General features: G+C 43.0%; 1 long non-coding RNA gene across 1 annotated transcript; it reads right to left on the bottom strand.

Annotated features, from left to right (window-relative positions):
• Positions 1 to 36067: 36067 nt before the first annotated feature.
• Positions 36068 to 131155, bottom strand: LOC142838808 (uncharacterized). Its single transcript, XR_012908635.1, has 5 exons — positions 131084 to 131155; positions 53161 to 53229; positions 52245 to 52403; positions 51244 to 51381; positions 36068 to 36242 (listed from the first exon to the last, which is right to left on the bottom strand). It is a non-coding gene; the product is annotated as an uncharacterized LOC142838808 (long non-coding RNA).
• Between the last annotated feature and the right edge of the window lie 13024 nt (positions 131156 to 144179).

Genomic DNA, 144179 nt, shown 5'->3' with positions numbered 1-144179 from the left:
GGAAGTCTCTTTTAAATAAAACATGCTTACCTCTAGCAAACAGAGCTTAACCAAGAAAATGATGCTACAAAGAAGCCATGCTGAACTCTGTTCTTTTGTGTCTAGAATTACTTCCCAAGGTCTCTGTTTTATGTGGATGCAGTTGCATGTTTGTGCCACTTGTTGACAGAGGTTTCTGTCCCACCTGGTCATGTCGTCATTCAATCCCAAGGAAACACACAGAGGTCTACATTAATTATAAACTGGCTGGCCTAGTAGCTCAGGCTTTCTTATCAACTAACTTTTACATTGTATATTAACCCACTATTCTTGTCCATAGCCATGTGGCTTGGTATCTTTTATTAGTGAGGCCTTCTCATCTTTCTTTCTCTGCATCTGGGTAATGACTGCAGACTGAGCCTTTCCTTTTCCCAGAATTCTTCTGTTCTGGTTGCCCCATCTATACTTTCTGCTTGGCTACTGGCCATTCAGAGTTTAATTAAAATAATACAAGTGACAGAGTACAGACTATTGTCCCACAGCACCCCACTTTTTCTTATGTGCTTTCTACTTCTTTTATATGGTACACAGGTCTCCTCCATACATGTCCTGCATCTTCCTAGTAGTGCACAAAGTAGATTTATTATGACACCCATTTTATAGATGGGGAAACTGAGTCATAAAGCAACACACAATTCAGAGTTAGTGTTATGACTTCAGCTTTGCTTTCTTCAACGCAACACCCTTTCTTCTGCATTTTGAATAAGTCTCTAGTTTTGAGCATGAGTGTTGCAACTTGGTTCATGGGGCCATGACTTCAGAGAAAATGGCAATTTAAAAAAAATACTGCAATATGCCAGGACTTAACTTTTTTATGTATTTTACTTTTGAGACAGCATTTTACTGTGCAGCTCAGACTGGCCTCAAACTCACACTCGTCTTGCCTGCATCAGGATTACAAACGTGTCCACTTACACCTAGCTACTTAAGTGTTGGTTCATATTTTAGGTAATTTAATCTTTGTATTAACTACAGAAACAAAGTACTGAAATTTTTTTTAATAAACCCAACAACAACTGTCTTTATACTGAATGTTTTACAAGCATAAAGCAATCTTAGAAGGCACTTCAGGTGATTTCTCAGTAAATCCCTGAGTTCTGAAGATTAATCTGTTTTTCTTGGTGTATCTCTAAAGAATTGTTGCATCACAAATATTCCAAACCATGGATGGTTTTTTGCGGCTGAACTGTTCCTCCTTCAGCCTATTAAACCCTCAGAGTTCCAGGGATCCGCCTCCTTAGAGTACGTGTCTATTAAAACTTATTTTCCAGGGATAACCAATATCTTTCTTGATTATGCAGAAATATGAATGAAATAAGTGGGAGTTCACATTACAGCTTGAATCTATTTATTCTTTTTACACAATGCAATTCCAATATAAGAAAATTACCCAGACAAACATACTGACTTTGCAAGTCATTTCAAGATGGCAATCTGAGCACCATCTATAGCTCAGAGGCCCTGCTGGAAGGATCTGCATGCTGTATGCATTTTGAGTAAGTTTCTATATGTAAAGCATTTTCTTAGATTTCTCACCTCTGTCCAAGGAAGGCAATCAGTCAGCAATACAACCTAAAGGTGAATGAATGGAGCACAGAGCTGAACTAGCCTTGTTCCCTCTGCCATTTACTTGCTGTGTGGCTTTGGGGAGGTTATTCAACTTCTCCACGTTTTCATTTCCTTGTCTTTGAAAATAGGATAGGATCTGTATAACATTGTAGAATATTAGTGTACACTGTAAAGATGTGTCTCTACCTAAGGTGCCTTCTGATTGGTTTAATAAAGAGCTGAATGGCCAATAGTTGGGCAGGAGAAGACGGGAGAGAGAGGAAGAGGAGGAGAAATCTAGGTGCTCGGATTTGGCCAGAGACTCTGATGAAGTCAGACATACAGTACAGAACAGAGGTAACCAGTCTGTATGACAGAACATAGATTAACAGAGACAGGTTAATTTAAGTTATAAGAGTTAGTTAGAAAAAAAGCCTACGTTAAGGCCAAGCTTTCAAAATTATTGATAAGTCTTTGTATTGTTACTGGGGAACTGGTAGTTCCACAAAAGATTGTCCAACATGAAAGTACTACTATAGTACATAGATCAGAGATTCTTGTGATAGGAAATGGGTCTATATACATGATGTGCTTAAGGCAGGGCCTGCTATATATAACAGTTATAGCTTTTATCATATCATCACCACCACCATGTCTACTATCATTATTGTCTCATCATTATTACCCCAAGAGCAAAACTCTCAGATGAACCACAGACTTCTATGGTTTACAGTTTGAGAATCAAATTTTCAGGTTAACATGTCTCTGGAATCTGGAGAGCTGTTATGGTATCTGACGGCTAGCCCTTGCCTCCTTATTCTAAAACAATGGCCATGGTTGATAGCGCCCCCAATTCTATACAGAATTTCTTCTAAATGACAGAGAAAGAACACTAGGAATAGGTTCTCTAACCCTTCCCACTGCCCAGGAATTTGTATACAAAGATAATTAGTCCAAGAGAAAGTCAACATAACTGGCAACAAAAATCAATTTTTATAGAATCAGATATAATGCACAAAACAAAAGAGAAATAAAAATAACATAAATGTATAATTCCCTATTTATGAATATTAAAAAGAATAGAACTCTGAAAGCTAAAACCACATCAATGAGGTTTCTGAAGATAAAGCATCATTCCAACAAGATAAGAAGTTGAGAGAGGAAAAGTAAACCTAGTTGTCTAATTCACAATGGCTTCATAAAAAACTAATGGGCTCTGGAAAAAATGATGAGTCAAAACAGGTGTCATATCTCTACCAATGAGATGAGCCTAAGTGTCCCATGACTGAGGAGAAATTGAATCACTCCCACTGATGTGGTTTCTGAACACCAATGTTATTATCATCACTACGGGATCTCAGGATGCCAAAGACTAGGTGATGGTGTCAAAATAAAACCATGAGAGAACAGTGCTTCTAACACCAAGTATGGCAACCAGATTGGAATTCAGCATCTACTCAGGGATGAGAGATGCTGATGACACCCATCTTACAAAAGCCATTCATCATCTTAACAGGTGAGGATGTGATTGCATAGCCTCTGCTGCTAACCCACACCAGCCCCGACACACAAACTAGACCTATTCTAGCAACAGCAAGATTTTCTTTTTATAGTGTGGCCCTTTATGACAGCATCCCAGCCACCTATCAAATTCATCTTAAATAGTTTCAGGTGACTCCTCTGTGACTTGTGAATTCATCATCTTGACTACGGGAAACAGTTGCACAGTCTAGTTTTCCTGTGTATGCCCTTTGGAATTGTCAGCATCAATGTCTATTAGAAGGTCTGCTATTGGCCAATGCCAGAAATGATAGAATGGCACAGCGCCCATCATATAGGCTACAGTTCCACAGTGTGTGGTCTTGCTTCCAGCCCCATCTCAGACTCCCAGTTGTAACCTTAATTTCTAGGTCTCAGTGTTAACATCAGTGAATTAGAGATAAAGCCAGTCTGTGACCCATGTGTTTGTATGATGAAAACATGACAATCCTGTATAAAACCTTATCACAGTACCATGGTACCCAGGGGAGTTTCAGTGTGAGGAGAAGCAGAGCAAAATCCCACATGTCACGTCACCAATGTCTGTCATCAGTGTTCACAGTGCACTGCAGTACCCTGCTCGGGACATCATTTCCATCAGTTCCAAAATTCCACTTGCCTTGTCGACATTTTGCTCAAGTGAGCCGTCAGTGTAATTCTCTTGATTTATGACTCCACTTACATTCTACTCTAAGCACCTATTCTGAGTGGTAATAGAAAAATCAGAGCTTTGAGAGGCTTGTGCCTATTTCCCAAGTGACAGATGTAGTCCCAAGAGGACTGGAGCAGCAACTCGTGCTGCCTAGGGCTGGCAAGAGGGAGTGCCTACTCCTTGCTTCCCACCACTGAGATGTGCTTTCACATCTGAGGTCCTCGTTCATTGGTGAAATCAGCTACTGTATGTTTATAGACTCCAATCAAAGGTCTCTCAGACCCAGCTCTCTAGTAGCTCCCCATGTACCTAGCTATAGCCTTGGAGATCTCAGAGGTGGGTCTAATCTTGCACCTTCACTGATCCCCAAAAATGAAGATTGTTTGATGGGGAACCTAACCCTCCAGGCAAACCTCCCAATTGTTGCTTCTTTCTTAATCTCTGAATGAACAGAAAAAGTATGCATTTCCAGATTCCCTGTGTTGATTCGGATTACTTGGATCATTCTCATCTCCTGGGGATTCTAGCTGAGTGCCCCATTTTGGAACAGCACACACCCACATCTGCCTTGCCTATCTTCCGGTTTCCACTTTTCCCTCTCTGGAAGGGAGACTATCTCACTTTGGAGGAAAGGAAATGACAGATCATATGCTGGTAACATGCACCCCTTTAGCCTGGAGGCCTTGAAGGACTCATTGCTATTGGCTTCTTTCTCAGCCATAACGTCCATAAGCAGAAAAAATGCCACTGATGTTGTGGAGAAGGGAAAAGAAAGTCAAGAATAGAAAATCAAATCAAGGAAAGTGAAATTGCTGTTTCCATAATCTTGATATAAGTCACAGCACCGGATAACAGCTACTGAGAACTTACCAGCTGCAAAGCCTTCCTCTAAACACTTCCTGGGTGCTAACTATTAAATTGCCAGAACTGTTTTATCTGGGGAAGAATTACTTACTGAGAAAATCCTCCTTAGATGGTAAGTGATTATACCTTATTATCACCATCATCACCATCCTCATCACCATCCTCATCATCATCCTCATCACCATCATCACCACCATCAGCACCATCACCACCAGAACACTATGTGGGCAGTATTTTATTTGCACTTCCTAGAGAGAAAATGGATACTTGGATAAGCGACTTCCCCAGGCCAGTGGGGATGCCTACTGCAAATCAGGAGGTCAAGACCACAGGGAGTAGTTTTAGGCTCTGGGCCTCCAGTCACCCTTTACCTTCAACTTCTAGGATCTACACCAAACAATGGCTTTGTTTTCTCCTCAGACTCTAATTGTAATTTCACAGAAGCAGCAGGGGTCCCCCAAATATTCATCACCTGTCTCTTTACCTCCTGATTATCCCCAGGGGAATATGCTACCTGCATCTCTCTAGTTTTGGATGGAATTTCCTCCCTTAGATGCTGATAGACAATTCTCCTGTGAACCTTGCTTATACTCCTTACATCTCTGCTCCCCATGTAAGAAAGCAAGGTATGTCCTAACAGAAGATGTAAGCCCTACCTAAACCACCACTTCCTCCACAAAGTGGAGACTTCAGACAAGATTAACTATCCAAACCCTGGTGATCTCACCTCTAAAACAAGGAGAGAACCAGATGCAGGTGACTGAAGTGAGGGAGGGGAGCACTGGGAGTTTGGCTCCATACTGAGTGAAAGTCTACATCAAAAAACCACAATCAAGTGAGCTGGAGAGAATAATGCCATTGATATGCAAATTTGAAGTTCAGAGTTTGACTCCTCAAAAACTGCATAAGGCAGGAAGGGGGGAGGGGGAGAACAGGAGGGAAATGGGAGGAGGGGAGAAAGTGGAAATTTTGAATGGTATTATTTATGAAGCAATAAAAAAATTTAAAAAGTAAATAAAATCAAAGCTGGAGAGATGTGGCACACCGCCTGGATTCCTGGTGCTTAGGACACAGGAGGAATCCCAAGGCTGGCTGGTTAGCTAGGCAAAAAGAGCAGAACTCCAGCTTCAGTTAGAGACTTGGTCTCAGTATCATCATCTAGCATCCAGAAGCATGCACACACATGTGCATGTCTACCTGCACACACTGAGGCCCACGTGCACACAAACACATACACCCACATACAAGAAAATAAATGCATACAAAAATAAACTGAGGATGATACCTGGAGCATAGAGTTGTTAGATGTGCTTAGCACAGCACTTGGCACATGGGAGGCATCAAAGAAAAAATCAACTCCATCTTTCACTTAAATCTTCGAGAATAACATAGAAGAATTCTAAACAGAAATGACACGAGCCTATAGTGCATTGGTGTAGGAGCTCCTTCTGTTTGTGTGTTGCTTTCATTGGTTAATGAATAAAGAAACTGCCTTGGCTTAGTTGATAGGGTAGAACTTAGGTAGGTGGGCAGGGGAGGGACAGAACTGAATGCTGGGAGGAAGAAAGGCTGAGAGAGAGAGAGAGAGAGAGAGAGAGAGAGAGAGAGAGAGAGAGACCACAGAGCTGCCAGAATCAGACATGCTGAATCTTTCCTGGTAAGCCACTGCCATGTGGCAATACATAGATTAATAGATATGGGCTAAATCAAGGTGTAAGAGTTAGCCAAGATGTTAGAACTAATAGACCAACCAGTGATTTAATGAGTGCAGTTTCTGTGTGGTTATTTCAGGGCTAAGCTAGCCAGGTGGCTGGGAAGAACAAGTGGGCCCTCTCACTGAAACAGTGCATGTTTGCTATAAAACCTTCTATAGAGGTCCCCTGTCCTTGGCCATTTTAAGTGCTGGATAATGTGTGCTGCACAAGAAATATACTGAATCTAAGTTGTTTTCCCTAAACAAGCCAGGGCTGCTCTGTTGAGATTTAGGTCTACTGGGATATGACAATCAAATCAATTAATTCTTCCCTTAAATAACCGAGTACATAAAACTAAACTAACACACTTAATAATAATGTCAAAAGCTGCCATTCACCTCCTTGTCATGACCTGCTATGGAGCACAGTCTTGCAATCTTGTGAAGAAAGGACTCTTGCATTATACCGAGCAGGGCATTGAAGTTTTGAGATGGTTAATGGTCTATCCCACAGATACAAAGCAAGCACTAGGCAGAGCTGGCCTGAACACTACAGTGTGACCCTCTGAATCCAAGGCTTTTGTTCTCATCAGTGTTTCAAAATCAATATTATTAGCAATGAATCATAACGAGGTGACTTTGCTTCTATACTGTTTTCTGCTTCCCAACAAATTGGATATTAATCTAAGTCACATGATCCATTAAGCATTGAAATATGAAATAGAGCAAGTCTAAGCAGGACTGTTTTCAAGGCCAAAGAAATAGAAGTCACATGAGAATTTTATATCATCTAAGCAATTACAGAATATTTTGGAGTACGACCCTCAAAGCAAATTATTAAAATCTGGTAAGCTGATTCTATTTAATCCTCCTGTGAATATATTTCCGGGACCTCTTCAGCAGAGTGATAAGGGTTAGTACTCAATTGACATCTAAATTAAAAAGTCAAATTTCCCAATATGAATATTTCATGTTGAGCGAGTTACTTCTTGATTGGTGTTTGGTATAGTACCCAGTAGCCTGCTTTTATTCTCCAGTTTCCCAGAGGGCTTAGTTAGCAAACTTCCTGGGGGCTGAAGTGGCTGTTTGGAAATAAAATAATAATAAAATAAAAAGCAGACTCAACAGATAAATGATGTATCACTGTACCAAAGTCTTTATGGCTTTAACAGAATGGAACCCTGTGCTCACACCCTTTTATAGGCCTGATTAACATGAAGTTTCTCCAAGCAGATGGAGCGTGAAAATTGCTGCCCCCCAGAATCAGTTGTCTAAGCAAGTTCAGTCTGTGCATTTGGTGTTGCTGCTATTCTTCTTATTGCCTTCTTAGTGCACACATTCTAGCTCTAGCATATGCCTCTAGGTGCAAGAGGCAGGAAGATTTCAATTTTAGTGTCTGTCTTTTTTGTACTTTGTACTTGAAGCAATTTGGTTTACCACATGCAGTGAACAAAGCTGCCGTATAATTTTTCCCCAAAAGAATAGAATAACCATAATGGACTATGCCTTCATTACTGAGTAGATTGCTTCGTTGTTGTTTTTTTCTTTTACTGAAGGGCATAAACAAGGGGATAATTGCAGACTGTATAGTGCATAAAATACTTTCCTGCATCCCTGCTACTGTTTTCCAAACACACAAGGCTTCTTAGAGGATCCTGTTCCAAATGCAATGGAGATGTGTTTGTTTGTTGTTTGTTTGGTTGGTGAATTGGTTCGTTGGATGGTTGTTTGGGTTGGGCTCCCATGTGCTAGTCTTTCTGTGAGTCAATATAAATTAAGATATAACCTCTGATTTACACAATGTGTTCTCTATGTTAAATTTTGGCTTTCTTCCTTTCTTGAGAGACTAAATTTTTCTCTTATATTATCTCCTTTAAGTTCTCACATAGCATTTAGCCATTGTTACTAGCCTCTTCCTTGTATCTCGGAGATATTAGCTTCATTCATGCCTATGTTCAGACATGCTAGCCTCTTCCTTGTATCATCTCAGAGATATTGGATTCATTCATGCTTGAGGCTCTGTGGGAAGGTATGCAGAATCTATTGCTATGAAGCATCCTCAGTGTCTCTAAGAAACAGTGACTAAGAGGAGGAAACATTAAGAGGACAGCAGGAGAGAGGGATCCTCTGGGCAACACCATAACCCTTCAGATCAGTTCCCATTAAGCTTCCTTGGTAGTGGGGACTGTGAATAGAGTATTTTAAGAGCTGATTTAGCAAAATATTTTTATACAATAGAAGTGCAAAGCATCTTTGTAACCTTGGTAACCCAGAGTAGTAATAACAGTGATAATGCACTTTTATTGAGCTCTTCCTGATTCCTGACCTGATCATCACACTGACTCCATGAATCATTATCTCTCCACACAATAGGTTAGAATGCTGGGGTTTAAAAGAAATGTATCACTTCCTTTGGACATGAGTTTAATTAATGGCAGATTGGAGATTCTAAAGCAAACTTCTCTGTGTTTATAATCCATGCTTTTGATCATATTGCAATACTATCTTCATTGGGGAAGGGGAAAGAGTACAGTGGACCATGGCATAGAGATCATGGGGAAGTCTTTTTTGTCTACAGTGGGCTGGAAGAAGATTGAAAATCAGAGCAACATCAACAGACATGAGCAGCACCTGCTGGACCTTACCGGAGCCTCTGCTCAGCCTATTGGGAGCCTCACAGTTGCAGAGAAAAGCAGTGAACTTGGTTCCTGACAGGTAGATGCCCAGATGCCAAGACAGGCACTCAGGTGAGATAGCTCCTGGATTTCCCAGGGTAATTAGAGAGACTTGAAGGCACTAGAAGTTCTATGGCAACTCTTCACTACCTGCTTTAAACCTCAGGCTCACTAGGCTTGGGAGAAAATTGCAGTGGGCAAAACAAAAACCTCCAATCAGGTCTTGACTGGTAATAAGACAGGGAACATGCCCCTGAGTCTTCATCTCTCGGTGTCCTTTCACTTCCATGAGCGTGAAGTGCCCTGGATTGCTTGACCGGCTTCCTCTGAACTTGCTGAGAAGCAGCTCATGGTTTTGCCTCATTTGCCTCAAGAACCACATTCATAGACAACTACAAACACCTCTCGCACCCAGGCACAGGGATCATTGCAGAACAGGGGCCAGTAAGTTTGTAAGAGCCAGAAAAATCACAGAGTTTGCTGTGAGATTGTTTCTCCTAGTAACATCAGAAGCTATACACATAAAGTGTCACTAATGTGACTGTCTAAACATGAGTTAATCAAGGACAATGACAGCATGCTAAAATGAATAGGGGAAAGACCATGGAGCCTCAACCCTACACAAGGAGCTACAGGCAAGTAAGGAATGTTGAACTTAGTAGAGATACTTTTCTTAGTAGAGATAGTCTTGGAAGAGCACACCAATTGATTATACAATACCAAATGGTCAGTCCAGAAAACACACATACTTGTAACACTATACAGACTGAATAGTTTTTTTTTGGGGAACATATATATATACAGAAATATATGTGTGTGTGTTTAACAATAATTAATGAAAGATGATTACAAATTTGAAAGAGAGTGAGGAGGAGGCATATGGGAAGGCTTGGAGGGAGGAAAGGGGAAGGGGAAAAGATGTTATTATATTATATTCTGAAAAGTAAAAGAAAGAATTTAAACAAAGGATAATTAGAAAATAAGAGTAGTAGCCAAGGGCAGGCCATTTGTCAAACAAAATGTAGCATTCATTGTGACAACTGATGGCATGCATGTGCTATATCCAGGAAACATAAAAGAAGAACTGAATATCCCTATACCCCCTAAATCATGGTTCTTTGCTCTCAGTGAGGTTCACTTCATCCTCACCTTGGGAAACAGAGACGAGCGGCACCGGCCAAATCCAAGATAAAACCAAACCCAGCTAAATGTCCTGTGCCTCCTGAATCCAGAGCCATGCTTACTTTGGAGCTTGTCGCTCATCCCGTGACTCCTGTTTTAGTAGATGTGTTGAATGGTGTTGGTCACACTCCTGCGGCATTTCCACTCCGTTCTTTCCGTTATTTGCTGTTTCTTGGACACCTCCTTCAGTCATTTCCTTGCTCCACTTTTGAGTAAATTCCTCCTCAGACATCCGCTGAGGGCACTGCCCTCTCTCCCAAAACCATCTTCAAATCAAGCTCAGAATGAGGCACGCACACCAACGACTACTCTTAGGGCCATCTGTTTGGTTCGCTCAGGAGAGCCCGAAGCATTTCCCGGTCTTTAAGCATCTTTGAGCCTCATGGGAAAGGTGCGTTTAAGCTCATTAACAAGACAACACTGAGGGCAAAGCGCTAAGATTGAGGTTTATGTCCCCAGTGGCTGCCATAGATGGGAAGTTTACTCCAGAGGGTCCTTAATGAGCAATCTATCCAAGAGTGCCTTTCAGATGCACTGGCCTTTTCTCTTCCCTCTGTAACAGTTTCTAACTCTGCTAGAACAGTTCTAAAATATAACAGAGAACGCCTGCACTATGAAAAAGCTTCGTATCAGTGGGACTGGTCTGTAGGCAGCAGTCCATCTATATTACCTGAGTCCCAGAGGTCTCAAATAAAACAAAGACGACTTGACAGAGGCAAAGTCACACTCTTCCTGTCGCAGATGACTTCAAAGTCACCTTCTCAAGGAGATTTTGTGCCCTGGTAAGAGTGAGGGGAACTGAAAATTGCCAAGCGACACTGAATTTATTAAGTTGCATTGCTGTCTATGCCACGTTTTTCTTTTATTTTTTTTATCTACAAATTGCTAAACAACAGTGCTATGTTCAAAACTGAGGCCGCAGAAGGGAGAGTAGACTGGAGGCGATGGAAAGAATTTCCAAAGACCATTTATTCCATCCCTAGTTAGCATCTAAATCATCCCATAAAAGAATGTGGGATGATATAATAGAGAGAGCCTGCTGCAGTCAGCAGAGGCGGCAGGAATTCTCGGGTTGCTGCGGGTGACTGAATGACCTTGGATAACTGAACACTGTGGAATCCGGGCTTGTTTTTTTTAAAGCCAATACACCATGAGAAAATAGGTCCGTGATCTTGTGCTTGTTATGGACTGACCTCTTAAGGACTCCTGGAAAATGCTGGTTCACACCTCCGAAGGCTGAAGGCACACCAAATGTTGTGAAGACAGCTCTTCACTTCCTTTAGAGCAGTGGTTCTCAGCCTTCTTTAGTGCGGTGACCCTTCAACGCAGTTCCTCATATGGTGGTGACCCCAATCATGAAATTATTTTCATTGCCAATACATAACTGTCATTTTGCCACTGTTACGTATTTTAATGAAAATACCCGCTTTCTGATGGTCTTAGGCGACCTCTGTGAAAGGGTTGTTCAACCCTCAAAGGGGTTGTGACCCACAGGTTGAGAACCTGCTGCTTTAGAGTCACATGTTTCAAATTTCTAAGCCTTGTATGTTTACACATTTTGTACTTCTGCTGAAACTAAATATCGTTTACTTATTTCTTTTCCAATGTTTTATTTACAGTTGACTGGATTATCGATTGAAAACCACCAGTGTCAAACCCTTATTTTTCAATAACTCTTAATACATTTGAGTTCATTATCCAGTCCGTCATGTACCTGCTACAGAACACAACCCTCACACAGGTACACACAAACACACACACACAAAAAAAAAAAAACAAACAGAAATCCCTTAAACATACAGCACTTCGCTGTTCTTAACCTGCACAAAGCCAGGCCCATGTGCTCCGGCGGGCAGGGTATTCTGGCTATGGAAGACACACACCAGAGCCAGAGAAAACATGTGAGTATTGCCTCCTACTAACTCAAGGTTAAACCCTTCCAAAGGCTTCCAAGTTTAAACCAGTTATTTCACAGCTGACTCGAAAGATGGATGAAAACTGAGTGATCTTTCCCACCTGTGGGCACTGCCTATAAGCAGGATACTTGGGCAGATAATCCAGGGCAATTTCTAGGTCTTAATCCATGGTGATTATCAGGACACAGGATCATATCTGGGTCCTGATAATAAGATTTAATTCCAGCTGGGTGGTGGCAGTGCATGTCTTTAATTCCAGCACTCAGGGGGCAGAAGTAGACAGATCTCTGTGAGTCTGAGGCCACTCTGGTCTATAGAGTTCCAGGACAGCCAGGACTGTTACACTGAGAAATCCTGTTGAGGACAACAAAACAAAACAAACAAAAACAAAAACAAGCAAACAAAACAAAACAAAAAAAAAGGATTTCATTCTGAAAATCGAATTTTCTCACCTGTAATAAATACATCCCCTCATGCTTCCCGCCTTTTGTAGATGGAGCTAATCTTTCCAACATTTTGTTTTCTTTTTTTGAGTCTTTAGATACAGGGATTCTCTGTAGCTTTGGAGCCTGTCCTGGAACTTGCTCTGTAGACCAGGCTGGCCTCGAACTCACAGAGATTCACCTGTCTCTGTCTCCCAAGTGCTGGTATTAAAGGCGTGCACCAGCACCTCCCAGAATGGGGATATTCTTTAACAATGACCCTGAAGCTGCCATTTTCTTTGATGACAGAAATGTCTATGAACATGCACACATTGCACAAAGATGTAAGAAAACATAATGAATGCATAAAATAATTGAAAACATGATGATCACTTTTTTTGTATGTCTTGGTAAGAACTATAGAATGCCCCTGTGGGATTGTGGTCTAATAATGAGTCACCTCATAAATACAAGTCACTTAAAATATGACTATAGATGATAGTGGCCATCACATTGAGATTTAGAGTGCTTGAAGAAACTCTAGTTGTAGAGTCAAGAGTCTCTGTCATCAGGCTAACCTCTGTTCAAATTCCAGTCAAGCTGTTATATAGCTGTGTAACTCTGGACAATGATGTGTGCGTGTTTGTGTGTGTGTGTGTGTGTGTGTGCGTGCGCACGTGCATGTGAGCACCTCAGATTAAGCCCTCAGGACTTATTCCTGCTAAACACATGCCTATCCATTGCGCTATACTTCCAACCTGAGAAAAATTTAAAATTTTTCTATCAGGTTTATTTTTTATTGTTCAGGAGTTTTGTGGTTGCTTTGAATTTGGCTTGGTGTGGTTCAATCCAATCTAGTTTTGCGAGGCAAAGTTTTCCACTGTGGTCCAGGTCAGCTTCACACTCTCTGTAGCCGGGCTGGTTGCACAGCACTCTCTCTGACTCAGTGTTCTCAGCCTGCTTTTCCGTGTAGACAACCTGGGTGCGTTAAACTTTCCAGTGAATTAATTGCTCTTATTCACCAACAATGTGATTGGTGATTCAATATGAGATCCCAACACCTCCCAGCCGTTGACTTGAAAGAAACTATTGATTTAGTACAGCAATTATAAATAGAGGAGGGGATGAGAATGCTGGAGGTCAATGGGAGCTGTCTCAAAATATAAACCTCTCAAGAACTTGAAAAATATCTACTTTGTCCTCTCTCTCCCATTTTGAACATTATCTCTTTAACTGATTGATAATTAAATCTGTTTTGAAATTTAAACAGTTCAGCTAAGTAAAATCGTTTGAAAAGTTGTTTAAAAATTAAATAGACAGAAACCAAGAAAGGGGGTTGGAAGGTGCATATTTTACCCTGTTCTTTTGAGGCGGAGGGCACCGTGTACAAAGCCACAGGCTGATCAAGTAGAAATCTGAGAGTAGGTTTCACTCCTTCTCTCCTGTGATTCTTTGTTATAGATCTATAAAGAATAAATCCAAGGGGCCAGCTCACCAAGCCTGAGTCCATACCTGCTGGAGAAATGGGACTATTTCACTCATGGGCCAGCTCACCAAGCCTGAGTCCATCCCTGCTGGAGAAATGGGACTATTTCACTCAGGGGCCAGCTCACCAAGCCTGAGTCCGTACCTGCTGGAGAAATGGGACTATTATTTCACTCATTCACTGGCTGCGTTCTTCAGTTGGTCAGTCCTTTCTTGTTCTGCTTGGCTCTGGCTCATCCTTGCTAACTCGCAGTTCACGACAGTGTATGGATTTTATTAATGCAACATGGGGGAAATCAGCTAATTATTTAATGAACCGTTGTAGTCATCAGCCCTTGGAAACCTGACCTAAAACACTGCTCTTACCCCTCTGCCCCGAGAAAAGCAATTCATTTGTTTAACCAGCAATGGGACTAGGTCCTCCAATCCCTTGAGGGTTATCCGGCATCTGTTTAACAGAAGAGCTTTAGGCATTGTATGAAATAATCCCCAGCATCCTTTGCATACCGAGAGCTCATGCTCCTAGGACATTGGCAATAATTTAAGGTCCTAGGTATCACTTTGACCTTGATGAAAAGCAACTATTTAATTACAGTTGTTCCGTTTTCAGAATCATGTCCCTTTAGTGACAGGAGGATGGTTATAGCAGGCTCCAAAGATCCATTTCTTCATGTATAGATATAACTCCCAGTGAGTACCATCTCTTCCAAAGGATTTGAGAAACGGTTTACAGTCTTACTGGGACTTATTTGGTTACATGCCTGCATCGTTATTGAGAAGGACCTAAGAGGCGCTGTGTGACCAAACCCAACTCAAACAGCAGTAGACCAGTGTTGAAGGCAGCTAAACCAGAATCATTTCCAGAGAGAATGCCAAGTGCTGGTTCTCTGTCTAACAATAGTGATGGACCAGGTTCTGGCCAGTCTGAAGCTAACAAATGTCCCCTACTCTAGAACAATCCATGAGCCACGGAGGACAGAAAAACAAAATTGAGACAAAACAAACAAAATTGAGAAAAACAAAATTTTGTCAAAAAGATGGAGGCTGAGAAACTGCATAATGGAAAACAGTTTCTTCTTAATACTCAAGACTTTAAATGTTTTTGCATTCGTGATCATCTAATCTGCACATCTCTGACTATCATTATTGAAATTTCAAGAGTGATTTTAGCAGTGGGAATTGCTACCTCACAATAAAGGCAATATCTTTAGAGGTGTCTCTACAATCAGAGGCTTATTTACAAAAATTGTATTTAGTTCAAAGGACTTAGGGGTGGGGATGAAGTCCAAAAAAGCTCTATGTGATGGTACATTGATAGCTGAGGATGTAACTCGGTTGGTGGAATCCTAGCCTAGTGTGCACAAAGTCCTGGGTTTGGTCCTCAGCACTGCATGAAACAACTGTTCAAACACACTTGTAATTCCACCTCTTGGGAGGGGGAGATGGGAAGATCCAGATGTTCAAGGTCATCTCCAGCTACATAACAAGCTCTAGGTCAGCCTGGAATCCATGAGCCCCTGCCTTAATAAAAATAAGAAAAGGACATTGAGTCCAAATACCCCCTTTGGAATGGGGATGCTGCAGCCATAGGCGAGATTTCTTCATAGTTAGTGTCTGAAACCCAACCGTGGCTTACTGTGGTGCAAAGAACTGTACCGCAACCTATAAAAGAAATTCTTCCAAGTCAAATCCCACGCTGGTGTCCACACCTGCAATAAAATCAAAAGGAATCTGTGGACAATTCTGCAGCCACCAGAGCAGTGGGTTCTCATTGCTGTGAGCAGGAGGGAGAGCTGAAGGCAATTGTCTACATCACTACAGGTGACAAGCCCATTTGTCCTCTGGGGAAAGTCTAGATGTTGGGTGAAACTGGATGAGGGCTTTAAAAGACATGAGTTTAATCACAGTGGGTTTTTGATCCTACTGCACGTACTGGCTTTGGGGGAGCCTAGGCAGTTTGGATGCTCACCTTTGGAGACCTGGATAGAGGTGGGCGGTCCTTGGGCTTCCCACAGGTCAGGGAACCCTGATTGCTCTTCGAGCAGATGAGGGAGGGTGACTTGATCGGGGGAGGGGGAGGGAAATGGGAGGCGGATGAGGGGGGGAGGCAGAAATCCTAAATAAATAAATAAAAAGACATAAGTTTATTGGGCTACAGAAAACTGCCTTACCATATTCTCTACAACATGGTTTGTCGGCTTGACTCCGTATTGTTCATTAGTCGGGTCTACCAGGACTCATTCATAAAAGTCAAGCTATTGCTGAAAGGATCTTTGAAATGAGATGGGAATTTTCACTTTTGCTAGAAAACAAGGCTCTGAGAACCAGAGAAGGATCTGGAAATACAAAGGCAGCTTTAAAGGTGCAGTCAAAAAGGCAGCCAACCGTGCTTCTCCCTCAGGAGCGACGACAGCGAAACCTGCACCGACAGGGAAGATGCAGGTGTTTCGCTCTTTAATCAATACCGGGAAGAAATGATTGACAGAGTGGAATACGAATTTTCTCAGGGTGTTCTGTCTCAAGGGACCTCTAACAAGACCCTGACCCAGTACAACTGTGCAGACCGCTAAGCAGCAAGCACCGCAGCTAGGCAGAACGAAGCACCTCTCCCCAGAAGTGAGACTTTAATGAAGCAGGAAATCCTAAGCTGGAGAGTGTATCTACTGCTCCACTTCCTTCCGGGATTTCCCACGTGGGTGAAGAAAATTATCTGCTCCTTCTCTCTTCTAATAGTGCAGGTAGAACCTTTAGTCACTCAGCAATGCAAACCTGATGTTTAGAGCCAGTTAAGGGGCACTAAAGGGAATATAACATTTCAACAGAATTTTTCATTTTATTTTAATTACTTTGTAAAAGTATATATATTTAGTAGGCTGATCTTTTTTCTATATTTTTGATTTGAACACAGATGAAACTTAGTATCAGAGATTTATTAAAGAAATTAATTCTAACATGTGAATATCTAGCTTTTAGTATAAATATATTTAATTCAAAAAACAGGTTTTTATGTGTGTACACATACATAGACATACCATATATATGATAAATAATCAAATAAACTACATAAATATGTATCTTCTACCTTATTCCAATTATCTGCTCAATGCATACTCAAATATGGAATAAACTTAAATAAGCATTTTCCAAATCTTAAACTATTAAATTAAACATTAATTTAAGCATTAAATTACATGCTAATATGTAGATCATAGCCTTATTCTTACTCGTGGCACCATTTAAATTTGGTGAAAATGAAACACTATACAGAGAATGGGGGGTTTGGGGGGAAAACATAAATTGCTACTGAAGAGAAGATATAAAACAATAGGGCATATTCTTGACTTCGGCATCTTGAAAGCTGAGTTAACTGGGCATCTGGGGCAATCCCAGGCTCTCCTATGGCTGCAGGCCCACGAACCCTACAGATCTTGTTGAACTCAGCATGCAGGATGGAAGTGCTCTTACACGTGGTTTGAAATTCTTGGAAAAACTTATAGATTAAGCCAAGCAGGGATGTGCAGCCAACTGATGAGGGAAATGACTGTGCTTTCCTACATTCCATTCCCACGTTCAGTTGACAGAAAAAAATGTAGCTATAATCTGCATACGTGAGAAAACAATGTTTTAAATTCAAAGAAAAGTTCCTGTCATTGCAAACAAACTAAAAATCAAGTGATTAAGTATTTGAGATATTCATATTAAACTTCTTATTTTTCATTTTGATCTTTCGAATATATACCCTGAATACAAATAACGTAAGCCCATTGCTGTACCTTTTCATTATATACTAGATAACAATAAACATTAGACTACTGGTTCTCAACCTTCCTAAAACTGTGACATTTTGATATAGTCCTTCATGTTGTGGTGAGCCCCAACCATAAAACTATTTTTGTTGCTACTTCAGAACTGTAATCTTGCTACTGTTGTGAACTGTAATGTAAATATCTGACATGTAGAATATTCAATATAAGATTCCCCAAAGTGTCACAGCCCTGAGGTTGAGAACCAATGCATTGGACCTTGTTGATGATGGAAATGTAAGGGAAATTCTGCTTCCCTTTCATCACGCTCTCGTGAAATAGCTGGATAAAATTTCAGATCCACTTGAGATAGTCTCTTTCATCAAGGAACACCAGAACTTCTTGAGGATGCACATGTGTCCTTTGAAAAGACATTCTCTCTTTTTTCTTTCTTTTTCTTGGGGTTTTATTGTGCTTTTCTGGTAATTGGGCCACTGAGGACTAACGAAAAGAATGATCTACTTCAAAGACTTGTGCCTTGTTATGGGCACCGAGGGACAAAGATGATATATAAAGTCACACTGAAACTTGATTGTTCTTCATGTTCTGCGTCAGACAGGAGTAGAGGCACACCTTGAGAAAGATGTCTATGTGGTGTGGAGAATTGTCTGTACTCTGTCAATCATTTTTAAATAAATGCATATTGGCCAGGCAGGAAGTATAGGCAGGTCAACCAGACAGGAAGTAGAGTTGGCACCATGAGAACAGAAGAATTCTAGAAAGGAGGATGCCCATTTGTCCCAGTCCTGCCCAGACCACCACAAAGAAGCAGGATGTGACCTGCCCTGCTGAAAAAGGTACTGAGCCACGTGGCTAACATAGATAAGAACAATGGGTTAATATAAGTGACAAGAGTTAATAAGAAGCCTGAGCTAATGGGCCAATCAGTTTATAATCTTATGGAGACCTCTGTGTGATTTTCTTTGGGACCTTGCTAGCTGTGGGAACTGGGCAGGACAGAAACCTCGATGAGCCATCCCCTCATGTTACATCTATGAATAGTGTGAAACGAACTCTGCTTTCTAAGCTATGAGAAAGTGTTAGAAAAGTGGATTCAAAACAAATATTTTCAGGAGTGTTAAGCATGGTTCCAATTGGTGCCAAGACAATTGGAATAAGGTGCTTTCTATTTCAAAATATAAACAGTTCCAGAAGTCTGGGATCCATGAATAAAGAAGTTTTGTTTCCAAAACTGGGTTTAGTACCAGAATAAAGTCAGCTGATTAATCCGCTTCTTATATTTGTCCATAAACTATTATCAGAGGTGTGAGTGACACCATTAACAAAGCCATATCTACATTTGCTCGCTCATTAAAAAACAATTTTGCAGGTAGTTATTAGACTATTCCCCTAAAGCACAAATTCAATAGCAAACTAGTTACCTTTGCCCATCAGAGAGTCTAGTAGGAAGAAAGCCAGGAAATGGAGATGGAGTATGGTTGTTAGAAGTAACAGAAAATAAACAAGGTGTGTTCCAAGTGTCTGACTGGGATCAGAGCTGCTGTGGGGGGAGTAACACAGAGACGCATTTCAGAGGAAGCTGAAGGTGACAAGGGACAGGACTACTGGCAAGAAGGTAGAGCATAATATTGGTTCTCAACTTGTGGGTCCCAACCCCATTGAGGGGGTTCTCAATCAGATTTCCTGCATACCATATATTTACATTACAATTCCTAAGTATCAAAATAGCAGGCATGAAGTAGCAATAAAATATTTTTATGGTTTAGGTCAGCACAACATGAGGAACTGTGTTAAAGGGTTGCAGCGTTAGGAAGGGTGAGAACCGCTGACCTAAGACGAGAAAACAACTTCTCTCTAAAATGAAGGCGATCAAGAGTGAGGATTGGGGTACAGAGAAGCAGACTTTAAACTCGAAGCCATATGGATACAAAACTTTACAGATGGGGAACAACAGATATTCTTGCGAGACTGTCCTGGCTTTATTTCTGTCTCTGTGATAAAATACTCTCCTAAAAAGCATCTTAGGGCAGGAAGGGGCTTGTTCAACTTAAAATGCCAGATTATAGTCCATCATGGCAGGAAAGTCACAGTGGTCAGGACTTGAGGCAGCTAGTCAAATCCACAGTCAAAAGAAGAGAAGTCACACATTCGTGCTTGTGCTTGCTTGTGCTCAGTACAATTTCTCCACTCTTGCACCATTCAGGATCCCTTGACTAGGAAATGGCATTGAACATAGTGTGCTGGGTCTTCCCATACCAGCTAATGGAATTAAGACACAGGCATGGCCACAGGTCAACCAGATGTAGACAAGACCTCATTGAGACTCTCTTCCAACGAGATCCTTGGTTGTGCTATGATGGTTGTTAAACCTAACCACCCAGCAAGTTTCTTGAAGTGAATGCCATTGAGTAGATCACACACACACACACACACACACACACAGAGAGAGAGAGAGAGAGAGAGAGAGAGAGAGAGAGAGAGAGAGTCATATAGAGACATGGAGAGAGAGAGAAGAAACTCAAATGATTTTGAAATTTCTTTCTCCCCATAGTTTTGGGAGTCAATTGAAGACATACGTAAGTAGAAAGCTGGAGCACCATTTGGGGGTGGCTTTGCCAATCAGTAGTAGCAAAGTTGATAAGAGAGAAACAAGAGAATCTCAAAGAGGAGACAGGATCGTGGCTCTAAAGGATAGAGGGAGACCTGGCGCGTTTCAATGGGGCGAAAATGACTCCTCTATCTCTAGATGAGAAGGGGCGGAGGACCCTGACGTGGTGAACATCAGAAGAAGAGGAGTCTTGAGAAGGAAGCTGGGTTGCATTTTGGACATATTTGTGTCATACCGTAGAAATAAGTTGGCGGTTATTTAAATATGGAATCCAAAGAAAATTCAACACCAGGTATATTTACAAATTTATCTAAAAATTGCTTGAAAATATCTATTTTGCCAGTCATAACTTTAAAAGTTCTGAATTATTTAATCTTCCTAATAAATATATGAGACAAACATAATGAATTAATTTCTTTTATCTAGAAGAACACCAAGGCACAGGGTTTTGAAAGTCACCCAATGAGGGGCCTTAAGGCTAAGCTCAAACCCAGACAGCCTGTTTCACATCTCACAGTCTTGAAACCTAAGCCACCAAACTTGGGGCATTCGCCCAAGCAGAGACAGTAATGGCAGCAAAGAAGGCCCTCGGGGGAGCTTGAACTCTTAAAGGTCAGCAGAGCAGAGTGAGTTGTCAAACAGAGGGATGTCACTTTTAAGGTCCACTAGACTTGCCTGCCAAATGATTTTTCCGTAGTTCATACTTTGTTGTCAGCAGAGACCCAGGAATCAGATAACCACTTCTTCCCATAAGTCTATGTACCTCCACCACCCAATCCGGTCTCAAGGATTTATGCCACTTGACAACCCAGGATGGAACAAGCAAAGCACTTTCCAGGCTCTGAACAATTGGTGTTCCTCCAAAGCTAACACTTCTGCCAGTAACTTGACTCAGATTATTTTTAGTGAAATAGCATGAAACAATCTGCTACTAAAATATTGCCAGCCTGGAGTGCTGGCAAGAAAAAAAATCTCAGAAAAGAAGAAAGCTGTAGGTGGAGAGTGACAATGGGGAGAAAGGGGTGTGGACACAGTAACAAAGAAATGAAAAGCAAATGCCAACCTTGCTGAAGAAAGAACCTGATTGATCTTTTAGAGGAAACAAACTTAAAAACTCATTGTCACATCTGTATCAGTTGGCCCTTCATCACTGTGAAAAATACCTGAGAGGAATAGAGGTAGGAAAGGGTTATTAGGCTCATGGTTTCAGAGATGTCATCTTGGGGTTCTCTGACTTCATTGCTTTCAGGATGATGGTGTTGAGCATATCAGCTCTCCTTAGATCAGCTCAGAAGCAAAGAGAATACAAGACCTAGGTAGAGCCCCCAAGGCACAACCTCCAGGGCCCACTGCTTTCTACTGGGTTTCATCTCTGTGTTTCTATCACCCTTCAATGGTCCATAAAAATTATGGACCCATCAATCTACCACCCACTGATAAAGTTGACTCTTATGATCCAGTTACTCCTCCTGATCCCTATTTCTGAACATTGTTCTATTGGGATCAAGACCTCAGCATGTGAGCCTTTGGGGGATAAGCCACATCCAAAGTCTAAGAACTCCCCGGTCAAGCAGAATGTCAAGGGACCTCGCCCCTATTTCCTGGCACCACTTTAAAAATAAGTACTCGCCTGTTTCACGTCCAGTGTTGTTCACTTGCTTCACTTATAGTGGAACATCACAGAATCCCTGGCATCAGGAACAGTGCACAGTATAATTAGGGGCACAGACTCTGAACCAGGACCTATCATGACATGTGTTCATTGTGTCATTTCAGGTAGATACTTCTGTGTAGCCTTCTAACCGCCTATTGTAAAATGAGAAAAATTATGTCATTTGCCTCATGTGGTCCTTATGAAATATTTACTAGTACATCTGATACAATAGAGAGAAAATATTCAAGAATATGTTGTTGGTGTTGCTGTTATTGTTATTAGTGGTTTTAGTCCAATTCTTTGATATCACCAAGTTATTTTCAAAGCCATCAATGTACCATGTTCACAGCCTTTCCTACTATCAAACCATAGAAGAGGGAATTTAAAACCCAATTCATGTAATGCAAGTTTAATTATTCTCAAGTGTTGTTTGAAGCACTTAGTATTCAACATGGAAAGTGGGACGCTGGGCATGTATATGTGAGGATGAATAGCGTGCCCCTGTGTGCTCGTATGCATGTCTGTGCACTTGTAGACTTGTATTGCGTAGATACTCAGGTGTTCATTTGTGCACATATGTGAGTGAAAGCACTGGTGTTGGGGGGTTGCTTTTTCAAAGGACCGTGGCTGAAAATGCTTGTGAAATCTGGTTCAGTATCTATACATCTACTGTCTTTCTGTCTGAAGCTGGCACTTGAAGCCATGGAGTAGGCTGGTAGGAAGGGAAGCTAGATTTAAAGCATGGTGATCTAGAGCATCCTAGAGACCACAAATCAAAGTTGCAGCCTTGGTGAAGCTGCCAGTGAGGTCAGTTCTCATATGTCCAAACTTGGTAGTTCAGCTGTAGTGAGGAAGTCAGAGCTCTCATTCTGCAACTAAACACTCACATGGCCCAGGAACCAGGTGAGCTAAGGAAGGTCCCTGCAGATGACCAGCAGATGTAGGCCTTTCTATTGCACCATGTCCATGAGATGACTAGCCAATGGCAGTATGCATAAACTACAAAATGATTGCTGTTTCTCCTTGCCTTTCAAGTATCCTATTGTGTAGCCTGGAGAAGTACAGAGGAGAGAATTATGGGAGTTGTAGTTCAGCCTAGGTGATTGCTGACACCAACCGTTGCTACTGCTGTTGCTGACTGAACGAACACTACTCATTCAATGCTGTGCCCATTGCTTTCTCTTCTCTTCTCTTCTCTTCTCTTCTCTTCTCTTCTCTTCTCTTCTCATCTCATCTCTCTTTTCCTTCTCCCCTCAAGTCTGCCTGTATCTGTCATGGATGAAGAAACTGACAAGAAGAATTCCAACCTGAGTAATTGATCAGGGTCAGACTGATGATATTCATCCATAAATGATGTCGGCATAGCTATGGCTCAGAGTTAGAGTCTGAGCACTGAATTTTCTCTATCATTAGGATTCCTCCCCCACATGCATCATATGGTGTTCTGTAATTCCAATTCCTTTTTGCCACTGATAAAATCAAAGAACAAGGTAAGTCCAAGGCACTGATGTACCTAATGACAACATCATTTCATAAGATTCTCTTGGACCTCTAAAGAAATGAAATGATTCTTTTAGGTACTACTCACTGTAGTGATAGTTTATGATGTCCCACCGCTGTAGGAAGAACTTAGGGGGACTGTCCAGGCAGCCAGCTGTTTTCGTTATTTCTCACATATTTTAGAAGTCGCTTGCTTGCACTCCCTGCTTACTCAGTTAGCATTATTTTCTTCCCGGGTCTCTGAGGGAGATGATGACTAGATAGTTATAGAATTCCTTGTTTACCAGACACAAGAAAGAAACTCACTAAAGAGGTGTAAAGTATATAAGGTTGAGAGACATCAAAAGACAGCTTTTGAGGATAATGAAAGTTATGGTAGAAAGTAAATTAGATACAAGGCTTTGGACTCAGCAAGATAAGATAGAAAATGGAGTATTTTCTCTGAATTTGTCAAATGCAAAAGGGCTAGACATTGTTGATGTACTTATTGCCTATATATATTTTATAATGTTATTGTGCTTATTGCATAAAGTTTTTTTTAGCTTTCTTCTTTATTTTAGACAATATTGGAAATGTAGTGATATATGACTTGCATTTAAACAAATAAAGTTTGCCTGAACATCAGAATGCAGAGCTAATTACTAAAGGCCAGACAGTGGTGGCACACACCTTCCATCCCAGTACTTGGGAGTCATATGCCTTTAATCTCAGCACTAGGGAGGCAGAGACAGGAGCAATGTGGCTGGGTGGAAAGAGGAACATAAGGCAGAAGATACAGAAGAAGCTTGTTGCAGTTTGAGATTCGGTGGATGATGGAGGAAGGTCATTGGTTAAATTAAAAGAAACTGCTTGATCCTCGTTGGTTAGAAGATAGGTGGGAGGAGTAAACAGAACAGAACGCTGGGAGGAAGAGGAAGTGAGCTCAGACTCGACAGCTCTCCTCTCGGGAGCAGACGCCTCAGCAGAGACGCCATGCTCCCCGCTCCAGGGAAGATGCACGCTATGAAGCTCCGACCCAGGATGGACATAGGCTAGAATCTTCCCGGTAAGACCGGTGCTCACAGATTATTAGAGATGGGTTGATCAGGATATCAGAATTAGATATTAGAATCAGAATTAGCTAGAGCTAAAGGGCCAAGCAGTGATTAAAAGAATACAGTGTCCGTGTAATTATTTCGGGGCAAAAGCTAGCCGAGCAGGCGGCTGGGGTGTTGGGGACGCAGCCCCGCCGCCCATATTACTACAGGTGGAGATAGGTACAGTCTGGAGATGGATTCTGAGGACAAGATCACCCCTTCTGTATTAGAGCATTAGTAGAAGGAAAAGAACTCTCTAGTGGCTGGTGCTCTTCTTCTCTGATCTTCAGCATTAACCCCTATATTTGACTCTGGGTTTTTATTATTAATACCATTTAGAATTCATTCTACAACTTGCCTAGATATTATTCTATTAAAATCAAGTAGCTAACACCAAATGAATTACTTCATGTGCTCAATTAATTTCGAAAGCTGTAAGTTAATTTTAGTAGCATTCTAAATGTAACTCAGGGCCAATGTATCATTATCTTGTATGTGTCATGAAGTTTGCATCAGTTTGCTCCAAATTTAATAAGATAGGAATGGAATCCCCCACTGTGGCTTGGTTCAGAGTCCTCCATAGCTTGGACCCTGGAAACCCTGAAAGCAATCAGGATGGTACTGCATAGGTAGAATGGCAATTCAGAATTCAAGAAAATATGGGACCTGGGGAAGTAGCTTCAGCAGAGTGCCTGCCTTCCAAGCATGAGGGCTTGGCCTCAATCCCCACAGCTCACAGAAAATATACTGCACATGCTAGTGTGCCGGTGGGATCCCTTGCCAGGAGGCAAAGACAGACAGATGCCTGGGACTTGCTGGCCAGCCAGGCTAACCTATGTGGCAAGTTCTAGGCCAATGAGAGTTTCTGTCTCAAATAAGATAGTCAGCACCTGAGATATGACACCCAGTTATCCTCGGTCCTACACACCACACACACACACACATACACACACACACACACACACCATGCCATACCATACCACACATGGGCACGCACACACACTACTACACACAGAAACATATATAAACATATAAGCACATGCAAAACACACAAGTAACTATACAAACACACACACCTACACACACATTTGTGTACCCTAAATATACACAACTGCACACATGACACAAGCACACACAACACACACATCTATACACGTATATGCATTCATACACCCACAACTACACACATGAACACATGTAAACATATGCACATGTACATCACACACTATAAAAGAAAATGGGACTGCTTGATGAAAATAAGTAAGGAATTCTATGATAACTCTATTCCCTGGACATAAAGCAATAGGTAGGTGGCACCAGAGGGGGAAACAGAACACACAGATTCTTAAGGCTGCCTCTATGTTCATTGAAAAGGAGTTGCAAGGAGTTTCCATATTGGCCTGAGACCAGGTAGAGTGACACATAGTTTAAGTGATGTGGGAGAACTGATGAGGAAAAAATATTCGGATACCCCCACCAAAACTAGATCTCCCCTCCCCCAAGAATTCAGAAAACTGAACTTGAGGAGATATGGTTATTGGAGAGAAAGGAAGAGAGGAGAAAGATTATGTGTGGGGGGGTATGGGGGAGCCAGAAAGCATCTCTGAATTCTCCTTTTATTCTCAGTAGCTCTTGAACCGCACATGTGCAGAACAGGCTCAGAATAGCTCTGCTGAGGACAAATAATATGAGCTGAATTTGGAGACGATGTAGAAGAAACTGAGATGTCTGTTCTAGCACTGTGGAAACGAAAAAGAAAAAAATAGTGAGTGCCAAAAACTGAAGGAACTTCTCAAAATGGAACAAGGGGGCCATTATCCAGGCAGCACTTTACACCACTCCAGATGCTGCCTGGATATAGAGCCTAGTTCCCTCCATCCATTGACCCAAAGCCTATGGAACCGTATAAAGTATCAGAGCCAGAGAGACATGGCCAAAAGACTCATGATGTACGAGGCATATGCAAGCCTGAAGGAAGCTAGGAATTATTCCATATGGAAATTGGCACCCTCAAAAGCAAGCGCATCAGAAATGGAAATGTGTGAGTCACTTCAAAGGTTCTAGCTCTTCAAATCTTATTACTCTTCATGACTGAACACATGACTGACAGATTAAATGGTAGTCTGCTAGACTAAGCTCCTTTCTACACCAACTAGAAGTTCAGGGTTCCCCAAATCATCTTTAAATTCAATAATTCAACTGAAGTTACTATTCATTGATAAAATAATGAATATTGACTTGTGCCCATGTGGGTCAATTTCAGGAAGCTTAAGCCGTATAGCAGGGATAAAATAGATGAATCCGTCCATGGCTCAACAGGAATCACATAACAGATGAAAATATGGAGACAGAGAGCGGATCCACGGTGAAATAAATAGACAAGGTGTCCGGGGGATACACTCAAAATAAACAGAGCATGCGGATATTTTCTTGGACATTAAAGAGTTTCCATGCCTTGCATGTGAGGTGGTTGTGGCTATACAATAGCTCACTCATTACGCTGTGTACCCTAAACCATGGGCTCTAATAAGAGGAAACTAAGCCTCTACTGCAGGCAAATAAATAAAATAGATAGGAAAATAGGAATCGTGGGATTAACTCTAGGACTTACTCATGATATAGGTCTATGGAGTCTGCAAGAGTTGCTCCTGAAATGAGGCTTTCCACTGGAGAAAGCGAGGCTTCACGCAGAGCACTGGGAACAGTGCTTTGGGAGTCTAATTTTGCCTGTGAGAAATGTTCCCCAATTAAGAGACAGTTTCTCTGGGTCACACTTAAAGGGACTCTAGTGCCCTTTACAGACAAACGACTAGCTCATGCTCTCCAGTTCCTGTTTATTTCAAACGTCCCTAAGCGATCACCATCAAATCCTTAGGTACCTGGGATCCCAGTCGCCATGTCAACTGAACATTCTGGAAAGCAGCACCAACCGCTGAGCTGTGACTCATGAGTCTTCTCCCTCCATCCTGTGAATGAATCTCCATCACTGTGCTAAACGGGAGGCTTAGGATCATCCTCCGATCGATGTTTATTAGAGTACTGTGCAGCTTGACCATTTTAGTTTAAAAGAGAAAACAGTGGGCAGCTCCTGTCTGGAAAGCCAGTGTGAAGCAGGTTCACGGAGGATGAGAGGAACATCCTAGGACTGCACTGAAGCAATACTTACCAATGAAGTCCAAGGATGGAAATGAAAGAAACCTTACCGAATCATGTCATTCACTCAGTGTGTCCTTTCTCCTGTGTGTTGTAACCAGAGTACTTTATCAGCCTTGAAAACCCTTTAATTTCAAATTATCCACTCAAGGGCATGACTCTGACATTGCCTTACAATACAATTGCTATCATATAAGCATCAACTCAAGCTGTGCCTGGACTCTGTAGGAATTGATGTCAGGTTAGTGATACCTGCCATGAGCAAAGAGATCCTGCCCAGCCCCCATTTCTTTTTTTTTTAAATTTATTTATTTATTAAAGATTTCTGTCTCTTCCCCACCACCGCCTCCCATTTCCCTCCCCCTCTCCCAATCAAGTCCCCCTCCCTCGTCAGCCCAAAGAGCGATTAGGGTTCCCTGCCCTGTGGGAAGTCCAAGGACCACCCAGCCCCCATTTCTGAGCACTGTTAGATGTTTTATAAATATTATGAAACTCTGACAATACCCCCCAAATGGATATTGTGGTTTTCATTTTTTTTTTCAGAGGAGAACACCACGTTTCTGAGTGTGCTCACATTTCTCAGAATTCTGTAAATGATGCAACCGGCTTTCAAATGAGCTTTCCCCACCATGTTCTCGGTGTCCTTCAAACACTGCCTACAACCAGCTCGGTTCCTGGGAAGTGGAAGGAACAAAATAGATTCTTAATAAATGATTTTACAGACTTAACAGAGGCAGGAGATGCCAAGCTGGCACCCAGCAACCTAAAGCGAGATCCAAAGCTGAGAGGGAGTCTACATCCCCTGGCAGAATTGTTTAAATGGCAGCCATATTCAATGAGAGCATCTGTGTCTCCATGGTACAAAGCAGACTGTGATCAGATACACTCTGCTGACATCACACACACACACATGCTCAGTGCTTCAGCTTCAGTAGACAATGAACTTACCTTCTAGTGGAAGGGAATCGTGTGTGGTTTGGCATTTCATTTAAATATTGGGCTACCATGGTGCACACCAAGCAGCAACACAAAAGACCTACGCTAATTAATCTGTTAATAAATGAATGTTTGAGAATGTTATTTGCTTAAAATTCTTTTTCAATTTAACTTTGAAAAACTTTATGTGTATATGTGTCTTGTTTTCATCATATGCATGTAGGTGCCCACAAAGGTCAGGAGAGGGTGTTGGATCTCCTGAAGCTGGGTTCATGGGCAGTTGTCAGACATGTGACATGCATGCTGAGAACCCATGCCAGGTCACTTGGAAAAGCAGGTGAGCCATGTCTCCAGCCCTAGTTAGAACTGTAAGGAAACACACAGAGACATACAGACAAAGATTGCTGGGGAGACTTGGCTCATAGTATCATGGAGATGAGGGGCCATTGGCAAGCTGGAAAAGCAAAGAACCCTGTCACACCATTGAGCCCAAGTCCATGCCTCTCAGAACCAAGGATTCAAGGTGCAACATTTGTTCTTACATCAAGGTTCAAAAGCACATGGGGGTGGGGCGGGGTGATCAGACAAGTACTGGAATCCAAGGACCTGAGAACATGGCATTCTGATGTCCCAGAGCAGGAGAAGGGCGCCCTAGCCTTGGAAGAGAGAACAGAATTTTCATGTTTCCTATCTCTTTATTCCATCAGGAATTGACTCAGATAGTGCTTGCCCACACTGAAAGTGGAATTTGTGCCGCTGTGTTTACCAACTCACTATGGCGAGTCATCTCTGGAAAACCATCAAAGTCCAATATTCAAATCAAATGCCAAACCAAGTGAGATTCCCTTTTGGTAGAAGAAGGGCAAGTTCATTGTCTACTGAAGAACTGAGAGTAAACAAAGCCTTACCCAATGTCTAGAGGCCCCTTAATGCAGCCATGTTGCTACTCCAAACCACACATCCAGTTTATCAAGTTCCACAGTTTCAGCTATAAATGCTCTCCACACCCTGGCCAATGGCTTGACACCAGCATCACCCATCTGACTAGCCATATGTCAGTCACACCAAGTCTATAAAGCTTTTACACATCATTAATTTCCCAACTCTCAGTCTTTGCATACAGTATTCAGTCTCCCCAAATGGCTCATTATTCTACTCCATTCTTTGATGCTGATTGAAAGCCTTGCTTCTTTGCGAAACTCTACCTGGATCTCCTGAGTCAGATGAGGCTCCTTCCTCACTGTTCCTTTCTCATTTTTATCTGTGACTGTGTTTCATTCTCTTCTACCAGGCAAGCATCATTTCCAGAACATGGATCCCATCTATAAATTCATTGCCAAATATACTGTCTGGAAATGGAGCTTAATAGTTACCGTTTGAATTGATGAATATAAGTTGTTCTTGGGTGTAACATATGGATAAAAAGGTGAAAAGGATCAATATTTTGGGTAGTAAGCAATAATGATTTGCAGTTGGGTTGCTTGGGAGGGGAGAGTCCATTTTTCTAGTACACCTAATAGTTTATCTAGAAGTTTATATTAGTGAATCTGGTCTAGATTGCAGTTTTTTAAATGACATTTTCTAGTGTATCTTGCAGCTTGGGTTTTTATTACTTTGCGAGTTATAGGAAATGGAAAACGCATCTGAATAATATAAGCTAAGATTTATCCTGGCTGAGAAGCCCCGCTCTCATGGTCTTCCTCTTTCTTATCTGCTCTTGACAGATGCTGAGGTGACCGAAGTCTCAGTTTATGAGAGCTACAGATGGAAGCGGATTGAACCACAGAGTGCCTGCGCAACCTGAAACATCTACTTTGGACATCAAGTATTTGAGATTTTAAAGTTGTTTTTATGTGGAATTATGCCATCTCAAGATTAATGTGGTCAAATAAAATTTTATTTACACTCATATTGTTTTATATAAGATCCTACAGAACTGGAAAAGAAAGCTTTGGGGCCGTAAGAGAAGAGCATCTGATTAAGTAGCACTCAGTGTATATTCTCACTGTGATGTGTTCACTCAAAAGAGCAGGAAGCTGTAGAAGCAGGAAGGTATTCCAGAGCAGGGCAGAGGCGTGGCTAGAGGGTCCTGACGTGCACTGTCTGAGGATGTCTAGAGAGCTAGTCAGTAGAGTTGTGGAATCTACGGAGACATAGAAGTGAGAAGCTCTGGGCTTCTGTGAACAACTGGGTAGAAAATCAACATTGTGGTTGAAATGAATCCTGAAGTGGGAAACCAGAGTAAAGTACATGTGTGTGGGAAGGGTAATCTCTCTTGAAACTCGGGTACCTCTTATTCCTATCAATCAACCCCTTTCCTCGTCTTCCTACCTCCATCGCTTGTTTTCTCTTGCTGTCAATTAGAAGTTCTGCTCTGAAGCTGTGCATTGTTTATTAGAATCCCAGCCAAAGTGAAATCTCACAGACAGAAAACCAGAAAGTACATGTAGTTACACGAACAGGCTAAAGACCAGTTGACTTGGGTATTATTACCCAAGGGATGGCTTTCCTATGATACAGCAGACGACATTTGATTCAACTCTGTTCACTTGAGCAGATCTTAAAATAGATGTGGCCAAATAGGGTAACACAAGTGAAATGGATATTGTAGGGACCTGGGACCCACCGGGTATGATCTGACTCACAGCGTGGTACCAGTAGAGCCCCCGAAGCATACTGGTTCTCGCAAGTTCAACTCCAAAGGTGAAATCTGAGGAGATACCTTTAGAGGACCTCTTCGTTCTTTGCATTCTCTTACTGAGGAAAAGTACTGTGGCAGACATGACAGTCTCCTGTCAGCAGTTCTGCTGAGAGGGATGGAATTGATTGACAGTGCCAGCTGCTGCATTCCTGAGTCCACAACGGCATTCACAGACAAGACCACACTCTCCGTGGTCTGCTCTTCTCCAGTGACCAAGAATAGCAGACACATTAGGGCCACTTCGTTTTTATAAGGTTTCGAGCATTTCATGACGTGTGACTCAGAGTCTAATTGACTTAGCCAAAATTATTAGCCAAGGTTATTGCTGTCATGTGAGAGCCCACCAGTTCATCCTTTTCCTCCTCCCATGTTTTTAGCTATGCATCCTGTATCCTCCACTTCTCCCCTTTATCTTTATCTTCATTCCCCCAGGAAATCTCCTGCATGCCAAAATGGCTTTAGCACCTGTTTTGTAGAGAACCCAGTGTTCTAAAACTGGGTTTGTCTTCTTGGATAGCTGTCATAAAAATAGACAACTGATCAAACTGGGACCATCAGCTCCAGAAACCTGGGGTATGAAAGGCAGATAGAAGGGCTAAGGCCATGGTGCTCAGACTTCACTAAAGGCTTGTTGACAAAATGTCCATCACTTTTGAATACCCCAGGGTCTGAAGTTGACTCTAGAACTTTCTCTCCTATATAGTCTGATTTTGAGCTATGCCTTTCCTTTATTCTTTTTATTTGGCCGAAGCCAGTCAGAAAAAAATTCTGTCACTTACAACCAGATGAGTCTAAGATGCTGTGCTGATTAAGGGTCCAGAATGGTCCCAAGTCTTCTGTGGTACTGCAGAGATTTCAGCCAGATTCTTTCCAACCCTTGGATGGCAAGTCTTTGATTTCTTTGATATTGAGTTTTGTCCTCTGCACAAAGGCTTTATTTTTAAATTGTGAATATTTTTTCCAGGGTATTAAACATAAATCTAAAACTCTCAAAGTGAAGTTTAAAAGAAAACACGACTCACAGAAAGACCATTTTAATAGTTAGAAGTTAAGGGAGTCCCTAAATCTCATACAGAAAAAGGTGCCCAGAACTCTAAAGGGGTCTTATGTCCTACACTGGTGGGCACTATCAAGGTGATGTAGGAGGGTCTTCTGTTTTGTGTTGATTTCATTGGTTAATATAGAAACTGCCTTGGCCATTTGATAGGCTTGATATAATGGGCCAGGCAGTGTTTAAATGAATACAGTTTGTGTGTTGTTATTTCTGGGGCTAAGCTAGCCGTGCAGGAGCTGGGCGGGACGAAAAGCAGGCCTGCTCCCCTTTTACTATACCAAGGAGACCAGAAGGTAAAGACACCATAAACAAAGCAGTCATTTCTAGCTGGTCTTGGGAAGGAGAGGTTCATTATTGCATGCTGAGTTCACAAATGCTGATTATCTCAACCGTTGGAGGAAACATCCTAACAGTCTGTGAAGTTACACAAAATGAAGCACAATCAGAGGAGAGAAAGCTGCCATCACCTGGGAACAGATGGCCTCTGGTCTCTGCTGTCTACCTGTGCTGAAGAATTTCTAAATGTCCCTAAGACACACATACCCACAAGGTCTGCGCTCCCTGGAGTGCAAAAGACAAATGATCCCAAGTCCCATTGTTAATCTAGACACCTGAACCATAGCTGGAGACCACTCTAGAGTTCAAGAAACTGCCCAGACATCCAGAGGACAAACAGATCTGCTACACAGGAGACTCCAGCCACCAGTCTCTCCTTGGTCTTTTGAGAGAGATTTGCATTTCTCCACAGGGATGGTCTGAATGATTCTGAAACAGATGGCAGAACTTAGAAAAATCAGTTTTTAAGTGTCCCTTAAATCCCTTTTCCACCCTGCTCGCTGAATAGCAACTCATTGACTAAGTTTAGTGAAGAAAATTAGTATGAGCTCTCCCAGATGTCAATGCTCTATCAAGGGGCATGCTCACAAGGATGATCTCTCTGGCCTTAAGGGGTCCATCAAGAGTTTACAAACATGTCTTTTAACACCAAGTCTGCTCACATTCCCTGGGCCTGGAGAGGCAGCTCATATATATGAACACTACCATGTATGGGGAGCCCCAGACCCCCTTTTCTATGTCAGATGCTTTCCATTTGGTCCAGGAAAGGTGGGGTGGGGATGAATGATCATCACCCATTTAATCCTCCGTGGCAGAAGGAAAGGGCATGGTTTTATTTCTGGCCTGACTTACTTCAGTCTTAATCTTTTTTGGAAGCAGAGGAACGATGGCAAACAGTCTGGAACATTGTTTCCTGCAGACTCAGCAGAGGGCAAAGCGTCCCTTTCCCTTGGAGGCCCAGTGACATAGATTTTCCTTCCAGGGGGGGACATGGAGCAAGATGAAGCCTGGCTGGTTTCTGTGTAACTGGCATATTAGCCCCTACCGCACACTGACTACTAAGGTTACACCTCATTTCCAAAGACCTGATCTCCACCTGCAGGCTTCTGGGAAGACCTAGCTCCTACCTGATCCTATTGCAGTGAATTCTGAAGTCTCGAAGGATTTGTTCTGTGCTCCATGAACCAGCTGGTGTATACTTACCACATTACTCTGAACCATTGATTTCTTCTTTTCCAAAGGGTTCTAGGAATAGCTTAGCAGCCATCTCTGTGTTCCCCCTTCCAATATTCTATGCAGACCACTAGGAGAAAAAAAGAGAAATAGACTTTCCCCAAAGACAAGCAATAAGTTTTGACTCCAGAAAAGGGCAGCTTAAATGCACATTAGAGTTGGGACACGATCACAGGCATTAACAAAGTAGCTTATGCTCAGGGTTCCCAAAGGAAAGGATGGAGAGAGGGAATCAGGGAGGGCAGGCGGGAGGGGTCTTCCTCTTTATCTCTCAGGACCATCTATCTCCAGCCACTCTTGCTCCCAATGGATGTTTCGTCACATAGGCAATAATTTTAAACAAGTCAGGCCCACCAGTGATTCGCATGGATGCTAGGTTTGCACCGCATCTGCCTTTCAGCTGCCTCATTCCTGACCACTTTCCTGGAAGTGCTCTGCACACGCAGCAGACACGCCACAGACGATGTTCTTGTGGGTGAGGAACTACGGCGAGCAACTCAACACACTCTATTTTCACTTTAGAGGATCACAAATCCACCGACATCAATATAACCACGCAGTTAAGAACACAATCCACGAATACTTGAAAAGAGAGCCGAGTTCATTTACTCCCCATATTATAGCTTTTTGCTTTCTTAATTTTTGCCAAGGACTCACTATGAACAGACGTCCATGGGACCAAGTTAGGGCGAGGCTGCTGCATAATACACACATCTCCCTAGACTCCTCGGTCTCTCTCTCCTCTCCTCTCCTCTCCTCTCCTCTCCTCTCCTCTCCTCTCCTCTCCTCTCCTCTCCTCTCCTCTCCTCTCCTCTCCTCTCCTCTCCTCTCCTCTTCTCTCTCTCTCTCTCTCTCTCTCTCTCTCTCTCTCTCTCTCTCTCTCTCTCTCTCTCTCTGCTCCAGATTTCCCTTTTATATTGCAATGTGTCTACAAGCCCCACTCATCTTTTGCTGCCTAAATAGTTTTCATAAGCCTATCCTGTGAAGTTTGTTAAAAAGCTACTTTGTTCTGGAACCATCCTCTCTGGAGAAAACTATGCCTCAGCCTGCACTGTATCGTGTACTCCTCTCTTTCATGGCATTCCTCTTATTTATTACTCCTCTTTAGCTTCTTTAGTTCTCCACTAGACTAACAGTCCAGTCATCTGACTCTATTCTCCATACTCTATTTTAAGACAGCGAGCATTGTAAGTATTTGAAATGGTGCAATGGAAGGAAAGTCTACTCATGCACATAATATTGAGCCCAACTTATTTTCATGATACAAAAAAATAGAGGATATGAAGTATGTACACAGAACTATGTAATCTGGTTCAGTCGCACGAGGCATGGTTTTGCTTCCTTCTAAGGGAAGGTTTGAAGTACACGTGAGCCACAGCTCTGGGAGAAGTGGTCTGGCCAGGGTTCAGTCAACCCAGCTCAACGCTCTCATCCGTCTGTGTCTTAACATGTAGCCAGGCTTTCTAGGCTCAGTAATTTCCATCGTTGCTATGCCTGTCTCTACAGATGGGAAGTAACAGCCTATTTCCAGCGCACATAAAACGCAGATGCCTCTCAAACCACAGGTTTGCCCTGGACACTTGTGACAGTCACGCCAGCCGCCTGTGTTGTTCCTTTCCACAGATCTACCCACAGACGGGGTGACTTTGTTATTGTAAGAAAAAAAAAACAGTCTAAGGCAGCAAGCAAAAAGCAAACGCCAGAAGCTTTCCAGTTTAATAATGGAAAATGTGAACCTTTAAGAGTTGGTTAGAATGGAAAGTCGCGGAGTTTGCATCTTTGTACTCACCGGCATCTGCGGCCGTTCAGGCAGCACCTACTGTGCCATCTCACGTCTGCCACAGCTGCACGGAACACATCACAAGCTCCAAAACATGAGATGATTTTCTGTAAAGCGTGTCACTTTAAAAGCGTTCAGGAGATGCAGAAAGCAAAGAAAGAGCCTTCCAAGGTTTTCTAAAAATAAGAACAGAGCCCGACTTCCAGACAACAAAGGCTAGACCAGCACTAACATCCATAGTCTAGGGTCGGAGTGGCAAGACCAAGTCAGGGGAAACAGGCACAAGGAGGCAAGCAGAGATGGATGCTCGTGTCTGGATATTTAAGTGATTAACAGGCCACAGCCTGTGAGACCAGCCTGAAGGTTTGTCTTCATCCATTCTTTTGTGTTCGTTTTCCCCAAAACTGTGCCACCATTGCCTTCTCCAGGACCCTGACAAAGGGAAGCGTGAGAAAGCCAATTAGTTACAATTAGTTACAATAGGCTGCTACTGTTAGATCACAGCCCTCCACAATTCCGGTTAAACCTTAGTGTAAAGTAAGATGACCTTAAGTGGGCCTTTCCCAAAGGGTAGCAAAGGTTCTTCCTGTGACCGGAGTGAAGGCCCCTATCCTGCTGCCTCGATCGTCCTTCTGCTTCCCACTCAGGGCGAAGGCAACGAGGCGCCCTCCTCCTCAGCTCTTCATGGCTGTGCCAAGATAGCTAATGTAACCTAAGGAAATTAAACTTTTTCTTGGTTCATGGCTACAGCGGTTTTTGTCTTTGTGGATGGTCCCCTCACTTGGGCCTGTGGTGAGGTCGATTACCAACAAGGCGAAGAGCACTTGACAGGGCAAAGCAGCTCACACCACAGAGCAGGGGGTAGGGGCTATGTCTCAGGAGTCCCAACAAATGTGCACTTCCAAGAACCCAACTTCCTTCTGCCCATCTCTGCCATCTCGAGGTCCCATTGTCTCTTAATAGTGCCATCCCTTCAACATGAGAGTTTTAGGTGGCATTTAAGAGCCAAATAAATACCATTTGAAAACAGAAAACAACAATTATCTGAAAATCAAATCTGCCGCTCTCCTAACTTTGGGCTTTCCAATCTCCAGGACAGTAGAAAATTCATTCCTCTCTCTCTCTCTCTCTCTCTCTCTCTCTCTCTCTCTCTCTCTCTCTCTTTTTTTGTACAAACTACCCCTATTTGGAAACTCTGTAGATGTAACCGAATTAGTTGCCTTTTGAGCCGATTAAAACCTTTGCTATAGTTATGAATGTAGTTCACATACATACAGATGCTCAAACATCTTTCCTGTCTCAAACAGTTCAGGAACTCTATTCAATAAACAGCTGAAGGGGTAAAAATTAAGGATTTTTCACTAATAAGATTTGTTTTATAAGTTAAAAATCAATCTATCTGATTTATAACATAAAATTAAATCAATCTATCTGATTTATAACATAACATTAGGCCCTAGCATTGCCTAGGAAGTGAGTCTGTACTATAAGAATACTGAGTTCAGAGTTCCCCTCTCTGTCTTTTGTTCTGGGAGATTCATGTCTGCGATGCATCACTTGGTCCCTTTGCCCTTGGCTTTCAGCTTCATTTAGTCAGTAGGAGGAGCCAGGAGGGGACAGCAATTCAGACGTTTCTTCTGGCCAGACAGTGGCTCTAGCAGTGGGCATTGGTTGGGAGGTCCCTCTCTTCTCCCACCACCCAGCAGCTCACCTACCCTCTCCTGGTCTGGGACTGGGAAAGGAACTTCACCATTGCTCTCCAGGGCTGGCCCATCTTACTTTGCTGATACTCTAGCATCTTTGCTGATGCTCTAGCATCTTCTCCCACCCAGGCAAGGGTTTCTTCAAGAAGTTATTTCAGTTAAGCCTTCTGTAGTGTGCATTTTGATTGATCTGGAGGGTTTTTTTTTTTTTGGTTCTTTTTGTTGTTGTTGTTCTTTGTTTTTTGCCCCAAGTATATTAGGAAACCACTGAGATATTCTAAACTCAAATTTCAAAATTCTCATTCTGGCTGTGGTCTAGCGAATGGCCCAATAAAGAAAGGGAAAAAGAGTAGATGCTGATAGGTCACTGTGGGTTTTTAAATAGTGGTTCGGAGGAGAAATTGTCATGGCTTGACAAGGGAGCTGGGAGAGGTGACAATGGAGGTTTCAAGACTGTGAGATCAATATAACCTGGTATGGATCCAACACAGAGAGAAAGGAATAAAAGAGAGAACCATTTGGTCACGGGCTATCATAAACACAACATTGGGAAGCTATTCTCTATGCCCTCATTTAGTGAGTTTGATTTATGGCATGTTGATGAGGAGTTGTCTTTAACATACCTAAGTAGGCAAATAAATCCAGAAGTCTAATAACTGAGAGGGGAAGTCTAGACTGAAGTTATAAATCTGAATGCCGTTCGAATAAGGTACTAATTAAGCCTGTGAGTTATGACACCTGGGAGTAAGAAACATTCTTAGTGTTCCAGATAGAAATATGGGGGTCTTTAGGGATTTTTAAAATGAAGAAAAATGAACAAGCACAAGGGTAAGCTGTCATTTTGTATTGTGTTGCTCATATCATATATTAACATATAAATATGAACATCAGAAATACAAAACGAAAAGACTATTTTGTGCTAGGTGTATACCATCTTCATTAGCCAGGCTGAATAAAAAATGTTCAATGTCCAATGGAGAATGCATGCTAAGCGAGCAACATAACATATGATGATCTCAGAAAAGCATTTTGTTTTTCATCCCAAAATGTATGGGCTTCATGCTGTATCAAGTTAAGTGACGTTGTCATAGAAACCACAGAGGGTTCCTATCATCTCTTTGTGCTAGTCTATGCTTTAGCAATATGGCCTACATTCTTAGCCATCCCATCTGCATGCTACCCACAAACAGCTCCTTCATGCACTTCTTCCCTCAGGAACTGTAGCGGTATTTTCTTGAATCCCTAGTCCTGTGTCCTCTATGAGTATTCATCAGATATGGCCACAGTGTTGCCTTTTAATTTTTATCCATCCCAAGGTTAAAATGGTCAATTTTGAACACATTGAACAAAACATCCTCTTTTGTAAATGCAACCAAACCAACGCAAGCGTACGTATGAGTGCAGGAGCCCATGCAGGCCAGAAGAAGGTTCCAGACCCACTGAAGATGGAGTAACAGTCATTTGCGAGCCATTTGAATGGAAAACTCGGGTCCTCTGCAAGAGCGGCACCTATTGGTAACTGCTGAGCCACCTCGCCAGCCCCTTAGTTCCTCCCTCAAAGCCCTACTTCCAAATACAGCTACTCTAAGAGCCTCAGCTGACAAATTCCAGGAAAACACAAACTGTCAAAGGTAGAAACAAACCAAACGAAACCAAACAAAAACAACCAAACACACAAACACCTGGAGAATTTGTTTTCAAGCTGGGGGACGAAAGAGAAAGAGGAGAGGAGAAAATCCACCTGGTTGGCACTAATAACCAGAAGGAGCAGTTGAGAATGGCAAAGGTGCCCATTGACACTGGTGCAGAATGGCGGGGAAACACCCTGGTTGTTCCAGACTTGAGAATGACAGCTCCGGATCTGTGAGTTCAGCCCGTACATTTCATGAGAAGAGGCATTTTCCCATGGCTTATGTAACTGTTTCTGTTCAGGCCAGAAATGCCATGGGAACTATTTCTTAAAGGCTCTGCTTGGCTTAGGCCCAGCAGAAATGCTTAGCACGGCCTCCAGCAGGCCCACCTTGTCATTTTCTCTTGATCACTCGTCATTGGGAAGGGCGGATTTTCAGATTGCATTTGTACAAAAGTCTCTAGGTAATACCCTCTGGATGAAACTCTAATAGGGATTCTGAGCTGGCAGCCTGCCAAAGTCTTCCAAAAGAAAAGGGTGTGTGTGTGTGTGTGTGTCACAGAGAGAGAGACAGAGAGAAAGAGAGAGAGAGACTCAAGGGAAAAGTCTTCAAACTCAATCATATTTCATATTTATTACAAGAAAAACCTCAAACCAATCATCTCCCTCAGATGCTTCCAAATGAAAGCAATGAGAAATATCTGAGCTCACAATATCCTTAGTGCTCAAATCCTGCTTTAAAAAACTAAATCAGAATGAACTGGCACTAAGAAAGGACAAATGGCCAAATCTTTATTTATAAAAATATCACATAATGGTCTCTTTAGTTAGCGTGGAGCCAGCCAGAGCTACAGAACAAAAAGAAAGAAAGGAAAAATCACACAATAACTAAACTGTTTTCTGACTTCATCAATTAAACCAAGGAAGAAGACAAAATAATCAAAAGAGAAATGGAAGAAGGGATGGAGGAGTCAGAAGAGGAAAGATGGAGAGGAAGAAAAGTAAGAAAGGGGGTAAGAAAGAGGGTGGTGAGGATGGACAGTCACGAGGGGGAAGGAAGTGGCTTACAGAGGGAACGGAGGTGCGCAAAATGCTGTGGACGAGCAGGGCCATGTGTGTCTTATAGTTCCAATTGCGTTTCTCAGACTTACGGGTCGATCTTGGGGAAGTTTTTCAAGAGTTTTAAGCTTTTGTTTCTTTCTTGGTTATACTTCGATATTTTCTAGTGGTGATTTAAATTTTTTTATGGTTGTCACTGTTTGTTTTCATTCTTCTACCATTTTCTGTTTGCATTGAACATTTTAACTAAGCTAGGGGGCAATAGATGTCCATTGTGGAGCCAGGGTGACGGCAGAGCCCCGAGGCTCACTGTCTTAGCCACCTGCTTGCTCCAAGAGACCTCACTGGCAGGGGTCAGCCTGCAGCATCCGAACATCAAACATTGTTATTGTCCCTTAGCAATTCCGAAACCTGGCGTCAGACTCTGTGGCCTTGACAGAGCCCACAGGGTGAGCTTGTATTCTGATGCCTGTGTAGCCCCCATGGCACTCTCGGCATTTCAAGAACTGTGCTCCCTTCAACTGAAGTGAGCCCACACGAAGCTGAATTTTACTTTCTAAGAAAAAACAATCGCAAGTGTTTCATGAAATGTTGCATTCATGTCTGTATTCTAGATAGACCGGTGCCCTCGGCCCAGCAAAGCCTGAGTCATCAGGCTTGAGGGCCTTACAGTTCAGACGGCTCAACCCCAACGCCTCAGTGGTAATATCTGACCCTTACCACCGTGTCCCAGACCTGCGCTGAACATATCCTGCCTGGAGTGATTTCTGGAAAAGCCCGGAGAACCCTCCCACCCCCGCTTCCATGCGCATGTGCACAGCCTCTGCTCCCTCAGTCTGAAGTCAAAACGCTACACAGAGGAGCCTGCCTGTGAGTCTGCTAACCCAACCCTCAATGCAGGATCCGAATCGTTTGACCTACTGGCGGGCAACAACCCAGAAATAGGAGCTAAATTTAGAATGGCCAAGCGAGCACTGAAGTTCTTTCCCTGGTGTTTGGGTCCAAAGAGCTATTCTGGACACTGAGCCATTAAACAAAGAAATGTAACCAACTAATGAACTAACAAGCATCCTTGGCAAAGGGTGCCTGGTTTTAGAAGTAAACTCCCGTCTCAGCTCCTCACAGATGCTCAGGCAGCCGTCACTCACTGGCAAGCCACAAGAGCAGGTTTGGTCTATCAACACACGTCTGGAAGACTTCGGGACTCCACGCCTGGCAACACTTCCACGCAGACTGTTGGAAATGATCTGCTCTGGCTGCTTTTATTTTGTTTTTTGTTTTTTTTTTAAAAAAAAAACCCACACCAAATTAAAACCCTGTTCTCCAGCAAATTACCTCTAAGACAAGGTGTTTTCGCATGTCAAAAGCGGCCTTGCAAAAATCGACCACAAAAACAAAGTAAAAATTTGATATACTCAAGCAGTCACGCCTGTAGCTTTTTTTTTTTTTTTGTGAGCCCCTCCCCAAGCAAGTCATCAACTTAAAGTATTTGTCCCCTGAAGCCCTGACTTGAAGCAGCCACGAGCGTGGAAGGAGCATCTGCAGGCAAATGGCAGTCCCTGTAGAAATCTCCCCCAAAGACCATGGCTCTCTGAGATTAAGGCTGTGAACCCCTGAGTTCACCTCAAGGGACTTTGCTTTAGGCTGGGATTGTATTGTCTTATTGTTGTAAATGCCCCATTATACATCCCCAGCTGATCCAAAATTTTGATTAGCAATAATCTCAGGTGATTAATTTAAAAACTGACAAAACAGTGGGGCTTTTTTTGCTTCCTATCAAATGTAGTTTGGTAGATTGTGTCTTTCAAGATATGGAGTCGGGAGGTAACAATAACAGGAGGTGTTCTTGAGGGTGAAAATACTGAACGCTGCTTAGAAATGACTCTGAGGAAGAAACGAGGGGAAACACAGCTTTGCTGGGATGCAAGGTTAGAAACACAAGGACCAATAATGGAGACTTGTGTAAACCTGTGCAGCATCATTAAGGAAGGTGTCGCATATGTGCGTTCATCAAAATGGAAAGGGAAGGTTATTGTATGCTGTTAGCTATAAAATAATACCGCAAAGCAATTTATCTACGAGATTAACCACAAGAGTTCCTCTTTAGATTGTTAGATTATTGTACTAGATAATTCTCATTGGATTAGTGGTCATTTCTGAGGGAGTTCCAAGACACTCAGGGCTACACAGAGAAACACTGTCTCAAAAACCAGTCAAATAAATCAACAAATAATTGGCAAAACCAGTAGAGGACAGCTGTAATACCACACAGTGGGTCCACTTACGTCATCTAGACTGGAAAGAGAACGGTGTCTGGGAATACACTGTGAGTTTGAGAAACTCCCCAAGACTTTGCTCTTCAGATGTGTAGCTCCCCCGTCATGGCCCACTTCCTTCTGTCTGAGGCTTTCTATTCACTTAACTCTGCTACTGAGAATCACTTCTGTAACGTTTCCGGAACCACATTGCATCACACTTTCGTGTTACATTTATCCATCACCCCTTTACCATGCCAGTTCCGGTGTCTGAACCCAGCTGCTCAGCCTGGGTGGCAAGTACCTTCACCAGCCGCATCAGCTCACCATGTCTAGCCGACCTTTCTAGAAGAAGCCACATTTAATTTTGTCTGTCAATCTTTTTTTTTTCTAGCTTTTATCTCCCATCCCCTACTCCTCATCTAGTTTGAAAATGTCTTCTCCATATGAAAGATCTTCATGACATTTGTTTTCCTGCAAGCCTTTCCCTGGGATCTCCAGACCGTGGAGTCTAACTACCTTAGTTACATAGTAGGACATCAATGAATGTGTCCGGTCATTGCCCTCACCTGTCTCCCCTTGCGGCAGACTGAAGTAAACACTTCTGAGATGGCTTGTGCACTGCTTATCTTTATCTTCTTTTAGCTTTCTATGATACTTAGTACACAGAAAGGTCTTAATAAATGTTGGTGGACAAAATGAAACATCCAATCCTGAGAACTCACTGGATGCCTCTGTGTTTTATTAGACAGAAATTAAACGTCCTTGTTTCCGCAACTCAGTGGCTAAGTGGGGGGTGATGTTGCTCCCCAGGGACACTTCTCCATACCATCATGCCTGGGACAGTGGGGTCTGCTGCTGTTGCCGAGGGGTAGAACCCAGCGATGACAGCGATTACACCTCAGTGAAGAGAACAGGCCTTGCAACAGTCAACTGCACAAGGTACCAACAGCGCAGGGGATGAGAAGCCCACGCTCACCCGGTTTATCTCACAGTCATTCACTGCTCTCCGACTCTCTGACTTGATGCTTTGTGAAGGAGTCTCGGAGGTTAGAGTGGAAACCTGGAATCCTGTCTGGACCCTCCTGTTTATGATGAATAAGACTTGCTCATCCTGCCTTTAGGGTTTAGAGTAAGGGCAAAGAAAACAGACAGTGCTTCGGATGTTTTTAGAAACAGATGGAATAAATTAACAACTTCTGCCAAGATATACGCCGAGTGAAAGATGGGATGGATATCTGGTAGACCACGAATCTCCCTCCTTCAAGAAACACATTCATTTTCCACTCCAAGTCACTAAAGCAACACTTATTAAGCACCATAATATAGAATCAAAAATGCCAGTGAGTTTTTGATGAGAAAAAATCATAGAATTTTATAACTGGAAAACAAAAAGTTAAGTCTTTGTGGACTATATGCAGCCCAAATCCTTTTTATTAAATTGGAAAATGCTTTCCTTCTTGCTCTAGATGGGCGTGAGCCAGAGTTGGAAGAGTATGGCTGCAATGAGCCCCAAATTCATTACCCAAGCTCATGTAATCAGTGCTCAGTGATTGAAGACTTTCCTGAAGCGTTATTTACGTTAAGTCTACCTCTTTTTGTTTGACTGCCAATATCTCGGCTCTTGAATTCCTGATTCATAGATCACATATGTCAAGATCTGAACTCCAAGAAACCACCCAAAGAAAACATGAGTCCTGTGAAAGTGTGGGGTTCCCAGGACTTCAGCATGGAGATCTTAACCAGACTCCAAGAGTGCTGAATGCATAAGCAATTGTTTTAAAGCAAACCAGGTACATTCATTCTTTGGTCCGGTGCCAAAGTATTGATTTGATCTGTCAGGGTATCTAAAATGTGCATGATTATGCTTGAGAGAGCCAAAAGACCAACAGTTCTGTAACTATAGTTCTGGGATTTCATGTCCATACCGAAGAGATTTGTTTCACGTTGCATTTTCCAATTGTCTAAAAAAATATATGGAAAAAGATCTTGCAAACTGGGTCAGTATGAGAATAAAAGATCTTTAGGTACTCTGGTAGAAGAGCTGTTCTTGAATATCTGTCAAGACACAAAACAACAAATACACTTAAAACACTACTGGGTTGAAGGGACTTTGTAGCTTTGCCATCTGCTCAATAAGTGTTTACAGCATGACTTTTATATCAGAATACCAAGAGTGAGGCGTCATGGTAAAGGCAAGGAAGTCAAGAAAAACTTGCAGTCTATCTAAGGATATGCTTAAAAAGATGTCACCTGAGGTATGCCATTAGGCAATGAAAAAGAAGCCTCACGTAAAAAGCAAAGCTGATAATTTCTAGAGATGGAAAGAAAAGAACAGGAAACTTTAGGGACAGGGGAGAGTTTCTGGGGAGATAATGGACCAGGCCTTGGTCTTAGTGGCAGGAAGGGGCTGGCTGCTTCAAAGAAAGGATAGGAAACACTTTTGAGAAGAGCTGTCCTGTGAGAAAGATAAAGAGGTGGACAGCCATTGTGCATTCAAAACAGGCAGCATGAAGATCATGTCTGTGTCCCGGACCCCCTGGTAACTTCCATGGGGACAAGACGCAGCTTTAACCCCACACTGCTTCTTTGTGGAGTGCACATTAGTTAGAAGACAGTTTCAAACACCAGATCCATAGGACAGACATCTCTGGGGTGAGATACAAACCCTCCAGAGCAGTGGTTCTCAACCTTCCTAAAGCTCTGACCCTTTAATACAGTTTCGCATGCTGTGGTGGCCCCCAACCATAAGATTGATTTCATTGCTACTTTATTACCGTAATTTGTTGCTGTTATGAATTGTAATCCAAATATCTGTCCTTTCTTGTGGCATTAGATAACCCCTTTGAAAGGGTCATTTGACTTCAAAGGGGTCAGGGCCCACAGGCTGAGAACCACTGCTCTAGGCGCAGTGCAAGATTGTATGTTTGGGTATAGACCAAACGAGCATGTTTTTAAAATAACAATAACTTCTAATTTTGCAATCTATGACTTGCACAATTATTATATACATTATGTATTACTGGAGACAAAATCTTTCACAACTAAAAGTAAATATATATGTATATATACACATACACATGTGTGTGTGTTTTATGAATGACTGTTCCAGTCTGTCTGCTAACCACAGCACAATATTAAAAAAAATGACTACATCTCTATTGTAATGTTGTGTGTGATACACTGTAAGTGTAAATTTGAACACCTGGGTTTAGAGAGTATTCACCTATTACCTATTGCTCTTGGTGAGCAAGAGAAGAGGTAAGAGAAAGGCTGCAGGGGTCAGAGCATGTCAGACTTGGAGTCGCACAAAAAGATTGTGAGCAGTTTAGCCTCATAAGAGCAGGGACTGAAGTAGGCAGGCAAGGAAAGAGCGATCATCAGCAGCAGAAGAGAAACATCTCATTCAAACCCCTGCAGGAATTTCAGCTGGGAAGAATCAATGTGTACAAAGACCAATATTGTCTGCTCTTTACAAGTTTGCTGATTCTAAACCAGGTATAAAGGTCTTACCCTTTGCAGTAAGTTAAACATCAATGGTTCATAACCTTTCGTAGCTTAGACCCACAAACTGTAATCTTTTCTGCTCGTGAAAGAAAACTTCCATTAAGAAACCATGTACAGCAGAAATCCTCCAGCCTGTTTCTTTCAATTTAGACACAGAGGGCACTGCCAAGGTTAAACCAACCTGCAGTCTACAAAAGTCTCCTTTGCTTTCCAGAGCAAAGACTATAGACTCATTCTTACTCAGTCATCATAATGTGACTTAGCTGTTCTCCAATGGGATGTCAAGTCCCTCATTTGCCTCGTTTATTCTTAACACAGTTGAGGATAAAAGCAGTTTGAAAGATACCTCACCAAGGGCAGACAAAGTAATTGAGACATCTTTAGTTTGCTTTCACGGCATATGAGAAGTGATGGGATGAACCCTAGGAACCCTAGAGAAAAGTGCAGGGCCTCTGGTGGGACTGTCATGCTAAGTCATCAAAGTTACCCGACAGTGCTGCACTAATACACTGTTGGGTTTGGGGATACACGTGCTTGTGCAGAGAGAGAGGGGGGGGGGGAGGGAGAGAGAGGAAGAGAGAGAGAAAGAGAGAGAGAATCAAAGGGGCTTACGGCTGCCAATGTCTGAAATGATGCTAAACATTATAGGGTAACTTCTGAAGTCAGAATCTACAGGCCTCATAACCACAATTCACATACAAACTACCAACAACACACACAATGCTTTATCTCTGCCTTACAATGAAATTCTGTTGCCTGCAAGAGAGAAAATGAAATTCCCCTTCTGAGAGTGTGAGCTAATTAGAGCAGCCCCAGTGAGAAAAAGATCAAAAGAAAAAAGAAAGAAAGAAAAAAAGACTCCAAATAATCCTGTAGTGGTTCCTTGAGTTTTCAGTCTTTTACGAAAAGAAAATCCCCCCTGAGGATAAAGAGATGTTCACAAACCCTTGTTCAGCAACCTGACAGGTAAAAGCATTCTCCTGAGCACACTTAGAGCTCTGAAGAGACCCTTCTCCATCAATCCACCATGGAGCATCCTTTTGTGTCCTCGGTGGTTCCTGTAAAAACACAAGTGCTTCCCCTGGGTCAATTCCATTTCTCAATGTCAAACTGGCATAATTCAGCAAAGTGCCACTGAGAAAAATGCAAAAGTCAAGTTCAGAGATGGATTAGAGGCACTTTACACCAGTCATGTGAAATGGGAGCTATGAAACTAGAGAAATTATAACCGTGGATATTTCATTAAACCAACTGAACCACCGCCTTTCAAGGTTAGCTAATTAGAATTCTCTAGACAGAGCAGCTATACTCTTAATTTAAAAATGGGGAACAATATGCAAATCTGTAACTGCCTCTTATATTGTCCCCAGTGATGAGATTTAGGCGAACCATTGAATCTATTCCTCGATTTGAATATTATCTTTACCTCCTTTATCCCTACCTGAAATTGTTTGAATGTCTTTTCGGCGATGGCATAGGAATCCATTGTTGTGTCTCTGAGATAGCTGGGCCACTCTAATGACCTAGTGGGGAACTAAAAGTTATACTTAGTGAAAAGTGTCTTCATCTGGAACACTTGAAGGCTGTATTAGTCCACACAGAACACAACAGAGTGCAGCTCTCTCCCGAGGAGGGCTCTCTAACTTCTTTATTTTCTTTCTTACTTCAGAGGAGTTTCTTATATTGTAAAGTGAAATTTTAGATTTGGGGCTACTATTGCATAAGCTCATTTACAATTATGGTCTACTTGAGAAGATTCACAATTCACGTGGGTAAATGGGTAGATGAATGCATCAATGGGGACAAAAATACACTTGAAAAGCCCTATGAGAAGCAAGATAGTTTAAATAGTTACCAGTGCTCCTCCATTGCTGGTGGGAGTGCAAACTTTTACAGCCACTTTGGAAATCAGTAGGGTGATTTCTCAGAAAATTAGGAAACAATCTACCTCAAGACCCAGAAGTGCTGCTGTAGGGTATATATAAGACACTCAATCATACCACAAGACATGTGCTCAACTATGTTCATAGCAGCATTATTTGTAATAGCCAGAACCTGGAAACAACCTAGACACCCCTCAATCGAAGAATGGGTAGAGAAAATGTGGTACATTTACACAATGGAGTACTAGACGGTAGTAAAAATAATGGCATCTTGAAATCTTCAGGCAAATGGATGGATCTAGAAACAAAACATATTGAGTGAGGTAACCCAGACCCCAAAAGACAAATATAATATGTATTCACTCATAAGTGACATTTAGACATAAAACAAAGAAAACAAAGAAAAACAAGCCTACAGTCCACAACCCCAGAGAACTTAGACAACAAATAGGACCCTAAGAGAGACATACATGGATAACCATGGAAGGTGAAAGAAACAAGATCTCCTGAGTAAATTGAGAGCATGGGGGTCATGGGAGATGGTAGAAGAGGAGGTTGAAGAAGAGAGGGGAGCAGAGAAAAATGTATAGCTCAATAAAAACAATAAAAAATGGGGGACTTTTCTAAAAATACAGTTACCAGTAAGTTAATATCTATTATTCATTGATATTCTGACTATTAATAAGGTACAGTCCAAGTCTTTACTTTCTTTCAAATAAAATTCAATTTCTATTTTAAATAAGAACTACCTGGAAATTAGAGTGGCTTAAATTCTGCAGAAACTCTACTCAAGCACCATAATATATGTAATTTTATTATACCTAGAACACGTACATGTATTTATAGTATATCTCTATGAAAGAAAATATGTAATATCCTCTCAGTTATGAAATTTAGAAAATCTCTGTGCACTTATTAATACTGAATGTGTTTTGTCCATGGAATCCAGGAGGTGGAGATATTTTAGACATCTGTTGTAATAGGAGCAGCGGGGCTGCGTCCCCAGCACCCCGGCCGCCTGCTAGCTTATGCCCGAAATAACAACACACAAATTGTATTCTTTTAAACACTGCTTGGCCCATTATATCTATCCTCTTCTTGGCTAACTCTTGCACCTGGAATAGCCCATTTCTAATAATCTTTGTAGCATCAGTCTTACCGGGAAAGATTCTAGCCTACGTCCATCCTGGGTCGGAGCTTCATCGCATGTGCCTCAGAGAGCAGAGCTATCGCCTCTTCCCAGGAGAGGGGACCATGGCATCTCTGAGCTCATGTCCTCTTCCTCCCAGCATTCTGTTCTGTTTACTCCTCCCACCTATGTTTTAACCTATGGGGCCAAGCAGTTTCTTTATTGCTTAACCAATGACCTTCCTCCATCAGACATTATGTAGTCTAAAGTCACACCCAACATAAGAGTTCCCAGTGAAATATCCTGCACAAATGGTTGTCCTGCCTGCTCCACTACCCAGGACCAAGAAATAGCTCAGAAAGCACCTCATTCATGGAAAAGCAGCTTCAAGAGTTATAAAACTCTCTTTCCAGTATGATGTATGCCTCTGTAAAGTTACTAGCTCTCTATCAGACTTCTTGATCTGTGGAGTTGTTTTTTTTTTTAAAGGACTGCTCTATATCTAGTGATTTATTTCCTTTCCTTCCCCCTCCATTTTCTGCTTGTCTGTTAAACATAGACTTGCCTCAACTCAATCATCCTGCCCCTAGCCTCCTGACTTCCTTTCAGGCCTTCACCACCTTGTCAAGACAAAGACAAGAGGAAGAGTCAAAGGAGACTCTAGCTATCAGGTCAATGATATAAGAACACTCAGAAGGCTTGGAAGCTCAGTAAACTAAAGTGAATAAATAAGAAGTGATATAGGAGAACTGACCTGGTAGGAACATAGGCAGCAAATCACTTGGATTTCCACCCAGACGTCATACACAAGGCTGTATCTACTTCAAAATAATTAGTAGGAAACTACATAGGAGTCAGTAGTATGGCATAGCTGAAAATGTCTGAACAATCCTGGCTTGGTAATAATAGAAATCTAGTTAATTACCAGCATCTTATGAGATTTCCACTTTTTAACAAAAATAAGTCACGGTCAAAACACGTCTTGGATATTGCCTTGGAGGTCTTTGGACAGACTGACTGTGCTCTGAAAATGGCTAGAGCAACAAAGGGCACCCCATACGATGTGGGAATAAAATCATGGTCACAGAAGAGTACACACGATGCTGTGGAGGAAACATGGTCTCGGACTCTCAGAAAGGACTGTGTGTAGTGTAAAGGATCAAGCCTGGGACCCCTGTTTCGCTAAGAAAAATCCTTGGCATGGAGCCAAACCCTCGACCTGAGCAAAGACATTCCAACACAGAGACTTTTGTGTCTGCCCCATTGAGCATGTGGAGATTCAAGGACGGGGTGCTCAGGTACTGTCGGGTACCCTCTGCTGGAAATGTGGCTGAAGAAAAGAAAGGACTGAAAGCTGAATCAAACGCTTGTGGAATGTCTGCTGGTAGCAGGCTCCTGAGCTTCCAGCAGTCAGGAAATGCGTGCTATGCTAGAGCCATGGGTTTCCCGTATAATTGAAAGGGGGTCAGACTAAAGAGATTTTCGTTTAGCTCTGACATTCTGAGGATCTGTGGAGCTTATTACTTTAATGTCCTCTGTCTGTAATAGTGGTAAGAGCTGGAAGTATGTGACAAATATAACTTTATAAAGCCAGTTGGGAGAGAAGGCTTTGTATAACATTTCATTCATGAGTCAACATTTATTGAATACCTACTGTTTTTTGAGTACACAAGTGCCCCTTGAGGAATAGCCTATCTCAAGGGGTTGCAGCCTGGCATTACGGCATTTAAAGTACTTGGGCCAATTCAGAGTCATATATCCAATAAATAAGATGTTTTATTTATCTATCTAGTTTATCTTCCAGTTCAGGACATTTCTGAAAGTGAAAGGATGTTATTAATAACTGTACCAGGGCAATATGTGTAGAAGGGGGGGGGTACCTAGACAATGAGGACAACCAGTTACCCTATTAATAAGTCTCCACGGCAGGGAAGCTTAGTCTTTCTGAAAATAATAAACTTTCTTAAAAGCTGAATGCGCAAGCTCAGCCCCCAGAGCTTTGTCAGCCTGGCTTTTCTTTTTCCATTTTTATATAAAGTACAGCTTCCCACCTTCCCGACTCCAAAGATGCATTCTCTATCCCTCTTTGCCAAGACGTGGGTACCTTGTTCTTTGTTCATGGGACATTTTTATAATTAGCAACTCTAGTGTTGCTCGCCATATAGGAATTCAGAGCTACCGGTAAGGCTGTGGCCTATTAGCCAGAATGAAGACCACTCCCCCATTGATGAACCAGGGATAAATGCTTGGCTTTATTGTCAGTTTACCTGGTGCTTAATTGGGTATCGTGATCTGATGATTGAACCTTTACATTTCATGAGACGCGTTAATGGTCTCCCCAATTTTTCTTCAATCTTACTTCAGCTACCTTCAATAAGATTCGTGGTCATCCAATTCAAATTGCCCTGAGGAACCCAAGATGAAAAAAAAAAATGGTTTAACTATGAAAAGATGGCTCCCTCAAAGCTTCCTCCATTCTATTCCTACATTTGACCCTGATGTAGTATTTAGGAAAATGGGCTGTTTAAACAACTCTGACATCAGTTTGCTTGTGTTTCCTGTCACCCCAACCTCGAACATCTGTTTGATAACTGTGCTCTTATCTGAGACCAGCTTCATTGAGTCACTACCTTGAGTCATGGTGCATCTTTCTTGATCTTTTTCAGTCTCTGTCTTGGTACTTTATCACCTGTCACAGGCCTTTCTAAGGCCATAGTCCCTCGCTTGATTTATATTCATTCTCTTCCTAGGACGAGGCTAGCCATCTGGGGTTGCTATCTGCAGCTGTTGTTAAGGAGACCTGCTTAAGAGACTGCTTTGGTCTCCTTTATCGCACACATGTTTTCTTTGTTGGATTTGGTTTTTCTTTTGACCTTTTCAGCATTAGTTTCTTCCTATTCTTGTCTTACTTTTCTAAACATTTTTCCATAAGTTTTGTTACCAGCTCCACCTTTGTTAACGTCAAAAATGTTAGTAACCTTGAAGGGTCAACTAAATGTCTTTTCTCTAAATATTCTTCCTAAACAATTTAGTTCAATTTCATGACACCAGCCAGTACCACCAGACTAAGAATTAATTTTTTGAGCTCCTAATGTATAACTCCAACTTTCTATTGGACACCTTTCACTGAAGAACTTTTAAGTAACTCAAACTCTTTATGCCCCAAAGTCAATTTATCTTTCCCCCAAAACAGTTGGATTTTGGGCATTTTCATTTTCCTCAAATAGCACTATCCATACCAACTGACAATTCGTGAAGCTGTACTTACCCACTGATGTCTTAATTTAGGTCCTTTTCTTTTCTTACTTTAACCATTTCAGTTACTTTATTTCATCTCTTTCTTCCTTCTTTGGATAGCTGTCTTCTGTGATTCTATCTTCAAACTTCTTAAATGCGCTCAAGTACAAAACTCTCCAATAACTATAAGCTGCAAAGCAACACTCAAGTCCCTCAGTAAGGTATGTGAAGAGGTTCTTATTCTATCTTGGGTACACTCCTTAAACTTGTTCCAACACTTCACTTGTCACCTATGGAAGAATGGACACCCCAATATTTTGCAGTTTTTAAATGAGCCATACCCTATCATCCTTTGATACAAGTTGGTAAATACCATGCAACCTCTTCCTGGTACTTCTAGGTAGTACTGTGTTATTAGAAATGCAGATGCCAAGTCACAAGAATCTCTGTTTATGTGAAAAAGCTGCAAGTGATGATTCCAAACGAGCCCAGCCAGTGTTGAGCTAATGTTTTTGTTTCCACATAACTCTTACCAGCTATCCAATTTTGTTGTCCGTTTGAATCCATCTGATCCCCAGACATCAAATTGTATCGTCTTAGCTGGCATTCTCAACTTCCTCTTCCTCCCAGCATTCTGTTCTGTTTACTCCTCCCACCTATGTTTTAACCTATGAGGCCAAGCAGTTTCTTTATTACTTAACCAATGACCTTCCTCCATCAGATTTCTATAAAACTAACAGTGCTTTAAAACAGTAAAGCACATATGCTGTTTCTACAGGGATAGTTGGAAGCAGCTGGTTGTATGGTTCTAGCACAGGGCCCTCAGTACGCTGCCTTCTACATACCAAGGAGAAGCTGTTGCCATTGCTAGCAGAGGTCCACCTCACTATATGAGGATCCATGTTCTTGCACCCTCAGTTCTTTACTGGCTGTAAGCAAGAACTTACCCCCATTCTTGTCAGAGTGTTGTTTGAGTGTCTGTAGACTATGATCACTGGTCCCCCAGATTGACAAATCTAGAAGAGAAAGACAACTAAAATGAGTTTTCATAGAGTCTTGGAAACTATGTATTGTCACTTTTGACAGATTCTTTCCATTAAAAGCAAGTCACTAAGCCCAGCTCACACTCAAAGGGAATAAAGGAAATGTAGCAAAGAACTTGTAGCCATGACTTAAAACCATCACAGCCATCAGAGTCTCTAAAGATACCCAAGTAATGATCCAAAGACTGCAGTAGGAAGGGTTAGATTGCAATGAAGCATATGAGGCCTGGACTGCAGACACAAATTTGAAGTCACCAACATACATAGTGTTAATTGTTAGGGAACTCAATGAAACTATTAGATTTTTTTTTTAAGTAGACAGTCCAGCCCTGAGCCCTAGGGTACTCATTATCTAAGAAAAGCCTGGTGAAATAGAACAGGCCAGCAAAGAGGAGAAGGCAATTGTCATTGTTTGAATATGATTGACCCCAATAAGCCCATAGGGAATAGCACTATTAGGAGGTGTGGCCTTGTTGGAGTGGGTGTGACCTTATTGTAATGAGTATAACCTGACTGGAGTAGGTGTGACCTCGCTGGAGGAAGTCTGTCACTGTTGGGGCAGGCTTCTAGGTATCATATGCTCAAGCTACACCCAGTGACATCCTGTTGTCTACAGATCAAAATGTAAGGTTCTCAACTACCTCTCTAGCATCATGTCTGCCTGCATGCCACCCATCCTGATGACAATGGACTAAGCCTCTGACACTGAGAGTTAAATGTTTTCCTTTGTAAGAGTTTCTGTGATCACTCTACAGAAATTCAGGGAAAGTCATGCAGAAAGCCACTGGAAGCTAAAGGAATAGGGTAGCTACTGACTAACCTGAGCTCCTATGTAATTCAACTCTTCAGTCTAGGTCACATAGCCAACTAAGTAGTTTAGAACCCATTCTTCCACCAATTACCAGCTGGAGACCAAGTACAATCCTAGGTACTGAAGGCTTTTGTTGTGACTGAAATATCAAAAAATAAAATCCCCACCCTGTGGAGTATACCTTCTAGTAAGAGAGATGAATAATAAGATGAATACAGATAATATATTCAATGAGAAGAGACAATGTCAATTTAAAAGACTCCGGACAAGAATGTGGATTGGGAAAGAATAACAAGAAGGCCAAAAATTACTCAGAGAGAAGCCAGAAAGGAGTGTGGAAAAAGGATAGAGAGAGGCAGAGCAGAGCAGACAGGGTCTGTTTGGCAAGCACAGGGCAAACCTTGACTTCTATCCTGAGTCCAACAGAGAAACACTGGGAAGTTTTTGATCGAGGAAAGCACATGTTCTGACTTAGGTGTTGAGTTGCTCATTTGGCTGTTGTCATAACTGCAGACTAGAGAGAGGCCAGAACAGTAGCTGGACCTTCTAGGAAGCTACTACAATAATCTAGGCAATAGTTGTCAGAGACTTGGCATGCTGTTAACAGTGAGCTGACAAGAGAGACTAGATCCTGGAAGTCTCCTGAAGCTCAAGCCAATGGAATGTACTGGTGCGTTGGATGCAGGCTCTGAGCTAAAAGGAAGTCAAGCTTGACCAAGGGCTTTGGACACTGGGAACGATCAGCACACATCCATAAAACTCACAGTCTTGAGACCAGATGAGTCTCCTAATAAAGTGAGTTAAAGTTAATATGTTTAGCTCAGCATGTCACCAGTTTTTAAGGCTGGGGTGACAAGTAAGAATCAGAAAGGGGATCTGACAAGTGACAACCAGGGGGACATTTGGGAAAGCAGACAAAAGGTGATGTCTTGGATGCCAGGTGAAGCAAGGACTTCAAGGAGAGTATGACCAAATTCTCAAGGGAAATGAGGCAGGAAAGTCATTCCAATTGAACTCCTTAAGGGCCATTCTTTGACCTTGATAAGAATACTTTCTTGGCTGGGTAATGGAAATGCCAGACCAGAAGATTCAAGAGCAAATGAAGAATATAATTAGATACATCAAGAATAGATATTGCTTCCAAAAAACTTAACATAGAAAAAAGAGAAGAAAAGGCAAGGGGTGGAAGGGGATGGAAGGTAAAGAGAGATCAAGGTTCTTTTTTGTTGTTGCTATAATAATGGGAATTGTAGTTTTGTTTTTTGAGACAGAATCTAATGTAGCCCAGCCTGGTCTCCAACTCTTTGTAGCACTGATGCCAGCATTGACTCCTTCCTGGCCCTTCGGTCTCCACCTCCCTGAAGTTATAGATGTGTACCATCTTTTTTGTTATTTTTAACAGAGGTGATAACACTTGTAGGCTGCTGGAAGCGATCTAGTAAGGTGGAAAGTGTAGGTGGTGAGTGGTGAATGAACTGAATAGCAGGGCAATGTCAATGAGTCTGTAGAGGGAGTTGGGATCTAGAGAAAACCTGGAAAGTTTGACCTCACTCAGGACTGCAGACACATGAGTGAACAGGACAGAACATTGTACTTAGATTTTGGTAAAGAGTCCATTCATCCTGGTACCTGTGGATGTCCCTATAGGTTGTTTCAGTCTTCTGAAAGTAGGACATCCATGAGATTAAGACCAGAAACTGATATAGATACAATGAAAGAAGATATAAGCATGGAAGACTGGGAATCCGGGTGTTGATGGACAGATAAGCTACAGAAATGAAGTGTAGCTTCTGGGGTATATTAAAACCTGCTTAGACAGTAGAAATCACAAATTTTAGGTCCATCCCACAGTTGTGTGTTTCCTGCATACAGATACTGAGACAAACTACAAGAAGTTTCCAGTTCCTGGATGGTGGTGGCCCACGCTTTTAATCCTAGCCCTCAGGAGGCAGAGACAGGTAGATCTCTGTGAGTTTAAGGCCAGCCTGGTTTACAGAGCAAGTTCCAGGACTGCAAGGGCTGCATGTGTGTAGGTACCCACAGAGGCCAGAGAGGATGTTGGATCCCTTTGCAATTGATGTGAACTGTCCCACTTGAGTTCTGGGAATTGAACTCTGGTCCTCTGGAAGAGCAGGAAAGACTTCTAACCCCAGATCCATCTCTTCAGCCTCCACATTTTCTGATTTTTTTCTAACTGACACAGTGATATACGTGCCTGTATATATAAAGCGTCTTTTTGAAATAAACATACAATGCAAAATGAGTAAATCAAGATACTTAACATATTTTCTATCTCAAATAATTATTTTGCAGTGAGAATACTTAAATCTATTTCCCATTCACTGTCAAGAGTTCACTGTACCGTTGCTAACCATAGTTACCAAGACATACAATCAATCCCTTGCATTTGTTCCTTCTGTCTTTCTGAATTTTCTTTGTCCTCTGTCCCACTCCCCACACCAATGTCCAAACCCTGATAACCACCATCCACTCTCTGCCTTTATGAATCCAACAGTTTCTACTTTCACAAGTGAGATACCATGACATTCTATACCTGGCTTACTTCACTTAACTTCATCATCTTCAGATCCATTCTTGTCCCAAAGCACATGATTTCCCTGCCTTTTTGAAGTATTGAACAATATTCCATTATGTGTTTATACCACATAGTCTTTCTCCATCTATACAATGTTGGATACTTTGATTTTATATCTTGGTTGTTTTGAACAATGCTCTCATGGAAACAGATGTATTTCTTTGATCTGATTTAATTTCCTCAGGTGTGCACCCAGTACCAGTTTGAATGGATTCTATTTTCCTAATAATGATAAAATGTGGTTATCCCTCAGGGAGAAGAGGAAACTTAGGTTAACTTAGAACACATAAGAAACTGAATAAAAACAATCCAAAATCATAAACGAAGCAAACATCCAACCGTGGAAGCACAGCAAACTCTCTGGCTATCGTTAACCATCATTTAGGGTTTCCCTCAAGAATTTAAAGTCATCAACTTACAATTAGTCCACCTGGCTCTGTGATCTTCTTCAGCCAGCCACTAAGCTGGGAGTGATTGACTGAGAAGACATACCACTACTCTAACTACATCGAATCTTCACAACTATGGAAAGCGGCATGAACGAGAACCCAGCAGTGACAGTGGACACTGTGTTATTCTGGCTGCTGAGCCCTTTAAGTGAGTTTCTATGTAGGAGCCTGGATGTCAATAGTGTTTAGTTTAATCAGCTTCTCATAGGTTAAGAAGGAAATTGGAAATCCAAGTGAGCTCAGAGACAAGTCATCATCATGAATATTACAGGACAGCTTATCTGTCCATCCTGAAAGTCAAGTGCGACCTTGCAGGACAATGCTTTGACCTTCCCTCTCTGTCTGGATTTTATTGAGATCGACTCACTGCTATTTGAGGAGCTTTCCCAGAGTTATAATTTGTCAAACTGCTGGACAGACCAGAGTCATCTCTGCTGGTTCTGACAAGGACATTTTAGGAGGTCTAGGTGACAATTCAGCAGGTTCTAACCTCCTTACACAAGCACAAAAGGCCTTACATGATCAGGTGTTGGTATATTTTCCCAGTCTCTTTCCTTAATGCTCTAGTTTCAGAGTTTGTAGAAAAATGTCACCTGCAGAGTTTCTGATGATTCACGTTTCCAATGAAATTGCCCAATTTCACCTGGATTTGCCTTCATTTTCTTGTCTACCTGGAAGTAACTGTTCCTACGAGCTTCCTAGGATATCATCACTTAAAAACGTTCTCTGATTTTCTTTATCCCCGTCTGCATGTCATACTCTGCTGACTGTGAGTTGTCACGATTTACACAATCATCCACCACGAACTTCCTCATGGGCCTAGGTCTACTTTAGTTCCGTGGCCTAACCCTTAACACGATGCCTTGTGGATGATAAGCACTAATGCTTGATAAGTAACAGCAGCAGATCCAGTGGGGAGGGGGGATTTACAGATCTAAAATCAGAATATGAGAATGCTTGTCCCTCACAATCAAGCCTCAGTTTATCCCCACATCTGTAGCACTGTGGTTGTTAGAAGAGCGATGTGGTTAAATCTGAAGATGCCAGTCAGAGATTCAGATTGTAACCTTAGCACCACCGTGCCTTACTCAAGTGCCTCTTACTGCCTCAATCTCCTCTTGTTTCATGGTGGTGTACGAGTGAGGCCTGCTGATCAAGGAGCACAGTATGAGGAGAAAAAGACACCAACCCTGTTTACCACAATCACAACTGGGAACTGCGATTCTCCGCAAGCTCGATTCTTACCCACTCTTCCGTGTCTAACACTCGTCTGGGGAACTTAAGCACTGTCTCTGCTCAGTGCTTCCTCTCTGCCTCATGTTCCCTTCCTCTGCTTCCCAGCATATGGCCACCTCTAGATGTCTGCTCCCTCAAGGGAAGGAACAACGCGCTTCTCTTGCCAACCTCACTCTGCCTCACCACCCGCCTACACCAGAGAGATTCCTTGTCTATGAGATTTCCTGTGGCCATGTGTTGAGTCACCTTTCTGGGTGAGTCTGCTTCTATTCGCTCCAGACAGAGAGAGCAGCAACAAAGCAAAGAAACAATCCGCTCAAGTCTAGCTTGGCAAAGCACTGGGCTTGCTGGGATTGTTTACAGAAACATGTGGTACTTAGAGGTAGTTAACATCACTGAGAAGCCACTCTAGCACCATGACAGCTCACAAACCCGAAACCTGCGGCACACCGCACAGCCTGCAGGCAGCTCGCCAGGTTAGAGAGTGTCCTTTTCGGATTGCTCAGCTGGTCTAACCCTTTTCCAGACAGCTAGGCAGCTTTCTGCTTCTTCTGGCAGCTTCTCTGCTCTCAGAGTCTTCTTTGCAGCTCAGCTTCACGTCCATTTGGCAGCTCACCTTGGCTGCATCTTCTTTGGTTGGTCTAAACCTCCTCTGAAGGCGTAAGTCACAAACAATGCCACACCAGTTTGGAATTATGATTAATAGGGTGGTATTTATTTAAAGGGGAAAAAACTTACAGATCACTGTCCCAGACAACAGCCCTCTGCGCAACCAGGAAGGGAGTCTAGTCACCAGAGGAACAGGAAGTGAAGAGAGAGAGAGGAGAGGGAAGTGAAGGGAGAGAGACCACGCCCCAATGGGCTGGTATCTCAGCAGCTATAGGCTGGAGGAGCGGAAGGACCTCCCGCAACACTCCTCTAGGCATCTTGACTGGTTTCTGCCTCTTCTGGGCAGCTTGACTCTCTGAGAAGGACTCACAGCCTCAGCTTACTCAGGCAGGGAGAGTCCTAGGGAATCTGGTCAGTTTCAAGGACTTCCTGAAGCTATTTTCAGTTGCCTACCTTCCCAATGATGAGATGTTTTGATCTTGGAAGAAACTATTACATCCACAGTTTCAAGTTATCAATGGTCAAATTGTGCATGGGGGTCCACCATAGCATACTCGGTCTGCCTGGTGAGCAGGCTCTTCAGCTTTTGTTGGAATCTCCCCTAGAACCCAGCTTCTTCCCAGTGCTCCACCTTCTGCCCGTCTGTACACAGGCTTATCTTTTCCTCCGTCCTGCACTGAATCTGTTGCCCTTTCTGAGTTCTACTCCACATCCAGCTTCCGGAGCTCCCTCCAGGCCTGACTCAGTGGGCTGCAGTTAACCTTTATTTCATGTGGCCACAAGATCCACCTACTGCTTGCTGTGCAACCTCCTCTGCAAGGTCTCACCACAGCTGATGAGTCGATTGACCCAGCTGAATTCCTTGAGATTCTTTTTCTTTTAAGAAACTACACAAGTGTGCATTAGATTTTACTATAATTTGTTAGCTTTCCCCAAAGCCATCCAAACAGACCAACCACTTCCTCCTAACTAAGAAAGCACCCCAGCTATAGTGGGCAGTAGCTCAGCAAGCCAGGCCTTTGGCTTTTTATTCAAATGAACTTTCCAAGCCAAACTTCAGGCTTATGTAATAGTTTCGTGGCTACTACCACATAGTTTGGGGAAATTAAATGACTTTGTCGGAGAACCAGATATGAGAGTCTAGTGTTCTGAATGGTCAACTGTTTCCCAAGAATTGTAACTAGGAGCATCCTTGGCCTCCCACTCACTTAAACTCTCCCTCAGTTGAGCTAATACAGTTTGGAGGAGAAAGCAGAGGGCTGTGGAAAGAGTCTGTGCATAAACAAATTACTCTGAGACCATAGGTGTCACAATTCTTGAAACATTTACTTCCACAACATTGAATGTAGTCATGTTTCTGTAAGATCACTCTTTGCCTTAATTTTTGCTCTTGTAGAAGTCTGAAAATGTGTAGAGACTCCTAAGAAATAACTTCCTACGTACTATGTCCCTATTACAGGATTATATCTGTAGAGAAGACCCATTTCTAGATGTGGGGCCACTATAACGTGAAGAAGATGTTCCTGCTCCTAAAGGTTCACATCCTTCAGAACAGAAGAGAGTTAAGTGCTTGTGTTTCCTAAGGGAAGGAATCACATGAGGCAATTCCACAAATCATGTTAAGTGGATATGGAAAAGGAACGGGAGGCTGAGGGGAGAGAAATCCTGGCTTACAGCCTTCTGAGAGATGATTCACTCAACAACCGTGGTTCTTTTCCTCCACACTAAAAAAGCAACGGAGCTGAAAGGGACTGAATTTATCTTTGCTAGAGCCAAGAACACGATCGAGCCAGCTGAGAGGTGATGGATCTGGAGCTTGCTGGAGACTGGAGCAGAGGTCCCCTACACGTGTGCATTCCAACAACCCACTCCCACTTTTAAGCTGCTTTTCCCCAGAGTCTGGCGCTAAATATAGCACCTGCACTTCAGCCCGACAGAAAGCTCCCGCCGTGCTGGGAGCTGACTCTTCCCTTCATGTGCTCCTAATATGGTCAGCTGTGCAGCCTGCAGCCTGGGAGCCAGAGCTGACTCTTCACATGGCCAGGCTTAACCCTTCGGTGGAGGGCAAAGGGGTCCCTAGACCTGACCAGGTCTCGCTGCAGAGTTTCTGTTACACATCAAAATAAATCAAATGACTGGTCCAAACGGGGTCCAGTCTGCTTCCCAAATGGAAGCATCCTCAGGGGTAAGCATTCCATCAAGGAAAAGGGTCAAGAGGGGCTAAATGCGAGAAGAAAAAGAGGCAAGGCAGCATCATGGTTAAGGTTTGTGGAAACGGGTGGTGAGGAGGAGACTGACAGTTATGCGGCACCCCCTCCTCCACATGTCTAGTTTGCGACGAGAGCTACTGCCGGGGACCCGGAAGAAAGCATGTCTTTGCAGGTTTTCTCCAACAATGCAAGTGGGAGCAGAAAATGGATGCAGGTCACCCAAGGGGCCCCCAGTGTTCTTGTGATATCAGCAGCCAGCTTTTGAGCTTAGGACCATCCTGCTTCTCAAGGAGCCCATGGCAAGCTGAGAGGCCGTGGATCCCGAGTAATAAGTAAAACAGCACAGCCAGCGGCCAGGCACTTAAGGCCCCTAATCACTTGGTACCGTTAGGGTAAATACTGAAAGCCTCTCAGGCAGCTAGCTCCTGGGTACTAAGGTTCCGAGGACAGCATGTTTCTCTCTGAGAATGCTGTGTACATAAAATGAAGAATTTCAGCGTGGCACATTCATCACGCCGGCTATTCTCAGCACCCCGCTGCCCCCCATAATGTGGTATGTGCCTATAGGAAGATGGGAAAGGAAAGATTCAGAGAATCAAGGACCAATTCCCTCAAGGGTTCCAAGTGGGAAGTCTACAAAGTATGCCTGGTGCTGCTCTGCACAGCAAACCGACAGTGAGCCGGTTTTTCCCGAGGCTTTTATTATATATATAAAAAGCTTTCAATTTTATTTTCCAAAGGTCAGAGTCTCCTACAGGCACATGGAGGAAGGCTCTAAATTAGAGCCGAGGCTGAGACTGGATTGCTTGTGACAAAAGACCTGGACTCACACCACCATCTCCTGCTAAGCCAAGGCCTGTTGTACTCACGATGTGATTTTCCCTGTTGTCTGACCCCACCCAGGTGTGTCTGCTCCATTGCAGTCCCAAATTTTTAGAGGAGCCAGGGGATCACACCCTGTATACGCACAAGGGTTTTAGGGGATAGTTAGGGGATTGCAGGCTGGTATCTTCTGAAAAGGGCTGAGACCAGGACAGCCTCCTCCCCGACACAGGAGAGTTGCCTCATTGGCTGTGCCTAGCATTGGAGTTCTCTCTCTTCTTGATGGGACTATGCCTAGTCCTTCTAGCTTATATACTGCCTAAATCTCTTTACTTCTAGAGTGGGAAGGGCAAGCTGTTTCTATTTCCCAACAGTCTTATTCTTGTACCTCTTTTTCTTCATAATCTTTGTTGTTATATAAACTCATAAATGGTATGCTCAAACCCCTCTTTTTTTCCAAGGGTTCATATTTCTGCATTAAAACACCAACCAAAAGCAACCTTTTAGGGAGGAAAAGATTTATTTGACTTCCATATCTCAGGACACATTGAGAGAAGTCAAGGTAGGAATGCAAGTCAGGTACCCAGAGGCAGAAACTGAAGCAGGAGCCATGGAACTCTGCTATAAGGGACTTGATTATATCCAAGAAATCAGGAGAAGTGCTGGGTGGGAAAATACCTGCGTGGGGAGAGAAACTCCTCCAAAAGGAATGTATTTGGCACCGGCTAGGCCTTGAAGGCAGAGGGTCCTGGTATAAGTACTAGTTTAAAATATTTTCACTACAGTCTGCATCTAGGTCTGATGTCTGCAGTGTAGAAAACTCATAGGACTTTGATAGCTTAGCTTTATTTTTGTGCAAACCTAGAACATGAAGCATGTATCAGCCAGGGTCATAGTTCTTCCCTGAATCTTGGCATAATTCATTTAGTTGGGTTGGTAGTAGAGACCCTTGGCTTTCTTGAATAAGACTGGGGTGTCTGGCAGCATTAGCCCAGTAAGAAGGAGAGAGGGGCTAAGGTAAAAAGGACTCAAAGGTCTCAATGCTTCCTCTAATTACAAAGGGAAGGGACAATGAATGAAGGGCTTTGAAGCAAAGCGTCAGGTGTGCAGCTATCCAGATACCTGCCTGTGCTTGCTTACTGTCTTAATAACTCAACCCGGTTAGCTCTGACATTTCTGGCCTCTCAGAGTTTGAAAATCCTGAATCCCAGGCATCTGAACTCTGGACTTGACCCACACTGAGGAATACCATATAGAAGTACAGCTTTCTTCTTTCTCCCTCTGGGTCAGGAACTAGAAATGACTTTCCCCTCTGATTATATCCAAGAAAATCAACAGTCTCTGTCCCCTCCCAAATAGGTGACTTGACCTATGCATTAATTAATTTTCTTGTCATTGGAACCAAAGACTTGACAAGAAGCAATTTACATAATTCAGTCTTGTAGTTTGAGGCGATCACTCCATCAAGGCAGGGAAGGCATGACGGTAGGAACAAGAGGCGTGCTGGTCAAATTGTATCTATAGTGAAAAAGCAAAGAGTAAACAGAAAATAGGTCTAGGCTCTAAAATCGCAAGGCTTACCCCCAATGACCCACTTCCTCTAGAAGGGCTCCACCTGTGAAAGTTTCAAAACATCTACACTGGATTCTCATCTGCCTGATTCTACTCAACTTCTGATGGGGATATGGGAGGTCCTTCTGTATATGTGTTGCTCTTATTGGTTAATGAATAAAGCTGCTTTGGCGTACAGCAGGGCAGAATATAGCCAGCCTGGAAGATATATATATATATACATATATATATATGTATATATATATATATAGAGAGAGAGAGAGAGACAGAGAGACAGAGAGAGAGACAGAGAGACAGAGACAGAGAGAGAGAGGGAGACAGAGACAGAGAGAGAGAGAGAGAGAGAGAGAGAGAGAAGGTGACACTATGTAGCTTCCGAAGGAGAATACTACCCTAGAACCTTACCTGGTAAGCCACAGCCTCATGGTGATGCACAAATGAATAGAAATGGGTTAACTGAAGATGTAAGAGCTAGCTAGGAATACACCTAAGCTATTGGCCAAGCCCTTTTGTAATTAATATAGTTTCTGTGTGATTATTTGGGTCTGGGTGGCCTGGAAACAAATGAACAGTTTCTGTTTACATGATGGCACGGGAATTGAAGGAAAAATGGAGTAACTATTTAATTTGGAATGTGCTGAGGTGTGTTTTTGTGATAGAGACCATTTCTTCCAGGACTGAACATCAAAGCTTGCATAAGCTACAAATGAAGAATGACATAATTCTCATGTCCTAGGATGGCCTTAAGGGCCTTGTACAGCATCACTTAAGATTCATGAGGTTTCTTTCATGTGTGCCCTTCTTTGTCTTGGGATACTGAGAGGGTTCACTGAAGAGTCTTAGGAAACACTCATGATGAACAGAAGTATAAATCTCAGGCCTCATTAGCAATGCTATTCAGCTTTAAGATGAGTGAGCCCTGCCCTTTGTAGAGCTTTGAGATAGTAAAGCCGCAGGATCAATATCCGTCAAAAGGTTGTTTTTTTCTCTGTTCAGCTATGGAGCCTGACAAAGGAAGAAATTCCCAGAAACAGCTGAGAGATTCGTTTCTTTAGAAGTGGGTGACTGTGTAGACCATGACCACTTTCCACAGGAAACTTTAGCTGAACCATTTCTTTTTGAAAGTGAAGATTTATTGGGTGGGGTAGCATGGATGTGTGTGTTTGGCAAAGTTTTCAATTCATAAAATGAAAAAAAAAGCTGTCAGCAAAGGCTAAGGAAACTATTTTAGGTTTAAAAAACGGGAACTTCAATGGCCATAAAATAATTGCAGCCAGAGCCAGAAAATGCAGCCATTGGCAAGGACTGGGCAGCAACTGAGCTGTGGACAGGGGCCTCAGAGGACAGGCCCTGTCCTCTGTAGGAACCCCACCACACAGTGACCCCAGTTTCTTTACGAAGAAATTAGTTCAGAAATAAGAAAATCATGGATAAGAGTTAATAACCTCACAGATGAAGAAAGTCTTCAGAGTTTATTTAGAGAAAAAAAAAAAGTTTGTCCACAATTATCTTTATCTTAAAGAATAAAGGAAGGATTGGGGAAGGAAAGAGCCCTGGACCCATGAGCAAGTCAAGCCATCTTAGGGCATAGTTGCAATTAAAAGGCAGCGATTTAATTGGGTTGCCTCACCACTTTTATCAAGAGACCTTCTACCGGGGGCTGGAGAGATGGCTCAGTGGTTAAGAGCATTGCCTGCTCTTCCAAAGGTCCTGAGTTCAATTCCCGGCAACCGCATGGTGGTTCACAACCATCTGTAATGAGGTCTGGTGCCCTCTTCTGGCCACACAGACAGAATATTGTATACATAATAAATAAATATTAAAAAAAAAGAAGACCGTCTGCCGTGTGTGCAGTTGCTTAATACATGGTTGTTATACACAGGAAAAGATCATTCAGTTGTGCACAGGTTGCCATGGATGTGGATGGAGACCAAGTGTCTGGTGAACAAGCAGATGCCTGGTACAGCATGGTCCTTAGAGTTAGCATTTCCGGACCCCAGATTCCCCACTCTGCCTGTCACTGCCGTTTGCTGTGAACCCAAAGGCCAACTCCTACAGGCATCCCAGGAGCTGCTGGCTCTGGTAGGTGGGATGACCTACTTACTGGGTCTTTCTTCTCTGCTCCACCTCACAGAAATTACCCCTAATGGTGCTCTCTGACACACTAGCCCCTTTCTGGATCACTGCTTCCAGGCAATAGGACTCCCTGAATTCAGGGATACAGCTGCCCACCACCTGCCTTAAGCTCTGCCAATGATAACCCACCCTCACTTACCTCTCAGGTTACTCCCTTCTGCCTTGTGTTTTCTTTAAGTCTCTTGGGTTGATCTTGATCTTTACTTCTCAATAGGAGGCTAGCCCAAATCTCTCTCTCTCTCTCTCTCTCTCTCTCTCTCTCTCTCTCTCTCACACACACACACACACACACACACACAGAGAAATACACATACAGGTACAGAAATACACAGATACACACAGGCACATACACACAAACATTGAACTTTAACTGTGTTCTTTTGGTTTTGGTCTTTGGTTTTTGATTGTTTTGAGATGGGGTTTCTCTGTGTAGCCCTGACTGTCCTGGAACTTGCTCTGAAGACCAGGCTGACCTCGAACTCACAAAGATCCTTCTGCCTCTGCCTCCAGAGTATTGGTATTAGAGGCGTGCAACTTCACCGCCTGGCTCTAACTGTGTTCTAAAGAAATTTAAAAATTGCTAAATACCTACAATGAGTAGCTTTCGGCTTTCTTCAGTCATTTTTGATGGAATAAAAACACCTTGTTTCTCTTCGCTACATTTGTTTTTCTCCTGACTGTAAGACTAGAGAAAGTTCAGAGAAGAGAGAAAGGACTGAAGAAGAGGGGTGGAAAGGAGAGACCTAATTCTTTTGTGATTTCAACCACAGTTAAATAAATTATTCCTTAGGCAACTGGCTTTGCTTGTGCAATGCTGTCAGGGTTTTCATGTGAGGAGGCAGGAGGAGTCAACATAGATGTTCAGGACAGGATGCTCCATCGGGGATACTTTCTCTTGGCTCCATCTTCCGTCCTTACATGCTGGCATTGGGCACTACTTTTCTCAAGCATAAGTCTGAACAATATTGGTTTTACGACTCTGAAAAGCAGCGGGGGTTGAGGGGAGAGGAGTGGAGGATGTTCTGAGGGAGGATTCACTAGTGTCAAATACGACAGAGTCTGAGGGCCAGGAGCCTACCACAGCGGGAAACTGTGCAATGCCGGCTCCACCTGGAAGGCAGGTTGCTGAGTCGTGTCCCTCAAACTGGAATTATATTTTGTCTCAGGAAGTCAGAACTTAGGCAAAGGTATTCCTTTCCAGAAATTACTTCTTGGAAAGACCTGTTTGGGGGCTTGATTCTCATGTTGTTCGAGGCACAGAGAGGGCCTTGTCTTTTCTCTTCCTTGGAGCAGGGGTTTTCATTTTAAGAAAATATAGACGATAGAAGATTAGGTGGAGAGCCCAGCATTTCGGGCAGATTTAAAATGGCTCCTCTGGAATCTGTATGGGCGACGCCGTTTGCTGCAGGCTGACAAGTGAGCAATTTCGTCTTTTATCACTTCAATTTCAAGCCTCAGAGATGCTCAGCGCTGTTGTTCAAGGGATTTTATTAAAATTTTGTAGAGAGGGAAGAAAAGCGTCCGCGGGCCTGTCTGATTGCGTTATCCCTGACAGAATGCACAGATGGAACAGAGCCGGCTAAGGCCGGAGACAGCCCTTGGGGCGGCGGGGGTGAAGCCAAGGTCTCTCTTTTTGTTTGTTTGTTGTTTTTCAAGACGAACTTCTCAGACTTAATGGCACATGTTCTCATCTGTTCGGATCTCAAGACTCTGAAAAACACAGCCATGTACATGCTCCGTAGTCATTCACCCGCTAACATTCCAGCCGAAAGACACACACCTCCGAACCTAAACCTCATTTACGGGTTTATTTAGTTAGTTGAGGAGGGCGCAGGACTTGGGATACCATCCAGGGTCTAAGCAACGAGGCCAGAGCTCCATTAAGTCATAGCTCCACCCCCAAATTCCAACCTTGAACTAACTCCTCCTTAGGCAACTTCTGTCTTGGCCCCTCTCGCCAGCAAAAGTGTACTCTCTGATCATTTCCCTTGTACATCTGGATCGCGCACAAAGCTGTCGAGAGCACTCTGTGCTTTGATGCACAATTTGAATCCTGCATGCCGCGAAGCCATTTGGATGGCAATTCCGATGTTGTTTGAATAGCTACGAGCCTACAGCATTCCTAAATGCAGGCATCTGCCAGATGACACCAACTGAAACGGCAACTCCATGAGAAAGGCGGACTGGATCACCTGCTCCACAGAAAGCCCTGCTTCATCAGGGTAGCCTGCTCAGGCAGCAAGCTGCTGTTACCCACACAGAGTTTTCTATTTGCAGAAAATGGTCTCTTAGACCTCCAGAGTCCTTACTTCTCATACTGCTTTGTCTTGCCCAGTCTTAATATAAGGGGAGTTGCTTAGTCTTACTGCAACTTGATATGCTGTGTTGTTGATACTCATGGGAGACTTGCCCTTTCCTTTCCTGGTTGGAGATGGAAGCGTAGAGGATTGGGGAATATAGGAGAGGGACGGGGATGGGAGGCTGGGTGGGGGAGGAGGCTGCAGCCAGGGTGTAAAATAAATCGATGAGTTTAAAAGAAAGAAAAAGAAAGTTGTCCAGTGGATTGTGTCAAGAATTAGGGTGAATAAACGGGTGGGGGAGTGTGCTGGCAAAAAGACATGCGCAGGAATGCAGAGAGGAGATGGGAAAGGGTCCTAGGCTGACCCTCTGCAGTTAAACCTCGTTCATCAATTTCCTCCATCCCAGCCTTTCTCAATTCTAAGAAATGTTAGGATCAGCTGGGAGCTTTGTGAAAACTGCTGATGCCTAGTCAGAACAGCTAGAACAATGAAAACAGAATCCCCTAAGAATCAGCGCTACAACTGGGCTGAGCTCCCAAAATCCAGTTGAAAAGTGGGAGGAATAAGAATATGAGCAAAGAGGTCAAGACCATGATGGGGACACCCACTGAAACAGTCTAGACAGGGAAGAAACCAGCATAGGATCAAACTGGACCTTTTGAATGTGAGTGACTGGGGCAGACTGCGGGGCCACTGGTAGTGGCACCAGGATTTGTCCCTGCTTCTTGTACTGGCTTTTTCGGAACCCATTCTCTTTGGATGGATACCTTGCTCAGCCTAGATATAGTAGAGAGGGTCTCGGATCTTCCCCAAAGCAATGTGCCTTACCCTCTCTAAGGAGTGGATGGGGGTGGGGTGAGGGTGAAGGTAGAGGGGATGGGGGGAGGGAGTGGGAATTGAGATTGATGTGTAAAATGAAAAAAGACAGTTTGTTTTCTTTTTTAAAAAATAATAATAAAAAGAATCACCAGTACAAACTGAAAGTTCTACTTGAGTGTATGAAGGTGTATCAATGTGTGAATGGCTTAAATGTGAAAGGTACCAAGTTAATGCGGTGGAGTGTGTGTATGTGTGTGTATGTGTGTATGTGTGTGTGTATGTGTGTGTATATGTGTATGTGTGTATATGTATGTGTGTGTATGTGTATGTATGTGTGTATGTGTGTATATGTGTATGTGTGTGTATGTGTGTGTATGTGTGTATGTATGTGTGTATATGTGTATGTGTGTATGTGTGTATATGTGTGTGTATGTGTGTATGTGCGTATATGTGTATGTATGTATGTGTGTATGTGTGTATATGTGTATGTGTGTGTGTATGTGTGTGTGTATGTGTGCATATGTTCTCTAGCTACATTCTTGCCATGAGAGAAGGAAGGAAGGTACAGTCTAGATCCAAGAGTGACAACCACAGGGAAAGGCAGATCATGTGCGACCCACAACAGGGACAGCCATGACTGCTACACGGGACCCAGTGTTATAGCCTTCTTTGGGCTCTTTGAAAACTCCCAAACCTATACCCAGGGCAACTGGGATTTTCATGCCCAAGTACTAAGTTCTTGAAGCATCTTTTTTTAGTTCATTGTTAATATCTTACATATAAAAGCATATGACAAGATTTCCCCTTCCACTCTGACAAACCCTGTCGCCTTATCTAAGATCTTAGGCCACCATTTGATCTACCTTAGTCTCCTGCATGCAAGACACTTACATCTTGCCAGCTGTATCCAACTTGCCAAAAGTGCGGCTGGTTTTCAATCAAGGAATCACGTTCATCCAACAGGGACAGCAGAACACACTGGATATTTGGCTGTAGGTGACAGTTCTGGCCCTATGGACCTGGAGAGGGCTGATGGGCTGGATGGACATGCCATAGATTCAACAGTGAAACTGAGGGTTGGGTTGACAATATAGTTCATGGTAAAGCATTGATGTGGCATGCACAGGGCCTTGGTGCAAGAGAATTCACACACACACACACACACACACAGAGAGAGAGAGAGACGAGAGAGAGAGAGAGAGAGAGAGAGAGAGAGAGAGAGAGAGAGAGAGACAGAGAGAGAGAGAGAGAGAGAGAGAGAGAGAGAGAGAGAGAGAGAGAGCAACACACCCTGGCAGTAGGCCATGAGCATGTCAAAGAAAACGAAAGACCAGCAGGAGCAGCCCCGGCAGAATGACCCACTTCAACATAGACAGGAATCAAAGGGTTTCATGCAAACTGTGATTTTGGCTGCTGCGTCCTCAGCCATAGAAATTATGCTTTTCTTTGAAGAGCTGCTGGAGCAGTCTAAATGATACATTCAGTACTGGAGTTCAGTGTTCTGCTTCTCTGTGGGATGGCAGCAGAGACTGGATACATAACCTAGCGTCTGAGTCTCAAGTTACATAATTGTACATCATGCAAAGAGTTTCTAAAACATACTGCTACAAGAAGCAAACCGAAGTTGTGTGGCTGGTTAAAAAAATGTTTAGAGAGTAAAAAATTAAATACCTTAAAAGAAGGAAAAAACTATTTTGCTGCTAAAGTTTCCTCAGCCTCAGGACATTGTTGCTTGTTCCTTCTGTTGTCATTCTCATTATGTGGTCCTGGTTAAGGGGATATTGTTGAAGAAACTGAGATAGAAGCGGGGAGAAGGGAAGCCATGAGAAGCCCTTGAGCTCCCAAGGACCCTTTTGGAGAGGCGTTATCTTCTAAGGGAAGACACGGTGTTTAGATTTTGTACTAACTCTGGTTTTCAGGAGACCCCCATACATGCCTCAGTTCGCTCTCTGGTGAATGGCCCTTTGAAGGGTAGGCCAGACCAGAGGAGAACAGAAATGAGGGCCTGGAAGGTACCAAGTCTGTAGCAGGGTGTCAGCCAATCCCCTTTCCTCCATTGGATCTTTAGCTGTGTGGGTGTTCCTCCTTACCTACGGGCCCCAGTACCTTTTCCTGATTCCTTGAGAAAGCTACGAGAGAGAGAGAGAGAGAGAGAGAGAGAGAGAGAGAGAGAGAGAGAGAGAGAGAGAGCCCTACAATCGTAATTCTGAGTTTGAGTTCATGGACTCAAAGTACTATGGTAGTTATGGTTGGTTATTGTTGTTTAGTTTCTGAAGTGTGTGTGTGTAGCCCAGGTTGGCCTCAGTCATTAAAGTACTGGAATTTTAGGTCTGACCCCGCCACACCAAGCATTGTTAGGTCTTTTCCCAAAATGTATTTCCACCTAATGGAGGGAAATTCCTCCTGCTGCAGAAATCACCATGAAGAGGCTGAAAACTGAGCTAGTGTGTTGTCTTAGGAGGTCTTTAATTCTTCTCTGGGAAGGGCAGTCTCTACCTAAGAGGCCTGTGAGTCCAAGCTTGGACTCGCAGGGGATGGCTTTTTCCGTTGGCACACGCTCACAGCAGTCAGAGGCAGCGTTGGCAACTGCAGCCACAACAAACAGGCCACAGCTAGGAGCACATGCGCAGTCCAACCTCACATGTGGGAATTGAGGCCAATTCAAATATTTCCAAAACACCTCTCCCAGCCAAAACCTCAGCGCCGGAGCAGCTAGGGGCCAGCACTGCAGCCCTCCACCGCACGCTATGTTCGCACTGCCCTTCCTGGGAGTGTTGGGGTCAGGCTTACTTAGGATGACCTGTGCCAGTGGTCTCCTGTGAGATAATCAGCTATGTACAAAGGCTCCATGCTACAGCTGTGTAGATGGCTGCGATCTGGTCATTTGTATTCAGTGCCACCAAACACTACGCACAGCTCCAAATGAGCACTGGAAAATGACGAACAGGGAGGAGAAATGGGTGAATTTAGGGGAGCACAAATGGCCTGGTGATGCTGGGGGCAGGGGCACAGATAAAGGCGATGAGGCCTCTCCCAAGCTGTCACAGGGAGCTGCTCTTTCCAGAGAGCACCTTCAAACAGCTAACAACACAATGTTCCTTCCAGATTTTCTGAAGTGCTCCCAATGTCTGTGTCTTTGCCTTTTGTTACCATAAATATTCTCACACTTGTCATATTTTATCCTGTATGCTCCTGCAGCCAACGCATTGAAAACTCACTTCACAATCTACTGCCTAGTGAGCTCTGCTGAGCCCAGAGTGGGGTGGGAGTGCCCTCGTCGCTCGGTCTTTGGGACTCGAAGAATGAAGAAGACGGTGACATGGGGAACAAACAGAATGAAGAAAAAATAGTGCCAAGCAGGGTTACTGAAGTCGGATACTATTCACACGTTGAGATTTACAGTAGAATGTTACCCCCCCTCCAATATGATATGATATCCATGCAATATGATTTTCTATTCACAGGGTATTAAAGTATTCTGGGGACATATGCCCAGACCCTGTCATCTTGGATGGTATGGTTAGTTCTTGAGTTTTGAGTTCAATTTCATGATGAATAAATATCTTTTTGGAGCTGTCCTCAGATTTTCATCTTCTTGACTAGAAGTTTGCACTTGAATGGGAGATGCCTCCTGATGTTGACACGGTATGCCCTCTGGCTTCCAGGCAAGAAACCTTTTGGGTGGTGTCTAATAAACCACCCTCCACACTAGCAGAGTTCCTGTCGCCTGTCCTGTATTGTCTCTCGGTGAAGAAACTACATCCACAGCAGGCAGGAAGTCTGGCCAGAACTCTGTCAAGCTTTTCAACCTTGCTTTAAGCTCAGGGTCTAAGGGGACCTGGAAAAAAACCCATAGCCTGGAAATAACTTCTCAATGAAACTTATTTTAACCAGACACAGGGTTGATTCCAACAGGAGCAAGATGAAGAACCTCAACCATGACCGTATCACCCCACCTACAACAGATGGGGCCTTCCTGTGGTACCCAGAGGGCAGGCTGACCTACGAGACTGGAATTGAAGCATTTCCCAATGTCCCTTTAAGAATTGTCAGTCAGGTGAAAATGCAGGCATTCTGCAGCACCAAGCCCAGCTCTGACCAAGGCTCTGGTGGTAAGTGACGGTTTACAAATGTCGAATACTGACTTCACACTTCATTGGCTACTGGGACCCCAGACCCCATTTCTGAAGCATTTGGTGCTGTGGTGCAGGACTTTTCTGCTGAATTACAGGGCAGAAATTGAATTCAGCAAGTGACTGGAAACGGAACTGAAGAGTTCCTGTGAACTGTCTCTCTTCCATCCCAACCTCACGTGTGCAGAAGCGCCCATGCTCTCACGGACTATCTTTGTCTTTGCACTGGAAAAGGCCTTGCCTCACAAGCCTGAGGACTTGAGTTCAGTCCCCAGAGCACACATTGAAAGAGGTAGGCATGGTGGTGCACACTGGTAACCCAGTCATAAGGAGGTGCAGACGGGTGGATTCACGGGCTTCCCTAGCTAGTCAGTCTTCTAGTCAGTCCAGACTGTTGGCGAGTTATAGGCTGGTGAAAGACCCTGAGACAAAAGGCAACGTGGATGGCGCCTGAGGGTCACCAATCAAGGTTGACCTTTGACCTCTGACCTCCACACTCAGACACCTATGCATGCACAAATTCACACACACACACACACACACACACACACACATACACACACGTGGAGAAATTATATTTCTATTTCTACTCTGGCTTACCCTTAGCATCTGGGTCACTTCATTAGGCAAAGCTTGGGTCAATGTTGCATTGATTTGTGTATTTATTTATTTGTTTGTTTTAATTAGTGAGTAGAGGAACTGGAAAGTAAAGGAAATTCAGATTTAAATACTTATCAACTATCCTGAAAGGGAGCCATTATATCAGTCATATATCCTGAGTCTCTACGATGTCACTCATCTGTCTGCATATAGCTAAATTGCCAGGCAATTAGTAATGATAATGGATTTTACTGAACACTTATATCACGTGTTAAATACTATATGCATGGTGTTAAATACTATATATAAAATACTATATATAAGTGTATGAAATGCATCTTGTAATTATGTATTTATGAACTTAATTATATATAAATAAATGTATCTCATCACCACAATTCCTTAGTAGTTTATCTTACCTTAGTGCTTGTGTATATGCACATATGTGCATATACATGTGAAGTGTGTGTGTGTGTGTGTGTGTGTGTGTGTGTGTGTGTGTGTGTGTGTGTGTGTATGTGTGTTTCGGCCAGAAGTCAACCTCAGATGTTGTTCCTCAAAATATTACCCCTGTTGTTTTTGGGGACAGGGCTTCTCAGCGACCTGTAACACATGGACTCAGAAAGGCTGGCTAACTGGTCAGTCTGAGATCTGCAGGTCTCCACTTCCCCGGCTCTGCCCACACCACCAAGCCCAGTTTTCACGTGGGTTCTGGGCCTCAAACTTAGGTCACCATGCTTACATAGCAATTGTGTTGCTTTCTGAGCTGTCTCCAGCCCACCTGCCTCTTTCTCATGCAGGTGAACAAACTCACGCTAACAAAGTGCAAATGAGTATCCTAGGTGACACAACTACCCTTGGAGATGCGGGATTCGGATCCACGGTGTCGTGCTGCAATCTCACAGCATATCCACCCTTTCAGTAAAGACAAGATGGCAGAAGGATATCTGTGCTGCAATCTCACAGCATGTCCCCCATTCAGTCAGTTAACCCCGTGTGGGCTGCAATCTCACAGCATGTCCCCCATTCAGTCAGTTAACCCCGTGTGGACTGCAATCTCACAGCATGTCCCCTGTTCATTCAGTTTACCCCATGTGGGCTGCAATCTCACAGCATGTCCCCCGTTCAGTCAGTTTACCCCGTGTGGGCTACAATCTCACAGCATATCCCCCGTTCAGTCAGTTGATCCCGTGTGGGCTGCAATCTCAGCATGTCCCCCATTCAGTCAGTTGACCCCGTGTGGGCTGCAATCTCACAGCATGTCCCCCATTCAGTCAGTTTACCCCGTGTGGGCTACAATCTCACAGCATGTCCCCCATTCAGCCAGTTGACCCCCTGTGGTCTATAATCTCACAGCATGTCCCCCATTCAGTCAGTTGACCCCCTGTGGTCTACAATCTCACAGCATGTCCCCCATTCAGTCAGTTGACCCCGTGTGGGCTGCAATCTCACAGCATGTCCCCCATTCAGTCAGTTGACCCCCTGTGGTCTATAATCTCACAGCATGTCCCCCATTCAGTCAGTTGACCCCCTGTGGTCTACAATCTCACAGCATGTCCCCCATTCAGTCAGTTGACCCCGTGTGGGCTGCAATCTCACAGCATGTCCCCCATTCAGTCAGTTGACCCCCTGTGGTCTATAATCTCACAGCATGTCCCCCATTCAGTCAGTTGACCCCCTGTGGTCTACAATCTCACAGCATGTCCCCCATTCAGTCAGTTGACCCCCTGTGGTCTATAATCTCACAGCATGTCCCCCATTCAGCCAGTTGACCCCCTGTGGTCTATAATCTCACAGCATGTCCCCCATTCAGTCAGTTGACCCCCTGTGGTCTACAATCTCACAGCATGTCCCCCATTCAGTCAGTTGACCCTGTGTGGGCTGCAATGTGTCAGCCATCTTTGCAGGTTTTACAATCTCACAAAGACTATAAATTCTTTGAGATCAAAGACTAGATTATTTACATTTTAAATGAAATCTAGGGATCTGGAGAGAAGGCTCAGTGGTTAAGGGCACTTGCTGCTCTTGTAGAGGACCAGGGTTCAGTACTAGCACCAAGTCAAGAAAGTCACAGTCACCTTAAACTCCTGCTCCAGGGAATCTAACATCCTCTTCTGGCCTTTGTAGGCACCTGCACTCATGCGTACAATCCTTCCCCACCATCACCAAAATAAATAAAAATTTAAAAGTAAATCTGTAAAAAATTATAAAAGAGGAATTTGATTACTAATTATTACACTAATGGTAATAAGACATGAACTTACTAAAATAAAAAAGAACAAAATTTCATTCCCAGGGAAAGGGTCATTTTTAAATGGCAAGTTTCAGGTTGGCCTCAAGCTGCAAAGGAGAGAACTATCATAGAGAGGCTAATTAACTTTCGAAAATAGCTCGATTGAGAACGAAGGGGGCAGCAGAAGTCGCCAAGAGCATTCTGAATGTGTCAGTGAGAAATGATTCACCAAGCACTGATGTAAATCTAACTTAGCTCCCAAAGGCCCAGAATCATACAGCTTCAGAGCTTTGATCCTTCTGCCCCTCTTCTGGGCTCAGAACTTCTATGGTGACTGGAGGGCTGGAGTCACAGTGGCTCAGCCCTGGTGTGCAGGGAGCAGAAGAGCCATGGCTGCGCGCAGGGGGATCCAGTAAGAAAAAAAAAACTCAGTTAAATCCTTCCAGTAATGACCCCCAGGCAGAAACACCAAGTACCAAGGCATTCAAAGATATAGATATTCCAAGCAGCTTGGAGAAGCAGTCCAAGGCAAAACCTCAGAGACACCGGGGTAGAAAAGTCACACTGCTCTTTCCTCAACATCTCTGGACAAGTTTGCTCCCTGTGTGTGCATGGGCCCAACCATCTCTCCTGTCATTAAGGTAGACTTTGCAATTTCTATCCAGCTGTATAGTCATGAATGTCCTGCTGAGAACCCATTCCAGGCCCCATCTCCCCTTGTAGGGGGCAACTGCCCACAGTATGCACAGAAGTAACACAAGTACTTTAAAATTCCTATTAGGTAGTCCTCAACAATATGTACCACCAGGCTTTGAGTTTTCCTTCATTTGTACAATATATGTGCTCCTCTAAAAACTATTCTGGAGAGAACCAAGCTTTTTAACATTTGTCTGGCACCGTTTCTGGCTATCACCTCCTGCCAAAGGCAGGGCCTCGCCTTGGGATACTATCTTCTTCCCCAGACCCATGTCCCAGCCAATAGGGTCATAGCCAGCGGAGCACATCTGTGCTTATGACCAAGCAAAAGGGGGAAGTGGCAACCTCCCAAATGGAGGCCACAGCTCCTGCATGTGGGGGAAGCTAAAGCCTGCCATGGACTCATTGAAATATGACTTGCATTCATCCAGGACCTGGTGCTGCGGCTACTGTTAGGAAAAAAAAAAAATTACATCTAATTTTAGTTGCCATCTGCCCACAACGTTAACTATCATCCCTATGCCAGTTTGAGACTGCCATTGTTGCCCCAGGTCTCTCTGGCCTTTATAACAGATATGGCACCAGATTTCTCCTTTAATGTTCGTGATCACCGACAACCAGGGCCCCAGACTGTGCATTGCCACAAGCATAGGCCACATTTTCAAAGCGTTATGTCACTGCAGACTTCTGTGGCAAAGAATATGAAAGCAGAAGTTCAGGATCTGTAGGCGTAGCTCAGTTGGGAGAGTGCTTGCCTAACATCCCTGAAGCCCTGGGTTCAATTCCTAGGATTGATGAACCTGCCATGCTGGTGTGTGCCTGTAATCCAAGCACGCATAAGAAAGAAGCTGGAAGACCAGATGTTCAAGGTCATTTTTGGATACATTGGGAATTTGAGGCCAGCCTAGGCTAGATGAGAGAGACGGGGAGAGAAAGGAAGCAAGAGAGAGAGATCAGAAATGTAGATATGAGAATTTTAACAAATCCACAGAGTTCTTTATACAATTTAGAATGACTGAGTAGGTTGGAAAAGAAAACTACATGTTGTCAGTGAAAACAATAAAACCATTTCTTTCTCTTTTTGTTTTATGAATTTATTAATTATTATTTTGATAACACTCCATGACCCAGAGCTGGGAAGAAAAGGAAGAGATACATGAAAACTATAATTGAGCATCTGAGCACCATCTGTAGCTATCTGGGTGACCTTATCACTTGCTCAGGCAAAGTGATAGAAGAATATTTTTGAATATTTAAGGTTTTAATTGGCAACAGAGTTCTAAACAGCATTACTTTCCTAAGTATAGCAACTATCTTTTGTTAATAAAACCATTTCTGTTTAATACATTTGGAGAATAGTCACATGGAAGAAAAGGAAACCCCCTATTTAAGAAGTGCTAAAACCCATAGAAATTTTATATATCTGAGAATATATAAAACTAACCCATGGTCTCTGATGAGAAACAAGATGCTCGACAATGTAGGAATCACGTTCTTTGGGATATTAAACAAGTACCTCTAGCTTTTTGAAGCAGATGTCTAACAACACAAATCCTCAGTTTTGGTAGTAGTTATCTTAGCATATAGAAGCAGGTACAAGCAGATAGGTATTATTAAGTTTAGTGTTGTCCTGGGGGCTAGAGAGGTGGTTCAGCAGTTAAGAGCACTGGCTTCTCTTCCAGGTTCAATTCCCTGCACCCACATGACAGCTCACACTGTCTGTAACTCTAATTCCATGGGATCCGACTCCCTCACATAGACATACATACTTGCAGGCAAAATATAAATGCACATAAAACAATAAATAAATATTTTCTATAAAAATTAGGGTTGTTCTAGATATAGGCTTCTGGGGACCCAGCCAGTTGTCTATATTTGTTATTCACCATTTCTTAATTACCAAGAAAATTATCAAACTATACTAGTTTTTGTTTTAGTCAAACATTATCCAGTGAGACAGGACTGACTGTATTCATAGACAACTATAGAAGAAGGGGATTACTTTTTCAGTCATGGAGTCTGAGACATCCAGACAGGCTATCTGAAGACTAGCAAATCAGCAAAACTAGTAGCATAGCTCAGTCCAAGTCTAGAGTTGTCACCACCATGGAAGATATTAGTGCAATGGTTCTCAACCCACGAGTCTCATTCCCTTTGGGGGGGGGTCACATATCAAATATTCTGCATATCAGATATTTGCATTACAATCCATAACAGTAGCAAAATTACGGTTACGAAGTAGCAATGAAATAATTTTATGGTTGGGGGTCAGCACAACATGAGGAACTGTATTAAAGGGTCTCATCATTAGGAAGGCTGAGAACCACTGTGTTAGTCTAACTCTCAGGTGGAAGTCTTAAAGACCTGGTAATCAGAAAATGACAATCCACTGATGCAAATCTTGGAGTCCAAGTACCTGAGAACATATATTTCTGATGGCAGCAATCAGAAAACTAGAGCAAAAGGCAGAAAGCCACCAGTTCTCCCTCCATCTTTGTATTGAAGCTGGACTACTGTTTGTGTAAACTGAGAGTGGATCTTTTCAACCCACCCACTAAACTGACACTTTCCAACACACCTGGGAAAGCCCCGTCATTCTAAACAAATGACAAGCCAACTGGAGGCCCTAACCATTGCAAATGGGTGGGCTTGGTGTCTATGGAGATTTGAGAAGAATAAATGCTTAACCTGGGTGTCCCTTAATTCAGTCAAGTTGACATCCTAAATTGATGCCATACTCTGGCTTACCAACAAGCATGAATCTCAGTCTAAATTTGATGGGACATTTTTGGGAAGTTATCCAGCCTTCCCTTCATGAACAGCTGAATAGACAGAGGTACAATGTAAAAGGAACATAAAATGTGACTATTAGATTCAGCCAACCAGGTGCCAGAGGGTTCCATGGTGGGAATCCAGGAATCAGGGAGCAAATAAATTGTGGAGAAAGTAAGCCCACATGTCTACTCATATAACAACATAGCTCTAGGAACCTCACAGATTTTCCTACCAGTCCTCAAAACCAGCCAAAGGACAGTGTCATAATTTCTATTGCTGTGAAGAGACATCATGAACCCTGCAACTCTTTTTTTAAATATTTATTTATCATGTATACAATATTCTGTCTGTGTGTATGCCTATAGGCCAGAAGAGGGTACCAGACCCCATTACAGATGGTTGTGAGATACCAGGTGGTTGCTGGGAATTGAACTCAGGACCTTTGGTAGAGCAAGCAATGCTCTTAACCTCTGAGCCATCTCTCCAACCCCCCTGCAACTCTTATAAAGAAAAAAACACTCAATTGGGGATGGCTTACAGTTACATTTTTAAATGAGCTGCACAAACACAAAACTTAATCAAGGGCAGAACTATATATATAACAAGATTGACCCTAAATTTGTACCAATTAACCAAGATCCATACCAATGCAAATCTCTATAGCATATCCCTCTTTAAATGTAGATAAACATTTATAAACAATATTTGGGAATATGGGCATAGTTTCTCCAAAATGCTTCCTGCTGTTTATTGGGTGAAGTATTTTCTTTGTGGGGCTGTTTACAGCAACCTTTCAGAGGGTCTTGTTCAATGAAGCCGTATTGGTCTGGAAGCAATCAACAGGTTCTCATCTTCTGTGAAAACAAAACAAGAACCTCTTTTCCAAAGCAACATATCCTTAGACTCAAACACTGAAATCAAGATATCTTTATAATATACATGCTGGTTTAACTTAGCAGCCCATGCAATGAAATGTCTCTCTGTACTGAGCTCATTCACAGTCAAAAAAGTTAAAGATAACACAACAATATACATAATCTAGACTCTCTGTGAATTTTCCATTTTTATGTGGCTTACTTTTCTTTACTCTTTTTAACCTATGACTATCTGTACTCTGTCTCTTTAAAGATTTTACCCTTTTTTAGGCATTAACTTTATTTTATGATTCTCTGTACTCTTTTTCTTCTCTTTCAAACCTCCATGCCTTTATTCAACACTATGACTCATCTATATTTGTCTTTATTGCATATTTGTAATTATTTTCTGGCCAGAAGTGCTCCTTAAAAACTTAAGCTACATCATTGCTAGGGGAAATATGGCAGTGTCGGCTTGCCCTGCCCAGTCTAGCTGCTTGCTGCCTCTGAGAGACATGCACAGTGCCCATCGCTAGGCACACAGCCAATCCATGCCACCATTCAGCAAGCTGCAGCAGTCTGCTCACAAACTCCATTCAAATGCTTGGTCTTCCAAAAGAGCCAGAGGTCACACTGGCAGCATATCTCAGAAAGCCTACATTTCAAAATGGTGTGTTTTTTTTCCTCCTGCTGCTGCTGCTGAGTCAGGAAAACCTCTCTTAAAGAAGCCGATGCATACCACCAGCAAACAGCAAGAAGCTGTGTTAAACTCTGTATTTTTGTGTCTAGCTTTCCTTTTCACACTCTGTCAGGTTTTAAGTGGATTTAGCTGGCCACATGGGTGCCAGTCTGTTGAAGGAGAGCCTGCTTATTTGTCCCAGCTGCCTGGCAAGCTTAGATTTGAAATAATCACACAGAAACTGTATTATTTAAATCACTGCTTGGCCCATTAGCTCTAACTTCTTATTGGCTAATTCTTATATCTTAATTTAACCCCTTTCTATCACCATGTGGCAGTGGCTTACAGAAAGATTTCAGCTTGTCTGACTCTGGCCATGGCTCCATGGCATCTCTCTGACTCTGTCCTTTTTTCTCCCAGATTTCAGTTCCGTCTTCTCTGCCTATCTAAGTTCTTCACTGCTATAGTTCTAAAGCAGTTTCTTTATTCATTAACCAATAAAATCAACACATAGACAGAAGGCCCTCCCACACCACCCCACAGTGACAGTTTCTCCCCTAAGGTTACACCGACTCCAACAAAGCCAGACCTCCTAATAGTATCACTTCCTAGGGGGGCCATTTTCTTTCCAAACACCAAAGACAAGTAGTGTTCATGGTTCTCATCCTTGGATGAATATACTGAAGTTTAGAAATGATAATCTCAGTGATAATCACCATGTCAGAGAGTGAACTAAAGCTTAGGCTTCAAAAAAACCCTCTGCAATCTTGTGTGTGTGCGCATCTATGGAGGTGTTTTATACATGTACATGCTTGTGTATGGATGCCCGTGGTCAGTGTCAGGTTGTTCTTCACAATGCTTTTTTCCCTCTACTTCAGTGACTAATTTTTGTTTTATTTAATTAACATATAATCACATAATTTTTCCTTCTTCTTGTCCTCCTTCCAACCCTTTCCATAGTCCACATTCTTTTTCAAACTCATGGCCTCTTATTCTTTAATTATTATTATTATTACACACACACATATACACATGTGCATATGCAAAATAGTTTATAGATGCACTGGTTGAGTCCATTTGGTGTTGCTTGCATATATATAGATGTGTGAATATGTTTGTGTGCCTCTGTGTGTGTCTGTGTGTACATGTGCAGATGCATATGTGTGTATGTCTGTGTGTGTCTGTGTATGAACATGCATATATGTGGTGTATGTAGACACATGCATATGTGTGTGGTGTGTATATATTTTTTAAAGATTTATTTACTTATTATGTATACAATGTTCCTTCTACCCATTTATCTCCATGCTGAAAGAGGATACCAGATGTCATTAAAGATGGTTTTTTGAGCCACCATGTGGTGGGAATTATGGGAACTGAACTTAGGACCCCTGGAAGAGCAGCCAGTATTCTCAACCTCTGAGCCATCTCTCCAGCCCTGGTGTGTGTGTATTTTAAGGCTGAACGTGTGGGGTTTGATAACCATTATGAGGGTTCAACCATGGGGAGGACTAATCCTCCCTCTCTCAATAGTCTTTGATTGCCTGTAGCTCTTCATCTAGGGGTGGGCATCTATAAGATTCTCCTCATCCACATTGGTATGCATTCTGATTCAACTAGACAGATCTGCGTGTCTCTGCCTCACCATCCCTGGGATTCCAGATGTACATTGGCATGCCTTGACTTCACATAGTGCTGGGGATTCAAATTCATAGCATCGTGTATGCACTGCAAATGCTTTACAAAAATCAAGTTCCCAGGCCCCATGGAATGTAATCTGATTCTTAACATTCAGCCCATTCCTTCCTTACTGAATGCCTTCAGAGAAATTGGAAACAGCCCTGATGAGTCTTAAACAACCATTGTATTTTATTCACCATGGTGGTTCAGAAACATAGAAACATCTCACATCTTCCATTAAATCACCAGGCAAAAGGAACACGTCACTTAAGTTGGTCCAAGCAAATGAACAGGAAGAACTTCGGTTCCAAAGGTCAGGGAGAAGATCCTTTCCCCTAGCAGTGATAGGGAGTGAATAGGACGTTATCCATGCCACCAGTGGCACATTATTATCCATGGCACCATCACCAGCGAGAGGGTTTTCTTCTTGGTAGGTGGCTATGCAGAGGCAGACAATGGAACCTGAGCTGCTAGTGACCTCATTAGACAGTAGGAGCAACTCTAGATTTCATCTCATATGACCCCATAAATATCCTCACTCTTTAAGTAGCTGTAAGCCAGGTAACCAATTGGAAAACACCCTAATCAATATCTCCATAGCCCATGAGTCCTCCTCAGACCAGGGAGGGAGAGCGGATCACCCCTAACAGATAATCTCCCAAGTGAGAAGGGACCTTAAATGTGTTCTCTTTCTATGGGTGAGAGGGACAAATCCCGGGAAGCTTAAGTCATCTGAGGTGACAGCTGGAACTTGATAAAGTTGGAATTTGTACCTGGGAGTGTCAGTGTTTTCCAGTACACACAATGTAAACTTCAGCGAATCAAGACTGGTACACAGATCATGTTCCAGTTTCAGGGCAAACCTAGGCAAGGGCCCTTTGAGGATAGCATCCAATAAGTAGCCTGACCTTCAGAACTTTCGTCACAACAAGGAACTTGTGGGCTGGGTGGGGAAAGCCCCTGCTGTGTGGCTACCGTGGCAGAAGGAAAGGCTGCAGCTCAGAGAGTAATCCTGGCACGTTGGACTCTGGATAGAAAGCCAAAGCATGACTCTCGAACTCTTCCAGCTAAGGTCAGGTGAGGCTACTGAGCCCTTCCTGACCTGGTTGGACCGGCTGGCACTGTTATCAGTGGACGGCACAGAAACTCAACCCAAATAGCTCAAAAGAACACACAAAATGTGGTCAAATAAATAAACAGGGGAAGGGAAATCCTGGGAACACGTGCTCTGTGATTGTGGCGGAGAGACTCCACAGCGTGGGTTTATCTGAAAGGATCAGCTTTCTCTTGTCAACACAGTAACACTTGGTAACAGTGCTCATAGTATCTGTGTCTAATGAATAAAATTTCCTAAAACTGGTTAGCACTCCTGAAACCTAAAAGCTCTTACTGAGAATTTTGCATTTGCCATAGAAAGCAAACTTTCAGATTCCATGAGAACATTTCCCAGTCTCTACCTCTGCCAGCGCTGCTCCTATGGGTGCAGATACCAGACTCTGAAGTGTGCTAGGATTGCCCCTAACTTGGTTCTCCCTCACATAGGACTATAGACAGTCTGTGTGGCCACACCCTGGCCCTTGCCTGGTTCTGTTCACTCACTTACCCCCACTGGTCTAGCCTGCCCCCCAGTTCTATGTGCCCCCATTCTCACTGCCGTGAGAAAGAAAGTTGGCTGATGGTTGTGCCCTTGTTCAATATATGAAGGAAATGGTCTGGCTTTTGCTTCAAACATGAGTCTGCTGCTGGCTAGCTGACTATTACATCCAGGTGGAACTATTGAACCAGTGTTGATCACCTAAAAAAATAAGAGGATGGTGTCAGCCTCAAGACTTTAATGGGAGCATGCATCAAATGAGAGGCAGAATGTACATATATATTACAATCCTAATTCTTATTAATATGATTGAGGTATCCTACCAGGTATGTGTTATAGATGAAGACATCTTCATATACATCATTTTCTTTTCAAACTGGTCTCCATCCAGCAAAAAAAATTTGCTAACATGTACCTGTGTCCTAAATAAAGAATGTTTTCTAAAGGGCAGGGGCTGCATTTTGCAAAGTGTACCCCCCCCACACACACACACAAGAATTTCTCTGCTAAGGGAGATGGGTGAGAGGTTCTTTAGCCAAACATTTTCAAAGCATCTCATTTTGCTTTTGAAGATTCTGCTGCTTGTGGCAGATTGGCAGCTTAGGAGAGTCTCACTCTAAAGAATTGGTTTAAAGATAGCATTTCACACTGACTTGACCACAGAGTCTCCTTTCTACAGATAATTGCTATCCCATTACTATGTTCCATGGGATATATGCTGGGAATTTTTAAATTAGGGCTGGAAGCTGGAAACATTGAAAAGCAGAGAGTAAGTGTGCCAGAAACAGCGACACTGAGGAGCTGGGTGGTGGGAGTAAGTTCTGGGAAGTAGAATCATCACCATAAGTAACACAGAAGTGAATATTCCCTTCCAGAGCAAATGGAGGCATGTGAAGAAAGGAGGAAATGAACAAAGATGGCAGAGAGCAAAGACGTTTGTGACGACATCAAGCACACCGCAGACGATGATGTGAGAGCCAGAGAGGCGAGACAGATGAACGTCATGATGTGAGAGGTGGAGAGAGGAGCCGGATGAACGTCGCGGCATCACAGAGCAATGAGGAGGAACAAATCAGGGAGAAGGGTGGGTGGGGAAGGATGACAAGGGGATAATGATGGTGAGAGGACCTCTGAGCAAGAGCCTGTCAAGGTGAACAGGCAGGAAGATTACAAACAGCTCTGCCACACAGAGGCCACCTGACCTTCAAAATCAGGGGAGTACCCTCACAAGTGAAAGACAAAGTCTGTCAAAATAATAACTTTCTGTTTGAAAAGAGAAATAAATGGTAAATAACTGTATTAGAAATTGCCAAAAAAAAAAAAAGAAATTGCCAATGATGGACAGGAAGCACTAAATTTATTAAGGACAATAATAAAATACTAAAGGTATTAATTAATATCCATGATGCATTTCCCCAGCAAATATGTATAAAGGTTCTTGAAAATAGTTAAAGAATATAGGGATGAGAGAGACAGCTTGTAGTTAAGAGCACTTGTTGCTCTTTCAGAAGAGGAGAGTTTGAAGTTCTTAGTACCTTTGTCAAACAGTTCACAACTGCCTGGAACTCCATCTCTAGGGGATCAGATACCCTTTGCTAGTTTCCACAAGTATCTGTACCCACACTCATGTACACATACAGACAACAAAAATAAAATCTTTTAAAAAGCTGCTTAAACATGCTTGTAATAATGAGTGTCAGGTTGCTTGATAGCCTAGAAACTATTACCATTCTATGTGGGGCCCACAGATGTGGGTCTGCTTCACCTTGACTAAAAGGTCAGAGAGTTGGAGCCTTCTCTTGCTCTTTCAAAGTCTAACAACAGGTCTGACTTGAGGTGTGGCTACAAACAAGATATCCTGGCCTAGGGTGTGGTTACTTGGTGTTTTGGATATTAAGATGGCCCACAGAAATGTATCCACTCTGTTTTTACCAAAGGCCAAAGAATTCTAGGCTATTCCTGCTCCTTCATTTTTAAGGCAAGAAGTTTGACCCAGGGAGGGACTGCCTACAAGATACTTGGTGTAAGGTGCAGTCACTGCATGTCCCATATAAAGAACAGATTGCTTAACTCAGGAAATAATGACTTGATGTCTCAGGTACCGAAGCAAGTAACTGTTCTGTTTTCTCTTTGTGTCATGTTAAAGCAGTGTTTTGGCTTCTCCCCCACCTCTTTTCAATTTGGGCATATAAGCACATGGGAAATAAATGTGGGCATATTCAGTATTCAGCATACACTGGATAGTCCTCCTGGTTCAATCTGATGTCTGTATTTCTTTCATCTCTATTTCTCTTGCCTAACATTTCTAATCCACACGTCCCTACCCTGGAACGTACAAACGAACCAGCTGATGCTGGACCCTGACAACTCTATCCATTAAAATAAAATTTCTAAGTTTTTAGTAATTGAGCTTAAACCCAACTACATCAGGGAAAATCAGGAATTGTTAAATAATTTTTCCACTCTCAGATCTCATTTCTCTAACATCAGATCATTTCCCCAGTAACTTCTCACATTTTACAGGACAAAATATTTTAAAGTATAGCTATTTCTAGTATAGAATACCATATCCAAAATATTAAAATGCCATGATCTGCATATTTATTAAAAATCCTCCTATGAAAATCTAAATAACAAGACTATGCTATCAAAATAACCAGTAGCTCATTCTTTATCCTGATGACCTCAATCCCTACATAAGAAAACATTCTCCCTCTAGAATAAGACTTCAATTCCCAGGTGCTACCAACAGTGCCTTGTCTATTGTTGAGGGCCATGGGACGATATTCTGTTGCTAAGCAACATGGCAGAGTTGCTACTCAAGAGAAACTGATGACTCTGGGAGAAGCCAGTTAAATATTTCACTGAATCTGGAAAATAAAACTTCCTAAGCTTTATTCGATTCGCTAAAAGAAAAGTTGACATCAACGGTAAGGCACGTGCTTAATTTTAATGTCCATGACTCTATGCAGGAACCACAGCTCAGGGTTAAGAAGGGTCTTAGTTTCTTGTCTTGAGTTGTTACAAAAACCTATGACAAAGCAACTTAAGGGACAAGGGGGTTAGTATAACTCACAGCCAGTCACCATCTATCATGGTGGGAAACGCGGGGCAGTGGGGGCCGGAAGCAGCTGGTCACATCACATCCACAGTCTGGAAATGGGAGCAATGAGGGCATGTGTGGGCTCAGCTCCCTTTCCCATTACGTTCAGTCTAGAATGCCCTGTCTACAACGAAAATGGTTCTTCCCGTATCAACTAATGTGATCGAGAAAATCTCCCACAAGTATTCCTAGAGGCCAACCGCCTTCAAACCCTAGATTCGATCAATTTGACAGTTCACACTAACCATAACTTGAGGCTGACCAAATTCATATGCCCAAGCAGTACCAGTTCTGATGTGTATTCGGGCTCAAATGTGCTTAATTCTGGAGTTCATATCCCTTTAAAGTCACCCACCCTTGCCCAGTGTTGACAAGAGAATGTAACTGAACTGTACATCTGATTACATTTTACTTACTAGTCTATAAGAACAAAATAAATAATAATTGAGAGAAATAGCTTACATCTTGAGATCAATCATGTATAATTTAGACAGTTTATTAAAATATATAAATATTTACACAAACACAAGTATCACATATGTGTATCACACATTACTTATACGTGTATTTAACATACATTGTTTTCATGTTACAAGTTCAATATTTTGGCTCAAGCTTTAACATTGCCATGATTGTTTGTCTTTGGAAGTTTCTGACCACCTTCGAGATTCTGACCGCTTTCATTTTTCTCACATGTGATAGAGACAATAACGGGATTTATTCCACTAGCTGGCTATTGCGGCAATTAAATGAGCTAATTCTCTGAAGTGTGATAAAAATTATAAATAATTTTACCAGCTGGTACCAGAGTTATACTAGGAGACAAAACTGTCTGTGTAGGAAGATAATTTGCTAACTGTTTGGGCTGAGTTTGGGGAGCAAAGACGGAACAGCGTGAGCTAACGATGGTAATGGTAAGTTTGTGATCCTGTGCACAAGGTGTAAATTCAGCCTGGGAAGAGCAGGGGCAGTCAGAGAGGAAAGCGAACAAGAACAAGGATAGGAAGGAACCTAGGCCTGCAGTCGAGGGTGCTCAGAGGAGAAACTCCAGGAGAGAGGAGATCAAAGAATTTCAGCCCAGACGTGAGCATCTGTCATCCATCCACTGTTGGGTTTTTCTGTCTTTCTATGGCACACAGCCTCTCCACTGCTACGGAAAAATACGTATTATCATCAGTTGGCAGCTATAAGAGGGAGGGAAAGGGACCTGTGTTGGTATAGGACCAGAGGACAGGAGGGCAGCAACCACAGGTGAGATGGTGAGGCAGAGTCAGGTAAATACAGAAGCACCCCATAGTTCATAGACTCTGAGGCGGTCCTTATCAATTTCAATCACATCTTCAAGATTAATTAGTGTCTTGATTACTTATCCGGTCAATCAATATTGATTGTTTACTACATCCCAGTATATCTTACAGTCTTGAGCTTAAAGTGAGCGTCAATAAACCAGTCTTCCTATTTGTGAACTGTGCTTTCTAGGTTGGGAGTATAGCAAGGGCAGAGGAAGGCCAGACAGGAAGGAAGGAAAGGAGGAGCAATACAGCTGCAGGAGAGCACTGGGGGAAAATGAAGCAGAGTAGGCAATCTGAGTCCTTCAGTGAGGTGGCAGGAGTCTAAGTGGGGTGCTAACTTAGAGCGGGGGTTGGGGGGGGACTTTTTTCAGAAGCTTTCTGATGAGGGCCTGCAGGAAGGGAGAAAGTACTATTTGAAGGAATGTGGGGTCATCACCCAGACTGGCAGACGGAAAGAGGTCATAACTAAACAAGATGGGACACTTCCAGCTTTGCTGTTAGCCAGGACAAAGACCTGTCAGGTGTCCATCTTCCCACCCACACCCTTAGGGAGAGGGCCTTCCAGCTGGCCTGCCTGGACATTAGCTGTGACCCAATCAGCCCATTCTTCTTTCTAACTTGATCAATCAGAAACGATTGGAGGACACATCCTAGGCCACTTAAACCCCCTGGTTTTTGGATCCCCTTGTTCTGCGCATGTGTATGTTCATGTGTGCATGCACACTTATGTATGTGTGTATGTGGTGTGTGCTGCTTCACCTTTGATGGCAGAGAAAATGAACCTTAGCAAACCTTATCAAGGCCCTGTTGATTCCACCAGTTGGGAATAAAACCACTACCACAATTTAAAGCCAAATTCGAAACATCCTTTACCTGGTCAGGTGGATGAGCTCTGGCCAGGTCCAACTCTGGTTTCTAGAAAGTGGCCCTGTATCAGGGTTTACAGTGGCCTAAGTATTTTCCATCAGGTCCAATCAGGGCAGGAATACATCCTGATGTATTTCCTGCCTGTGAACCTCCCGCCTACGTGATCAATCACATCCGGTGCAGATGGGTCAAACAACCTTGTTTAGGGGGATGAAAACGTGTGACTTGTTATCTCCCATAAACTATAGCCTCCAGCGTTTAAGGAACTGTCTGTCCTTGAGCAAGGGGCTTGCAGATCAGAGACTCTTTTATTTCACAAATCTCTAAGGCACAGTAATTAAAACTTAAAATGTAACTTTGGCTCTCACAGCTGCTACACAGGTAATTTGTTGATACTGAGGTATTTGTTCCAACAGAGACAGCAGGATTAAGGTAGGAGTAGGAAGCATCAGACTACACTGGGCTAGGGAGAAGGAGGTACCCTTGAGGCTTGGGGGTAGCCCAGTATCAGAAACTGAAGTCTTAAAGGATACTAGAGGCCAGAAAGCCAGGCGACAGCAGAGCTGTATCTTTCTGAGGCCATTGGACTCAATCTCTCCCATGCTTCTGCTTCTTTGCCTGTAATCTCTGTGGTTCCTTTGTTTGTAGATGTAGTTGTAGACTTATCCCTCCAGCCCTCTGCCCTCATGTGACATTTTTTCAGTCTCTTTGCAAGAGCTTCCTTTGGGAAGGTCAGTCCTGCCCAAAGCTCCCCTACCAATAGGGATAGCAGTGACTTTGAATGGACCCATTCTAGTTGTTTCATTTTTATTTGGTTTTCTCTACAAAGGTTCTAGTTCCAAATAATACCACTTTCTAATGAATGCTTTGTGGTCTTTAAATTCACTACATAGACCAGGCTGGCCTCAAACTCATAGAGTTCCACCTGCCTCTGCCTTCCTAGTGCTGAGATTAAAGGCGTGTGCCACCATAATTGGTGTCTGAATTCCACGTCTTTGTGAACCCTACCAACTCCATAGGCCCTGAGCCTGCAATCGTCTCAGCTCCCATCTTTCACCAGCCTCACCTGACTCCATCCACCTGCTTTTGTTCCTGACCACAAGCAGCACATCCTGTTGTCCTAGACCTTCCTGGAATGTACAGCCTCTCTCCAGAAAACCAGTGTTCCAGATGCTGGCTAGGTTAGTTTCCTAATATCAGAGAGGCATGACCTTAAACACTTCCCCACCTGACCGACCTTCTGCAGTAAGAACCTTCTCTCAAATGAAGCTATGTCATACTCTGCCGCTTGGTCCTCTGGACTTTGGTTTTTTCTACCTCTTTCTTTCCTCTTCTTCCTCTACTATAACCGTGTGTGTGTGTGTGTGTGTGTGTGTGTGTGTGTGTGTGTGCGTGTGTGTGTGTGTGCATGTGACATAAGCATTTAGTTTTGCTGTCTGGCCATCACAATGTCCGCTCCATGAAGGCAGGGAAGCTGTGGCTGATGATGGAGCAGCAGCTGCTCCAACAGTGCCTGGCACTTTGAGGGCCTCAGCCTATGGTTGTTGGATAAGTAAATCAGACTGTTGACAAAGCCAGAGACAATGAGGCAGTTAGAGTTCCAGTGCTCACTCAAGTGTAGCTTTTCCTGGTTTTGTGCCTTTAAGTCATGTTGCTTTTGTTGTTGTTGTTTGTTTGTTGTTGTTATAATCTTTCCAAAGATTATAACGGTAGTTCATCAATTATTCCACAAATTTGATTAAAAAGCAAATGACTTTTGCCTACCTCCCTAATTCTAATTAGTCTCAATGAAAGATCTGCCATTAACATATCCAGAAAAATGTGCTGTATTTCTTAAATTAATTCTGAAGAGACAGTGCAAAAATATCTCAAAATAATCACGATTGCTGGGAAAAGTGCATAGCTTCCCTGTGAGACCACTCAATTAAATGAACAAATTTTGCTGAGATTTATTAAATTCAAGCATACCTTAAAATACATTTATGTTTATTTTTATCACAGATTAGTTTTTCTGGTTTTCTTATTCCTTAGTTAATTAGAAATGGCCCATTATGACTTTTACAGTCTGTTTAGTAAAGAAGTATATATTCTCTGGGAGCAAGGAGGATTACCCAGTCTGGAACTGTATTGTGCTGGATTCTATATTTTGAACGTGGAAAAGAGTTTAAAAGTTAACGGACTCTTTTGTTGGGATCTTTGCAATCTCCATGACCAGCAGAGCCACCATCGATGGGAGGTAAGAAGTTCAGTTCAACACAGCTCAGTAGCTAGTGTTGACTGCAACATCTGGAGTCTGACCCCAAGCAGTTTATTTTAAGCAACTGAAGCACAGCACTATTTGGTGAATGCTTTCCTGATGATAACCCCACAGGCACAGCAAAGCATACTCAAGTCATTTTGAGAAACAAAGTAAGCTAAACGCAGTGACGACTACATTGAAATTCTCTGTAATGTCCATAAAGATGGGTTCTGTAGATAGACTGAGGAAAACACGCTTATAATAAGGGTCTTGCCGGTGTAGTCTCCCGCCACACAGACAGCACAAAAGGTACCAGGCTATTAGCTACATCTGTTCTCAGCCTTCTGGTCAGAGAGCAGGTTCTATATCCCTTCCTAGGAAGGAAAGACCATGTGTGTTTAACATTCCAGGTTCCCCTAGCACTGCTGCATGAGCACAAATACCTCCAGGCCTCCTACAATTATTCTGTGATGCTGTTAATTTGGTGCGGGAGAATTGTCTGTATTCTGTCAATCATGTTTTAAATAAATGCCGATTGGCCAGGCAGGAAATATAGGAGAGAAAACCAGACAGGAAGTAGAAATGATGTAATGAGAACAGGAGAATTCTGGGAAGGAGGAAGTTGATTCCTCCCACTCCTGCCCAGACCATCGAAACAGCAGGATGTGATCTGCCCCATTGAAAAAGGTACTGAGCCACATGGCTAACATAGATCAGAAAAAATGGGTTAACCAAGATATGAGAGTTAGCCAGTGAGAGGCTAGAGCTAATGGGCCAATCAGTTTATAATTTATGGAGACCTATGTGTGATTTTCTTTGGGGCTAAATGGCTATGGGGTACCAGGTGGGACAGAAACCCCTACAAACAAGCAGTGGGCCCCTCTATGTTACATTAATTCCCCTCGGAATTTTATGTTAAAGGGGCTTCCTTTGAATTGAACCCCAAAGTCACCCCTACTTCATGCCATTGTAAATAATAAAACAATTAGAAACAAAGAAGAAAATATGGAGAACAAGGAGTAAGAGACGAAAAGGGAAGAGAAAAGCTTTCTTTTGACATAACAGACTCAACACTATGCACTATTGAGCAATATCACAATCCGCCCCTCAAAGTTAGTGTGCTGGTCCCAGAATAACACTGAGAACTGTGGTCAGCTTCATTCTCCTAAACTGATTGGAGCTATCAAGGTAGGAATGATTTCCTTAGTAAAATGGGAGTGTAGGCCAGGCGGTGATGGTACACACCTTTAATCCCAGCACTCAGAAGGCAGAAGCAGGTGGATCTCTGTGAGTTCAAGACCAGCCTGGTCTACAAGAGCTAGTTCCAGAATAGGCTTTAAAGCTACAGAGAATCTCTCTCTCTCTCTCTCTCTCTCTCTCTCTCTCTCTCTCTCTCTCTCTCTCTCTCCTCCCTCCCCCCTCTCTCCCATGTGGGGCCTTCCTCATGTTTTGATACAGGAAGTTGTCTCTCACCAGATGCGACCCATCAATCTGGGATTTCCCAGCCTCGAGAAACAACAACCAAATAAGACTCCTGTGTATAAAGTCCCTAGACTGTGATATTCTATTACAACATCAGAAACTAAGTCTAAGGTTGTTTTCTCTACAAAAACTTCAGTAAACGTGAACATATATAAGTTCCTTATCATTTCATTCCCAGGTTTCATTGACAGTAAGATGTGTATCTCCTTGGAACCTCTGTTACCTTTGTAATTTGAGCTGAATACCTAACCTATCCAGACCAGCCAATTCTTTAACACTAACACGTTTTTTTTTTCTTGATGGATTCCAGAGGCAACTTCAAACAACTCACTAGCCAATTGAGGAAAATGAGTCTGTGTTATATACGCGCTTGTTCATTCATTATAATCAAACATAAAGTCACGACTGCATATTGTGATTGACAGCACAGCCCAGGAGGAAATGGAGAAAACATGGCAAAGGCTCTCTGCATCACAGACCTGCCCTTTGTCACTCTGCTGAGCTTCATTCTACACGATGAGTGGGAACTCTTCATAAAGGGCTGGGAAGTGAGTGAGCTGCAGCTTGTGCGAAGGCAATGCAGATTGTTATCAACGGAAGGACAGCTCCATGCCCCCATCAGAAGGCCTTCAGAAGTACCAGTGATGCAGACGCTCATCCTTCCTCACCAGAGAACCAGTGAGGAGAGGAAGTGTCACCTTAGTAACTGAAAGAGAATGATGCTTCATGGACAAAAGTCACTCTGCAAACCCAGACTCAGTTTTAGAGCGCTGATCTCAAACTGCCACTGGGGAAAAGGGAAAAAGAAAAGTTTAAGTACACTCCCTTAAAGTTCCCCAGGGTTGTTCTTTATGCCTAAGGCATTTCTGATACAGACACCCCCAAAGAGCCCATGTTGTTCTCAAAATCACCTAGGCCTTTTTTAGGGCACTGAGAAAAATACACCAATAACATAATAGTTCTTTCCCTGAGTTGTTTTGAGTACATTTTATTTTTTAAAATATTGTTTTTATCTCTCATGAAAAGGAGATACTTTTAATACATAAATAGTCCTATATTTTCCATAGGAATTTTGTATAATAGTATTTTAGAGCGGAGAGTTACACTCTCCGCTTACCTCACATTCATAAGGCCCGATTTTCAGTCCCCTCTACTGCCAAAGATGCCTATGGTTTGGGATAAGAGCATGGCTGTTAAGCAGGCAACAGTAAGGCTGGCAAGGCTGTTCAGTAGATAAGAGCACTTACGGACCTTGCAGAGGACCCAAACTCAAGTCTCAGCACACACAGGGCTCACCACCATCCCTAACTCCAGTTCTGGGGACTGTCACCTTCTGTTGCATCAGGAACACACACGGGGCACACAGATACACACAGGCAAGACATATCCATAAAATAAACAAAAATCTCATATGTGGGGCACATACATACACACAGGCAAAACACACATGTAAAATAAGTAAATGAATATCTCACACATGGGTCACATAGATACACACAAGCAAATACTCATACACATAAAATAAATTAAAAAATATCTCACATGTGGGGCATATACATACACACAGGCAAAACATACACATAAGATAAATAAATATCTCATATGTGGGGCACATAGGTACACACAGGCAAAACACACATGTAAAATAAGTAAATAAATACCTCACATGTGGGGCACATAGATATACACAGGCAAATACATACGTAAGATGAGTAAATAAATATTTCACACATGGGGCACACACATACACACAGGAAAAACAAACATGTAAAATAAGTAAATAATATCTCACACAAGGGGCACCTACATACAAGTGAAACACACGTGTAAAATAAATAAATATCTCAAAAGTTTTCCCAGGAATTTCTCTATTATACTCAAGCAAACATGTGCGTGCAAGCACGTGCGTGCACACACACACATATGGTTGTAACTTGGGACTGGAACGTGGACATCTGACCTCAGCACTGCAGCTGCAATCAAGAAATCACTCTGAACTCAGAATTCATGTTGATAGGCATAGCCATCTACGAGAAGCAGCTTGAAGAAAATACTAACATTTATGCAAAAGTGTGTGAGCCTGGAGGAGCTATTCTACCAGCTTACCACTTTTCCACAGACAACTAACAACCCTGAGAAAGTAAGGACCTGAAGCAGGCTGTAAAATATGTGACAATATTAATGTGTCCGTTAACTGGGCCATTAGTGTACTGTTTAGTTCGAGTTTTAAAAAGAGAAAGAAAAGAAAACCATAAAAATCTAGCTCCCAATTAGCTAAAATATTATTTTGCTAATCATCAAAAATATATTTAAAGCTGGGCATGGTGGCATACACCTTTAATCCCAGCACTTGGGAGACAGAGATGGGCAGAAGATCTACAAACAAGTTCCAGGACAGCCAGGGCTGTTACACAGAGAAACCCTGTCTCAAAAACAAACAAACAAACAAGGAAAGAAACATATGTGTGTGTGTGGTTACTTAATATTTTAGTACTTCAAAACTTTTGTAGCCAAATTGCTTATGAATCATTTATACAGTGTGCAATTATAGGGGCCCACAAGATACTGGGAATGCAGTAATGAAAAGACCCACACACCCAGTCCTCTTATGAAGCTTATTTTGTATTTCAGGAGAAGTGTTCCTATGAAAATTAACCAACTATAAGACTAGAAGATGACGCTAGGCTTATAGAATCGAACAGGGCAGCGTGAGAGAGGACAGGCACCCACGGAAGAGGGACCCAGACACGCTCAGAAGCAGCAGGAGCACTTCAGACAGAGGGAACTTTGCACTGGTACAAAGGCCCCGATATACAATGAGTTTGGTGCGTCCTAGACACAGGAAGAAAGCCAGACTTGAAAAGTGGTGTTAGTTCCTGAGTGGATGCGGCAAAAATCTCCGGCAAGAATGAGACAGTAAGCGTACACTATGGACTTGGAAACCCAGAGGGAACAAAGTTTACTTTTTGATCCTTCATAATTCTATTGTTTTTATTTTTCTTTGTTTTGTAGTCTTCTCTCTGTCTGCATTTGAAGCCTATCTCTTGTTGAGGAGGTGGGATTAGGCCACACGTGTTTGACGGTCTGGTTTTCCTCCTTCTGACTTGCCTACGCTTGATGTAATTATTGCAGAATAAAGAACACCTGTTGGCCTGTCTACCCTCTCCCTTGGCCTCCCTTGCTATGACTCATTCCCACCAACCTTCCATCCCTAGATTTCTAGTGGGGAGAGGGACAAGTGGATCGCTTCAGGGATGAGTGACATGGGAGCCTTTGTGACAGGGAGGAGATATTAGAAAAAGGCCTGGCCCAGAGGAAGAAACCCTGGTCTAGGCATGTGGATAGTGTGGTCCACCTTAGATAATCTCGCTGTGTCCCCCTAGATACTCACCAAGGTCCTTTCCTCCTACCCCAGTCATACCTTGGTGGGTATGGAAGAGAAGCTTAGTTAGTGTTGGCTTCATTATTAATTATTTTTCTTATAATGGGAACAGAACACTAGAACTAGCAAGGAAGTTAAGGCTTCTTTGGGTTCATGGTTTATAAGCACAGTCGATTATCCAGAGGGGAGACAAGGCAGGGCATTTGGTCACATTGTGTCTGGAGTCCAGAAACGGAAAGAGAGAGACGCATGTGTTGTGGGATGGTCTTTCTGTATGCTGTGAGTATGTGTTGCTCTCATTGGTTGATAAATAAAACTGCTTTGGACTATGACAAGGCAAGATAGAACCAGGTGGGAAATCTAAACAGAGATATAGGAGCAGAAAGGCAGAATCTGGGAGACACCAGCCAGTTGCCGAGGAAGAAAGACATGTGAAAAAATAAGGTAACAAGCCATGAACTACATGGCAAGGCATACATTAAAAATACGCATTAGTTTAAATGTAAGAACTACATAATAATAAGCAGGAGTCATCAGCTAAGCATGTATAAGTTATTTAGAAACTGGCTGGAGGGAGAAACCTCTGATTCCATTGAGTACTGGTAATCAGGCCATCTTCTCCTTTTTCGTTAGTCCAGAACCTCGGCCCATGACTTGGTGTCACCAAAATCACTCACAAACATTCCCAGGGGCATAGTGATTCTAGACTCCATCGAATTGGCAGTATTAACCACCATAACTTTGCTAGAATCAGATCCAAGGGACAAACCCAAAGGGGTGGGCATATCAGTAGAATTCTCAGAAACCTTTTCCTAGGAGGTGGACAGGGAGAAGGAGTGAAGAAAATATTCAAAATCCAATCCAGGGGCAGTGTCAGGAAGCCTGGGTTCCCAGAGAATTGTAGGCCAGTTTTGGGCCCCAGGCCTAGCTGTCCCCACTGCCCCGTTCGGGGCATAATGACAGCCATGCCATACATGTGGAAATGATCTTGAGGTTTAGAGGGTTCTTGTGGCTGCTGCTACAGACTTTCTAGCCTAGGAAGACAGTCAGCAAATGGCTTCTGCACTCTGGACAACAGTTCGAATGATCTGCACTGAGCTGGAGAAAGCTGACTCTTAAGTGCTGACGCCTTGAGACTGCACAGCCAGGACTGAGAGGTGAATGCTGTCCCATGCCCAGCACGAACGGGGCTCAAACTCTGCACCTCATCTTCCCAGGACTCACGCTCCCCCCATGTGTCGTTTCCCTTCAGGCCAGCATGCTCCATGACTGCTGGAATCAGCTAGATCCTTCTCAAGGGCAGTCTGAGAACGGAACGAGAACTTCCATGAAAGCGAAAATCTTAAGACCGATCATGAACTAAGTCTTTGTTCTTTGGTGGCTTGGACCCACAGATGGCATGTCGCCATGGCTACACGGATACTATTCACTAGAGAACTGCTGTGCAGCGAGTGATCGAAGGCAAGTTGCCTACATGGATAGAGAGGGGGAATGAAGAGGACAGGTGTCTGTGGTTGGTATAAAGGTGCACTCTACTAAATTTCCTGGGAGCTTCCAGTGGAATTTGCTTTTCCTGAGCCATCCATGATGCAGGAAAAAGTGACTCTAAACAATACAGGAAGAGGTATATATTCTGGTTATGTGACTAATGTTGGCCGCCATAGCCTCCTCCCAGGTCTAAACTGGATTGTTCATTCTCTAGGGAGCCTCCCCAATTTCTCCATCTAGAAGCAGAAGCTGCTCTCTCAGTATCTTCACAACTGATCACTCACAGAGACATTTCATATACTTTATATTCTTTGTGGTTCTTTATATATTTATATTCTCCTGATCTAAATCCCTGGGGTCATAGCATGTATGCCTTCTTTCTCTGTATATTGCTGTGGACATAAACTTTGCCCAGGATGGTTTATATGCAATAAAAGCTAATCTCTTATTTGAGTGACCTCTATCAAGCAAAATGAACAAGATATACTTTAACTTCAGCAATAACGCAGTTCGTTCCGTCAATTCTACGCGTCTTCCCTCTAATAGATATCCCTCACAACTTGCCTATTAATTCCCAGGAGATTTTTATATAGTTGTATTGATGAGTCATCTGTACTTAATCAAATGGTTAGAGTCTGAATCCTGTTAGGCACTGAGAATTAGAATCTGGATAAAATAGAAAAACTGAAGTGGAGATGTGGAGTTCACAGTAGAAGCTGAACACCGTGAAGGAGAGGAGGGTGCTCCAGCCACCTAAGAAGAGATACTTTGATCATGCTCTCCAGTCTCATAAGATAACACACGTGGGCTGATCCTCAAGCTAGAAGTCTTCCAGCACCTTCCTGATTTAATATAGCTGATCGTCACTCAAGAGAACATTATTAAATTGTTATTATACATGAAAATGATGACACCATGTTCACTAGCAAAATGGTTTAGAGTGATTTCTTATAAAATCTCAGTCGTCTAGGATGAATTTTGATGATTGATTTATTAAAAGATTTGTGAGCACTTTGGAGATGTCTTGAGAGCATCCCAAGTCTTCTATTTAAAGGAATCCCAGTGATTTCTTCCCTGGAATGGAAATAAAGATATACAGATAAACCCAATAAAAAGTGGCCACTCCTGTTTTATGAGTTCATTTTCTAAAAGATCAGAATAGGTAATTATATATCTTATTGTAAAATTAGAACTAAATGTTGAAGGGTCTAGATCAATGGTTCTCAACCTTCCCAATGCCCTTTAATATATAGTTCCTCATGTCGTAGTGAGCAAAACCATAAAATTATTTCATTGCTACATCATAACTGTAATTCTGCTACTGTTATGAATCATAACATACGTATTTTTGGAGATAGGGGTTTGCTAAAGGGACCGTGACCCACAGATTGAGAACTGCAAGTCTAGATAAATTTATCTTACATTCCTTCAGTAGGAGAAAACACAAAAAGATATCTACCCTCCAAACATATTCTTGTAGGTTAGGATAACAAAGCCTGGCCTTTTTTCCCCCTAAAGCATTTGAGCAAGGAGAACTTTAACCTCAACAGTGACCCAAACCTCCAGGAACATTTAACATTCCTCGGTTGTGTTCAAATCACTCAACATTGCGGAGAACACTGACTGTGGGTGTCTGCCAATTTCCTGTTACCATAACAGAATCCCTAAAACACTGAACTCAGGAAGAGGAAAGGCATATTTCAGCTCACAGTTGTGGAGGTGTCAGTTGGTCCTGCTGCTTTGGTTTGTGGCTACACAGCATGTCATGCAGGGGAGCACATCCTGGCCAGGAAACAAATAGAGACAGCAAGTCCCTGAGGTCCTAATGTCCCCTGCAAGATCACACCCTTTGTGACATAGCTTCCTCTCATTAGGGCCCATCTTTTAGAGATTCCTTCATCCGTCCTTAGTGCCAGGGTCAGGGTAACACCTTTGATACAAAACCTCCAGAGCAGTGGTCCTCAAACTTCTAATGCTGTGACCCTTATACAGTTCCTCATGTTACAGTGAGCCCCCAACCATAACATTATTTTCATTGCTGCTTCATAACTGTAATTTTGCTACTGTTACGAATCAGAATGCAAATATCTGATATGCAGGGTGTCTGGTGGTCAACCCCCAAAGAGTCACGACCCCACAAGTTGAGAACCACTGCTCCAGGGAATGCTTTTCCAAACCACAACCATGTTGCTGGACTCAAACCCTAATTTTAAGTTAAGTCTTTTCCAGCCTGTCTGACTTTCTAAGTGGGAATTCTTCTGCAGACCAGCTGTAAAGAACAAGGCAGGGGAGGAGAAAGTCAGGTAGAAGCAGGGTATTTTAAAGACAACAGCATAAAAAAACGGCCTTAGTTTGGCTTAATGGCTAATATTTAGAAGGTCACAGTTGTATTAAAGATTCACTCTCATACACACCCCGCACACACACACACACACACACACACACACACACACATTCTTATTTAGAAATAGACATTGAGGCACCAGGTAGGCTATCTGTAATACAGGCCTCCTTATTTGGCTGATTTGAGGAGACAATAGAACACTGTGGTCACGGGAGCCTCAGGCCTGTCTGGGTCCAAATTCCACTTCTGGGCAGCATGACCTTGAGACATTACCTAACTCTCTCCAGCTTCAATCCCCCTATCTGTGAAATGACAGCGATAACGGTACTTACTGTGCAGGGTGGCAGTGAAGATTAAACGCTATCATCGGTGTGAACCTGCCAGCAAAGGGCCTGGGATGTACCACACATCCTGTGAGTAGGAGTTACTACAATGATGAGCAGAATGCCAGCCCCCTTGGCTCCTCTCTCCATCTTCTGGCCCAGAGTGTCAGCTCATGGCACAGTTCCCTCTGGAGAGAAAAGACTTCCTTTTCGCTTCTCGCTCCCCCACTGCCATTTGGGTTGCTCCGGGATGGTTAGTGTCAGAAGAGATGAAAATAATAATGTATCTATTTACATAACATTATCCTTATTTTCTTTCTCCCCTCAGAAATGCTCTGGTATTATCGAATTAGTCGCATTTTGAAGATGACATCCACCAGAACTAATCAAACTCAACCATTTTTATTCCTTGATAGCGCCCTGGATTCCCTCCCGTTAATGGAACAGCTGCGCTGTTTTATAGCAGGCTGGGAACACTCACACAGCAGATTCAGAACAGGGTGGCTGCAATCACGACTGCTTACTGAATATTAATATTCTGTGTGTGCATGGGGTTTGGCTTTCAAATTATTGCCAACCCCCATTCATTGCAGAGACTCGTGTCTGCAGAGGGTCATGCATTCTTCCTTAAGTCAAAATCCAGCTCTCCTCGGCTCTCTGCTGCTCTTTTAACCTTACCACTCACAAAATGTCTAATACACGCACTCAGGGAAGATGATTGATAGCGCAAACCTCTGGTGGCCCTACTACATAATAAATACACGTACTTCGCTTGTGTCCATTTTCTGGCATACAACTCCTAGAGCCTTTGTATCTGGGGCGTGGTAAGTCGTTTGGATGATAATAGAGTAACAGGAGCCTGGGAGTTCCTGGGTACTTCAGGATGGGGACTAGTTACAGGAAAAGTCAGAGTTAGAATTCTCAGGGCTGTCAGGAGGCAAGCAAAGGGGCTCTGGGACCCAGTGTTCCTTCCCCCAGCTGTTTATTTCCCTCTGGTTGTTCATCTCTATCTTTCCTCCGACCCTTTGCTAGTTATTTGTTATTAATCTATCTATTTATTATTTTGATGTGTATTTACCTGTTGTCTGAATATGCTTCATGTACTCATAGTGTTCAAAGAGGTCAGGAGAGGACCTCAGATCCCCTGGAATTTGGAGGTACTGGTGTCTGTGAGCTTCCTGATGTAAGTGCTGGAAACAGGACCCCAATTCCGTCTGCAAGAGCATCAAGCACACTTAACCACTGAGCCATCTCTCTCCAGCCCCTTGCATCCTTTATTAATAACTCGTAATTCTAGTGTTTTCCTGCGTTCTGTGAGCCACTCCAGCGAATTAATCAACTCCAAAGAGTAGTGCATAGTCATGCCAAATGTGGCTTCTCAGAAGCACGGTTACACCTGCATCTGAGGTGGGGCCAGCTATTGGGACAGATGCATTAATCCGCTGAGTCTGAAGCTCTCTGTTCAGGTGAACCGTGTTAGGACTGAATTGCACTGGAGGACACAGGCTTGTGTTTCCTGGATAATCTGCTCGAGGATTGCTTTGATTGGCATGTGGGGGGGGGGACACCCACGCACCTGGTGTCAGAGATAGCAAAGGGAAGCTGAATACACACGTAGCATCTGAATGCGGTGTAATCTTCCAACAAGGGACTCCTGTTTGCATTCTGTCACCATATCTGATATGTCCTGCACATTTAAATGTCCTTTGTGTTGAGACATTGCTGACAGTGTTACCTCCCTTGCATACAAATGTCATGGAAAAGACAGGTGTGAAACCAAATGCCCTTGCCTCCCTGCTTCCTCTCTGGGCTCCTTCTCCATATTCTAACGGTGTCTGCATGACAAATGAAAGCCTTATCATTTACATAGTTTTTTATACATGATAGAAAACAGCTCAACATTTGGTACTATTTAGACTAACGTTTCAGACATTTGGCCTGAATTGAATACTGAGATTTTCTTTTCATCTGAGTATCTTGGGGGATTCTGCTCAGAGTCTGTATTTGTGTAGGTCTTTCAACTAGTACAGAAGTAACTAAAGAAAAGACCATTGACTGTTCTCCCTTATAAAAACCCATTATACTCTCTTAGGAATTAAAACGGTTTTCACATTTTTAATCCAACTACTGGTTACAACCACTAATTTTTATAGTGTTCCTCTGACTTTTTAAAAATATGCTTATATTATTTGTGGCTTTGTTTCTCTCTTCTGGTGTAAATACAGCTTCCCTTTCCTCCCCTTCCCTTCTCTTCCCTTCCCTTCCCTTTCCTTCCTTCCCTTCTTTCCAGACAGAATCTTACTATATAGCCCAGGACTGAACTTATAAACCCTCTGTCTCTGCTTCTTCCTGAACACTAGAATTACAGGCATGAGTCACGATGCCCAATGCTAATGGCGTGTTCTTAGTAAATATTCAAATTATTTCTGGAGAAAAGCACAACAGCAGTAAGCCTTGTCACCTTCTCAAGAAAGCCACCCCTATTTTGCTGAACACCCTTAGAGTCTAGCTCTGTGTAGGCACATGTACTGTGACTCTAGACAGCGCCCTAGGATCCAGTGTCCACTCAGCAGCACTGGCCATTGGCTCCTACCCATTGGTCCAGAACAGTTCCTGTGATTTGCGTTAAGTCTTTCTTCTGGATGAGGGTGTGACATACATGTGGGAACATGTTGACATGGATACAAATATGGAATACAAATATGCCATCCATCGCTGGTGTGGGAGGTCCTTCTGTCTATATGTTGCTTTCATTGGTTAATGAATAAAGAAACTGCTGGCCTGTTGATAGGGCAGAACTTAGGTAGGCAGGGAAGACAGAACTGAATGCTGGGAAAAGGAAAGAGTCAGGGAGACGCCATGGATCCTCACCTGGAGATAGACATGCTGGAACTTTGCTGGTAGGCCGCAACCTCGTGGTGATATACAGATTAATAGAGAAGGGTTAAATTAAAATGTAAGAGTTAGCCAATAAAAAGTTAGAGCTAATGGGACAAGCAATAATTTAAATAATACAATTTCTGTGTGATTATTTTGGCTCTGGGAAGCCTGGACGAACAAGCGGCCCCCTGAAACACATTTTGTGGGCCTTTTTTATAATTTTTTAATGTTTTTAGACTTTTCTTTATATACCACCTTCATCTTCATCTTGACTCTTATCTGTAATACTCTCACCTGTATACTTAACAGTGCTGGGTCTGATTGTTTTTGAATATTTTGATATCTTGAGTAATAAGGATGGGAAACTGGGGGGGGGCTAAAAAGATGGTGCAGAAATTAAAAGTTCTGACTGCTCTTTCAGAGGAAACGCCACTCCGACTCTCCCCAAAAACTCCTTTCCACAGGTCAGTGAGTTCAAGGCCCAGCACCCTCCCCTATGACTCACTGTATTTTACAGCCCTCAGAAGTAAATTTTAGTATGTAAAGAAGTTATTCTAAGTTAAAGGACCAACTAGACTAGTTACACCAAAATTCGTTCCCAAAACTTAGAGACCATTCAAACCTGCATCTTAATGTCTTCCATTTAGGAAGTTTCATTCCTTTGGAAAAACACTTCTAAGTCATCAGTCATGACCTTAACTCTTCCAGGAGGACAGGCATGCATATTCATAAACGTTAATTCATCCATGCTCAAGGATTAAGTCAGTAGGCTCTAAGATACAGTAGGCACTGCCCCAGGAGAGCCAAATGGGATTTGTGGCATTAGCAGAACAAAAATGCCTTGAAATGGGCAGATTCTGACCCCTTGCTGTCGATGTCTTGATCATCAGTTGAGTCCAATCTATTCTTCACAGCTAAACCAGCTTCTAGATGATTACAGAAGCCAAGTCGAAGCTCTAACCACATTTGACTCGAAGTGAGGAGACCTGAGTCTGACCCCTATCTAGCTCTGAATATTTCCCCTGCACCTCAGAACAATTACACTGGATTTAAGTCAGAAATGTGGGCCAGAATATCCAGCTCACAGAGTTCTGTGAATGTTAACGGTGCATGTGAAAGACTTTGGAGGCTAGGCATGAGCCTTGGTAGCAGAGTGCTCGCCAGAGAAGCTCATGGGAAAGACGCTGGCACACAGTAGGTCTTCAAAGGCTGTGTCCCTTTCACAATTTAAACCCTCCTAAAGAAAGCCAAAACAGTCAACAAAATCACCCAGCTCTGTATAACTTTCAATTCTTGGAGAATATAGCAAATATCCTCTTAAGAAATAAGCTCTCAGGCAGGGGAGATGGCTCACGAGCTAGAACACTGGCTGTTCGAGATGGCCAGGGTAAAAACTTCCTGCCTTAAGTTGTGTTTGTCAGATCTTTTGTTATAGCCATGAGACAATGAACGGAGACCTTCATTCAGAAGCTTCTGGGACAGTGGCTAATGTTTGGTTCCTGGTTGTGAATTATGATGTTTCAAAAGACCAACAACTTGATTACTGCCTGTGTATGTATTGCCTCCACTGGTAACAGGATTGTTTCACTCCTCATTAGTTGTTAGAAAGATCTCATTCAAAATAAAGATGAAGAAAAGATGCTAGCTCTGCGAACAATGGACAAATGAGCGTATCAGACTATCTTCTCCCATGGGGATGTGGGGCTGTCCAACAGGTTACTTTGCTAGAAGTTTCTCACTGCCTCCCTACTGAAGACATCTCTGTATCTCTCCATCTTCATTCAGATACTTTGAAAAACATTTCTTATTGGTTTTCATCTTTAATGTCCTTTCCTAACCTCATCCTTCTCCTTTCAAAAGAGCATATTAAAGAAATATTTTAGTTTTTAAGACTCATAGGTTAGCAAAGAAAAAACTATGACCTTTTCCTCAGTTCTCTTACCTTGTATAAGAGCATCAAAAGGGGTCACACTGGTCCTCAGACCAATGTGTTTCTAATTGAGTGCATTTGTGAGGTTAGTAACCGTGAAAGTTACCCACAGTTAGCTTTTACATTTAGATGAACTGAGTGTTTCCTGTTTATTTAGGGACAGAAAGAAAGCAAGGATCCGCTGTCTAACTTGTGCTGGGATGCCTGGTCTGGGACAGTGGTCATCTCCTGAAGACTCATGCTTGCTTCACCTGTTAGAACCTGAATCTTCAACTGATGGACTTGTCTACACCTAATTTAAAAAAGAAAAGAACTGACTGTCTCACACAACCCATTAAAGTCCACTGTGTTCACTTCCAAAGTGACAAACATCTGTTCGTGTTTTCTGTCTTCACTGTAGAGCCATGGGAGACAGTATGTAGAAATTCAAGTCCACATCACAGTGTATGATGAGCTGCTTTCATGCTAACGCTTCTCACAGAATGTTAGAATTATTGATTTGTTTATTATACCGAGGGCTTTACATGTATAAGCATGCAGTTTGCAGCAGGTTGCACTACTAGCTCACAACTCATTTTTAGGGTTTTTATTTTTTTTAACTCAACCTTAGTGCTTTGTGGTTTTAAGAAAGATCTTATTTTAAAACTATGGTTTTCATTAAAATTATTATTTATGTTTTTCTGTATTTATTTTATTTTGCAGCAAATTGTGACATTTTCTATTCTTATGATAGGAAGATAAATTCACTTTGGAAAGATGAATGTCACACTTTAATGAAAGCCAGATGATGGTTTGGATTGGGGAGCAATCCTAAAGAGGGAACAAACAGGTGTACGTCTTGACATTTTCCATTCATCTTAGCCACAGCATGAGCTTTCCCGTTAGTTCTTAATATTGGAGAAGCGGCCCTGGAAATTCCATCATGGAGATGAACTAAATGCTTTGAAGAGTTCATGGACTGCCCATAAACCAAATCCAGAGGAAAAACTCCCCAACACAAGAAAAACTTGCATTTAAAATGAAAATAAATGAGAATTGGGATGTGGAGTGCCCCGTAAAGCAAATAAGAAAGGGGCCATTCAAGCGTGGCGTGAATATAGAAAAGCAGCTTTGATGGATGTGTGCTAATACAAGCCCAATGCTAGAGCCACAGGGCTTCCCAGGTTCCTGAGAATGTCATCTCCACATGGAGAGGGGGTCGTGTCAAGCTGAGCTCCATTGCTCCATGAATTTCTAATTTTTTTGGTTGTGAACCTAGGCTTTAACAACTGAGTCATTTCACCAGCCTGGACTTCTATTCTTTATGTATAAATTACAGTTCACACAAGGTTCATTTCACCCTTTTGGCTGCCCAGCCACTGGTCTTCACTGCTAGGTCTGGGGAATTTGTTCTCCAGTTCATCGTGGTAGAAAGCAGAACCTATCCACTGCTCAAAGCAGAAAGGAACAGGTAGCTCTTACTTCATCCAAGGAACAACATTCAGGTCACTACTCACGACGGGCTCTCCTTTTTAGGCCTGGGAGTCTGAACGATCCTTGCAGGTAGGAATTGACTCCAGCTGCACAGACTACAGCACCCATGGACTAGGTGAGCAAGGGGAGGTGCGGGCACTCAGCTGCTGGTGCTGGGAGTGGTGCTGTAACCAATCACTCATGCTAACTGGCACCGGCATTCCCCTGGAACAGTGGTTCTCAGTGTGCGGCTTGCAACCCCTCTGCCTCCTAGTTCATAACAGCAGCAGAATTACAGTCATGAAGCAGCAACAGAGATATGGTTGGGGTCAGCACAACAGGAGGAACTGTATTAAGGGATCCGCACTTTAGGAAGGTTGGGAACCTCTGCCCGAGTTCAGACTCACCCCGCGTTATTGATCAAGAAGATTCAGCACACCACATCTTTTAGTTCCTGCCTGAACTGTCTGAGAACTTGTTATGGATGCAGAATGTGGACCTACCAAAGCAGTCTATTAAAATACAGTAGAGTGCCTTACCCACAGTAAGACATCCATGCATACACAGCAGCACAATCAAATTAGATCTTACTGAATCCTGTTTCTTAAAATATGCATATGTGACCGTGCATTTCCCCCGTGGTTGTCCCGTTGACAACACAGTCAATGATGTATACAATGATTTCATTTTAAATACATTCCATTCATTCTTAAGGGGCTCTAGTGTGGGAATCTTATACATTCATTGTGGCTTTTCAAAATATAACCTTTCTCATCATTTCTCTGTGATACTGAGAACACTTGAATCATAAAAAATAATATAATTAACTTGATTGACCATTCCAGTTCCCTGCAGAGCCCTTGCTATTTTAGTCCCTGCCTGTCTCTTGGCTCCCTGACACGCCAGTTCTACGTGATCTTGGTGTGTATCAGCACATAACCAGGCAACCAAAATGGATACATTAAACAGTTCGCCTACAAGGTCAGCCAAATGCCGTATTTCCAAAAACTGTACTGTATTTGTCTACCTGCAATTACTGGACGGTGAGACCAACAGGCTCTTCCAGTTGTCACCAACATCAGCCTCAAGTGCCCTCGACGGTCATCTCAGGCCAGTGTTGCTGGGGTGCCATTGGCACAGTACCTAAGAGCACACCAGGTGTTCCCATTCTCAGCCAGAAGCGAGTAGGGCCTGAGTCTTATTTGAAACACTCTGTGGCAGCAAGCTATAGGGGAGATGGCTGTGGTAGAAATTTGAGGGAGACGGCACTGAATAGCTGCACAATAAGACGACCAGCCAATTATCTATTATATTCCTAGAAAACTTTCTCAACGTCCTAAAACATGGATGTCTTTATGAATAATCTGGAGCACATAAGAATGCTTATCTGCCGGGTGGTGGTGGTACATACCATTAATCCCAGCACGCTGGAGGCAGAGGCAGAACTCTGTGAGTTCAAGGCCAACTTGATCTACAGGAGCTAGTTCCAGGACAGGCTCCAAAGCTACAGAGAAACCCTGTCTTAAAAACAAACAAACAAAAAATATGCTTATCTAATACAGGCCTTTGTGGGGTGTTATGTCTGAGCCTAGATATAAAACTCAGTGTCAGGAACACACGCAATGCTCATAATTATTAGCTCTTGTAATTATTGTGTTTTTACTATAGCATGAACAGTTCATGCACAATTTATGAAACAATTTTAAAACTAGGCCTGAGAATGCATGTCATTAATAACAGGAATATAATTTGTTCTTTCTTCTTTGATCCCCAGAACTATGGAAACAGGTGGTCACCATGGATTTAGAGGGCTCTTAGTCTATAGAAAAGCAGGCGCACAGTTAGCAGCTAGATAGATTGGGTGAGAATTTCATCCCACGGATGTTCTTCTTTCATTGTCTTCCTAAGGAGACCAAGACTTTCAGTTGGGTATCAGCCCTTCCTCCCCACAACCCACATGCTTAGAGAAACTGACCAAGACAATGGCCAGGATGGGTGGCTCACAGATGAGAGGCTCAGTCCACTGTCCTCGTGGTGGGACACGGTGGTGGGCAGGCAGACATGGGGCTGGCTCCATCTTAACCAGTAGCCAGCAGGAAGCGGTCTCAGACACTGGGTGATGTCTTGGGCATAGGAAACTTCAAAGCCCACCCCAACAATGACACGCTTCCTCCAACTAGGCCAGACTTACTCCAACAAAGTGTTAACCCGGAAGTTACAGGTGGTTATGATCTGGTATGCACTAGTATCTTTTCTTCTTCTTTAAGGTGCAGGAGACTCCAGAGTATTTTTCACAGTGCTTGCTTCTGATCATGAGTTGCTTTAATTTGTGCTTATCACAGAAGGTTTTTATTTCTGGGTTTATTTTAAGTCATGATTATCAATTGCTTGGGTCCCCATGCTTAAAGTGTATGAACCCATGCTCTCCTTACTTTAAGGGTTTCTGCTGAGGGGTCTTGGGTTATTCTTAGAGGTTTGCCTTTGTAAGTAAGGGACTGGATTTACTCCACAGAGGGATGGTGCTTGAGACTAGAAGTCATCCTAACACACTTGAACACTTCCTATCACCGCAGCGCAATTGGCCAAGGCCCCAGCTGTTTCACCTTGGCCTTCATTCTCCAAGTTTGTGGATCATAAATCAGACTAAGACAGATGAGTTCCTGGAAGACAAAGAATCTCTCTCTCTCTCTCTCTCTCTCTCTCTCTCTCTCTCTCTCTCTCTCCCCCCCCCTCCCCCCCAGTCAGAATCTGTTTTTACAGGCTCCCAGCTCTGCCTTCACTTGCATTTTTCCTATGAAACCCCATCCTATATAATTACGTCTTGGCATCTGCTGCCTGGAGGACCACATTTAACACAGAAGTTTTCCTGGAAGCCACTGGGAAATAGGTCTCTGTGCTCTGCAGACTGAAGCAGCAGGGGAAATGTTCTTGCTTCCTCTGGATTTCACAAATGCCCGGAAATTCTAGGACTGCTCTTCTGCTTCCCTGATGAGAGTTCTCTTCTCTGGGTTAAACATCCTTAGAATCCTGTCTGTCTCTTTATAATAAATAGTTCTTAAAATCCTTTACCATTCCCAGGGTACCTAGAAATTAAAATAATTAGACAGAGGAAAAAATACAGTGAGAATGTGTTTTATATGCCTTGAGTATTCGCTCTCATATATATACATAATATTGCAATATGGTATATTTATTTTGTATATAATATTATATTTGCATATATAATATATAAATTGTATATACACAGAATTTGTTAACCATCTTCACATTTTAAAAACCTGACATGCAGAATAAAACTAAGTTTTTGTAACTGGAATAGCAAAATCTCAGGTTCTGGAGCCACATTGAGTTCTAATCCCAACTGGCTTCTTACACACTGTGTATGTTAGAGAAGTTTAATTAACTTCTCTCTAGTTCGGTTCAGTCCTCTATGTGCTTACTAACTTTGTGGTATTCTATAAACTGCCTGTAAAAGTACTTAAAGGAATCTTGTCATTCAACAAGTGACAAGAAAATGTCAATTAATTAAGTATTTCCAAGCATGGGTCAACATTTGAGTAAAAGTGATACTGAAGTACAGCATTTGAAAGGAAGTCTTCAGAGTAAACAGTAGAGTTTACTATTGCAATATTTAGATACTGGCAAATGGCTATCTGGAATGGTAGTAGTTTGCAGAGAGAGAGAGAGAGAGAGAGAGAGAGAGAGAGAGAGAGAGAGAGAGAGAGAGAGAGAGACTACTGGCTTTGGCTAGGTGTAGTGGTTCGAAAAAAAAGTAGCCCCCAAAGGGATTGGCACCCTAAGGAGGTGTGGCCTTATTAGAATAGGTGTGGTCCTATTGGAAGAAGTGTATCACTGTGGGGTAAGCTTTGGGGTCTCTTTTCTCAAGCTTCAGTCTGTGTGACAGTCAGTTGACTTCCTGTTTGTTGCCTCTGAGTCAAGATGTAGGACTCCAGTCTCCAGCACCATGTCTGCTTGCATGCCTCCACACTCCCCACCATGATGAAAATGGACTGAACCTCTGAAACTATAAGCCAGAACAATTCAATGCTTTACAGTTCAACTCTTTACCAGAGTTGCCATGGTCTCAGTGTCTCTTCACAATAGAAACCCCAAGACTCCCAGTATATGTTGGAGACAATGAGCTTACTAAATATTCTTTGAACTCTCCAATTTCAGGATTATATTTCTGCATTTGAAGACCTATATGCATTACACTGGATGTGAGGTTGGTAAATTTTTTCTGTAAGAGCTAGGAAGTTGCCACCTGAGGCTTCAGCGCCAAACATGTTGTGTTAGACTTAACTTTGCCCTGTATTGTGAAGACGGTCAGATACAATGTTTCCATGAGTAGCAACTTTTGTATCAAATTTCACTATTTATAGACATTGAGTTGTTAGTTACATATATAATTTTCTTGTCACAAATGGTTATTCTTCTCTTAATATTTGAACCATTTAGAAACATAAATTGTATCTTGATCCCTCAAGCTATGGTTGAGCTTACAAGCCATGGTTTGGTGCTTCCCATGATAAATGAAGCAAAGAACAAAGAAGGCTTTCAGTGACAGGCAAGATGTCAACTACAGTTCCTCGAAGTAAACAACTCTGCAAACCTTTCTAGACTCCACTCATGCAAATGCAGTTCTCAGCAGGAGAGAAAGCAAAACTTGTCCTGAGCTAGAGTTCTCTGTAGTTATGACAGCCTTGTGGGGCTTATTTAAATCTAATCTGGCTCCCAGACACTCCCATCCTCATCTTTATAATATTTATAATCTTTATAATCTTGTACATCTTCCTTTTCCCTCTCAGGAATGACTGTCCCAAAAGACAGAGCCATTTTAATTCTATGAAACGCTCCACCGCTTTTACAAAAACCAAAAGGGGCCGATGACATCAGACTCTGTTACACTTAATAACTGTCAGAAGTAGTATGGCCCCCAAGGAGCTCTGAGTGACCCTGGTCACCCAATAACATAGATCCAGAAACTGCTTTGGGGTCCCTGTAATAGGGCTACATTCAGACTCTGCACTCTTCCATCTGCCTATGGGGAATCTCTTTCTTTTTTGTTGGTTGTACATTTTTTTAAAAAATTAAAACACCGAATCTTGCCCTTTATCTAGCTTAAGTACTAGTGAAAGCAAGTTAAAAATAAAAGCGGTTTTGTTTTGACCAAGGTAGACATGAGTTTTTCTTTTAGTTAAGTGAAACCAGGTGTTGTATGTGGCCAGCACTGTTGCAGCAATTTCCCAAACTCCTCAAGGGTCTAGCTTGGGTCTGGGTCTTCTACCATCCCTTGTGTAACCATATTCTGGTCCTGAAAGTGTTGATGGTGCAGACAGAGTGGACTCATGGACATCTATGACTATGTCAGAGGCTCCCAGATTTCTGCTTATTTATTGTCGGCCAGCATTTAGTCACAGACCTAAGCACAGAGAGACACAAAACAAGACTGCCTTAAAGACAAACATGTCTTTTCGTGTATGAAAAACCAGCCTGGCTTTATTCAAAAATCCACTTTCTGGGTGGCAAAGGAGGGAAGTTGTGTACTCTGGAAGACAACGCTCTGTAGAAGCAGCTAGTGCCTCTGGCATGAAACCTTACTAATTGCCAATATCCCCAAAGAATTCCCCTCTGATTTAATCATTTTATACACCTTCCCCCACACAGACCCCAGGGAGAATCCAGTTCACATGGATTTCTACCTCTCCAAATTCACATTCACAAACCAAGAGAAGAGGTATTAAGAATATATGTCCTTGTATTGAGAAGGAATGTTTGAAATTTCTTATAGGTAAGCTACACATGTTCTCTAAATTAATATACATTATTTTCTTGTTCCTCCAACTTCTAAGGTAGCTCTTAAATTTTTTTCTGGAATTGCCCATTTTATCTAAATGCAATATCCACGTATTCTCCTTTTATATATTTTGGAAGTGATTAGCACTTATGAGATAATGAATTTTGGATTGAAAATATTTTTTAAAAGAACTGCTGAGACCTTATCTTTGGGTATAAAGTACAGTGATGTGAGGAAATCTGTCCAAAGCATCTGGGCATCATGAAGACCACATTGCTCTGATCGGGCCAGGGGAGGCAGTGAGAGAGTGATTAATGCATTCAGATAAAAGACAGCGATGTTGTGGGCTTACTTCTCTGGTGTCTTGTTTGCAGTGAGAGAAGGGGTTAGTTTCTTAGTGTTCCATTTCTATAGCTTTGTTAAAACACAGCTTATAATCCCAAAGCAGGTGGCATATCCATGATTCTTGAAGAAAACTGAATACATACTTTTCAGGAGCTTAGGCAACAGGCTTCTCCTCAAGGCCCTCTCCCGGGACTGTCCCTAAAATGAACAGTAGAGAGGATAGTTCTAAACCATGAGTCTCCACACAACATGATCCTGGAGGATTGATGACCATGGTGAAGACGGTGCCTTCAGTACCCACATCATATCCTCTTATAATTTGTGTGTGGGGGGGGGGGAAGTTTCCATATCAATGTACATTCTTTAAAGCAAATTTTGATCAATATGTACTAAGTAGTGCTAAGCCTATCTTATAGCACAAACTATGCATTTTTTATCTTTAGTTTTATCTTTAGTTAAGCCAAAACACACAGACAAGACTGCAAAAAATTATTTTTAAACTAATTATAACCCATTGTACTGGCTAATTTTATGTTGGCTTGACTTAAGCTGTTCGTCAGAGAAGAGGGAGCCTCACTTGAGAAAATGTCTCCATAAGATCCGGGTGTAAAGCATTTTCTTAATTACTGATTGATGGGGGAGGGCCCAGCCCATGATCACTGGTGTCATCCCTGGGCTGCTGGTCCTGGGTTCTATAAGAAAACAGGCTGAACAAGCCACGGGGCAAGGCAGGAAGCAGCACCCTTCCATGGCCTCTGCATCAGTTCCTGCCTTCAGGTTACTGACCTGCTTGAGTTCCTGTCCTGACTTCATTTGATAATGAACTGTGATGTGGAAGTGTAAGCTGAATAAACCCTTTCCTACCCAAGGTGCTTTGGTCAGGGTATTTCAACCCAACAGTACTAACCCTGACTAAGACACCATTCTACCCAGGGATCATGTAGTTTTCTATATTTGTCTCCATCACTTAGGTAGTTATTTCTCTTTCTCTCTCTCTCTCTCTGTCTCTCTCTCTCTCTCTGTCTCTCTGTCTCTCTCTCTCTCTCTTTATCTATACATCAACATCTTTTACTAAAAACAATCAAACAAAAAAAAAAACTCCTTTCCAAGCCAGGTTATTTATGGTTCCTTTTGGCAGACTGCTCCCCTCTTGTCCCAGTGTAATCCCAGACACCCATGCAAGCCCTGTCTTGTCTCTACAGGCAACCTCCACAGAACTTTGCAGCTCAACTGCCCTTTCGTTTGGAAGCTCTTGGCTCCGGAGCTGTTCTCCTGGAGGCTGGGTCTCTCTCCTGGCCCCAGGCAGGCTATACACTGAGCGAAGTCTCAGATTCTAATTGATGGCTCTTTCTATGTAGAGATGTGATTAGCAAATGCATGAAAAGATTTTAATTAATTTACTCTCTCCCACCAGGAACAAGACTTGTACATGGTGACCAGCATGACCTGACTGGGGTGACAAGAATATGAAAAAGGGACAGACACACAGACACATGCAGAAAAGCGCGAATCTGGTGGCCTGTGCTCACTACACAGCAACCCAGAACTTGAGCATTTTATTACATGCTGCACTAGCGGGGAGGACTCAGCTAGTCTTGCTAAGAGGTCTCTGGAGGCAAGCGGTCTCAGGTGGCAGTTATCCACGAGGAGGAATCTGCAGCTGCTAGCTTTTGTACACACTACCGACATTTACACTCAGACGAAGGAGCACTTTGGCATCTCTCTGAGCTTCATGCTAGAGGAAGGCATGCCACTCTCCTGGGTCTGAGGCATTGGGGTCCTTGACATGGCCCAGCCCATGTCAAATACTACACATTACGTCACAACTTTGTCTGTTCTTTCCACATTCCCTAGGGGCCTCTTTAGCTCCCCAACACCTGTGCAGGCTGTGACACTGCTGGAATCCAAATAAGCAGAAACTGTCAGGAAAGACGCCTGGCACTGTGTCCAGAGCCCCATCGTGGCATGGGAGGAGCATCAGGCTGGGTTTAGAATGCTTGGTTTTGCTCTCCTTTGTATCACTGGCACACAACTTAAAATGAGCCCCTGTGTCTTTGTTGGATCATCTGTCCTGGTTTCAGCTCGCCCCATGCCTGCACCACGTCCCAACACACGATCGTCTGTCCCATTTTTCCTCCAGCCTTCCATCACTCTGTATGGAAGATAAGAGTATTTTGATTGCTCTTGATTCTCTCTGTATTTCTGCAGCTCTGGGGAATATCTATGACAGTTGCCTACTATAGCTGCTTCTCTTGCCCAAGTGTCTGCAGTGTAATAGGAGAACTTCCGTCTGAATGATTCTTTCTCACCATTCCTGGGCATCTGAGAATGCAAAGGTATCTTCTTCGGCTAAGCAGAATATGCTCATAATCTGCAGAAATCTTCTCTTGGAAAATATCCAGCCTAATAAAAGAGCGGGTGCCAAAGCCGAGTTTGGGATATACCTGTGTAGTTGTTTGCAAAGACCAATGGTACATGGGTAAGGAAAACGCACGAGGACAGACAACACTGCCGATGGCCTGGAATCCCAGGCAGGACCATAAATGGAATGAGGGAGTTCACAGTGCACAGATCCAGCATTAGCAAAGAAGGTGTGGTTTTTACTGCAGCCATTGTGGACCTGAGATCCAAACCCGTCAGCTTTGAGTGTAGGTTCATCCCAGTGACTCCCGAGGTGTGGTCCAGCCTTTCAGCCTCGGGCTGGGCTGCACTGTTGGTCCCTCCCTTTCTGATGCGTCCAGCTCCTTGCACAAAGCTGAGTTTCCTAGTCCTCCAGCCTACAAGATGGCCACTGTGGGGTGACTCACCCTCTGACTATGTCAGTGAACTCATACAGTTTTTATTGTTGGTTTTCCTCCCTTGGAGACTCCTGACTATCATGCTATAGTTTATAGACCACCTAATATGTGCTATGCACAGCAGGGATGAATACAATGACACGGGCATCGCCACGGTTGTACCAAAGCAGAGCTGGGCTGGCATCTGGGCATCGCCACGGTTGTACCAATGCAGAGCTGGGCTGGCATCCGGGCATCGCCATGGTTGTACCAATGCGGAGCGGGGCTGGCATCCGGGCACCGCCACAGTTGTACCAATGCGGAGCGGGGCTGGCATCCGGGCATCGCCACAGTTGTACCAATGCGGAGCTGGGCTGGCATCCGGGCATCGCCACAGTTGTACCAATGCGGAGCGGTGCTGGCATCCGGGCATCGCCACAGTTGTACCAATGCGGAGCGGTGCTGGCATGCAGGCACCACTGCGGTTGTACCAATGCGGAGCGGGGCTGGCATCCGGGCACCACTGCGGTTGTACCAATGCGGAGCGGGGCTGGCATCCGGGCACCACCACGGTTGTACCAATGCGGAGCGGGACTGGCATCTGGGCACCGTCACAGTTGTGCCAATGCGGAGCGGGGCTGGCATCCGGGCATTGCCACAGTTGTACCAATGCGGAGCGGGGCTGGCATCCGGGCACCGCCACAGTTGTACCAATGCAGAGCGGGGCTGGCATGCCTAGCTCAAACACACCTTTACCTCTTCTGCCGTCACCGTGCCCTCGGTTTTTAAGTAGTGAGTTTACTAAGTAGACATCCATCAGGAGGAAATAGTCAAAAAACAAACAACAGAAAAACAGACTCCTCAACCTGCAGACACTGACAAGGGAGCTGCTGGGAACCGAAACACAACTGGAGCCTCTGCCTGAGGGTCCCAGCCTTCTGGGTGAGGCTGCTAAGCTAAACAATATATCCCAGCAGAGGCACTGTCATTGGATCAGGGGCTCACAAACATCCTGAAAATCCTGCAGAAACCCTGGGGAAGGCTAAGTCAGTCACTGAGTTCCTGATTAAGCTTTGGCCCGTGGCTGAGCCTCCATGGCAGTGCTCTCTGCTTGCCCACTGCAGGCACCTTATATCACGGAACAAATGACAACAACCTCTTGCTGTTCTCAAGGGCACGGGTGTTTTTACACCTGGGCTATTTTGCTATGTTGCCCTTTGTTACAGAGTTGGGAGTTCATTCCATCCACAGCCAAGGGGCCTGGAAGGGCAATTTGAGACAAACATGCTTGGTTCTGAGGTGTCGGGGTCGGGGGGTGGGGGTGGGGGGGATCCTATTCCAGGGCTCATCTCTCAGTGGTCTCAAACAACATGTGATAATTTACCAATGCAGTTACAGCAACAGCGGGGCAGAATTTGGACCCAGCCGTCCAGACTCCTCTACACGGTACTCCATACGTGCCAAAAGCCTTTCCGTTTTCTTTCTGCGCGGTTGGCGTCATCCCTCCCTTAGCCATTTTGTCAGCATGACTGTCATCACTTCTGTAGACTGTCACTCTTACCGCCACAAGAGAAACTGTCTTCACACTTAAGGCAGATCTCTATTGGGTACATCTTTAGACAGGACAGGGTGGGGCGTGTGGCCAGCTGTTCTCTTACAAGGGTCAAAGTCTGCCTTCTGTCATTGTGTACAGAAAGGGGGAAGTCGCTTGGCTTGCTGATTCCACAAAGTTGGTCTGCGCGCCCCCCCCCCCCCCACACACACACAGAGTCACTGGGGAATCCTGCCTGGTTTTCACAGCTTCCAACTGAGCAAGCCTAAGAATCACAGTGCTGATGAAGGAGCGTGGTGGAAAGGGTGTGAGCTTCAGCTGCAAATGCCCCGCAGTTCAAAGGCGATTCAAATGAAGAAACTCTGACACTCCCTCCTCCCAGTCATTTCTGGGTGTGTGTAGGGGGACCCTGCAAATGTGCTGTGCATTGTCCATGTCTGCTACAGGTCCATGCTTCCAACTCTGCTCCATCTTCCTGATCAAAACAACCTTTACCCTTTGCCCTTGGAATAGAAACCAGCCTCCTTCAAGCTCACCACGTTTCTGAATAGGCTCCTATCCCTGCCAGCTGCACTCAGGGTTTCTCTCCCGTCCCATGGCCCCACATCCCCACATCACGTCTGTATTTAGTTGCTCATGGCCTAGCCCCCATCCCTCTGGGAAGCTTTGCAAACCAGTCCAAAGCCATAATTCATGTGGGATCTAGTCTAAACTTCACTTTGAACTGCTTGGTTAGACCTTCCACGGTGTTGTTTCCTCCAACAGCCAATGGTTAACACAGCGATGAGGGTTGTGAAGCCGCTGGCTGGCTCCCATGTTTGTAGACAGCTGTCTGTTCTTTCGGGGCTGGGGTAATACAAAACCCCTGTATTGCTTTTCTTATTGCTGTGACGAAATACTTGTCCAAAACCTTGAAGGAAGGAAAGGCTTGTTCTGAACTGTTCATTTATTACTGTTTGAGGGTATAGTCCATTCTGGCAGGGAGGGCAGAGCGGGAGAAGTGAGAGGTGGCTGGTCACGCTGAAAAGCGAGATGCTGTAGGGAAACAGAGATGGGTGCTGATGGACATGCCCAGCTCGCTTTTTTCTTTCTTTTGTTTTCAGTCTGGGACCCCAGCCCAAGGAATTATGCCTCCTGATTTAGGGTGGGTCTTTCTATCTCTGTCAGTGTAATGTAAAAACTCACTCACAAACATGGCCTAAATGTTGTCTCCTAGGTGATTCTAGTTTCTGTCAAGTTGACGATCAATATTAGCGTTCACAGTCCCCAATTCAGTATCCATTAAAGATGCATTGACTGGACTTGAAGAGTACCTTGAATCGGCTTTCCATGTCTTCCGATTGCCACCAAGAAACCGAACTTGGGCACTGTCTCCCATTTGTATCAGGACTCAGGTAGAAATCAGGAATGAACTGGCGCTACATATCTGTGAGGGCCAGCTTACAAAAGTTCAGTGGCTCTGTAGTTGTGGTATTTATACCCTCATGTGGGCCCCTCTTGTGCTACATGAGTGAGTGGGGTGTATGTGATGAACGGCATACAGTAGGCGTGAGAGCTTGTCGCTCTGAAAATTTAGTCATAAGGTACTACTTCTTGTGGCCTCCGTCATCCTTTCTTTCCGGGCCATCTAGCCTGACCGCAGTCAGTGCCATAACTTAAGGACACTTGAATGGCTCATTGGCCCAACCAAGAGCTTTGCTACAATTTCAGCGGAGTCTCTTAGCCAGAACACTTTGTTAAGCTGCTCCCGGATCACTGGCCTTCAGAAACCATGCAAAAGATAAATGTCTTAAGTTGTGAATTTTCAGGCAAATTTCTGTGAAGCAACAGAGTACTTAATGTGTACTTTCTTTATGCAGGGATGCCCATCGCTGTCAAACATATGACTGGATTCCTTCTGAGGAAAACCCATCTTACTTGTCATTAAGATCTAATTTTAGAACTTTCACACTTCCTCCTACATGGCCACACCTACTTTAACCTAGCCACACCTCCTAATAGTGCCACTCCCTACGGGGGCCATTTTCTTTCAGACCATCACGGTAACACAAACCAGAATAATGAAATGAATCACCGGGTAGTTATGTCAACACCAAAGAAGACTCCTTGCAGTGGACAGCTAAGTTCTGTACTTTTCCTCTTAGCATGGACATGCTACAGTTCACACTGCTAGTGGACCACCCACGATGTGCCAAGTTTTTGTATTGCAGATCTATACTATTTCTTCCATACTCTAGCTGGTCTAGAGGGGACAATGATACTAATATGCACTCAGTATTTCACATGGTACTTCATCTAGATAATATGTACATGCATGTAGTTTTTAATAAAAATGTATATTCATTCAGTGCATAGACATGGGAAGGAATAAAGCAAATTCTAAAGAAAACAAATCAACACTGAGTTGTAACTTAGAAAGGAATGAAGTCGCTGGTTAATTTGAAGAGCCTTATGTTCAAACATAACTAAGGGGGTCCAGCTGAGAGCAGAGCGTTGAACGGAGTGCAGAGACTGCAAGAATGCATGGGTCACATGGCCATGAAGTGGTCACTGTGACAAGATAGGTCTTTCAGTTTTGAGTTAGATTCCAGGGCAAAAGGCAGCTGCACCCGGAAGGGTCAGTGCACCTAGTAAGGATTGACAATGGAATTACATATTAATAGTATCCACTGTATCTACTGAACTCTGGAATCTACAAAGCATTTCTGCAAGATCCAGTATCTCAGTGAACCAAGTGACAGTCATGTGAGATATTAGTGTTATCGTTCCTCTTACAGAAGGCAAGCAAGGCCCAAAGAGCTCAAGTGACTCACTGGAAGCCACTTAGCCAGGAAGTCGTGATTGGAAGCCATCTGATCTTAAATCCATTTTTTTTTTCATAAGACCGAAACAGTCTGGTGTTGGAAACTGTAGATTGCAAGGGTGCAGAACTGTATGCCTGCAGTCTAGACATCACTAGAGACAGCTGAGGGCTGGCAGGCTGGGTTTTAATAGACTGCGTTTGTGCATGGCTCTGTGGGTCTGACCCACTGCTCGAGGAAATACTAGGGCAGACTCCCGATTCTGGTCAGTGCTCCCATCCCCTACTGGCCTTCTCATTTGTCACAACACAGTGCGTGAGTTCTCTATCAGTTTCTGGACTGAACAGGATTCCCACTGTCCTTGAAATTTATCTTATGTGTTGTTAAGACCCAGAAATTTGAGCTGTGTACATGTGATTTCATCACAAAGCCACCTTCCAGTCATAACACACACAACTTGGAATTCTCCTGGGAACCACTCACTCTGTCTCTGAGGCTCCTCATTCTTTCCAAAAGTGAACAGTAGCCAGTGTGCCTCCATAAATGTGAGTGTGAACAGAGTAAACGGGAGCCAGTGTGCATCATAAATGTGAGTGTGAACAGAGTAAACGGGAGCCAGTGTGCATCATAAATGTGAGTGTGAACAGAGTAAACGGGAGCCAGTGTGCATCATAAATGTGAGTGTGAACAGAGTAAACGGGAGCCAGTGTGCCACCATAAATGTGAGTGTGAACAGAGTAAACGGTAGCCAGTGTGCCACCATAAATGTGAGTGTGAACAGAGTAAACAGTAGCCAGTGTGCCTCCATAAATGTGAGTGTGAACAGAGTAAACAGGAGCCAGTGTGCATCATAAATCTGAGTGTGAACAGAGTAAACAGGAGCCAGTGTGCCTCCAAAAATCTGAGTGTGAACAGAGTAAACGGGAGCCAGTGTGCATCATAAATGTGAGTGTGAACAGAGTAAACGGGAGCCAGTGTGCATCATAAATGTGAGTGTGAACAGAGTAAACGGGAGCCAGTGTGCATCATAAATGTGAGTGTGAACAGAGTAAACAGGAGCCAGTGTGCATCATAAATGTGAGTGTGAACAGAGTAAACGGGAGCCAGTGTGCATCATAAATGTGAGTGTGAACAGAGTAAACGGGAGCCAGTGTGCATCATAAATGTGAGTGTGAACAGAGTAAACGGGAGCCAGTGTGCATCATAAATGTGAGTGTGAACAGAGTAAATGGGAGCCAGTGTGCATCATAAATGTGAGTGTGAACAGAGTAAACGGGAGCCAGTGTGCCACCATAAATGTGAGTGTGAACAGAGTAAACGGGAGCCACTGTGCCACTACAAATCTGAGTGTGAACAAAGCAGGCTTAGTAGTTGGCCTTCTGGTGATTTCCTTCTTATTATTCTTACACTAAACCATAAAATATTTGTTTTTAAATAAATTTTAATTATAAGAGATCAAGAAGTAAATTGTTAAAACGAAAACCCACATTGTTCTTTATTACTACTCTCACCTATGAAATATTGGCTTTTAAATATCAAATTTATAAACTCCTTTAAATACTTCCTCAACTCTAATTCGAGTTTTTCTCATGTTATTTTTATAACTGTTCCCAACACAGGAAGTTTAAAGCCAATTTCAAGATATTTTCCTTAAATTCAAGATTTTTTTTTTCAGATTTGCTGCTAAGTACTGGCTCCACACATTAAATTCTCTGCATTTCAGGTTTCTTGGCTACAAAATCTCTAGGGCATTGCTCGCTTAGCTTGCAAAAATGCTTGAGAAATCATGGTTCTAGGAGCTGAAGTGACTTTAAAACCACCAAGTGTGTTGACGATGACAGCTTCCTTCCCAGTTCCATTGTGAGAGCAAAGGTTCACTTCAAAATAGTGGTAGAGGGCACAGAATAGGTTTGGAAACAGGTACTTTGAGATCTAAGGAGATTCGGTGCTTTTAAAGGCTATGTAGCGAGCCAGGAGCAGTGGTCCATATTCTGCTATAATCCAGCACCGGGAGGTGGAGGCAGGAGGCTCACCAGTTCAACCTCCACCACGTGGTAGGTTTGAGGCCAGCCTGGGCTACATGACCACTTGTTTTGAAAAACAACAATAAGCGAGCAGTGCTGCAGCAGGTGCTGAGCAGGATGCACACCTGCGAAGAGAGCTACCTAGGAAGCTGGGGGGGGGATTGCACACCTGCGAAGAGCAGCTACCTAGGAAGCTGGGGCGGGGGGATTGCACACCCGCGAAGAGAGCTACCTAGGAAGCTGGGGCGGGGGGATTGCACACCCGCGAAGAGAGCTACCTAGGAAGCTGGGGGGGGGGGATTGCACACCTGCGAAGAGAGCTACCTAGGAAGCTGGGGCGGGGGGATTGCACACCCGCGAAGAGAGCTACCTAGGAAGCTGGGGGGGGGGGATTGCACACCTGCGAAGAGAGCTACCTAGGAAGCTGGGGGGGGATTGCACACCTGCGAAGAGCAGCTACCTAAGAAGCTGGGGGGAGATTGCACACCCACGAAGAGAGCTACCTAGGAAGCTGGGGGGGGGGATTGCACACCCTCAAAGAGCAGCTACCTAGGAAGCTGGGGGGGGATTGCACACCCGCGAAGAGCAGCTACCTAGGAAGCTTGGGGGGGGGATTGCACACCCCCGCGAAGAGCAGCTACCTAGGAAGCTGAAGGGGGTTGTTTGAACCCAAAAGCTGGAGGCCAGCCTGGGTAGCATAAAAGGGTTATGTCTAAAAATAAATTTAAGAAATTAAAAGATACTGTGAATCTCATATAAGGATAAAACTCAAATCCAGAGTCTATTTATATCTCTCCAGAAGAACAAGATTCTCAAAATTCCATGCTGCTCTTCAACCTCTAAACCAACATTACACACATGGATACACAGAAAATAGAATCCACAGGGCTATGTTCCACCTAACAAACAATATACATAATATACAATAGTGCATCTCATGACTTTCGTTTCCTATCATCTTATTTCCAATGTCTTTCCCTCAAGGTGATTAGAACAAAGTAAGAAACACCAGAAATAGGAGCTAGATTCCATCTCCAACCCAGAAGCTATCTCCAATTGATAACTGTTCTCCAACGAAGTCTCACTAAGTAGAGAAACAACACTCACAGGCAGGGCCCCGGCCCAGTAGTAAACAATTAACACAAAACAAACTCAATGGGGCTTCTGGAGGATTTTTTCTCACAGTGCTTTGTCTGGGCACTTTTTTTCAACCTTAAGAACTGTTGCTTATATATCATGGTTTCTGATTTTGGTTTTCTCTGTGTAAAATGTGTGTATCTCAGTGTCTGTATATGTTTCTGGAGCTTTTTTCCCTTGCCTCTATTTTTTCTGTTTGTTTTGTCCTATTATGGTGTGTTTGCTTTTACTTTATCTTATTTTATTATTAGTGTGTATCCTGATGGGATAGGAAAAAAGGGGGTGAGGATTTGGGTGGATGGGGAGGTTGTAATCTGGGAGGCACTGGGGAGGGGAAACCATAATCAGATCATAGTATATAAAAAAAACTATTTTCAATTGAAAAAGAAGAAAAAGAACTAAGAGCTAGAGAAATAGCCCCAGAATGAGACCCCAAGTCCAATTGCCAGACCCCACATACAAAAGCAGATGGTGGTAAATTACACTTGTAACCTAGTGCTGGGAAACTAGAGATGGGCAGATCATGGAGGCTTGCTGGTTGGCCAGCCTTGCCCAGTCCAAGAGCTCCAAGCCAAGGAGTTGACCCTGTCTCAACAAACAAGGTGGCACACACCTGAGGTCTGGCCTACACACACACACACACACACACACACACACACGTACGCACACACACAGAGATAGCCACACACATTCACATTCATGAACACACAAACACATATACATATGTACAAGGAAATGTCAGAAGTGAGAAAACTAGCAAGTTCCATGGGGGAAAAAATGGAAACGTGTGGCAGAGAGAGAGAGAAAGAGGAGAAGAAGGAAGAGGAGGGGGAGAGGGAGGAGGAGGGGGAGGAGGAGGAGGAGGAGGAGGAGGAGGAGGAGGAGGAGGAGGAGGAGGAGGAGGAGGAGGAGGAGGAGGAGGAGGAGGAGGAGGAGGGGAAGAAAGAAAGAAACAGAGGAAACTGGAAGGGATGTGAAAAGCTACAGATTAGACCTCATGGGGTAGAAAGAATGCCAGGACCGGCTTTATGCAACCCACTTCTCCTGTTTGGGGCCCTTCTCTCTTCTGAGTGACCGTTTCTTGCTCCTTGCCTTGAGCAAAATTCTCGAGGAATATTTCCCATCATTGAATGAGGATATTATTTATGGTACAAGCCCCTTCAAGCACAGGACAATCTTCTAGCGATTGCTGACCCTCCCCCGCCCCAGCCACCACACTGTTTGGATTTTATTGTGATTTTTTTCAAGCTCCTCTCCTCCCCCACCATTTTCTCTGGCTGGTCCCCAAGTCGCCACTTCCTCCTGTGATCCTGCATCGCTGCCCTCCCAGTTTCCCTTCGGTTGTTTTGCTTACAGCTGTCCTCCGCTCCCTCCTGTTTATCTTCTCAGCCATCACATCCTCTATTAGCAGAGGTTATCTCGGGTGCCGACTCCCATCTCGGCAGCGGTCATTTGCTCCTGACCCTACTCTAAAGGGGAGTTTCGTGTCATTATTTGTGCATATTTTCCCTCCCAAAGGGATGATCACTCAGATTTTCTAAGGTCCCTGCTCTTTTACAGCCCGCAGAAATGCCATCAGCTGGGAGACAGCTGGCAGGAGTCACAGCCCGACCTTCTCTTTAGGGGCTCTCCACCAGGCCTCCCTCCTCCCTCCTCGCTTGGCTTTTTTGGAATATGCCTTCCTCCACCACACAGCATTGTCAGATGCAAACTAAGCTGGAGAGAAAGAGAGAACACCAGCCTCTATCCCGTGGTGCTGTTAACCAGGGGCACAGAATTTCTTTCTGAACACATAGCTGTTGGCGCAGGCTGGGTCAGACCCAAGCTGCTGGAGCTGCACAATGAGAGTCACAGAAGAAATTGCAGGGAAGGGAAGCAGCATTTGCTTAAACACCCATCCCCTAGAGAGTGCACAGTGGTTGTTTGGGGGACTATGTGGCCCTGTGAGGATGGTGTCTTGATTTTTTTAAGCATACATATGGCATCTTGCAGGACTGGATGGAACTCATCCGATACCTCTTTTTAAATGAACCAAATCAGACAGAGGCTATCTGTTCAGAGAAAGGTAATGCCACCACCAGAAAAAGGGAGACCCTGACCTGACCTGTTGAGACACCGTTACACATGGAGGAAAGATGGGGAAAGCTGGATTGCACAGTGTTGAACTGCTGGGTTCTCTCTTGGCTTCCACACCTGTCTGCTCACGGCTTGATGGGCTGCTCAGCCTACTGCTTGCTTCCTCCTCTTCTTCCTTGTAACTTAATGCAGTTCTATGTGGAAAAATATCTATCTGTGATGTAAGATGATGTGGACTATTGAGACAGACTCCCACTCCTGTCCAGAAAGAAAGAAAGGAGGGAAATGGGGAGGAAGAAAGGAAGGGAGGGAGGTAAGAAAGGAGGGGGGAGGAAAGAAGATAAAAGAAAGATCAAATGAAAAGCAGCTATTACCAGTTTGAACCTAGTGCCAGCTCCAGTGCAGAAGCCTAGAGGAGCAGAGCCCGGGCCGGGCAGTGCCGGACTGCAGAGAGAGTAGCCCTTCCAGGCAGGCTTGTCATTCTCTGTCCTGTGAGGCTTAAGGCAGGACGCAGACACCAGAGAATTCCTCAAACTACACATAAGGGGTTCAAGCACACAGTTGGGATTCCCTTCAGGACTTTGGCTGAAGTCTGAAAACTAGTGGCTAAAAACATAGAAGCTGGAAGCCTCTGGAAAACGTCAGAGACCTTGAGTCTCCGGAGATGAAAATAGGTATTCAGGGCCAGTGAAGGGAAGGGCTCCATGCGCAATGCCAGGCTCTGAAGCAGCCAACAGATGCTCAGTTACCTAAAGATCTAGCAGGGCTGGGTCACCATCTGAAAGCAAAAGGGAGCACAAGAAAACTTCTAAGTTTTTCTGAGGCCTTGTAAATTTACCATGAGGTAAAAATTTCTTTTTTTTTTATCTTCTCCAAGTATAAAGACAACATTATGTGCTATTTTGTTTCAAGAGAATATGCAGATGTCATGGTATCAGGAGTCTAGGGCAGGGTGCAAGCCGACGTTGAAGGAGGGACCTAATGAAACTGGAAGACAGTTCAGTAGAGCAGAGACTCCCCACCCAGAGGCTGTTGCACAGAAAAGTCCCCATTGTTTCCATTTGGTTTTACTTATTTTTTTATTAAAAAATTTAATACAACATATTTCAACCATATTCTTCTCTCCTCCCCCAAATCCCCACAGAGGCTCCCTATCTCCCTTGCCACCCAACTTTATGATATCCTACATCAAAAAAAAGGACCAGAAATGAAAATGAAAATAAATAAACAAACATTAAAACTAAGAATGCCAAAACAAAATAACACAAGATAAAGACTACTAAGAGAAAACAATATTAACAGAATGCACACACACACACACCACACATGGAGAGAGAGAGAGAGAAAGAGAGAGAGAGAGAGAGAGAGAGAGAGAGAGAGAGAGAGAGAGAATCAATAAATATTTTAAAATATAAAAAAATTAGTTAAAATTCCAGGATCTTCGTTTTCCCTCTCCTCCAGATCTCTCAGTTTGTGGAGTAAGAACAGCAAGTACTGTTTCAGTTTTAAAATGTTTAGACATAAGGATAATTATGATGGAATTTCTGGGATGAACACAAGGTAGGAACTATGATAATTATTCTAGAACATTTTTTAGCACAAAGGTACGATGACTCATTATCCTGGCCCCCGAGGCAGGAGCAAAAGGATCACGCTGAGTGTCATTCACCTGTCTACCCAGCAAGACCCAGGCCAACAAGGACTGCATGTACAAATCCCGGCTCAAAACAGTCAAAACAGGGCACACATGGAATCACACCTCTTTAAAGCCAGCACTCGAGAGTCGAGTCAGAGAGATCTGTGTGAGTTCAAGCCCAACCTGGTCAGCAAAGTGAGTTCCAGGTCAGGTCAGCTAGAGCTACATAGTGAGAGACTGTTTCCAAGACAACAAGAAGAAAAGGACAGTGTGCTCAGATCCCGGCTGAAGCCAACCCACCAGGCCACAGACCACATCCTGCATCCGTCCTCCCTGCACGCACAGGGTCCTGCGGTGTCCCCTCTTATCTCACCAGTGCTTTCTCATTCACACTGCCAGAGCCTCAGGGAAACATCAGGTGATTTCACACTTCTCGTCCATGTCCTCCACATTTGTCATCCTACTACAAGGCAGCTTTTCCCTACTCAGGTTTCTCCATGAGTTTTATTTCTCTGTGTCACCGTGGAACAGATAATACATATTCAACAGCTTCTGCCACCTGCTTACTAGTTCAAAGCCCTATAGGTCAGAAGCCCAACATGGGCTGGGAGTGGTGGCATATGCCTTTAAACAAGAGACAGAGGCAGGCAGATCTCTGAGTCTGAGGCCATCCTAGTCTACAGAGTGAGTTCCAAAGACAGCCAGGGCTACACAGGGAAACCCTGTCTTGAAAGAAAAAGAAAAGAAAAGAAGAAGAGGAAAAGGAGGATGAGGAAGAGGAAGAGGAGGGGGGAAGGGGAGGGGGAGAGGGAGAAAGAAGGAGGAGAAGGAAGAGGAGGAGGAGAAAAAGAAGAAAAGAAGAAGTAGTATTTAAAATTTTATAAAATATACAAAATATTCACTTATAAACATATACAGAAATCACTGGGTAATTACATGCACTGAGATAGCATACAAGACTAGCATAATCAAATGATCACAACACACAAAACAGAATAACTCACATACAACGTTGAATAAAGAGTCAATCGTAGAAAACATACTATGATTCTTTTTTTATATATAAAACTAAAGACACGCAAAATATTGCATGAGTTTAAAAATAGAAATAGATGGTTGTGGACTATTATCTCTTACAGTTAAAAGATGTGAGATTCTCACTGAGATTTGCTTTCCTACCAAATTTTAATCTTTAACTGGATTTGTTCTGTTGTTAGCCATGTTTTGTTTGGTGTGTGTGTGTGTGTGTGTGAGCCTTATCTATTGAAGCTGCTCTCCTGCCAGCCTGGAGCTCCCTGGTTGGACCATCTACACCTCAGGGGCCCACTGGTTGTTACCTTCCTTTTACTAGAGCCACAGAGACCACATCTCCTAGGATTTTAAAATAGATTCTGAGGCCTAAGCTCAAGTCCTCTGTGTGTGTGTGTGTGTGTGTGTGTGTGTGTGTGTGTGTGTGTATGTGTGTGTGTGTGAGTGCGGGTCAGAGGTCCACTGTAAATGTCTTCTTCCTTGATCAGTCTTTACATTATGCTTTGAGAGAGAGAAGATCACAGAACCTGAAGCTCAGCAATTGCTGAGTTCCAGAGATGCCCCTGTCTTAGCCCAGGCCCACAGTCAGCTTCTACCATGGATGCTAGAGCACTAGACTCAGGTCCTTACAAGTCAAGCTCTTTTCAGACTGAGCCTTGTCCCCAAGCCCACACCAGTGGTATCTTTAACCTGGAAAGTAACTGTGGCACTCTGACATGGAGTGTCTGACTTATGGGCAGCTGTTTCTGCACACACAGCACGAATTTTATCTCGCCGCATCTGGTGCCAGCACTGCTCTGTGGGAGGGGACAGAACAGTAGCCCGAGAGCCCTTCTGAATGACAGAAGCCACAGCCAGGCTCAGCTGCCTCTTTCCGAGGGTGCCTTTTTTTTTCATTTTCTTCTTTTTTTATTTTTCCATTCAAATATTTACACTTCCTTCCTTCCTCCCAATCCCCTCCCGCTCCCCCACACTTTCTCCTCCCTCTCCCATCCTGCTTCAGAGAGGGCAGGGAACCCTGCCCTGTGGGAAGTCCAAGGCCCTCCCTGCCTACATCCAGGCCTAGACTAGGGTCCCAAAAAGCCAGAACATGCCAAGGGTGCCTTTTGTTTTCACTTCCTTATCTCAGGCCTTCAGTCAGATTCGGAGGGTTTGATGACAAGGGCAGATGACAGTGGCCAAGCGACCATTGACAATGCTATTCAGTCCTCTCTCTGTCCACAGCAGTTACTCCTCTTAAACTGCAGGTTGACAACCCTCCCCAATCCCAGAACATGACAGGTCCTGTCCTAGGCCACAGGAATACTAAAAGGGGAAACACGTGACAGTCCAGACTGAAAACAGTGCCTTGAAAGCCCCGTGCTAGTGAGCCAGGCCTGAGAGCATCTCTATAATGTTAGCTGCTCTGGGGCGGAAGCAGGAGGGCTGCAAGCTCAAGCCGTGCTTGGGCTACAGAGCGAGATGAAAGCCATCCTGAGCAGCACTGTGAGTCTCTGTCTCAAGGTAAAGTACGGAAAGGGCTGAGGATAGAGTTCTGGGTAAAGGGCTGGCTTCACACGGGGAGGATCCTAGATGGGCTCCCTGACAACAACGAGCAAAATTGAACAAAGGACCAAAGGAACCTGCTGTGCTTGATGATGCTTCTGCCATCAATGCAGCCCAATATAAAAAGAAATGATTTCAACTGTCAATTTCAGTTTATTTCAACTTATTTTACCACAGGTTTCAACTTTCATTTAAAAGATGATCTGAGTGAACCAGGTAAGGGAATTTATTTTCACTTGTGCAGAAACCAAAACATAAAAAAAGAGAGATGTTTTTGGCAGAGAGAGGGGCTATGTTACTTTGAACAGGGGGAAAGGAGGCTATAACATAAAAGGGAAAATATTTCAGAATTGTAAGAAAAACATTTTCCACCAGGAAATGTTCCCCATGCCTTCGTTTTTGTTTGGCATAGCCTAGCCCTGCCATTCCAAGCCATTCCTAGCCATCTGCCTCTTGGCACCACAGCTGTGAGATGGGCGTGCGGTGAAGAGATGCCTGCTGGCTTCAGCCCCTCCTTCATTTCACTGGCCATTGGCTCTCATATAGTGCTGTCTCAACCAGTTCGTATTTGTGCTTTACAGAAGAATATTTTAAACAAACAGAACATAACCTATGGAGTAAATGGCCACCATCAGCATAATGTACAATCACAAAACACATCACCACAGTGGAGTGATTTTATTCAGGACCTTCTAGGAGAATGCTCTAGCTTAAGAGTAAACATTCATACAAACTTTTGAAAAGTGATTTCCTTCAACTAGATAGAAGTTGGCAAGCTTCATTTTTGTTAAAGGGCTAACACAGTAATCTTATTTTTAAAAAAAATAAATATTTTTATAAATTTTGATCATATTCATCCTCCTCTCCACACCCAACTTTGTGCTCTTTCTCGCTTTTAAAAATAAGTCAAAACTAAATAAAGCAAAAATCACACAAGCATTCAAGCACACACATACACAGAGACACACACACACACACAAAACAAAGCAAGGCAAATCATAAAGTCCATTTGTGCTGGCTGACAGCTCCTGAGCGTGGGGGGCTGCCCTGGAGTGTGGTCGATAGGACCAGCGTCCTCCATTAAAGGGACTGCTTTACCTTCTCTTGGCAGCTATCAATTACAAATACCTTGGGGTGGGACTTTGTGCCCACTTCCCCTTTCCAAGTTGGGAAGTTTAAAAAAATCTGGCTCTTACACTCTTTCTGCTTCCTCTCCTAAACAGATCCCTGAGGTTAGAGAGGAGCAGTCTTTATCTCACTGCTTAGGACTAAGTCTCTCTCTCTCTCTCTCTCTCTCTCTCTCTCTCTCTCTCTCTCTCTCTCTCTGTCTCTCTCTCTCTGTCTCTCTCTCTCTCTGCAAACTGTACAGTTGTGGATCTCTGTATTCAATGATTTCCATCTACTACAAGAAGAAGCTTCCCTGATGATGGTCTATGGGTACAGCAATATCATTAGGAATTGTTTCATTGTTATGTTCATTTAGAAGAATATTAGTAACAAATTTTCCCACAAGGCTCATTACCTATTTAGTCTCAAGGTCTTGGTCTCTTAACTGTGTCAGGTATAGGCTCCATTTCATGGAACTAGTCTTAACTGCAATAAAAAATAAAGAAAAAGAAATTGGTTACTTGATGTGGCATTCATACACCTGTCAGAATGGCTAAAATTAAAAACACCAATGATAGGCTTTGCTGGAGAGGTTGTGGAGAAAGGGGTACATTCATCCATTGCTGGTGGGAATGCAAACTTGTGCAACCACTTTGGAAATCAGTGTGGCGATCTCTCAGGAAATTCGGGATCAACCTACCCCTGGATCCAGCAATACCACTCTTGGGAATATACTCAAGAGATGCCCTATCATACAACAAAAGTATATGCTCTACTATGTTCATAGCAGCATTGTTTGTAATAGCCAGAACCTGGAAACAACCTAGATGCCCTTTAATGGAAGAATGGATGAAGAAAGTATGGAATATATACATATTAGCAGTAAAAAACAATGACTTCTTGAATTTTGCATGCAAATGGATGGAAATAGAAAACACTATCCTGAGTGAGGTAAGCCAGACCCAAAAAGGGGAACATGGGATGTACTCACTCAAAATTGGTTTCTAGCCATAAATAAAGGACATTGAGCCTATAATTCGTGATCCTAAAGAAGCTAAAAAGAAGGTGAACCCAAAGAAAAACATGTAGTCATCCTCCTGGATATTAACCTTCATCCGGAGATGAAAGGAGACAGAGACAGAGTCTCACATTGGAGCTCCGGACTGAATCCCCAAGGTCCAAATCAGGAGCAGAAGGAGAGAGAGCACGAGCAAGGAACTCAGGACCGCGAGAGGTGCACCCACACACTGAGACAATGGGGATGTTCTATCGGGAACTCACCAAGGCCAGCTGGCCTGGGTCTGAATAAGCATGGGATAAAACCGGACTTGCTGAACATGGCAGACAATGAGGACTACTGAGAACTCAAGAACAATGGCAATGGGTTTTTGATCCTACTGCACGTACTGGCTTTGTGGGAGCCTAGGCAGTTTGGATGCTCACCTTACTAGACCTGGAAGAAGTGGGAGGTCCTTGGGTTCCCCACAGGGCAGGAAATCCTGACTGCTCTTTGGGCTGATGAGGGAGGGAGAGTTGCTTGGGGGAGGGAGAGGGAAATGGGAGGCGGTGGCAGGGAGGAGACAGAAATCTTTAATAAATAAATAAATAATTAAAAAAATATTTGCTTTCCAACTGAGCACAGCAAATGGCAGCCATATTTTCCTTTATTCATGAGTTCCCTGATAGTTTAGCAGATATTTCCTACTCGTGATTTTGTTCAACTTTCAAATGAACAAGCAAATTGAAAAGTCGCATTCTAGGTGGGATACTGTTGGATGTCCAGAAAAAGCAATGCTATTCTCCCATCTACCAAGACTTGCTGCTGCATCACTTTAAAATACGGCAGGCAGTCTAAATGAATTATTCCAATATTCATGCTTGCATACTAATAGAATTTACTCCAAAAGGTGCAAATCAGCTACATGTAAATCAAGAGCTCGTCTAAAGTTCTTACGATGGTGTAGTTTGCCTTGGAGAGTCAGTTCCAGGAAAAAGAAAACAGCATTCTAACCTAGAGGTGAGGGCATAGAGTTTGTCTCTCAAGTTAATCATGGGTTCCCCAAGAGTTTGACCAACTGGGAAACAGAAGTGGTCCTGGGAAATGTGTATCTATAGGAAAGAGGACAAGATTCTGGAAAAGCTCAGTGATGATTCGACATTAAAAACAAACGCAGGAGGCCTTGTGTGACTTGGATAAAGATCGCAATGTATTAGCGGTTCCAGGAAAGTAGAAGAAGGATTTGGATGTGAGCGATGCAGAAATGAAGCAATCCCTCGCCAAGGCGAAGGGATGGGTTCGTCAGATGCTTGCTTTTCCATTCGGGACAGACGAGGTTCCGCGCTGGCAGCAAACACAGAGCAAGGCTTGATGAGCATGAATCTCAAAAATCTGTCTGAATTCCTTCTGCACTGTAGAGGGCATCTGCCATTCTTATCTGCCTGGCATCCGTTACTGTGAAGAGCTGCCCCTCCCCTCTCCGGATGATTCTCTTGAATCTGTCAGTCAAGGAGCCCTGCCTCCCTCGTTGCAAAGGTACCTATTTATGCTTCAGAATACCTCAGTTCCTAAGCCTTAGTGATTGGTCCAGAGCTGAATACATAACTCAAGCCTGATCGCTGTCAGTGTCAGGTGATCCTCGAGTTGCGTGGAGCTTTGTTACTATACTTTGGAGAAAAAAAAAGACACTAAGAATTAAGCCAAAAGGCTGGGCACAAACCAAACTGGAATTAGAAATAGAGAGAGAAGGAGGGAGAAGGAAAGGGAGGGAAAGACGGCAGGAGGAATAAGAAAGAGGGAGGGAGATAAAGAGGGAGGTGAGAAAGAGAGAAAGATTGAGAGCTGTCACTCAGCCATCAGTGAAGCAGCCACCTCTAGAGACTTTAGAATGACTTGACAATTTGAATAGACACATCACTTTTTTCTAATTGAAATTTAAAGTCTATAACTACAATAATCAATGAAGACAAGTGAGGAAGGAAAGGAAGAGTCAGAAATGATTTGTGACAATCTAAATAGGGTGCGTAATTTATCTGTTTAAAAGTGAATAAATAAAACTCCATAGTAGTATGTTACAACAGCTGAGTAGCCGTGCCTTGGGCTTTAAAACAGCCTATGGGAAGAGCCTGCCACATCAGCTTCAACAGAAGGGCAGGAACGTAACTCCAAATGAGATGAGCAGGGAGCCATGTTCAGTGCGTCTGCCTGTGGCTTGACTACAATCATTTTGGAAATTTGTAATCTTCTGACCTATGTCTTGGTCTTGAACTCATGATTAAAAAAAAAGTAACTGTAACTATTCCTCAGTCTTTCATTACATTAACTGCAACCTTTCTGGGGGTTTTAGGAAATTATTTTACAGTCACAAGAAGACTTAGTAGTAAGCACAAAGATCTTGAGACACTTGGACCTATACTGATTAATAAGCTTAGAAACAGAAGGCACATTTTGTGTTTCTTTGTGTATGTGTGAGGGGGGGGTTATATGATCAAAATATATTGTATAAAAAGTTAAATATAAAGTAATTTGAAAGGGTGTTAGTAATGCTTGAGAAAAACTAGCCTTAGTTGGGCGGTGGTTGCACACGCCTTTAATCCCAACACTTGGGAGCACAGGCAGGCGGATCTCTGTAAATTCAAGGTTAGTCTGGTCTATAGAATGAGTTCCATGAGAGCCAGAACTGTTACACAGAGAAACCCTGTCTGGAAAAACAAAACAGAAAGAAAGGGAGGGAGGGAGGGAGGGAGGGAGGGAGGAAGGAAGGAAGGAAGGAAGGAAGGAAGGAAGGAAGGAAGGAAGGAAGGCAGGCAACCTGACATCAGAGATGCTGATAAAGTTTCACATGAACTGCATTATTAATTTTAAGTTTTCCTTTAAATTCAGTTTCATGATTGAAGAGTCATTGAAAACATCAGCTATGGTGCAGTTTATCTTTAGAGGTGAGTTTTTAAATTCACAAGTACTCTGTCTATTTTCTTGCTAAAGTCAGGCTTACCAAGCATCTGAGTTGCTTGATAAATTATAAATGTTTTTCAAACATTTAAAGAATTTAAGTAATGGCTTAAATTTTAATCTGTCAAAATTTAACCAGTGGAAGTATGTTTTTAAAACTATATTAAAATGACTCGTCTTAGAGGTAAAATCAGAATTACAAAGTAAATTTAAGGTACTTAGGAAATTACAGTTTTAATATTCAAATGCCTTTCTATGCACAAAATCCTGATCTTCTAAAACTCTAGAAAACGTGTCAACAAACATGGTAAGAAATATCATTATAGACACAGAAAGCCCAGATCCATACCACTTCCTGCTGGGAGTCATTCTGCAGCCCCATCTCCATGTAATGAGCTGAAGCAACCACGTGGATGTCTTACTCATAAACATTGGGGAACTAATTGGAGCACCATCAAGGAACCAAAACAGAAATGAAGGACACACAACTCAAGCTGTGGCAGCCAACCAACCAACAGTTGATTCTTCTACTTGTTACTTTATTCAGCATCTACTTAACAAATATACGCTATGTGTCAGCCTCTTTCTGGGAGCTCTGGAGTAGCGAAAAATGCAGGTCAGGGGTAGGAATTCGAAAAGGCAGTCAGTTAAACAGCCTGAGAATGACAGACAAGCAGCAGAGTCGCTTGAAGGAGGAAGGACGATGCTGTCAATCTCGGGTTCCTCATCGTTGTCCAGTGACACAGACCGGAAAATAAGATCTCAAAGCGTCTGCGGAACATAGAGAAAATGTAAAAAGGAAGAAAGAGGGAATATTTTAAAAGTTGATAGAATCCAGTCTCCAAAGAAGGAGGCAGTGAAAGAACTCAGTATCCGTGGAGGAGATGGGAGGGGCACAGTCAGGATGCAAAGTAAAGCAGACAGAGAGGTGAGTTCAAAGACTTTCAAAACCAGCTTCAAGGGCGCAGACACAGGTGGGACCGCATGAAGGAGAAACAGACAGTGCCCCGGTTTGTTCTGTTGCTGCAGACAGCAATGACCACACGACCTCGGAAAGGAAAGGATTTTTATCACAATCTCCGGGCAGAGTCCACCGTCAAAGGCAGCCAGGGCAGGGACTGCAGTGCAGGCCGTAGAGAAACAAATGCTGCAGATTGGTTTGCTCTGGCTTACACGAAGCTGACTCTCTGCGCACCTCCCAGGGCCACCCGCCCAGGGGTAGCAGCACCCACGATGGGCTAGGCCCTCCCACAACATTCAGTAATGAAGAAAGCCCTCACAGACTTGCATGAAGGCCAATTTGATTAAAACACTTTTTAAGTTAAAGTTCCTTCTTCCCAGATGTGAACCCGCAGAAAAGTATGGTTAGTAGTAAGGAACAGCAAAGCTCTGGAGGGTTCAGGCTGTGTGATTCCAAGCAGACAGAATGAGTGAGTTGAGAGGAAAGATGAGGCCGAATACCAAGATACCTTGCTCGACAGGACTTGGAGGTCTCTTTAAGCAAGTGTGAAGAGGGAGGGAGATCCATACATAGCTCAAGAGGACAGGCACGGGGTCATATTGTAGAGAAAGGTAGTTCTGGTCTTAATGGCTTGCTACTCTTTAATGGACAGCCATACCCACGAGTCAACAGTCAGAAAACAGAGCGAGGGCGTGATACAACTGGGCTTGTGAGGTTGGCAGAGTTTTGCTCTGAATTTTTTTTAATATTCATAATACATAAGTCAAATATATTGTGGTGATTAAGTCAATTGTTATGCTCACCAGTCAGGCGAGGAAATATGTAATAAGTCACCGAGTAAAGCACTTGGAGAAGGCTCACCTCTGTAACAGGCAACAGATTTAAAAGAATAATGAAAAAGACATAGCAATTGTCTTAATTTTTTTTTGATGTTTGTGTAATAAAATGCCCTCATAAAGGCAACTCAAGGGAAAGGGGATTTGTTTGGATGCATGGTTCTGGAAAGAAGAAATAATCACAGGAAGGGACAACACCATGCCATGGACAGGAAGCTGGCTGGCTGATCATGCTGCATCCATACTCAGGAAGTACAGAGTAAACAGGAAATAAGACCTTCCTTCAAAGCCTTGGGGCCTAACCCCAACAACTCACTTCCTCCAGTAAGGCTCTACCACCTAAAGGTTCCATAACCTTCCCAAATGTTCCCAACGTTTGGGGACCAACTTCTCAAACACGTTGAGCCTATAGGGGATTCAACAACACTCAACAGAATGCTCTGTCAAATATCATACGAAAACTGAGAAAGAAGTATCTCTTGAAGACAGAGTGTGATAAGCTGTAGATGTATAAAATAAACATAAAAGCACATGCATGTGTGTTGACAAGAGTCAACACGCCAGAGGAAGACAGGAAATGGAAAAATAACTCAAATGAAGAGGGGAAAAGAGGGAAGGATTTTCACAAGTTATATGTGAGATATATGGAGAGCAAACAGTAAAGTAATAAATTTCAGCACATCAATAATCACATTAGAAATTACCATGTTAGAGCAAAGAGGAGGAGTGAGGAGCGAGAAAAGAGGAGGAAGAAAGGATGGCAGGCCGGCCACCCAGCCGCACAGGCAGCCATGGAGGAAGAAGGAAAGAAAGTTATATAGAATAAAGAAAGGGGCCCAAGCAACCTACTTGTGAGAGCCTCAGAAACCCGACCGACCACCAGGAGTGGGGAATAGTCTCTAGGAGACAGCAGCAGTTTCCAGCCTGTTCCCCCGCCAGCATCCACTGGTATTCTCCATATAAGACACCCTGCTGCCGCGATGACCAACAGAACCTTAACTTCACCTATACCTAGAGGAGCTATCGCCATAACTGCAGCACTGCCTCTACCTGGAGGAGTGACCACCGAAGGTGTGGCCCCACCTGCACCTGGAGGAGTGACCACCTGAACCTTAGGCCCGCTTGCACCTGGAGGAGTGATCACTGGAGGTTCTGTTCTGCCTGCACCTGGAGGAGCACTCAACAGAGCCACAGGTCCCAACTACACCAACTGGAGAAAAAGGGACCCTCTGAAGCACAGGCTTCACCTGTACCAATTAGATGAAGCTATGGAAAGACGACAAGGTAAGAATACACCCAACAACATAAAGGGCAATATGGCAGCACCAGAAACTAGTGGTTCTACAACAGCAAAACCTGAACATCCCAATGCAGATGAAACAGAAGAAAATTACCTTAAAAATAACTTTATGAAAATTATTGAGACCCTTAAAGAGGAAATGAAAAATTATCTTAAAGAAGTGGAGGAAAAGACAAAAAAAATTTAAATAAATCCCTTAAAGAAAACCAAGAAAAAGTAACCAAACATGTGAAGGAAATGATTCAAGGCTTAAAAATGAAAATAAAAGGCAATAAAGAAAACATGAACCGAGGGAATTCTGGAAATGAAAAATTTGGGTAGATGATCAAGAAAGGGATGTTTGAAAACACAGCAAGAGGGCAGTCAACTCCAAGCCAAAAAGAAAGACCTCAGCAAACACTAACTCAGCACATCACCTTTCAACTCCAGTCTCCCGGACGGTGAGGAAAATCTATTTTCATTGCTTCAGCCACTGAACCCACTCTGTTTAGTAATCAGCCCTGTGGGGGTTTGAAAGAAAATGGCCCCCATTGGAAGATAAGGCCTTGTTGTAGCAGGTGTGACCTTGTTGGAGGAAGTGTGTCACTGTGGGGGTGGGCTTTGAGGCATACTACGTCCAGTGTAACAGTTTACTTCCTGTTGCTTGTGGACCAATATGTAGAACTCTCAGCTCCTCCTCCAGCACCATGCCTGCCTGCACACAGCCATGTCTTGCCATGATGATAATAAACTTAACCTCTGAACTGTAAGCCACCCAATTAAATATTTTCCTTTATGAGAGTTGCCATGGTTATGGTGTCTCTTTACAGGCCTAGAAATCCTAAGACAAACTCCAGACATTAAATATACAATAGACTAAAAAAAATATGAATGGATACACTAATTTCAGACAAAAAAATACATCACAATAAATAATATCTCTGGGACAAACAAAAAGCAAATTTCATAATGAAAAATAAATCGACTTATTAAAAGTATATTACAATTGTAAGTGTTTATGTAGTAATATCAGACATTCAAAATACATGAAGTAAAACTCATAGAACTGCAAAGTAGATAAATCCACAAATCTAAGTAAATATTAATAATCAATCTCAATCATCAATAGAATAATAAAAAGAAAATTAAATGAAGAGATTAAAAGCAGATTCCCTAGGAACATGACCTTATTTGTGTTGATAAAAGACTTCACAAAACCACAGCTGTCTACTCATTATTTTCAAGTGCACATGGAACATTTATGAAGATAGTCCATATTCTAGGCCATGAAATATGTCTTCATAAATACAAATGAATTCCAGGCCAAAAAAGTATGTGTTCGATTATTTAGATTAAATTAGGGGAAGTAACAAAAAGCTCTTCCGGAAAAGCTCATGTTTTGCAAACAAAATCATATATCTCTTTTACCACTTGAATATATTTAAGAACACTCAAAAGGAATATTAGAAAGTCATTTACATTAACTGAAAGTTCAAAAGAACTGATCAAAATCTGTGTGGTGCCATTAAGGAAGTGTGGCAGTTTAGAGGAAACAGGAGATGTTATGTCTTTACTGGGGAAAGAGACATGAGAGAGAGGGCATTCATGCCAATGACCTCAGTGGCCCCCTTAAGAAGTCAGAAAAGTTAATTGTAAAAACATAATTAGCAGAAAAAAGAAGTTTAAAAGATCAGAGTGAGATTCAGTGAAATGTGGGTTTGGAAAACAGTAGAGAAATCACTGGTGAGATGCTGGTCTTTTGAATTATCCTACAAATCCAATGCAGTCCTCAAGCCAAGAAACTGATGAGCTGGGCTCTAAAATTCTTATGGAAGTGCAAAAGACATATAATAGTCAAAATAAGTTTACAAAGAGCAAAGTTTTGGAAAACTTAACACAATAGATCTTCCAGACTTCTGGTAAGTCTAACAAACACTGTAATGTCAGTATCGGCACAAGCCATAAATCGGAATAAAGGATCCATGCATAGACCTACATGTATTTGAACAGCAGGTACTTGGCAAAGGAAAATTATAAAAGAAAGCTGGTAAAGAAAGGACAGCCATTCAGGAAATGGTACTGGGACAACCGTTTGTACCTGCTGTGATGGTCACAGAATCTAGAATCAGGGAGACAAGCCCTTGGGCACACATAGGAGGGGTTAACTAGGCGAAAGATAGCCTCTGAGAATGTCTGTGAGCAACCACCTTGGTTGTGTTCACTGGTGTGGGAACATTCATCTTTATTGTGGGTAGACTGATTTTCTGGACAGGGGATTCTGTCCTGTATGAAATGGGGAAGGTGGGCTGAAAACTAGCATGGATTAATTGTTCTGTTTCTGGACTGTGGTTGCAATGAAGCTAACTGCTTCCGGTAATAGCCACCTTGACTTCCGGACCATGTTGTACCATACCCTTGAACTATGAGATACAATAAACCTGTTCTTTAAGAGTCTTTGCTGGGGTGTTATCACTGCAGCAAGAAGAGAAAATAAGACACTTTCTAGAAAATTACAAACGCTTTTGTTCAATATTTAACCATGTGTAAGAATTACCTTGGAATTGGCCACAGACCTAAGCATAAACCTAAAACTATATGAGCCTATGGGGAAACCATAGACAGAGCAGAGATTATATGAACAAAAGACCAACATGCAATTCATAAAGGTGGGAGTAAAGAAAATGTCTTCTCTTCAAAAAGCAATCCACAGAGAGAGGAAGTTTTCATAGAAGCATATATTTGGTCAAAGACTATGCAAAACACATAAAAGAACAATAAATTTAACTAAAAATAAAACAGTCACTCAATGTCATAAAAAAGGCCAAAGACCTAATTAGATATTTTTTCCATAAAAGAATACAAATGACAAGAGCAAAAAGATAGTCACTAGTGAAACACAGATAAAAACTACTGTAAGCTATTAGTGTGGATCTATTAGAGTGGCTGAAAAATTACTAGATAAAGGTTTAAAGACACAGGAATCCTCATACACTATTGGTGGGATGTAAAATAGCTTAGTGGTGTTTTCCTTATTGCTATAATAAAATATCCTTGTGAAAGCAACTGGAAAGATGAAGAATTTGTTCTGACTCACAGGTCATCACGTTGAGGATCTCAAAGCATCAGGAACCGGAAACAGCTGGTAACATTGCAGAAAGCAATGGTAACAAAATCAAAAAGCAAGGAGTGATAAGTGCTTGTGTTCAGCTCCAATTTTTGGTCTTGTATGGCCCAGAACTCAAGGGCACTGCCCAATTTCATGTAGCAATTCACACCTCAAGTAACCTAATCCACTTTTTTTTTTTGGCAGAATCTCACTATGCACCCCTAGGATTTGCTATGTAGAACAAGATGGCCTCCAACTCATAGATATCAAATGGCCTCTGCCTCCCAAGTGTTGGGATTAAATGCATATGCTACCATATCTAGCCTTCATTTTAACAGATATATCCAGAGGCTAAATAATTCCTTACAGCCGTACCTTGAGACTTCTCTCCTAGGTAATTCCAAAACTTTTCAAGTTGACAGTTAGCAAGAATCATTATAGATAGTGTCTTTAAAATGCACACATATGGCTAACATAGGATCCAGATCTCCAGTTCTTATCTAAAAGAAATAAAATCCCATGTCCATAGAAAGTATATTAATGCTTATGATGGTTTAATATACAAAACTAGAAAAGAATCACCAATGAATATGTCTTACAGTTTCTATTGCTGTGATGAAAGTCTATGACCAGAGATTATTAGGAAGGAAAGGGTTGATCTGGCTTATACTTCCATATCATTGTCCGTCACGGAAGGAAGTCTGGGCAGAAATTCAAACAAGGCAGAAACCTGGAAGCAGAAGCTGATGCAGAGGCTCTGAGAGGTGCTGCTTACTGTCTTGCTTCTGTGGATTGCTCAGCCTGCTTCCTTGTGGAACCCAGGACCGCCATCCCAGGGAAGATACCACCCACAAAGGTATGGCTGCCCCTCCCTCATCAAAAATTAATACCACCCTATGAATTTGCCTACAGCCTATTCTTATGGAGGCATTTTCTCAGTCAATGTTCCGTCTTTTCAGTTGACTCTAGTTTATGCCAAGGTGACAGAGAAACTAGCCAGGAGAGGGTAAATTTATTAATTGTGTTTAAGCATATGAGCAATGTAGCAATACTCATTAGAACATGGATGAACCTCCAAACGGCTATGACAAAGGAAGACGCTGGCCATAACAGGACATACTGTATATTTTTCTTATGCCAAAAGAAAAATACAATCTGAGGGACTGAAATAGGGAAGAAGAAGGCTGTGATTTCAAGATCTGAGGAAACTTGAGAATGAAGGATATGGTCCTCCCCTTGGTTAGTTTAATGCTTAATCATGGTCGTTGACTGGATCACACTGAGACATGGCTGGGGCATTAAGAAGACACATTTCTCTGTCTGTCTGCAAGGGCATTTCCAGCAACTACTGGAAAATGACAGCTCTGATCTCAAGGCTTAATGCACTGAGGGTCAAGATCTGAATATATTTTTTGTCAGGTAGTAGAAGGTGCGACTAGTTGAATGAAGTAGGTCAATGGGAAAGACTCTAGAAAAGCTAACATTGACCCCGGCCTCTTGCTGTCTCTATTGAGAAGTAAGCAGCTATTCTCCACACACTCTCCACCACAATGTGCTGCCCACTGTGTGCCCAGAAAAAGTGCAGCTATAGATGCAATAATGAAAAAGCGGCCCTCAATTTGAGATCGAGTGGAGGGAGCACACAAGGGGTTAGAGGTAGGGGAATCGGAAGGGTTTGGGAGTGAGAGGGAGATGTGGTTATCGATTTTTTCCCCTTAAGTTAATTAAAAACAATAAATACTTAACATTTGCAGTTTATTATGTACCAATTATACCTTGATGAAGTTGGAAATGGTAAAAAAAAAAATAGAAAAGTAAAGTAGAAATAGATTCAAAACTTACCTTCTCCTTCCCCAGAGTCCCACTTGCAGTAATAGATGCTTTAAAGAATTTTCTGTAAAAATTCTTCTGAGAATTGCCTCATAACTCTGAGAATAATTACACCTCTATTTCTTGAGATGATATATAGATGTGTGTGTGTGTGTGTGTGTGTGTGTGTAGATTTTTGTCAAAATACTATGTTTGCTTTCTGAATTCTGCCCATTGAAATCTTAATATTCAATTCTGTTTGTGGTTTTCCTTCATCATCATTGAAAACATTCGTGTATCTCCTTCTATATACCAGACATTATTATTCTATCCCACATATAGAATATATCCCACATATATCATATATATCATATATGTGAGCTATATAGCACATGTAAGATATATATAATAAAAGCAAATAAATATATATATATTCTTTTATTTTTAGAATCAAGTGGTGAGGTACCTAAGAACCAAGGTATTAGAAAGCAGCTGGTCAAACTGAAGTGAAATGTCAAATGAAGGAATTCTCACTCTAAAAACTGTACTCTTTGTCAGCACAGATGCTGTACTGCCTCCATATAATATCACTGTGATTACGCCATTGAAAACAATGCACTAAACCCTTATCCAGCACTTCTGATATTGACATACTATCTCTTTGTTACCTTTATATTTGACTACATCTTCTCTATTTGTCTTATAAGCACAATTATTTTTTAGAGGTATTATTTATAAATTTGTTATTTTTTAATGTATTCTTCACCATGTAATCTGTAAGGAACCACTTGTCAGAACAGGCCCATTGAGCCTACAGTGGAGATGTATCTTTGCCAGTGTCTTCACTAGTATAAGCAGCATGGGTCTGAGAGGGCGGATGAGTCAAAACAAAAAGCCCCGCTACACCTTCGCCTGGCCACCCAGCTTCCGAGTCTTTCTGTTTGCTGAGGAAATTCATGTCCTCCTAAAAGGAATTCTTCAAAGAGTCAACAATTTCCAGTTCCAGCTTGGACTGGTGTCTCTTGGCGCCTGCCTCAAGGTTGTTGTCCTAGAATTGCATTCAATACCGATCTGGGAAAGACCCACTCCTCCTTGGGGCTGATAGCTTCCTCTCGGATTCCCCTTTGCTTGGCTGGAATAGCTTTCAGATCTTGTTTGTGGGTGGCCCATTTTCAGAGTGGTTGCATGTCGAATAATGCCTCCCTCTTGGTTGGTAGTTTGGGCAGGTAGAGAATGTTAGGCTCAAAAAACATTTATTTTGGTTTCCAGAAGGCATACTCCTTTTTCTTACTTGTCTTCTGGAGCTACTGATGGCCTACCCAGTGCCAACAAGATTCTCATTTCCAGTGGATGACTTGCTCTGGATCTTTAGAATGTTTGTCTGTACCCTTGCTGTCTAAAATGTCACAAGAACGATGTTTTAGGTTCATTATCTTCATTCGTTCTATTTTGCATTTTCTGGTCTCTGACAATGTGAAGTCCTGTTTCTTCACATCTGGAAATTTGTTTCTTCTTCTGTTTTATCTGTTTTCTTGTTCTGAACATCTACATATTAAGACTTGTGGATATTT

The sequence above is a fragment of the Microtus pennsylvanicus genome, chromosome 20 (assembly GCF_037038515.1).
Source record: "Microtus pennsylvanicus isolate mMicPen1 chromosome 20, mMicPen1.hap1, whole genome shotgun sequence".
Taxonomy (NCBI): Eukaryota; Metazoa; Chordata; class Mammalia; order Rodentia; family Cricetidae; genus Microtus; species Microtus pennsylvanicus.
The sequence above is the reverse complement of the archived record's forward strand: the minus strand, read 5'-3'. Positions and strand labels throughout refer to the sequence as shown.